The sequence below is a fragment of the Bombina bombina genome, chromosome 12, assembly GCF_027579735.1.
Source record: "Bombina bombina isolate aBomBom1 chromosome 12, aBomBom1.pri, whole genome shotgun sequence".
NCBI classification, from domain to species: Eukaryota; Metazoa; Chordata; class Amphibia; order Anura; family Bombinatoridae; genus Bombina; species Bombina bombina.
Window position 1 is genome coordinate 144,201,329 of NC_069510.1, and position 142,357 is coordinate 144,343,685.

A 142,357-nucleotide genomic window follows, 5' to 3' on the forward strand; every position below is an offset into this window, starting at 1 on the left:
AAATAAGGATCAGAATAACAAATGACCCGTAAGAGCAAACATAGCTCTAACTTGCCTACATACACCGTAGGTATTGTATACCACCACTATATCTGTTGCAGCTTAGTCTTTTAACTTAATGCTCTCAAATGTAGTTGATCTTGCTCTTCGAGTATTGGATCAAACTTAGACACATTTGAGAGTGGTACCTTATTCTTAGTTATTTGGGAGAAGAGAAAAGGCAGCTGGTAGTTGAGCGGTCCTTGCGGTCTCTATACAGTATTCGGTCTGTGTCCGATTGCCGCCTCTTCAAAAACACAAGCGCGGTGTATCCAGTAACCAGCTTAGTCTTTGCTGGTGTCTTCCTCAAGTCACGTGGCGCTGTCAGCTGTCAGGTCTTGAAAAAGCCCCAGGAAGGGGAGAAACGCGTTGAAGTTGTTCATCACCTTTGAGACATTTGCTATCACCCTCTATTTGATGTAATAAGAGGAGTGCTGCTACTTCCCATAAAGAAGAGTTCACTTTCAGTTGTAAGCCAGGAAGGAGGAACTTACACACACTGATTCTGAACATACCAACCCAGCTTTCACTGAAAGCAGAGAGTGCGCGGACACCGGCATAACAGCTGATACGGCTACACGCTACCTGACAGCGCCACGTGACTTGACGTGCGGAGACAGAAGACGCCAGCAAAGACTAAGCTGGTTACTGGATACACCGCGCTTGTGTTTTTGAAGAGGCGGCAATCGGACACAGACCGAATACTGAATAGAGACCGCAAGGACCGCTCAACTACCAGCTGCCTTTTCTCTTCTCCCAAATAACTAAGAATAAGGTACCACTCTCAAATGTGTCTAAGTTTGATCCAATACTCGAAGAGCAAGATCAACTACATTTGAGAGCATTAAGTTAAAAGACTAAGCTGCAACAGATATAGTGGGGGTATACAATACCTATGGTGTATGTAGGCAAGTTATATATGTTTGCTCTTACGGGTCATTTGTTATTCTGATCCTTATTTATAATTCTACTCATTTAGATTTTTTTGTAATAATTTTACTCTACTACTGGACGTCCAGATTTTATTTTTGAGTGTTATATTTATATGACCAAAGACATTTTCTTATCTTCTTGTGTATTTTTTGCTTATCATTAAGAAATAGGGAACCGTTCTGCATGATATTGTACCTCTCTATTGTAATCTGCTTGTTTGAGCTAGTCTTTAGAGTTAGGTTTTACTACCCTGCATACCCTTTCCCTTTTTAATACTATATTGTGATTGTGCTTGATATTTTAGACATTGTTTTTTTATTTATTGCGCTTGTTATTTTAACAGTATTAAATATTCTTGATGTTTACCAGAGTGATGTATCATTATATAGCAGCCTAAATAAGGTGCTTAGAGGATCCCATAATATACCTTCTACTATATTGCTCGTATATATATATATATATATATATATATTTTGCTCATATATAAATACCCTTTTAGAATTACTATTTATCTGAAATTTCATACTATTAAAGATCTATCCTAGCTGCAAGCGCCAATACTACTACAACGTTTAAGCTATGTTCTGAGACTTAGTAAAGAATTGAATGCTTACATAACAGGGCTAATTATGCTGGTTGACACTAACTGAGGGCAATTGATTATTTTATTTAAGAAATACTCGTTGGGAGACACTTTTAAAGCACCCACATGGCTAAAATTTATTCACTTAGAAGTGATATTTGTAGGCCTCACAGCTCTGGAGTGGAGTGGGAGGGGCCTAATTTTGCGCCTCAGATGCGCAGTTAGAATTGAAAGACAAGTTCATGCTGCTTCACATGGAGGGTCCTGCTGCTGTTTGAGGGCCTAAAAGAAGCTTTATTCCCCCAAAACTGATCCCTAAGGGCAGGTAGGGCCACAGCAGTAAGCTGTGGCAAGGTGCTGTAGTATTTTAACCGGTTGTTGGCTTTAGGCTGCTCCGGTTTGGGCATTAAGGGGTTAATCGTTTTGCAACTTGTGGTGCAATCTTATTAAGGCTTTAGGTAAATACTGTGAAATTTTCAAAAGGATTGCTGCATTTTTCACTGTTTTGTAAAATTGTGTGCTCTTTTTATCTCTTAAAGGCACAGTAACGTTTTTTCAAATTGTGTATTTTATTTGTTTATAGTGATTTCTAAGCCTGTTTGTACATATTACTAGTCTGTTAAACATGTCTGAGACCAAGGAAAATCCTTGTTCAATGTGTTTAGAAGCCATGGTGGAACCCCCTCTCAGAATTTGTCCCAATTGCACTAATGTGTCTATACACTTTAAAGATCATATTGTTGCACTTAAAAGTGTGGCCCTAGATGATTTTCAGACTGAAGGTAATGAGGATAGTCCGTCTACCTCTACCCATGTGTCACAACCAGTTACGCCCGCTCAAGCGATGCCTAGTACCTCTAGTGCGTCTGCCCCTATTACATTGCAACAACTAGCGGCAGTCATGGATAACTCCCTTGCGGCCTTCCTATCTAAACTGCCAGTTTTTCCTGCAAAGCGCGATAGCTCTGTTTTAAGGACAGATTATGAGCAATCTGAAGCTTTGGTAGCCTTATCTGATGTACCCTGTTCTCATCAGGCAGATTCAGATACATTAGCGTTTAAATTTAAACTAGAACACCTCCGTGTATTGCTCAGGGAGGTATTAGCTACTCTGGATGATTGTGACCCTATGGTGGTCCCAGAGAAATTGTGTAAAATGGACAAGTAACTAGAGGTTCCTGTATACACTGATGCGTTTCCGGTCCCTAAGAGGGTTGCGGATATTGTCACTAGGGAGTGGGATAGACCAGGTGTCCCCTTTGTTCCCCCCCCCCCTATTTTTAAGAAAATGTTCCCCATAACTGACCCCATGCGGGACTCGTGGCAGACGGTCCCTAAGGTAGAGGGGGCTGTTTCTTCGCTCGCTAAACGCGCAACCATACCAATTGAAGACAGTTGTGCTTTTAAAGACCCTATGGATAAAAAGTTAGAGGGTTTACTTAAGAAATTTTTTGTTCAACAAGGTTTTCTTCTCCAATTTATTGCCTGCATTTTCCTGTAACTACTGCAGCTGCTTTCTGGTTTGAGGCGCTGGAGGGCTTGCTCCAGACGGAGACCTCATACGACGAAATTATGGATAGAATTAAGGCTCTAAAGCTGGCTAATTCTTTTATCACAGATGCCGCTTTGCAATTAGCTAAGTTAGCGGCAAAAAAATCAGGTTTTGCCATTATGGCGCGCAGAGCACTTTGGCTCAAGTCCTGGTCGGCCGATGTGTCGTCAAAATCCAAATTATTAAATATCCCTTTCAAAGGAAAGACCCTCTTCGGGCCAGAGTTGAAAGAGATTATTTCAGAAATCACCGGGGGAAAGGGCCATGCTCTCCCTCAGGACAAGCCCTTTAAGGCAAAAAACAAAGCTAATTTTCGTTCCTTTCGTAATTTCAGGAGTGGTCCCGCTTCAGCCTCTACAGCTGCAAAGCAAGAGGGTAACGCCTCACAGCCCAAGGCAACCTGGAAGCCTTACCAGGGCTGGAACAAGGGTAAACAGGCCAAAAAGCCTGCAGCTGCTACTAAGACAGCATGAAGGGGTAGCCCCCGATCCGGGACCGGATCTAGTAGGGGGCAGACTTTTTCTCTTTGCTCAGGCCTGGGCAAGAGATGTTCACGATCCCTGGGCATTAGAGATTGTTTCCCAGGGATATCTTCTAGAATTCAAGGACTCCCCTCCAAGGGGAAGGTTCCACATTTCTCGTCTGTCTACAGACCAGACAAAGAAAGAGGCGTTCTTACACTGTGTAGAAGATCTACGTACGATGGGAGTGATATACCCAGTTCCAATTGCAGAACAAGGACTGGGTTTTTACTCAAACCTGTTTGTGGTTCCCAAAAAGGAAGGATCTTTCAGACCAATCCTGGATCTAAAAATTCGAAACAGATTCCTCAGAGTCCCATCATTCAAGATGGAGACCATTCGGACAATCTTACCTATGATCCAGGAAGGTCAATATATGACTACCGTGGATCTAAAGGATGCGTACCTGCATATTCCTATCCACAAGGATCATCATCAGTTTCTCAGGTTCGCTTTTCTAGACAAGCATTATCAGTTTGTGGCTCTTCCCTTCGGCTTAGCCACTGCTCCCAGAATTTTCACAAAGGTGCTAGGTTCCCTCCTGCCGGTGCTAAGACCGCGGGGCATAGCAGTGGCGCCTTACCTAGACGACATCTTAATTCAGGCTTCGTTTTTCTAAACAGCCAAATCTCACACGGAGATCGTTTTTGGCCTTTCTGAGGTCTCATGGGTGGAAGGTGAACATCAAAAAGAGTTCTCTTTCCCCTCTCACAAGGGTTCCCTTCCTAGGGACTCTAATAGACTCGGTAGAAATGAAAATATTTCTGACGGAGGTCAGAAAGTTAAAGCTCTTAACTACTTGCCGAGCCCTTCATTCCATTCCCCAGCCATCTGTAGCTCAGTGCATGGAGACAATCGGATTAATGGTAGCAGCAATGGACATAGTCCCTTTTGCTCGGATACACCTCAGACCACTGCAACTATGCATGCTCAAACAGTGGAATGGGGATTATGCAGATTTGTCTCCTCAAATTCAGTTGGACCAGGAGACCAGAGATTCTCTTCTCTGGTGGTTGTCTCTCAGGATCACCTGTCTCAGGGAATATGTTTCCGCAGACCAGAGTGGATCATTGTAACGACCGACGCCAGTCTGTTAGGCTGGGGTGCGGTCTGGGACTCCCTGAAAGCTCAGGGCTTATGGTCCCCGCTTCTCCCGATAAACATTCTGGAACTGAGGGCGATATTCAACGCTCTTCAGGCATGGCCACAACTAGCTGCGGCCAAATTCATCAGATTTCAGTCGGACAACATCACGACTGTAGCTTACGTCAATCATCAGGGGGAACAAAGAGTTCCCTAGCGATGACAGAAGTAACCAAAATAATCAGGTGGGCGGAGGATCACTCCTGCCATCTCTCAGCAATTCACATCCCAGGAGTAGACAACTGGGAGGCGGATTTTCTAAGTCGTCAGACTTTTCACCCGGGGGAGTGGGAACTCCACCCGGAGGTATTTGCCCAGCTGACTCAGCTATGGGGCACTCCAGAGTTGGATCTGATGGCGTCCCGTCAGAACACCAAACTTCCTCTCTACGGGTCCAGGTCCCGGGACCCCAAGGCGGTATTGATAGATGCTCTAGCAGCGCCTTGGTCCTTCAATCTGGCTTATGTTTTTCCACCGTTTCCCCTTCTCCCTCGTCTGGTCGCCAGAATCAAGCAGGAGAAGGCTTTGGTGATTCTGATAGCGCCTGCGTGGCCACGCAGGACTTGGTATGCAGACCTAGTGGACATGTCTTCTGTCCCACCATGGATACTGCCAATGAGGCAGGATCTTCTAATTCAGGGTCCATTCAAGCATCCAAATCTAATTTCTCTACGTCTGACTGCTTGGAGATTGAACGCTTAATTCTGTCAAAGCGTGGTTTCTCTGAGTCAGTTATAGATACCCTGATTCAGGCGAGAAAGCCTGTCACCAGGAAAATCTACCATAAGATATGGTGGAAATATCTTTGTTGGTGTGAATCCAAGGGTTACTCATGGAGTAAGATTAGGATTCCCAGGATATTGTCTTTTCTCCAAGAAGGGTTGGAGAAAGGATTGTCAGCTAGTTCCTTAAAAGGACAGATATCTGCTCTGTCTATCCTTTTACACAAGCGTCTGGCAGAGGTACCAGACGTTCAAGCGTTTGCACAGGCCTTAGTCAGAATCAAGCTTGTCTATAAACCTGTGGCTCCGCCATGGAGTCTAAATCTAGTTCTTTCAGTTCTTCAAGGGGTTCCGTTTGAACCTTTACATTCCATAGATATTAAGTTGTTATCTTGGAAAGTTTTGTTTTTGGTAGCTATCTCTTCTGCTCGAAGAGTCTCAGAATTATCTGCCTTACAGTGCAATTCACCTTACCTGGTGTTCCACGCAGATAAGGTAGTTTTGCGTACCAAACCTGGTTTCCTTCCTAAAGTGGTTTCTAACAAGAATATTAACCAGGAAATAGTTTTTCCTTCTCTGTGTCCTAATCCTTCTTCGAAGAAGGAACGTTTGTTGCACAATCTTGATGTAGTTCGTGCTCTAAAATTCTATTTGCAAGCAACTAAGGATTTCAGACAAACATCTTCCTTGTTTGTTATCTATTCTGGTAAGAGGAGAGGTCAGAAAGCGACTGCCACCTCTCTTTCCTTCTGGCTGAAAAGCATCATCTGTTTGGCCTATGAGACTGCTGGCCAGCAGCCTCCTGAAACTATTACTGCTCATTTTACCAGAGCAGTGGCTTCCACATGGGCTTTTAAAAATGAGGCTTCTGTTGAACAGATTTGTAAGGCAGCGACTTGGTCTTCACTGCATACTTTTGCCAAATTTTACAAATTCAATACTTTTGCTTCTTCTGAGGCTATTTTTGGGAGAAAGGTTTTGCAAGCAGTGGTGCCTTCCGTTTAAGGTACCTGCCTTGTTCCCTCCCTTCATCCGTGTCCTAAAGCTTTGGTATTGGTATCCCACAAGTAAAGGATGAATCCGTGGACTGGATACACCTTGCAAGAGAAAACAGAATTTATGCTTACCTGATAAATTACTTTCTCTTGCGGTGTATCCAGTCCACGGGCCGCCCTGGCATTTAAGTCAGGTATAAAATTTTTTGTTAAACTACAGTCACCACTGCACCCTATGGTTTCTCCTTTTTCTTCCTAACCTTTGGTCGAATGACTGGGGGGTGGAGCTAGAGGGTTAGCTATATGGACAGCTCTGCTGTGTGCTCTCTTTGCCACTTCCTGTAGGGAATGAGAATATCCCAAAAGTAAAGGATGAATCCGTGGACTGGATACACCGCAAGAGAAAGTAATTTATCAGGTAAGCATAAATTCTGTTTCTTTCATGTAATTAGCAAGAGTCCATGAGCTAGTGACGTATGGGATATACATTCCTACCAGGAGGGGCAAAGTTTCCCAAACCTTAAAATGCCTATAAATACACCCCTCACCACACCCACAATTCAGTTTTACAAACTTTGCCTCCGTGGAGGTGGTGAAGTAAGTTTGTGCTAGATTCTACGTTGATATGCGCTTCACAGCAGGCTGGAGCCCGGTTTTCCTCTCAGAGTGCAGTGAATGTCAGAGGGATGTGAAGAGAGTATTGGCTATTTGAATTCAATGGTCTCCTTCTACGGGATCTATTTCATAGGTTCTCTGTTATCGGTCGTAGAGATTCATCTCTTACCTCCCTTTTCAGATCGACGATATACTCTTATATACCATTACCTCTACTGATTACAGTTTCAGTACTGGTTTGGCTATCTGCTATATGTAGATGAGTGTCCTGGGGTAAGTCTTATTTTTTGTGGCACTCTAAGCTATGGTTGGGCACTTTATACGTAAAGTTCTAAATATATGTCTTTAAACTTATATTTGCCATGATTCAGGATAATCAGTATTCCATCTTTCAGACTGTCAGTTTCATTATTTGGGAAAATGCATATGAATAAAATATTTTTTCTTACCTTAAAGAAATTTTCTAATTGACTTTTTTCCTTGCGGGCTGTTAGGCTCGCGGGGGCAGACAATGCTTCAATTTATTGCGTCATTCTTGGCGCAAACTTTTTTGGCGCAAAATTGTCATTTCCGGCGCCATAGTTGACGCCGAAAGTTTACACGTGGTTGCGTCATTTTTTACGCATGTGTGTTACAGACGTTTTTTTGCGCCAAAAAGTGTGGGCGTCATACTTGGCGCCAAAAAATGTGGGCGCCATACTGTCTTGGTGCCACTTTTTTTCACATTATTTAAGTCTCACATTTTTGTTGCTTCTGGTTGCTAGAGGCTTGTTTCTTTTGCATTTTTCCCCATTCCTGAAACTGTCATTTAAGGAATTTGATAATTTTGCTTTATATGTTGTTTTTTTCTATTACATATTGCAAGATTTTCCATAAACTGTTCCTTGATCAGAACATACTGAGGGATTCCTGTTGACTGAGATAAGTCCTACCAAAGCTAAGTTAATTTATTTTAAATGTTATGAATCTTTATCTTTAGCTATGGTTTGTAATAAGTTATCATGATAAACTTTTACATGCAGAATCCATTAGTATTTATGCTTTATGTATTGCTTTTCTTTTTACATCTTATGTACAAGATATACTTAGAAAATTTATGAGAATATTTTTCTGATTCTAGGTTAAGGCTTTGTCTGACTTTGCGCCTATTAAAAAAATTTTAGGTCTTTTTCAAACTTCTTTTTAATGAAGTTTCAAATGACCAACAACATACTGAATTATCCTTCTCTGATGATATTTTTTCTTTTTCAGAACTTTTCTTCATCAGATATTGACACTAACAAATCTACTTTTTTATTTTTTATTAGAGTACATTTGTTTTTTGTTGAAAAGGTGTTGATTATTTTGGATATTGAGGTAACTAGTTCTTTTTCAAAACTAGCTAACATTTTATTTCTGCTTATTTTATCTTCTGTGTCTTCAGAGGTTTTTTTCTCCTGTTAAGTGTGATTAGTCCACGGGTCATCATTACTTCTGGGATATTGCTCCTCCCCAACAGGAAGTGCAAGAGGATTCACCCAGCAGAGCTGCCATATAGCTCCTCCCCCCTACGTCACCCCCAGTCATTCTCTTGCACCCAACGACTAGATAGGATGTGTGAGAGGACTATGGTGATTATACTTAGTTTTATACCTTCAATCAAAAGTTTGTTATTTTATAATAGCACCGGAGTGTGTTATTCCTTCTCTGGTAGAATTTGAAGAAGAATCTACCTGAGTTTTTACTATGATTTTAGCCGGCGTAGTTAAGATCATATTGCTGTTTCTCGGCCATCTGAGGAGAGGTAAACTTCAGATCAGGGGACAGCGGGCAGATTAATCTGCAAAGAGGTATGTAGCAGCTTATTATTTTCTGACAATGGAATTGATGAGAAAATTCTGCCATACCGATATAATATAAACTCAGCCTTAAATGCAGTAGCAGCAACTGGTATCAGGCTGTCATGTATGTATATTTTACACTTCAGTATTCTGGGGAATGGCACTTCACTGGAATTATACTGTGTGCATAAGACTTTAGCCTAATTTGCAGGGACTAGCAACAGGCTTTTTAATAACACTTAATTTATGTTAAACGTTTTTTGCTGGCATGTAAAATCGTTTCATTTTCTGAGGTACTGGGTGAATAAAATATTTTGGGCACTATTTGTTTCCACTTGGCAGTTGTTTTATTTAATTTATGACAGTTTACTGATCTCCCTCACTGTTGTGTATGAGGGGGAGGGGCCGTTTTTGGCGCTTTTGCTACGCATCAAAAATTCAGTCAGAAGCTCACTGTACTTCCTGCATGATCCGGTTCATCTCTACAGAACTCAGGGGTCTTCAAAACTTGTTTTGAGGGAGGTAATCACTCACAGCAGAGCTGTGAGATTGTAGTTGACTGTGATAAAAAACGTTTATTTCTGTAACTTTTTTTTTTTTTTCTGCTGTCAGGGTTAGTTATCCTTTGCTAATGGGAACAAGCCTTTGCTAAAATTGTGTTTTTTACAAAGATTTGATGCTATAACCTTTCAGTTTATTAACTTTCAACTGTCATAACTCTTTCTGTGCTTCTTATAGGCACAGTACGTTTTCTTATTATAGTAAATTACTTCAAAAGTATTTCCAAGTTGCTAGTTTATTTGCTAGTGTGTTAAACATGTCTGATTCAGAGGAAGACATCTGTGCTATATGTGCTAATGCCAAAGTGGAGCCCAATAGAAATTTATGTACTAACTGCATTGATGCTACTTTAAATAAGAGTCAATCTGTACAAATTGAACACATTTCACCAAACAACGAGGGGAGAGTTATGCCGACTAACTCGCTTCACGTGTCAGTACCTGCATCTCCCGCTCGGGAGGTGCGTGATATTGTGGCGCCGAGTACATCTGGGCGGCCATTACAAATCACATTACAGGATATGGCTACTGTTATGACTGAAGTTTTGGCTAAATTACCAGAACTAAGAGGTAAGCGTGATCACTCTGGGATGAGAACAGAGTGCGCTGATAATGTTAGGGCCATGTCAGATACTGCGTCACAACTTGCAGAACATGAGGACGGAGAGCTTCATTCTGCGGCTGACGGTTCTGATCCAAACAGATTGGATTCAGATATTTCAAATTTTAAATTTAAGCTGGAAAACCTCCGTGTATTACTAGGGGAGGTGTTAGCGGCTCTGAATGATTGTAACACAGTTGCAATACCAGAGAAAATGTGTAGGTTGGATAAATATTTTGCGGTACCGTCGAGTACTGACGTTTTTCCTATACCTAAGAGACTTACTGAAATTGTTACTAAGGAGTGGGATAGACCCGGTGTGCCGTTCTCACCCCCTCCGATATTTAGAAAGATGTTTCCAATAGACACCACCACACGGGACTTATGGCAAACGGTCCCTAAGGTGGAGGGAGCAGTTTCTACTTTAGCTAAGCGTACCACTATCCCGGTGGAGGATAGCTGTGCCTTTTCAGATCCAATGGATAAAAAGTTAGAGGGTTACCTTAAGAAAATGTTTGTTCAACAAGGTTTTATATTGCAACCCCTTGCATGCATTGCGCCTGTCACGGCTGCAGCAGCATTTTGGTTTGAATCTCTGGAAGAGACACTTGAATCAGCTCCATTAGATGAGATTACACACAAGCTTAAAGCTCTTAAGTTAGCTAACTCATTTATTTCAGATGCCGTAGTACATTTAACTAAGCTTACGGCTAAGAATTCCGGATTCGCCATTCAGGCGCGCAGAGCACTGTGGCTAAAATCCTGGTCAGCTGACGTTACTTCTAAGTCTAAATTACTTAATATACCTTTCAAAGGGCAGACCTTATTCGGGCCCGGATTGAAAGAAATTATCGCTGACATTACAGGAAGTAAAGGCCATGCCCTGCCTCAAGACAGAGCCAAACCTAAGGCTAGACAGTCTAATTTTCGTTCCTTTCGGAATTTCAAAGCAGGAGCAGCATCAACTTCCTCTGCTCCAAAACAAGAAGGATCTGTTGCTCGCTACAGACAAGGCTGGAGACCTAACCAGTCCTGGAACAAGGGCAAGCAGGCCAGGAAACCTGCTGCTGCCCCTAAAACAGCATGAATTGAGGGCCCCCGAACCGGGAACGGATCTAGTGGGGGCAGACTTTCTCTCTTCGCCCAGGCTTGGGCAAGAGATGTCCAGGATCCCTGGGCGCTAGAGATAATATCTCAGGGATACCTTCTGGACTTCAAATACTCTCCCCCAAGAGAGAGATTTCATCTGTCAAGGTTGTCAACAAACCAAATAAAGAAAGAGGCGTTTCTACGCTGCGTACAAGAGCTTTTATTAATGGGAGTAATCCATCCAGTTCCACGGTCGGAACAGGGACAAGGGTTTTACTCAAATCTGTTTGTGGTTCCCAAAAAAGAGGGAACTTTCAGGCCAATCCTGGATTTAAAGATCCTAAACAAATTCCTAAGAGTTCCATCGTTCAAAATGGAGACTATTCGGACAATTTTACCCATGATCCAAAAGGGTCAGTACATGACCACAGTGGATTTAAAAGATGCTTACCTTCACATACCGATCCACAAAGATCATTACCGGTATCTAAGGTTTGCCTTTCTAGACAGGCATTACCAGTTTGTAGCTCTTCCATTCGGATTGGCTACGGCTCCAAGAATCTTCACAAAGGTTCTGGGTGCTCTTCTGGCGGTACTAAGACCGCGAGGAATTTCGGTAGCTCCGTACCTAGACGACATTCTGATTCAAGCTTCAAGCTTTCAAACTGCCAAGTCTCATACAGAGTTAGTACTGACATTTCTAAGGTCGCATGGATGGAAGGTGAACGAAAAGAAGAGTTCTCTCTTTCCACTCACAAGAGTTCCCTTCCTGGGGACTCTTATAGATTCTGTAGAAATGAAAATTTACCTGACAGAAGACAGGTTAACAAAACTTCAAAGTGCATGCCGTGTCCTTCATTCCATTCAACACCCGTCAGTGGCTCAATGCATGGAGGTAATCGGCTTAATGGTAGCGGCAATGGACATAGTACCCTTTGCACGCCTACACCTCAGACCGCTGCAATTGTGCATGCTAAGTCAGTGGAATGGGGATTACTCAGACTTGTCCCCTTCTCTGAATCTGGATCAAGAGACCAGAAATTCTCTTCTATGGTGGCTTTCTCGGCCACATCTGTCCAGGGGGATGCCATTCAGCAGGCCAGACTGGACAATTGTAACAACAGACGCCAGCCTACTAGGTTGGGGCGCCGTCTGGAATTCTCTGAAGGCTCAGGGACAATGGAATCAGGAGGAGAGTCTCCTACCAATAAACATTCTGGAATTGAGAGCAGTTCTCAATGCCCTTCTGGCTTGGCCCCAGTTGACAACTCGGGGGTTCATCAGGTTTCAGTCGGACAACATCACGACTGTAGCCTACATCAACCATCAGGGAGGGACAAGAAGCTCCCTAGCAATGATGGAAGTATCAAAGATAATTCGCTGGGCAGAGTCTCACTCTTGCCACCTGTCAGCAATCCACATCCCGGGAGTGGAGAACTGGGAGGCGGATTTTTCAAGTCATCAGACTTTTCATCCGGGGGAGTGGGAACTTCATCCGGAGGTCTTTGCCCAAATACTTCGACTTTGGGGCAAACCAGAGATAGATCTCATGGCGTCTCGACAGAACGCCAAGCTTCCTCGTTACGGGTCCAGATCCAGGGATCCGGGAGCGGTCCTGATAGATGCCTTGACAGCACCTTGGACCTTCAGGATGGCTTATGTGTTTCCACCCTTCCCGATGCTTCCTCGATTGATTGCCAGAATCAAACAGGAGAGAGCATCAGTGATTCTAATAGCGCCTGCATGGCCACGCAGGACTTGGTATGCAGATCTGGTGGACATGTCATCCTGTCCACCTTGGTCTCTACCTCTGAAACAGGACCTTCTGATACAGGGTCCTTTCAAACATCAAAATCTAACTTCTCTGAAGCTGACTGCTTGGAAATTGAACGCTTGATTTTATCAAAACGTGGTTTTTCTGAGTCAGTTATTGATACCTTAATACAGGCTAGGAAGCCTGTTACCAGAAAGATTTACCATAAAATATGGCGTAAATACCTTTATTGGTGCGAATCCAAAGGTTACTCTTGGAGTAAGGTTAGGATTCCTAGGATATTGTCTTTTCTACAAGAAGGTTTAGAAAAGGGTTTATCCGCTAGTTCCTTAAAGGGACAGATCTCAGCTCTGTCCATTCTGTTGCACAAACGTCTGTCAGAAGTTCCAGACGTTCAGGCTTTTTGTAAGGCTTTGGCCAGGATTAAGCCTGTGTTTAAAACTGTTGCTCCGCCATGGAGTTTAAACCTTGTTCTTAACGTTTTACAGGGCGTTCCGTTTGAACCCCTTCATTCCATTGATATAAAGTTGTTGTTATCTTGGAAAGTTCTATTTTTAATGGCTATTTCCTCGGCTCGAAGAGTCTCTGAGTTATCAGCCTTACATTGTGATTCTCCTTATTTGATTTTTCACTCGGATAAGGTAGTTCTGCGTACTAAACCTGGGTTCTTACCTAAGGTAGTCACTAACAGGAATATCAATCAAGAGATTGTTGTTCCATCCTTGTGTCCAAATCCTTCTTCAAGGAAGGAACGACTTCTGCACAATCTGGACGTAGTTCGTGCCCTAAAATTTTATTTACAGGCAACTAAAGATTTTCGACAAACGTCTTCCCTGTTTGTCGTTTACTCTGGTCAGAGGAGAGGTCAAAAAGCTTCTGCTACCTCTCTCTCTTTTTGGCTTCGTAGCATAATACGTTTAGCTTATGAGACTGCTGGACAGCAGCCTCCTGAAAGAATTACAGCTCATTCCACTAGAGCTGTGGCTTCCACTTGGGCCTTTAAGAATGAGGCCTCTGTTGAACAGATTTGCAAGGCTGCAACTTGGTCTTCGCTTCATACTTTTTCCAAATTTTACAAATTTGACACTTTTGCTTCTTCGGAGGCTATTTTTGGGAGAAAGGTTCTTCAGGCAGTGGTTCCTTCTGTATAAAGAGCCTGCCTGTCCCTCCCGTCATCCGTGTACTTTTGCTTTGGTATTGGTATCCCAGAAGTAATGATGACCCGTGGACTGATCACACTTAACAGGAGAAAACATAATTTATGCTTACCTGATAAATTCCTTTCTCCTGTAGTGTGATCAGTCCACGGCCCGCCCTGTTTTTTTACGGCAGGTAAATATTTTTTAAATTATACTCCAGTCACCACTACACCCTTTGGCTTCTCCTTTCTCGTTGGTCCTTGGTCGAATGACTGGAGGTGACGTAGGGGGGAGGAGCTATATGGCAGCTATGCTGGGTGAATCCTCTTGCACTTCCTGTTGGGGAGGAGCAATATCCCAGAAGTAATGATGACCCGTGGACTGATCACACTACAGGAGAAAGGAATTTATCAGGTAAGCATAAATTATGTTTTTCCATTCCTTCTTACTAGGGAATGGAATAGGCTGACAATTTTCTTCAAAGGGTTTAAATTATATTCTTTGCCGGCAGTTAAATTCAATTTTGAGGGTTCTCCAATTTAATGGGGCTATCTCTACTCCTGCTAAATTATGCTATTGTTTCTATAGCAAAATAGTATTTATTTTCTTTTTAAATGGTTGTATCCTATTTAAGGAAAAAAAATTATTTTCAGGTACTTTTCTTGGACCTGTAATTTATTTGGATGATGTTGCTTTTGCTCCATTTTTTCTGTTTACTTTAAAGATCAAGTATCAGATTATGTATTATTTAGCATTGTTAAGGGACAAAGTCTACTGCTCATTTGAGGTTCAGACTGGGTGCTGTTACATTTGTCTTGTTGTCTTGCATTTTTGTTTATGCAAGTCCGGTGTGTTCTGGTCCCTTAACTGGATTAACATGCTAATAATTTTATTTGTTTCTTCATTTTTATTGAATATTTTCACAAATGAGGTTTAATCTATGTCTTTAGCTGTTTTTAGCTAGAAGAAATTTTGTGATTTCTAAAAAATCCTTATTTCTTTTTTTCCAAGATAATCAATTATTTGATTCATATTGGATTCAATTCTTAACTGTTACTCTGGGCTTCAAGATTAAGTTCTTAGACTAAAACTTTAAGCTTATTTTAGTTTGGTTGTTCTTACTAAAGAATAAAATTCTAAATTCTTACCCAAGTAACATGTTTTTATTTAGAAGTTTTTTTGGTTCTATTCGGTCCAAAATTCTTAGATTTTGGGTACAAAATAAAATTTGAAGTAAAACCGTCTGTGAGAAGTCTTTTTCTCTCTATTATATTCCAGCTATTCCAGTAAGGCTAACACTTTCCTTAATGTGTTTCAGTCCCATATATTTTGGGTAATGTTGAAGTGCGGTTGATCACCTGTTGAGGATCAAGCGCTGCTCAGATCTGGAATCTTCTGGGGTATTTATTCCAGTTCCATTTTTAGGATCTGGGTTTTGGGGTTTTATTCAAACTATTCATTGTTCCAAAGATAGAAAATCTTTTTATTATATAAATGTACCATCTTTTAGATTGGTATTTATATGGTCTATTCTGACTTTTTTTGGTCAGTGATAGCATTATTTGTTTTCATTAGATACAATAGATGCATATCTTCATTTCTGTTTTCATTCAGATTATTTTTATTTTCTGAGACTACGGAATCTCATATGATTCAATTTTGTTTTTTCAAGACATGGTTAGAGGATCTTTTTATCAAAAGCTCTTGATTCCTCACACAAGGGTCACCTTTTTTAGGTTTCCAGATAGATTGTGTCACTGTCTTTGTCTCTAACAGATAAGTGATTTTTTTCTTATTGGGTTCCGTCTGTCGGTACCTTCAGTCTCTATTATTTCCTTCAGTTGCTATATATGCATGGAAATTTAGGTCTTATGGCTGCAGCATTGGATTCATTTTCCTTTGCTTATTTTCATAGAAAACCTTTCCAGTTTTTTATGCTGCATAATGGTGCAGGGATTCTAGGATTTCACTTTTTAAATCTTCGAATTCTATGTTTATCTATCTTTGATTCGGTGGTTAAGATCACCATCATTTAGTTCTACAGGTCTCTTCGATTCTTTCAACCTGGACCATGATCTCTATAGATGCGAGTCTTTTAGGTTGGGAGGCTGTCTGAGGTTCTCTGTCAGCACAAGGGGTTTGGAAATCTCAGGAGGCGAGATTACCATTTGATATTTTGGAACTCCGTGCATTCCCAGAGTTCTTCAGTTGGTTTCTTTTGACGAAGAGACGTTTATTGTTTTTCAATTTTTCAGATGTGAGGGCTTCCAGAAATAGATCTGTTGGCCTCTCGTCTTAACAAGGAATTTCCCAGGGGCCTATTTCAGGTCCGGGGATCCTCAGGCGGAAGTAGCATATGCATTGACACTTCCTTGGAATTATCATTCTGTCTCTATCTTCCGCCTCTAGTTCTTCAAAAATTCTAATGGAGCGTTTGTTTGTTCTGCTGGTGGTTCCAGCATGGCCTCACAGGTTTTGGTATGCGGATCTCATTCGGATGGCCAGTTGCCAACCTTGGACATTTCCGTTAAGACCAGACCTTTTATCTCAAGGCCCATTTTTCCATCAGGATCTCAAATCCTTTAATGTGAAGATATGGAGATTGAACGTTTGATTCTTAGTCATAGAGGTTTCTCTGACTCAGTGATTAATACTATGTTGCAGGTTTGTAAATCTGTCTCTAGAAAGATTTATTATCGAGTTTGGAAGACTTTCATTTCTTGGTGTTCTCATAAATTCTTTTGGCATTCTTTTAGAATTCCTAGAATTTTACAATTTTTCAGGTTGGTTTTGTCTGCAAGTTATTTGAAAGGACAAATCTCTACTCTTTCTGTTCTTTTTCACAGAAAGATTGCTATTCATTAGATATTTGTACAGGCTTTGGTTTGTATCAAGCCTGTCATTAAGTCAATATCTCCTCCTTGGAGTCTCAATTTGGTACTGAGGGCTTTACAGGCTCCTCCGTTTGAACCTTTGCGTTCTCTGGACATTAAAATTACTTTCTTGGAAAGTATTGTTCCTTTTGGTTATCTCTTCTGCTAGAAGAGTTTCTGAGTTTTCTGCTCTTTCTTGTGGATCTCCTTTTCTGATTTTTCATCAGGGTAAGGCAGTGTTCCTTCCTGTTATTCATTATTTTGTTCAGGCTTTGGTTCTTATCAAACCTGTCATTAAGCCAATTTCTCCTCCTTGGAGTTTTAATTTGGTTCTAAAGGCTTTACAGGCTCTTCTATTTGAGCATATGTTTCCTCTAGACATTATTTACTTACATGGAAAGTATTGTTCTTTTTAGACATCTCTTCAGCTAGAACAATTTTTAATTATCTGTTCTTTCTTGTGAGTCTCCTTTTTCTGATTTTTTCATCAGGATAAGGTGGTTTTTGCTATCCTCATTTCAATTTTTACCTAAAGTTGTGATTTCTATCAACATTAGGGAGGAATTATTGTCTTTTACTAAGACTTCTTTGGTAAGATTCTTACATTCTTTGGATATGGTAAGAGTTTTGAAATCTTATGTTGAAGCTATTCAGATTTCAGATAGTCTTCTAGTCTATTTGTTATCTTTTCTGGTGTTAGGAAGGTCAAAAGGCTTCTGCCATTTATTTGGCATCTTGCTTAAACTTTTGATTCATCATGCTTATTTGGAGTCGGGTGGATTCCCGCCTCGGAGGATTATGGCTCTTATTATTAGGTAAGTTTCTACTTCCTGGGCTTTTTAAGAATGAAGCTTCTGTTGATCAGATTTGCAAAGCAATGCCTTGGTCTTCTTTGCATACTTTTACTATGTTCTACCATTTTGATGTTTTCTCTTCTTTAGAAGCAGTTTTGGTAGAATGGTACTTCAGGCACCTGTTTCAGTTTGATTCTTCTGCTTATATTTTCAGTTTTTTTTCATTATAAAAATTGAAACTTTTTTGATGTAAGAACTTACCTGATAAATTCATTTCTTTCATATTAGCAAGAGTCCATGAGGCCCACCTTTTTTTGTGGTGGTTATGATTTTTTTTGTATAAAGCACAATTATTCCAATTCCTTATTTTTTTTATGCTTTCGCTCCTTTTTTATCACCCCACTTCTTGGCTATTCGTTAAACTGAATTGTGGGTGTGGTGAGGGGTGTATTTATAGGCATTTTAAGGTTTGGGAAACTTTGCCCCTCCTGGTAGGAATGTATATCCCATACGTCACTAGCTCATGGACTCTTGCTAATATGAAAGAAATGAATTTATCAGGTAAGTTCTTACATAAATTATGTTTTTTTCGATTAATCGGTTGATAAAAATAAATAAATAGAGAAAACAACAAAAAACACAACAACACTATACATTCGTAAAAAATAAAATAATTTAATGAACAAACATACTCTGGTTTAACCGAGTATTACAAACATACTGCCTATTATCAAATGTTGCACAGTCTTTTTATTTTCACACTTTCTGGGAAACAAGATCCTACCGAGGATGTGCACAGGGTATACGTATACTAGTCTGTGATTGGCTGATGTCTGTCACATGATGATACAGGTGGCCAGCAAATAGGAGAAGAAAAAATAAATTTGTCAGAAAAAAACAATGCTTAGTTATTTGAAACTCAGAGTAGGTGTTAAATCATGACTGCAGGGTGGGAGGGATTTAATTTGTTCTGGGGGGACAGTATGACTGCAGGGTGGGAGGGATTTAATTTGTTCTGGGGGGACAGTATGACTGCAGGGTGGGAGGGATTTAATCTGAATCTGGGGGCACAGTATGACTGCAGGGTGGGAGGGATTTAATCTGATTCTGGGGGAACAGTATGACTGCAGGGTGGGAGGGATTTAATCTGTTCTGGGGGGACAGTATGACTGCAGGGTGGGAGGGATTTAATTTGTTCTGGGGGGACAGTATGACTGCAGGGTGGGAGGGATTTAATCTGATTATGGGGGCACAGTATGACTGCAGGGTGGGAGGGATTTAATCTGATTCTGGGGGCACAGCATGACTGCAGGGTGGGAGGGAGTTAGTCTGATTCCACAGTATGACTGCAGGGTGGGAGGGAGTTAGTCTGATTCTAGGGGCACAGTATGACTGCAGGGTGGGAGGGATTTAATCAGATTCTGGGGGCACAGTATGATTGCAGGGTGGGAGGGAGTTAATCTGATTCTGGGGGCACAGTATGACTGCAAAGTGGGAGGGATTTAATCTGATTCTGGGGGCACAGTATGACTGCAAGGTGGGAGGGATTTAATCTGATTCTGGGGGCTCAGTATGTCTGCAGGGTGGGAGGGAGTTGGTCTGATTCTAGGGGCACAGTATGACTGCAGGGTGGGAGGGATTTAATCAGATTCTGGGGGCACAGTATGATTGCAGGGTGGGAGGGATTTAATCTGAATCTGGGGGAACAGTATGACTGCAGGGTGGGAGGGATTTAATCTGATTCTGGGGGAACAATATGACTGCAGGGTGGGAGGGATTTAATCTGTTCTGGGGGGACAGTATGACTGCAGGGTGGGAGGGATTTAATTTGTTCTGGGGGGACAGTATGACTGCAGGGTGGGAGGGATTTAATCTGATTATGGGGACACAGTATGACTGCAGGGTGGGAGGGATTTAATCTGATTCTGGGGGCACAGCATGACTGCAGGGTGGGAGGGAGTTAGTCTGATTCCACAGTATGACTGCAGGGTGGGAGGGAGTTAGTCTGATTCTAGGGGCACAGTATGACTGCAGGGTGGGAGGGATTTAATCAGATTCTGGGGGCACAGTATGATTGAAGGGTGGGAGGGAGTTAATCTGATTCTGGGGGCACAGTATGACTGCAAGGTGGGAGGGATTTAATCTGATTCTGGGGGCACAGTATGACTGCAAGGTGGGAGGGATTTAATCTGATTCTGGGGGATCAGTATGTATGCAGGGTGGGAGGGAGTTGGTCTGATTCTAGGGGCACAGTATGACTGCAAGGTGGGAGGGATTTAATCTGATTCTGGGGGCTCAGTATGTCTGCAGGGTGGGAGGGAGTTGGTCTGATTCTAGGGGGCACAGTATGACTGCAGGGTGGGAGGGAGTTAATCTGATTCTGACTCACTCATGCTTTAAAGAATCTACCCAGTATTGTATACTAGTACACAAGCATAATAAGATTAGCAATAGCATATACAATTTGTATTTGTGCTCAGTTTGTTCTAAATATGTTTTATTATATTTCAGATGAGATATCCTCTAAAAATTGTGCATATTTTATTCACAAAATGGGAAAAATAACTCAATTACTTCAATATTTTTTTGTTCTCTGTTGGTTTCCTGTTTGCTGATTTCCCTTTGTGTGCCACTTTTCTCTTTGCTCTCAGAGCACTGTTCACCCCCATGTCTAATCCTTCCATGTATATGGTGGCTTATTCAACCACTAACTTGCAAGAGAAAGGTAATGCAATGTCTATGTGTTAATCCCCTCTGACAGCAAGGTATTTAAATTAACTGAGTCTTACCTTGAATCCAGTAAAGTTCTACAAAATCATTGCTTACTTTCCCTAAATTTATTGTCATTGTCCTTATAACTATTTGCTTGCATTTGGGTTCATTCTTGTCTGGGTGGAACTGGCACATTTGTTGTCATTAAAATAAAAGTGAAAAAATTCATGGGGAACTTCGAAAGAATATTTCTGGAAAGTACCCCATGGGGTGCGAATCTTGTGCTCTATAGACGTTACATAGATGATTTGTTTATCATCTGGAGGGGAAATAGTGAATTGTTACACATTTTTATGGAAGATCTTAATACCAATGATTTTGGGCTTATTTTTACTCATGAGTCAAGTAACAAAAAAATTAGTTTCTTAGATATTGAAGTGGAAATTGTTGAAGATAAAATAAAAACAAAAACCTACTTCAAAAAGGTCGACTCCAACAACTATATCGACTCGAAGAGCTGTCACCACAAAATGTGGAAGAGTAATATACAGAAAGGTCAACTACTCAGGGTAAAGAAAAACTGCACAGACCTTTTAGATTATGAACAACAATCAATGACACTTATTGAGAGGTTTAAACAAAAAGGCTACAATGGAGAAAGGATAGACGAATTGGCTAAAAATATTAAAGTAGATAGAAGCTCTTTATTAAAAAAAGATAAAAAAACGAAGAATAGGGAGAAGATTTAGAAGTACCAATAATTACAACTTACTCATCACAACATAAAATATTTTAAAGAGTAGTGAAAAAACACTGGCATCTCATTTATAAGGACCCAATAATTGGACATACACTTGGAAAAACCCCAAAATTTATATATAAAAGAGCAAAAAATGTTAATAACATACTAGCTCCTAGTGAGTATAAAAAGAAAAAAAATGGCACTCAATTGTAGTGTAAAAGATCTAAAAGGTGATCTAATAGAAGGGTTTTTTCCATGTCAACAATGCAAGTCATTTAAATATAGTACCAAATTAAAAAGTATTAAATCGGAAAAAACAGGAAAATTACTAAAAATTTATGGAATAATCAGATGTACGGATACAAACATAATATATCTCTTGCAATGTAATTGTAATCTTAGGTATTTCGGTCACACTAGTAGGAAACTACGAGACCGTGTAAGAGAACATTTATTAGGGATTGAACATGGTAGAATGAACACTACACTATACAAACATTTCTTACAGATACATCAAGGGAGAACTGAGGATTTGAGATTTTGGGGTATAAATAAGGTAACACAAGATGGAAGAAGGGGGAACATTGAAGAAAAATGATTAAGACAAGAAGCAGCGCTAATTTATAATTTTTGAACACTATCACCAACAGGTCTTAATAGTGAATTAGACTTGAACTTCATAGTAAAATAGATCATATGGAAAATGTTTAAACAATATCATACAGCTCCCAAAAAAACCTTTAAAATACTCAGTTAATAAATCTCTTTGAAGAATTATTTTAAAAGATTCAAGAACTCATCCAAATGTCCTAATATGCAAAATATTTTGATCCTATTTAATACACTCATTATTACTATGAGTATATAAATATTATGAAATATCTAACACAGCAGTGTATGTTGTATTTGTATATTTTAAAATGTTTACGCATATTTGGTAAAGAATCTGAATAGCGTTCAAAGGACACAACTGAATTCAATTTACAAAAAGATGTGCAAATAGATATGTGTAATATAGAATTCTGATTATTGGTTTGCAAAATAATTAATTAAACAAAAAGGAGCGGTTTTCTGACCATAATTACAAAGAGCGGTCACAAACTAAATTGGAAATGAATTTTATGCCACTACCCATGAGATAAAAATAGCCTTAATCCAAATACGGGGTGCACAGCTCGCGCCGGCCCTGTCATAGGACACACGGGTTAAAAGTTACTATATTTTGCAGGATTGGAGACACTGCAGTTTGAAACTGTAAACCTTTTGATTTTTGCTATAGGTAAAGAGAAGACTTTCAGTGTAACCCAGCTCGAAGAACTGACTCTTGTAAAGTTGTAAATTGATAAGTTTACATGTTGGTAATGTTGTTTCATGATTTAAAGCTGTATGTATACAGATAAAACTCAATAAAACCTTTTGAATAAAAAAAAATAGCCTTAATCATCCTTGAAGTGAATATAGCCATAATCCAATTGAACAAAGGGTTAACTTTTAGCTCTATATAGAGGAGGTGCATGAAAGAAGTATTATCTTGACAAAGGCTCTGAGCAGCTGAAACGTTCCATTTCACAGCTCCTGATTAACCGGACTGAGACCCTGGATGAACTCCCATAACTGCAGCTTTGAAAAATTGCCAAAGAACCTAGCAGTAGGAGTTTGAAGAAAAGAAGTATATTTGAAAAGAGTGCTCTTGAATATCACCCACGATTGGTAATCACAAACACGCATCATTCAAACACAGAAGCGTGTAGATTGGAGGAGAACGCCGAAGAAACAGTGAGTACACTATTATCACTGCAAACGTTATTGACCTAAAAGGTGCTGAAAGTTAGCAACATTTTTGACTTAACACATCAAATATCACGTATACTGACTTTGTAGCTACCAATGCTAAATTGCATCTTTCAAAATTGCTTCTTGCAAACTGCACAGCACAGGAATCATTTATATACTGAAAAACCTTTTATAAGGACTTCCTATATCACACAGGCTACGGATATCACACGAGAACGTGTTTTTTAAACAAATCAAGGAACTCTTTTTAAACACAAGCAACGATTGGGCACAATAAGCTTGAGAAGCCTAAAGTCTCTAGAGAAATTACAATTACCGCTCTGATTTGAGTTTAGATATGGCCATTTAGGGAAGACATCCCCTAATAGTGTATAATATCCAGTGAAATCAACACATATTTATTGTATCTATCGCTATTTTTATGTTATAGCATATGCTTATAAATGCCTTTCTCAAATTCGATATTGAAGTGAACTATACTTAAGTGTTAAATTTAGACACCGGTGTCAATACTATTGGTTTTTAAAGTTATATTTATGCACTGATTTGTGATAATACATTTTAATATATATTTTTTAACAAACTGGATGGTGTTCTATTTGTATATCAGATTGTATAGCTGGATTATGATGATAAATAGAGCTCTTAATGGTAACTGAATGTGTATATTTAGACCTGATCAGAAACGAATATTCCTATTAGTATTTGTTAGAGAAGTAATATGTGCTTACAATAGATGGCACAAAATAAATTATTTCCACTAATATGATTCAGACAACATCTCTGAAAGTTTAATGTTAACGTACAAATTACAATGATTCATTTTTAATTTAAACCGAACCGAGCTTTTCTTGGCTTTAGAGTTTGGATCATTAAAAAAAAAAACAGTCAGACCAGAGCTAATTACTTATCTCCCCTTGGGTCCCAGGAAGTTACTTTATCTGGGCCCTCACCTTGGCCCCTCCCCTTCCATGCGGTCCGGTGCCTGCGATCTCCCCACACCCCATGCGATCCTAACAGAAGCAGTGTTGTATGCAGTCAGCAGTTGATGCTTTTTAATATAAGAGCTGTCTGTTAGGATCGCATGGGGTGTGGGGAGATCGCGGGCACCGGACCGGATCGCATGGAAGGGGAGGGGCCAAGGTGAGGGTCCGGATCAAGGGGAGATAAGCCATTAGCTCTGGTCTGACTATGTTTTTTTAATGACCCAAACTCTAAAGCCAAGAGAAGTTCGGTTTCAAAGAAAAATTCATCATTGTAATTTGTAAGTTAACATTAAACTTTCAGAGATGTTGTCTGAATCATAATAGTGAAAATAATTAATTTTGTGCCATCTATTGTAAGTACATAAATAGGAAGAACCTTCGGACACATTTAATCCTTATCTATTCCTTCCATATACATGCCGATACCTGAAAATCCCTGCCTTAGGGTATCAGCATGTATATGGAAGGAAGGATTACTTTTTAAATTTGCCAGTGTGCAGAATTGCCGATGTCCAATAGATTGTTTGATACCCACCTTGCAGCAAAGAACTATCACACTTCTGACTTCTCTCTTTTTACACGTCTTCCCCGCTCAGTGATGGGCACGCCTTCTCTAGCGTGGCTGCGTGCTGCAAGCAGCCCAACTAATCGTCAGATCAACTAATCGATAATGAAAATTGTTGACAACTATTTTCATTATCGATTATTATTGACTTAGACGATTAGTTGTTTCAGCCCTATAGAAGTCTATGGGGACAGGGAGTTACCGCGGTCTTGATATCCAAAGTTCAGAAGTTTTTACTTTCAGCTTGTAATACCAGCACTAACCAAGGTGTGCTAATGTTTTACCTTGAGCACTCAAGAGTGATAAAAATGTATTGCTCCACTTGTAATCTAGGCCAATATATTTAATCAAGTCTTTATATTTGAGAGACAGATCAGTCACTTGCTCTTTATACTCCTGTCTTTTCCCGATTCCTCTCTGTCACTGTTTGTTCTCACTGTAATTAATGTGTCTACCAAAACTGAACCTAGGACTCTATTCTAGAGAAAATTGGTCCAAATGCCAGGTCCTTCAGTTACACAGTGACTCAGATAAGGACATAGTCACTTCAGGAGAAGGCTTTTCTGGGGCCCATGATGCACAAGAACATACTAGATTTTGACAAAAGGATCCAGAAGACCCATCACGTTTGCCCATATTCCTTGTTTACTTAATCCTCAGAATAACCTTATGCATTTCCAAGGCTTTTCACTACTTTATTGTGTCTGTCCTGACCCAAGTGTTCAGCTTCACCACAGTTTAGAGTGAATTATGGAGTCACTTTTGATTCAGGTCAGGTCTCTTCTAAAGAAGGCACTATCATAGGGCACCAGTTCCGCAAGACTGGACACCCAGCTCTGATTGAGAAGTAAAGTCACTTACATTTCAGACGAGGAGATGAAAAAAATGTACATGGTGTCCAGTAAATGTAATGACCAGGGTTGTCCAGTCTAATGCCCAGGGACCACAATGCATTTCTTCACTGTTTTTATGGTGCTTTACTTTGTCATTGCACAGCACTTCCAGATTTCAACTAATGGGATTTCTCCTCTTTGCAGCTGGCTCATCCGGCTTATAGATTTCTATGTTTTTAATGCTTATTGATAGATTGTAGTACGTATGGGTTGTTTTTTTTAAGGAAACTGGTTACTTAAACATTTTCTTATACTAATGTACATCATGTGTACTTTAAAACCCAGTAGAAAAGATTGGACTTGCCATGTGCCATATAATAGTGAAAGTTCACCAAAAAAAAAGAAAAAGACTCTGGTCTATCACATCCAACCGTGGACCAGAAATCAGCTGAGAATCACCTCCTCTCTGTGGTTCCCTTACTTTACTGTCTCTTCTGTCATATTGCTCAGGAGCAATGTGAAGACCAGAACATGCTGTGCTCAATGAATTGGCATGGGCAGGGCACATCAGGGACATTGGCATGACCTACATCTTTAGCACGAGGGAGTCTTCCCGAAATAAGGAGACGCACATAGCATGCACTTGACATAATAAGAAGCTGACGAGCCATCACCTGTGTTGAAAAAGAACAAGCATATAAATGGAAGAGACTTTGGACAAAATCAAATTTATTATAATTTTAATCATTTCAAATATGAATCGCTTTATAATACAATGCAATTTTAAATGTGAAGAGAGATTAAAGGTATCAAGAAACCTGAAAAAGAGTATATTTTATTAATGACATGAATTCATGCATAAAAATGAATAATTGTTCATGTCAGAACAAAATGTTTTATAGCTGAAGTCTAAAGCAATATAAAATACAAAGCACAAAGTCTAAATGCAACTTAACTCTCATGTCATACAGTGTTATTGCACTTGGCTTGTGTCTCCTTCAAATATAGAAATGCAGGGAACGCCATTTAGAGAAGAATAGCAAAATTCACCATTCTAGAATCTTGTGAAGGATCTCACAATGCTGGAGGATGATTTTAGATCATCTCAACTGAACGGAGAGCTTTAGATTATCTGGCCTTCTTAAAGCTGTTAAATTGGAAAACTCCTACAATCATGCGAAAACTTGTGTAATGAAAGTCACAAATATTTTGGGTTATAGTTATGATTAATTCAGTTTCCTTATGCATTGTTAGAAGGGTGTAGCCAACACCCTTAATTTTAAAAAAGCACATATCAATTATTTATAGGGATAGTAAACCCAAATATTTTCTTTAATAATTCAGATAGAGCAGCAACTTTCTAATTTACTCATATTATTAATTTTTCTTTGTTCCCTTGGTATCTGTATTTGAAAAAGCAGGAATGAAAGCTTTGGAACCGGCCTATTTTTGGTTCAGTACCTTGGATAGGGCTTGCTGATTGATGGCTACATTTAGCCATCCAATCGGCAAGCGCAATCCAGGTTCTAAACCTAAAATGGGCCGGCTCCAAAGCTTTTATTCCTGCTTTTTTACATAAAGATAGCAAGAGAACTAAGAAAATTTGATAATAGGAGTAAATTCGAAAGTTGCCTAAAATTGCATGCTCTATCCGAATCATGGGTTTAGTATCCCTTTAATGAGATCTTTAGAATACATAAATTGGGAAAAAGTATTCTTAAATAAAATCCCAGTGAATAAATTAAGAATATATATAGCCTTGTTGTATAATAAATATACATCTCAATACATACTATGTGGAGATAAAAATAAATAAATTCACACCAATGTGGCTAAATTAAAACATATTATAGGGCATTTAAATTGATGGAGTACAGTACTGATTCGTCATTTCATCAAATATATAAGAAATGTAATGAAACGTCCGAAATGACAATATGGTTAGCTAAAATAGAAAAATAAAAAAAACAATTGCAAAGGATTGCAAGACAAACTGTAAGAGATTCTTTATGTACATAAATATAAAAAAAAAAAAATCTACGTAGGAAACTATTGAAAACTATAATGTGAGAAGTTTAGGTTGATCAACAGTGGCCACGAGAAGATACTTAATAAATTATTTAATTTGCTAATGAAACATGGATATTCGTATTGTTTCCATGAAACGAATATTCAAACAAATACAGCATGAAAATGAAAGAAAACAGATAAATAATGAAGACTTTGTCAGTATTTATTTGTTTAATTTAATAGTTAAAATACTTATCTTTAGTGTGCTAGAGATCCGTGTTAATCCCGTCCTCTTCACAGAGCTGCACTAAAGGAAGGCTTAGGTGGCTCCCAGGGCCTGTATTAAAGGAGAAGTTCTCTAGTACGCTAAAGATAAGGGGGTTTTTTTATGCTACAGGTGAACTTTTTCACGTGTAGCAAAGGAACATTTCAATTTGTTATATGAATGTAAATGTTCCATGAATGGCTGTTATTTGTTTTGATTAAAATGAGACTATTACCGAATAGCACGGGCGGCAAATATTCGAAAAATTATGTTTTTTGAATATTTGTAACTAAAGATTAGTCTAAACCGAATGTTGCACCTGTGCACACCTCTAGCCCTTATTATTAGCTTTGTTGATTCTATATGATGCTAGTTCAAAACAGGATATATTAAATTTATGTAATACATCAAATGGTTCTAAAGGAACTTTATTACTACTATCTGTCTGCAATCTGGCTTCTGTCCCCAACACTCAACTGAGACTGCCCTCACTAAGGTTACTAACAATCTCCTTTCTGCCAAAAACAATGACCACTACTCTATACTCATCTTACTTGACCTCTCTACTGCCTTTGACACTGTTGACCATATCCTCCTCCTACTGACTCCTCCTACCCTCTCCTGGATTCACTCTTATCTCTCTAACAGATCCTTCTCTGTCTCTTTTGCCGATGACTCCTCTCTATTGCCTCTGTCGGAGTACCTCAAGGCTCTGTTCTGGGTCCTCCTACTTTTCTCTATTTACACTTCTTCACTGGGTAAACTTATCAACAGCTATGGCTTTAACTATCACCTCTATGCTGATGATACCCAGATCTACCTATCAAAAATAAACATGTCCAAGACTGAACTGCTTCTAATCCCCACCCTCTAATTCTACTCCGGTTTCTAATTTTTCTGTCACTATCTCTCCATGACCCCAAGTCCGTTACCTTGGAGTCACGCTTAACTCAAATCTGTCCTACATTCCCCACATCCAATTGCTCTTTTCATCCTTCCGCAACCACCTACACAATATATCCAAAATTCGTCCATTTCTAAACGCTGAAACTACTAAACAGCTAATCCACTCCCTGGTAATTTCCCGACTTGACTACTGTAATAACCTACTAACTGGCCTCCCTCTCTTACGCCTCTCCTCCCCTTCAATCCATCATTAAATGCTTCTGCCAGGCTAATCCACCTCTCCCGACGCTCTGTTTCTGCTGCACCTCTCTGCAAATCCCTTCACTGGCTCCCCATTCACAGCAGAGTTAAATTCAAAATTCTCACCCTGACCTATAAAGCCCTCACCAATGTTGCCCCACCCTACCTGTCCTCTCTCATCAACAAATATACTCCAGCCCGCCCCGTAAGATCCAACAATGACCTGCTTCCTTGCCTCCTCTACCATCACCTCCCATGCTAGACTACAGGACTTCTCTCATGCGGCACCAACCCTCTGGAACACACTTCCTCGAGTGGAACACACTTCCTTGAGCTCTCAGACTATCCCCTAACCTGTCCTTCAAACGCTCCCTAAAGACCTTTGTATTCAGGGAAGCCTATCACCCAACTCATTAACAAATTAATTTCACTTACCTAACAGTTGCCCTAATCTAACTCCTCACTAACATTCTCATTCTTGCAGTCCCCACCTCCTGTTTCTCACCCTCCTACCCATCTAGATTGTAAGTTCCCCTGGAAATAGGGCCCTCAATTCCCACTGTATTTGTCTGTAAAATGTTGTCTTATATTGTATTGTCTCACCATTGTACTTATATCTTTGTACCCATGGACAGTGGTGCAGAATCTGTTGGCGCTTTATAAATAAAGACTAAGAATAAAAATACTACAAATTTTTTTAGAGGAAAAACAGACAAATATATAATGAAATTATATTGAACTTTTTTTTTAATTATACATAATTAAACATGTTGGCCTAATGGAGTGGAATGTTATTGATTTAACTTGTGTGGTGTTAGCACTCAACACCACTAATATATTTGTCCTCTACTTGTTCCTTTCTATCTTAATTAAAATATAACAAATTTGTTCTAAAACATCTTTCAGTATAGTGAAGCTTTGCTCTAACTTTATTTATGTCAAAGGACCTGATTCCCTAAAGCTCTTTAGTTGACACGATTATCTAAGAAGGCTTGTCAGTAGTAGTCCCAGAGGTCTCAATTGATATGAATCAAATGAATTAAAAAAAAGCTTTAACCAAGAAGCCAAAAACACAGCTGTAGCTAACTTGTCCTTTTCTAGAACCAGAAAAATGAACAAAGAGACTACAGAATTATCTGAAATCCTATATAAATTGCAGAAAAAAACTACAAAGCACTGACAACATCTAAATTATGGAGAAGCCTGTCCATAGAAATCTTAGGACAAAAAGAAGGAACAACCATTTCCAACTTATATTGTCCAAAGACACCACTTTAGGCAAAAATAAAACCAAACTTAGTCCTCAAAACTGCCTTATCCTGATGAAAAAAACAAGATCAGAAGGGACACAAGAGAGAGTAGACAACTCAGAAACTCTCCTAGCAGAAAAAAAAATACCAAAACAAACAAAAATTAACAAAACAAAACCACACATATGCATAGGCTCAAAAAGAGGACCATGCAAAAACCCTTAAAACAAAATTAAGGCTCCAAGGAGGAAAAAAAATGGCTTAATGACAGGCTTAATTTTTACTAAAGCCAGAACTAAACACTGAATGTCAATAAGATTAGCAATCTTCCTGTGAAAAAAAAACAGGACAAAAACTGACCCTTCAAAGTACTGATGGATAAATACAAACCATCCTGAAGAAGAAAAAAACAGAATCCTAGGATTTCTAACAGAAAACTAGGAAAAAATCATAAGCTATACACCAGGAAATAAAGGGCATTCAAACCTTATGGAAAATCTTCCTAGTCACAGGTTACAAGCCTAAACCAAAGTCTCAACTACAGAAACAGAAGAAACCTCTCTATCTAAGAACTAACCATTCACTCTACAAACAATGGAGGACAACTAAACATCTGTACTTAAAGGGACATAATACTCATATGCTAAATCACTTGAAACTGATGCAGTATAACTGTAAAAAGCTGACAGGAAAATATCACCTGAGCATCTCTATGTAAATAAGGAAGATATTTTACCTCACAATTTCTTTAGCTCACCAGAGTAAGTTCTGTGTAAAAAGTTATACTCAGCTGCTCCCAGCTGCAGGTAAAAAAATAAAAAAAAATGAAGAAATGAACAGCAGCCAATCAGCATCAGCAGTGCTGAGATCATGAACTCTTACTGTGATCTCATGAGATTTGACTTAACTCTCATGAGATTTCATAGTAAGCTTCCTTTACCTGATTGGAGAAATAATATGAGAGTGCACGATGCTAGTCCCTTCAGATGTCCCAGGACAAACACACTAAAATGCTGCTTAGAAATCCTTTACAATGGGAGGTGGCTACTGAGGAACATTTGAGGTAAAATATCTTTCTTTTTTACATAGAGATGTTCAGGAGATATTTTCTAGTCAGCTTTTTACAGCTATGCTGCATCACTTTCAAGTGTTTAAACATTTGGGTATTATGGCCCTTTAAATCAGCAGATCAGATTCTGTGAGGCCAAGCTGAAGCAAATAGAATCACAGATGATCTATACTGCCTGATTCTAGCAATTACCTTTGAAAAAAAGGAGAAAGTAATCTAGGGGTAGATTTATCAATGTCTGGGCGGACATCGATAAATGCTGACAGCATACACTGTCGGCATTTATCATTGCACAAGCATTTCTCTTAAAAAGCTTGTGTAATGCCGCCCCCTGCAGATTCGCTGCCAATCGGCCGCTAGCAGGTGGTGTCAAATAACCCGATCAGGCTGATTGCTGTCCGCCGCCTCAATCCGGAAAGTACGGGGGTAGATAGCAGCATCTGCTGCTTGGTAATTCTACCCCATAGGCTAGAAGAAACAACAAAGGCGTTATAAGAGCATCCACAAATTCTTAGAATCCCAGGACCTCGCAAAGTACCTGGAAAATTTGTTGTTTAACTAAAAGGCCATCAGATTTATCTATGGGAGTCTTTGGGGTCTCCCAATCTGATAGAAAATATCCAGATAAAGAGACCATTCACCTGGATGCAGGGACTGACGACTAAGAAAACCTGCTTCCCAATTACTTACCCCTGTAATATGAACTGCAGAGCTTAGACAACAATTATCTTCTGCCCAGGAAAGTATTTTAGATACTTTCCTCATGACTAAGGAACTGCAGTCCCCCCCCCCCCCCCTGATATTGATATATGCTGCTGTAATATTGTCTGGCTGAAAACACAGATGAGACTCCCTTTCCAACAGGGGCCAACTCTGAAGAGCCTTGAAGATAACAAAGAGTTTCAAAACATTTATTGGTAACCTTGTCTCTTGAGGAAACCAAACTCCCTGTGTTCTCTGAGACCCCCAGACTGCACCCCAGCCTGAAAGACCTGCATCTGTCATAATATAACACAAATAGGATAAACAGAAGCCCCCTGAATAATGGACTGATGATCCAGCCACCAAGACAGGGACTGTCGTGTCTTGAAACAAACAAATCATATAAGAAAGCTGAGTATAATCCCTGCACCATTGCAGAAGCATACGAAGCTGAAAAGACCTCATGTGAAAACTAGCAAAGGAATAGCATCCAATGTGGCAAACGTTAGGCCTAGAACTACTACCATACACATATCTACTGAAGGACACTGAACAGATATGAACAGGCAGACAACTGTTTCATCCTTCTTTGTATGGTAAAAGAAAGTCTCATAGAGAGTGGGTCTATTTGAACACCCAGAAATCCTGGAGAGAAATCTGTAGAACTTCCCCTGTGTGAAACAAACAGTAGGAAGGTAGATACCTTTAGCAAAAACAGCATTAAAATACATAATCATATTTAGCAAGGATTGCTGAGCTGGAGGCAGTATGTTACTCTCATTTTCATTGCTCATGTTTCTAGCATTGAATATCCCTCTGGTGCTTTTGTAGTGTTAGACTCCCTATTAGTGAACCTTGGCTTGAACCTGAACGTATCTATTGCCTTGTCCTCCAGACCTAGGGTTCCAAGATGTCTTCCACATAAATACTGGTCAATCTGTCTGTGACTGCTAGGCACAATAGTAGATTGGGGTCACACATTGCCCTCTCATAAGCTCTACCACAGCCCCGACTCTTGAACCCATAATGTATATTTTTCTACTCCATATTTGTAATAAGTTTAGGCATAAGGGGCTCTTTTATATTTAGCTAATACCGAGGGACTTTAAAAAAAAAAAAAAAAAAAAGTAAACATTTAAGTGTCCAGTATTTTTGTGAACATTTTACTGTACAGCCTGCTAAAATACTGGCCTGTCCAGTTGAATACTGGACACCTGGCAACCCTGCCCAGACCATCAGATTTAAGAACTGATCTATTTATTGACCTTTGGCCTGTTACTGAATTTGCCTGAATACCTAAGTTTCATGAGTTTTGAGTTCCAGGCTGTAATGCTTACTCAAGCCTGCCTTCAGTATTTAAAGTTTATTTACTTATTATTTCATACTTTCCAAGATGCCTTCCAGAACTGGGAGCCCTAGGATGTGGGAGACAGACTTATGTGAGGTGCCATATGTGTTATGCGGGTAATGCCAGGGACAGGACAGTGGGGCAGAGCTCCCAAACCATGACAATCCCACAAGATGCAGGACAGATAGGAGCTCTGTTATTTTGCAGTTTATTAACAGCTAACTCCCAGACATTATCCAGAGTCCTAGGTTGGCCTCTACCAACATCTCACCACAGTCGCTGGCTCCTATCTGACATTGGACACTACCCCTGACTAGAAAACAAAAATGTGATAAAGAAATTGAACTTAGTAAATTAAAATACAGTTGTATTTCTTTAATAGATTATAACAACCCACCTAGGGTTTTTGTGTTGAATTGGAACAGCACTTCCTTACAATCACGACCTTCAGGATATCCTGGGTGTAGATACAGGATCCTGAAAGGTCAGTGGTGGCACGGAGGCCTTTAATATAAATGAAATGGCAAAGACAGAGACGAAGTCAAAACAATCCGAAGTGAGGGCAGGCAGCAGGCAAGCGAAGAAAAGGACAATCCATAGTCAGGAACCAGGAAATCTCTATAATGGAATCAGAGTTAACACAGACAAAATACAAGGTAAGAACCAGGAAGCAATGAAAATAACCAAGCACTGACTGGGGAATGTGCTGAGAATATATAGGGAAACTAAGTCACATGACCGGTTACCTGCCCCTAGTAGGTGGAGCAAGCAGGTTCAATAAGAGGAGGTCAGAGACTCGGCGCCTTCTTGGTTTTTCCCAGAGTCCCTGGCCTGCTCTCTTCCATCAGACCCCTCCTCCCTTCCTATGCTCAAACGCTGAGTCCGCTTTGCGGCCGCCATCCTACCGCAACAGCACCTTTTCACAACAAAACTCGGCGGCGAGAAGGAGAGGGGAAGACAGTCGCAGGCCGGCGATAGAAGGCTAGGGAGGCAGAGACCATTACGGCACCACCTCTAGGATGCCCCCGGAAACCAGGAGCTGGTAAGTGTCCGGCCTTGCTGTGACATAGATGTTCCCAGAAAGGTAAATGCTTAAAGTTCATAACAGCTCAATCAACAGTGGACTTCCTTAAAGAGAACAGACAACTTCTCTATAAGGTTACACTATAGTTCTTCTTAGCAGGTTTCTTGGCAATATGAAAATCTACGCTCTTTCTTCAGAGATACAAGAGATGTGAGTAAAGCACCTTATAAACGTCACTGAAAACACTTCTTAGTATTTTATACACAATATTAAAATAATAAAGATGATTAATATCACTCAAGGTGATAGAATTGGGCAAGTTGTACACGGACATAGTCTATGCAATCAGAAAAAGTGTCCAAAAAGATGTATTGCTGATGCCTCTAACTCTAACGGCTTTTTAAAGGAGACCTTCCAGACACTAACCAGAGCCCTGATTTAGTCTTTACTAACATATTACCTTTATGGATAGGTCAAATCTGCATTTGACACTGCTTCTGTGTAGCCTGTAACAGTCAGGAACTGAATTGATTCCAGGACAACTATAATGGAACAGACTTCATTTTGAAATGAGGAACCTCAAAAACATTTAATTTGTCTTAAGTCCAGAAATAGAAAAATATTATCTTCTCATTTTTGTAACAATGAAGAAGAAGGAATAAAACTTATAATCCTATTAAAGGGACGTTGTACACTAGATTTTTGTTTGCATAAATGTTTTGTAGATGATCCATTTATAGCCCATCTGAGAGTGTTTTTGTAACAATGTATAGTTTTAGTTATTTTTTCATAACAGCGTGCTGATTCTCAGACTCCTAACCAAGCTCTACAGTGTCAGATGTATACTGGTGTGTACAGACTCCTGCTGGCTCCTGTTTTGTAATCTGTCTTCTCATATGCAGGGGGGGTCTGCTCTTCTTGTTTTCCCAGCCCCTTTCACTGGGTGTCCCATCCTAACCTCACCAACAGTGCTAAACTGGGAGCTTCTAAATAAGTATTTAAAAGGTTTTATACTGGATTTTTAGATCAGTATTTGTGCATATTCTTCTTTACAGTAGTGTCTATTACATGCAGTTATATGAAAATTGGTGTTCACTGTCCCTTAAAAGAGTTCCTGTATAATAATCCAAAAAGTGTTTCCATTTACAAGATCCTGAGAAACTGAAAGGGATGCTGATCCCAATTATTTTCTTTCATGATTCATGTAGAACAGCAATTTTAAGCAACTTTCTAATTTACTACTATTAGCATTTTTTTCATTGAAAAGCAGGAATGTAAAGCTTAGGAGCTGGCCCATTTTGGTTCAGCACCTGGGTAGCGCTCGCTGATTGGTGACTCCTAAGCTTATATTCCTGCTTTTTCAAATAAAGATACCAAGAGCACGAAGAAAAAATGATTTCAGGAGTAAATTAGAATGTTGCTTAAAATTGCTGTTGTATCTGAATCATGAAAGTAAAAATGTGGGTTTAGTGTCCCTTAAAGAAAGGAAAACCTTGAAGTCTTAGCTTTAGAAAAATAAAATAATCAGGCAATGTCCAATCTATTTCATGGTCTAGTAGTAAACTGGGAGCGGAACGCTTGCTTACCTGTGGTTCATCTTTCACAATGAGTGGAATCTTCTTGCTGTACAAGATTGGTTTGTCATGAGGTTGGCTGGGCAGAAGTGTGGTCTCCTCTGATGCAAGATCTGCAGAGCAATCTTCATCCAGCATAGAGTCTGCAGGAATCTCAATCACAATAAGCAACTGATCAAGGCAGCGCTGGAGAGAGTCCTAAAAGACATGGAAAATCATCTTAAAACCAAACGAATAAAGAGTAGAACAGCACATGAATGCACAAAGTAATCCCATGGCCGGTACTTACTGGTCTCATGGCAGCCAGACACTGGGAAAGCCTCTGCTGACAGCCCCACAGATGGAAATAGATGAAGTAAAGCTGGTAATGTAGTGAAGGAACAAGTAATGCTAGATAATGGTAGCTAAAGTAGAGGTGTAAAACTCCAGTACTTAAAGGGACAATGTATTCATACAGCTGATCTGAGCTGGTTCATTGTATTTAAAACAGCCACAGGAACAGCCTTTCAAATGGACTGAACTCTTTCTTTAACCCACCCACAACTGAGAGGTTGATATCTACTGCTGCATTTTGTTTACATACATTTTCAATATAGGTGGCAGTTTCAACAACAAATCTACCTATTTCTTATGCCAAATAAAGGTAAAGGAGTTATTTGCAAACATTTTTATATAATCCAACTAGTAAAATGGATCACTGAGAACAGTTTAACAATTCTAATAACCTCCTACTGTTTCCAGTAATAAATCTCTTAACCGGTAGCATAAAGGATACTGAAGGGTTACTGTAGCAGTTGTGCATCTGATCGCTGATTCCCAGCAGGACGTTGTGTTCTATGAAGATCTCATTGGCTGCTGCCAACCTAATATCCATGTTAACATTTATCTGTTTACAAAATGGAACATGGAAATTACATGCAATGTGTCATCACATCCAGGAGACAAAAGCCTGACATGTAAATTGTTGTCACACATATATCTCAGGCCAGATGGTCTAACATCTGAGTAACAAATGTGCCACGCAAACTTCTAGTTGTGACTAGATGGATTGTTAACTAGCGCACTAGAGAGGTCATGTGACTATCTATGATCTGAGGTCATATTTATCTACTAGCGCATTAGAGAGGTCATGTGACTGCTATCTATGATCTGAGGTCATATTTATCTACTAGCGCACTAGAGAGGTCATGTGACTGCTAGCTATGATCTGAGGTCATATTGATCTACTAGCTCACTAGAGAGGTCATGTGACTGCTATCTATGATCTGAGGTCATATTTATCTACTACCTCACTAGAGAGGTCATGTGACTGCTAGCTATGATCTGAGGGCATATTTATCTACTAGCTCACTAGAGAGGTCATGTGACTGCTATCTATGATCTGAGGTCATATTTATCTACTACCTCACTAGAGAGGTCATGTGACTGCTAGCTATGATCTGAGGGCATATTTATCTACTAGCTCACTAGAGAGGTCATGTGACTGCTAGCTATGATCTGATGTCATATTGATCTACTAGCTCACTAGAGAAGTCATGTGACTGCTAGCTATGATCTGATGTCATATTGATCTACTAGCTCACTAGAGAAGTCATGTGACTGCTATCTATGATCTGAGGTCATATTTATCTACTAGCTCACTAGAGAGGTCATGTGACTGCTAGCTATGACCTGCGGTCATATTGATCTACTAGCTCACTAGAGAGGTCATGTGACTGCTAGCTATGATCTGAGGTCATATTTATCTACTAGCGCACTAGAGAGGTCATGTGACTGCTAGCTATGATCTGAGGGCATATTTATCTACTAGCTCACTAGAGAGGTCATGTGACTGCTATCTATGATCTGAGATCATATTTATCTACTAGCGCACTAGAGAGGTCATGTGACTGCTAGCTATGATCTGAGGTCATATTTATCTACTAGCGCACTAGAGAGGTCATGTGACTGCTAGCTATGATCTGAGGGCATATTTATCTACTAGCTCACTAGAGAGGTCATGTGACTGCTATCTATGATCTGAGGTCATATTTATCTACTAGCGCACTAGAGAGGTCATGTGATTGCTAGCTATGATCTGAGGTCATATTTATCTATTAGCGCACTAGAGAGGTCATGTGACTGCTATCTATGATCTGAGGGCATATTTATCTACTAGCTCACTAGAGAGGTCATGTGACTGCTAGCTATGATTTGAGGTCATATTGATCTACTAGCTCACTAGAGAGGTCATGTGACTGCTATCTATGATCTGAGGTCATATTTATCTACTAGCTCACTAGAGAGGTCATGTGACTGCTAGCTATGACCTGCGGTCATATTGATCTACTAGCTCAATAGAGAGGTCATGTGACTATCTATAATCTGAGGTCATATTTATCTACTAGCTCACTAGAGAGGTCATGTGACTACTATCTATAATCTGAGGTCATATTAATCTACTACCTCACTAGAGAGGTCATGTGACTGCTAGCTATGATCTGAGGTCATATTTAACTACTAGCTCACTCGAGAGGTCATGTGACTGCTAGCTATGACCTGCGGTCATATTGATCTACTAGCCTATTAGAGAGGTATTGTGACTGCTAGCCATGAGCTATATTTGCTACCTATGACCTATTATATTTATTTACTAACTCACTAGAAAAGTCATATAACTGCTAGTTGTGACCTGCGGTCATATTTATGTATTAGCTCACTAGAGGGGTCACGTGACTGCTAGCCTTTAGCTGAGGTCATATTTACTAGCTCACGAGACAGGTAATGTGACAGCTAACAATGACTTCAGGTCATATGTATCTACTAGCTCACTAGAGGGGTCATGTGACTGCTAGCCATGATCATATTTATCTACTAGATCTCTAGAGAGGTCATGTGACTACTCACTGAATCCTGTGCTCATATTCATCTGCTAGCTCACTGGAGAGGTCATGAGACTACTCACTGAATCCTGTGCTCATATTAACCTGCTAGCTCACTGGAGAGGTCATGTGACTACTCACTGAATCCTGTGCTCATATTAACCTGCTAGCTCACTGGAGAGGTCATGTGACTACTCACTGAATCCTGTGCTCATATTCACCTGCTAGCTCACTGGAGAGGTCACGTGACTACTCGCTGAATCCTGTGCTCATATTCACCTGCTAGCTCACTGGAGAGGTCACGTGACTACTCGCTGAATTCTGTGCTCATATTCATCTGCTAGCTCACTGGAGAGGTCATGAGACTACTCACTGAATCCTGTGCTCATATTTATCTGCTAGCTCACTGGAGAGGTCATGTGACTACTCCCTGAATCCTGTGCTCATATTAACCTGCTAGCTCACTGGAGAGGTCATGTGACTACTCCCTGAATCCTGTCCTCATATTCACCTGCTAGCTCACTGGAGAGGTCATGAGACTACTCACTGAATCCTGTGCTCATATTCATCTGCTAGCTCACTGGAGAGGTCATGTGACTACTCACTGAATCCTGTGCTCATATTCACCTGCTAGCTCACTGGAGAGGTCATGTGACTACTCACTGAATCCTGTGCTCATATTAACCTGCTAGCTCACTGGAGAGGTCATGTGACTACTCCCTGAATCCTGTCCTCATATTCACCTGCTAGCTCACTGGAGAGGTCATGAGACTACTCACTGAATCCTGTGCTCATATTCATCTGCTAGCTCACTGGAGAGGTCATGTGACTACTCCCTGAATCCTGTGCTCATATTCATCTGCTAGCTCACTGGAGAGGTCATGTGACTACTCACTGAATCCTGTGCTCATATTCACCTGCTAGCTCACTGGAGAGGTCATGAGACTACTCACTGAATCCTGTGCTCATATTCATCTGCTAGCTCACTGGAGAGGTCATGTGACTACTCACTGAATCCTGTGCTCATATTAACCTGCTAGCTCACTGGAGAGGTCATGTGACTACTCCCTGAATCCTGTCCTCATATTCACCTGCTAGCTCACTGGAGAGGTCATGAGACTACTCACTGAATCCTGTGCTCATATTCATCTGCTAGCTCACTGGAGAGGTCATGTGACTACTCACTGAATCCTGTGCTCATATTAACCTGCTAGCTCACTGGAGAGGTCATGTGACTTCTCGCAGAATCCTGTGCTCATATTCATCTGCTAGCTCACTGGAGAGGTCATGTGACTACTCCCTGAATCCTGTGCTCATATTCACCTGCTAGCTCACTGGAGAGGTCATGTGACTACTCCCTGAATCCTGTCCTCATATTCACCTGCTAGCTCACTGGAGAGGTCATGAGACTACTCACTGAATCCTGTGCTCATATTCATCTGCTAGCTCACTGGAGAGGTCATGTGACTACTTACTGAATCCTGTGCTCATATTAACCTGCTAGCTCACTGGAGAGGTCATGTGACTACTCCCTGAATCCTGTCCTCATATTCACCTGCTAGCTCACTGGAGAGGTCATGTGACTACTCCCTGAATCCTGTCCTCATATTCACCTGCTAGCTCACTGGAGAGGTCACGTGACTACTCGCTGAATTCTGTGCTCATATTCATCTGCTAGCTCACTGGAGAGGTCATGTGACTACTCGCAGAATCCGGTGCTCATATTCATCTGCTAGCTCACTGGAGAGGTCATGTGACTACTCACTGAATTCTGTGCTCATATTTATCTGCTTGCTCACTGGAGAGGTCATGTGACTACTCACTGAATCCTGTGCTCATATTCACCTGCTAGCTCACTGGAGAGGTCATGTGACTTCTCGCAGAATCCTGTGCTCATATTCACCTGCTAGCTCACTGGGGAAGTCATGTGACTACTCACTGAATCCTGTGCTCATATTCACCTGCTAGCTCACTGGAGAGGTCATGTGACCACTCGCAGAATCCTGTGCTCATATTCACCTGCTAGCTCACTTGGGAGGTCATGTGACTACTCACTGAATTCTGTGCTCATATTTATCTGCTTGCTCACTGGAGAGGTCATGTGACTACTCACTGAATTCTGTGCTCATATTTATCCGCTTGCTCACTGGAGAGGTCATGTGACTACTCGCGGAATCCTGTGCTCATATTCACCTGCTAGCTCACTGGAGAGGTCATGTGACAACTCGAAGAATCCTGTGCTCATATTCACCTGCTAGCTCACTGGAGAGGTCATGTGACTACTCGCAGAATCCTGTGCTCATATTCACCTGCTAGCTCACTGGGTAGGTCATGTGACTACTCACTGAATTCTGTGCTCATATTTATCCGCTTGCTCACTGGAGAGGTCATGTGACTACTCGCGGAATCCTGACAAGTCAACTACAGTATATGTTAATAACGCCTTGTTATGTCTCTGCTCACCTTTTTGTGGTGTCGATTGATGATGAGAATGACCACGGAGGTGAAAACAGCGGCAGCTAAAGTGACAGGGATGCTGGTCAACCAGCTGTGACTATCAGTGAACATCTGGACTGTGGAGTAAAGATTTACCCAGAGGGAAATGTACAGTATCTGTGGGACAAAGAATAAGGCTAGCAGATGTAAGACAGCAATGGTACATACTTAGGTCCAACACAATATCTAAACTCATGATACAGGGGACGGCAATAGAAGACATTTTAAATTTATCTAAAAAAAAATCTACATCTCATTTGAAATTCAGAGTAAGTGTTATTGCATTGTCTTTTTATTATGCATTTTGTTGATTATGCAATTCTACTGCGATATGGTCTTTAAATATGGCGGTAGGGTATGAGCATCTCATCACAGCTGGGGCTTGTGATGTCAGAGAGACAAACATATGTGCAAAAGTTGTCAAAATGCCTTGCTTCAATGTCATTGGGTAGTAGGGTGACAGATTACTGGGTTTATAGGACATAAATACCATGTAATTTCAACATTTTATAAATTAACATTCCCTCAGAGTGTGAAAACATTCTCAATACATTAACATCTTGTTTGTTGCAATTGTTTTTCCAGTAAACTATAACCTCAATTTGTCATATTTGGAAGATATCTTCACTTGTTACTGGAAGAGACACTGAATTTGTGAGCAAAACTTGCATTGTTTTGCTGTTTCTTATTACCTCCGCTAAGGCCAACTATAGACAAATATGTACCAGGGTTATGGTTGTGAAGTCTGCAGTACATTTTATAGTTGTTGTTTTTTTACTTCATATAATTAAATATGTTATATGCAATTCTAAATAGTTTCATGCCTCTACAAGTCCGCTTTCCATGGGGCTTTCAGCAAGGTTACAAATTTGGTTTCCTAGCTGTGTATTGCAGTGTCAGGTTGTTCTAAACCAATGCGCCTAAAATAAAGTCTGAGGGCCACATCCAGCCAGAGTGTGTGTGGTTTGTGTGTTATATGCAGGTGTGTGTCGTGTGTGTGTGGAGTAGGAGAGTGTGTGTGTGTTATATGCAAGTGTGCGTGGTGTAGGAGAGTGTGTGGTGTTTGTGTTATGTGCAAGTGTGTGTGTTGTTGGAGAGAGTGTGTGTGTGTGTGTTGTAAGAGAGTGTGGGGTGTGTGTGTTATATGCAAGTGTGTGTGTGTGTGTGTGTGTGGAGTAGGAGAGTGTGTGTGTGTTATATGCAAGTGTGCGTGGTGTTTGTGTTATGTGCAAGTGTGTGTGTTGTTGGAGAGAGTGTGTGTGTGTGTTGTAAGAGAGTGTGTGGTGTGTGTGTGTGTGTGTTGTTGGAGAGAGTGTGTGTGTGTGTGTATGTGGTGTGCAGTGTGTTGTAGGAGAGTGTGTGGTGTGTGTGTTATATGCAAGTGTGTGTGTTGTTGGAGAGAGTGTGTGGTGTTATATGCAAGTGTGTGTGTTGTTGGAGAGAGTGTGTGGTGTTATATGCAAGTGTGTGTGTTGTTGGAGAGAGTGTGTGGTGTTATATGCAAGTGTGTGTGTTGGAGAGAGTGTGGTGTGTGCGTGTTATATGCAAGTGTTTGTGTTGTTGGAGAGAGTAACTAACAAGTAATTGTAAATAGACTTACAAGTAAGAATAGGTAACTTAAATCTGTGAGGAAAATTCCACCAATGCCCTCGCAAATCAGAGCTAGATAGTTTTTAGTTAGAAAAAATATTTTTCTCCATTCATACACTAAAATTTATTAAAGTCAAAATTTTAACCACACATACATTTAGCAAGAGCTAAGAATTAAAAACACTACACCTAAGTTGAGCAGTGATTTTTAAATTAGTCTGAAATCAGTATCAAAGGTATCTGGCAGCAAAAATTATAGATATAGGCTAAGCCCTTACAATCCGAGGGCTAGATTAAGTTTAATTTTTTAACCAATTATTAAAGCTGCATTATACCAGACCAACAAAGGTGAGCAAGTTAAAAAAAGGGGAAAGACAGAGCTTATCCCAGAGGACCCCTGACGTACGTTTCACAAAAAACGCTTCCTCAGAGGGGTGTGGAGCCGCTGCAAAATGTTATATTTATGAGTCTGTAAGACTCTCCTCCAATGTTTGAGTGGGTATGCCTGATTGCCAAAGTTACATTTTAGTTGGCTCATGTGAGTGTCAATCACCAAAGTGACTGGTGATAGGGTACGGTAGGGGGTAGTGGTTCCAAACGTAACGCTACGTCTGAAGTGGGCGTATTTGTTTATATTAGCATTTGTCGTGCAGATCTCATTGGATGATTACATCGAACATATGTTACGCTATTGTGCTTAGCTTAATGTCTGACAGATCAATGGGAAGCATAAAGCAGTCACTTATCAAATTTGACCGTTTATCGTGGGCAGATAGATCATATTAATATGTCCCTTTCGCAAAAAAGTTGTACCGGGAGACTGATATTTTGCCGAGTTGCTGTCAGTCTTATTCATTCCCAGATATAAGGAGTGGTACATATAAGTACATAATAATATAAGTCGGCGTGCAGTCTCGCCCTTTTAGCATTAGTCAGCAGCTTGCTTTAGTCGGTAATATTAAAGAATATGATAGATCTGCTCGATTTCATTCATACAGTCTTTATGAGTGAACAGCTTATAAACTTACGTCAGTGTTACGTCTGAAATGGGCGTGTTTGTTTATATGTGCATTTGTGGTCAAAATCTCATTGGATGATTACATAGAACATATGTTACGCTATTAGACTTAGCTTAATGTCTGACACATCAATAAAAAGCATGGGGCAGTCACTGTCAAGTCTGACCGTATATTGTAGGCAGATAGATTTTATTAGATACGTCCCTTTCGCAAAAGCGTAGTACCTGGAAACTGCTATTTTGCCGAGTTACTGTCAGTCTTATTCTTTCCCAGATCTAAAGAATGATACATATAGTAACAAAGTAACTTGTGTCGAAGTACAGAATCGTCTTTTTTACATTAATCAGCAGCTTGCTTATGTCGATGATATGAAGGGATATGATTTATCTGCTTGATGACCATTCATTCAGTCTTTATGAGTAAACTGCTTATAAACTTGATTCATCCTATGTCCGATTCTACAAGGAAGAATTGCGTGAAAAGCGCCACTGTTTGTTGGAAAGTGCACAGATATCAGACATAGTTTTTGGAGATGTCAGTATTGTTTTATGCAAAAATATAATAGGGTACCTCTTATTGAAGCATATGTATGAAAGATAGCCTTTTGTCCATATTGCTGTCATTCTTAGGTATACTCTTAATGTGCTAGAAACGGATAATATACTGGATTATGTTCAAGCATGGCTGTTCTCAATACTACAGATGGTAACTTTGTTGAATGATTGCTATCTAGATCACTTTATCATTAATATGTGAATGGTGAATAGAGATATTATGATGAGAGTGAAGACATAGGTGTATGGGGTGTGCTCTTACGTGCTCAAAAATAATAATGCATATTGAGAGTGACCAGAAAAGAAAACAGATGTGAAACGTACATATCTAAGTGTATATAAATTACCTAAAATGGTTTTTATTATAAAAAATATATTGGTTGGCGTGTATATAGTATTGTGAGTTAAATAATCAAGTGAAAATATGATAACCTCAAAATTGGGTTAGTGAGATGAATTTTTAATCAATGAGGGTGAGTCGTGGAGTGAACCATGAATTATGATAAGTGATGGGGAAAGAAAATTATTGATATAAGTGATACAATATCTCACTTACAGATATACAAAATAATTATTAAAATCATTCATGCCATTTGGTTTTACAGAATTTAAACGGTAGATCCATTTGCACTCAAGTTTGAGTAATGTTTTCTCCAGATTGCCTCCTCGTATTCCTAATGAGGCTTTTTGAATGACCATATATTTCAGGTTGGTAGTGGAACACTTGTGATGTATTTGAAAGTGTTTTGCGACTGATGTTAACTTTTTGCCACGAGCTTCATCCTTATTGGCATTTTTTATATTGTTAGCGTGTTCAAGGATACGTACCCTGATCTCACGGGTTGTCATGCCAACATAGATCATTTTGCATTGGCAAAAGAGAGCATATACAACCGCAATAGTTCTGCAGGAAAAATGGGAGGCTAGATTATATGGATGGCCATCTTTGTCTTGGATGGTTTTAGACTTCATTACATATGGGCATGCGGAGCAAGTCCCACAGGGATACATACCTGGGTCAGAATCCTTTTTCTTAAATCCTCTCACATAATGACTGGAGACAAGTCTGTCCCTAAGATTTGTGGGTCTTTTGTACCCAATAGAGATTCTGTCACCAATACTTTCTTTCAGAGAGGGATCATTTTGCAAAATTTTCCAGTGTTGATTGATTATTTTAGTTACTTCTGGCATTTGTGGGTTGTATGTGGTGATTAGTCTTGGATTAGACTCACTTGTATTTTTGATCTTTGGAATGAGTAAATTTTCTCTGTAGATATTCAGGGCCTTATATTTGGCTCGTTTGACTGCTTTCTTGCTATAGCCTCGTGCCATAAGTCTGCCCATTAGGGCTTTACTTTCTGTGAGATATATATCAGTACTGGAACAATTACGTCTTAGGCGCAGAAATTCCCCAAAGGGGATAGCCTTAAGGGTGCATGGTGGATGAGCGCTAGATCTATGTAATAGAATGTTAGTCGCTGTTTCTTTTCGGTAAATAGTGGTGTTAATGTAACCATCTTCTTTCTTGAATATAGTTATATCCAGAAAGGAAATTTTGTGTTGATCGGCTGAGTATGTTAATTTGATGTTTTTGTTATTCATGTTTATTTTTGTCATAAACTGATCTAATTCCTGAGATGTTCCTTGCCATATGAATAAGACATCATCTATGTATCTTATCCATAGCGGGATATGATCAGTATGATGTTGTAATTCAGTCGAGAAAACATCAAAGAGCTCTCAATGCCCCAAGAACAGGTTGGCATACGTAGGTGCGCAGGCCGTACCCATTGCGGTACCCTGCGTCTGTAAGTAGTACCTATCGTTGAAGGTGAAAAAGTTGTGTGTTAGGACAAACTGCAGTAGTTGAATTACGAAATTATTATGATCTTCATTGTCATTTATATTAGATGACAGGAAATACTTGATGGCTGCTATTCCATCTGTATGTCTAATGTTCGTGTAGAGTGACTCCACGTCTGCAGTGACAAGCCACATATCATCAGATAGCTGTATGTTTTGTAATATCTGTAGTACCTCCATAGTATCACGGACATATGAAGGTAATGTAGTTAGGTACTCTCTTAACCTTTGATCGACATATCTGCTGGCATTTTCTGTTAGGTTTTCGTTCCCAGAGACGATAGGTCTGCCAGGGGGTATTTGGGAGTTCTTGTGCACCTTTGGTAAGAAATATAATGTAGCGACTTTAGGATGATCTATGGTTAAGTACTTTTTCTCAGTATTTGTAATGATGTTATTTGTCCAGGCTTGTTTGACTAAGTTATTATATTGTGTCAAATATGAGCTTTGAGGATTAAAGATCAATTGTTTATAGCAAGTAGAATTAGATAGCTGTCTAGAGGCTTCGTCTATATACATTTTAGATGGCCATAATACCACATTCCCACCCTTGTCGGACGGTTTTATAGTGATATCTTTCCAGGATTCAATCTCATTCAGAGCTTTAAATTCTGATGTTGTCAAATTATGATTCTTTCGAATAACAGGCAGTTGTTCGATTTGATGGCAGACCATTTTACAAAATACCTGAATTTCAGGCGAGTTTGACATAGAGGGAACATATTTGGATTTAGGTTTCAGTGTGGATTTCCATGTACTAGAATTAGGTAGGGTGACATCATTGGTGTTAGTCATATCCTCATCACTGAGTTGTTCTAATAATTCAACTGTACTTAGATCTGCAAGTTACTTTGTTCCTATATGTATCATTCTTTAGATCTGGGAATGAATAAGACTGACAGTAACTCGGCAAAATAGCAGTTTCCAGGTACTACGCTTTTGCGAAAGGGACGTATCTAATAAAATCTATCTGCCTACAAATATCTAATAAAATCTATCTGCCTACAATATATGGTCAGACTTGACAGTGACTGCCCCATGCTTTTTATTGATGTGTCAGACATTAAGCTAAGTCTAATAGCGTAACATATGTTCTATGTAATCATCCAATGAGATTTTGACCACAATATGCACATATAAACAAACACGCCCATTTCAGACGTAACACTGACGTAAGTTTATAAGCTGTTCACTCATAAAGACTGTATGAATGAAATCGAGCAGATCTATCATATTCTTTAATATTACCGACTAAAGCAAGCTGCTGACTAATGCTAAAAGGGCGAGACTGCACGCCGACTTATATTATTATGTACTTATATGTACCACTCCTTATATCTGGGAATGAATAAGACTGACAGCAACTCGGCAAAATATCAGTCTCCCGGTACAACTTTTTTGCGAAAGGGACATATTAATATGATCTATCTGCCCACGATAAACGGTCAAATTTGATAAGTGACTGCTTTATGCTTCCCATTGATCTGTCAGACATTAAGCTAAGCACAATAGCGTAACATATGTTCGATGTAATCATCCAATGAGATCTGCACGACAAATGCTAATATAAACAAATACGCCCACTTCAGACGTAGCGTTACGTTTGGAACCACTACCCCCTACCGTACCCTATCACCAGTCACTTTGGTGATTGACACTCACATGAGCCAACTAAAATGTAACTTTGGCAATCAGGCATACCCACTCAAACATTGGAGGAGAGTCTTACAGACTCATAAATATAACATTTTGCAGCGGCTCCACACCCCTCTGAGGAAGCGTTTTTTGTGAAACGTACGTCAGGGGTCCTCTGGGATAAGCTCTGTCTTTCCCCTTTTTTTAACTTGCTCACCTTTGTTGGTCTGGTATAATGCAGCTTTAATAATTGGTTAAAAAATTAAACTTAATCTAGCCCTCGGATTGTAAGGGCTTAGCCTATATCTATAATTTTTGCTGCCAGATACCTTTGATACTGATTTCAGACTAATTTAAAAATCACTGCTCAACTTAGGTGTAGTGTTTTTAATTCTTAGCTCTTGCTAAATGTATGTGTGGTTAAAATTTTGACTTTAATAAATTTTAGTGTATGAATGGAGAAAAATATTTTTTCTAACTAAAAACTATCTAGCTCTGATTTGCGAGGGCATTGGTGGAATTTTCCTCACAGATTTAAGTTACCTATTCTTACTTGTAAGTCTATTTACAATTACTTGTTAGTTGTATCTTGCCCTTAACTTTAAATCTGTGGCAGGAGGTATCAGTGGTTGGGAGATTATAAAACTCAAATCGGGCCATTTGCCCTTAACCACTGAATCTCTTGTGTACAATATACTCTGCCCCACCCCCACCTTCTCTCACTCTAAATTGTTGGAGAGAGTGTCTGGTGGGTGGGTGTTGTAGGAGAATGTGTGGTGTGTGTGTTATATGCAAGTGTGTGTTTTGTAGGATAGAGTGTGTGTGTGCGTGCGTGCGTGTGGTGTGTGTGTTATATGCAAGTGTGTGTGTTGTAGGAGAGTGTGTGTGTTATATGCAAGTGTGTGTGTTATATGCAAGTGTGTGTGTTGTAGGAGAGTGTGTGTGTTATATGCAAGTGTGTGTGTTGTTGGAGAGAGAGAGAGAGTGTGTGTGTGTGCGTTGTATAAGAGTATGTGTGTGTGTTATATGCAAGTGTGTGTGTTGTTGGAGAGAGAGAGTGTGTGTGTGTGTGCGTTGTATAAGAGTATGTGTGTGTGGTGTGTGTGCGCTGTATGAGAGTATGTGTGTGTGGTGTGTGTGTGCTGTATGAGAGTATGTGTGTGTGGTGTGTGTGTGCTGTATGAGAGTATGTGTGTGTGGTGTGTGTGTGCTGTATGAGAGTATGTGTGTGTGGTGTGTGTGTGCTGTATGAGAGTATGTGTGTGTGGTGTGTGTGTGCTGTATGAGAGTATGTGTGTGTGGTGTGTGTGTGCTGTATGAGAGTATGTGTGTGTGGTGTGTGTGTGCTGTATGAGAGTATGTGTGTGTGCTGTATGAGAGTATGTGTGTGTGGTGTGTGTGTGCTGTATGAGAGTATGTGTATGTGTGCTGTATGAGAGTATGTGTGTGTGGTGTGTGTGTGCTGTATGAGAGTATGTGTGTGTGGTGTGTGTGTGCTGTATAAGAGTATGTGTGTGTGGTGTGTGTGTGTGCTGTATAAGAGTATGTGTGTGTGGTGTGTGTGTGCTGTATGAGAGTATGTGTGTGTGGTGTGTGTGTGCTGTATAAGAGTATGTGTGTGTGGTGTGTGTGTGCCGTATGAGAGTATGTGTGTATGGTGTGTGTGTGCTGTATAAGAGTATGTGTGTGTGGTGTGTGTGTGCTGTATAAGAGTATGTGTGTGTGGTGTGTATGTGCCGTATGAGAGTATGTGTGTATGGTGTGTGTGTGCTGTATAAGAGTATGTGTGTGTGGTGTGTGTGTGCTGTATGAGAGTATGTGTGTGTGGTGTGTGTGTGCTGTATGAGAGTATGTGTGTGTGCTGTATGAGAGTATGTGTGTGTGGTGTGTGTGTGCTGTATGAGAGTATGTGTGTGTGCTGTATGAGAGTATGTGTGTGTGGTGTGTGTGTGCTGTATGAGAGTATGTGTGTGTGGTGTGTGTGTGCTGTATGAGAGTATGTGTGTGTGGTGTGTGTGTGGTGTGTGTGTGTGCTGTATGAGAGTGTGTGTGTGTGGTGTATGTGTGCTGTATGAGAGTGTGATCTCAAGGTAGAGGGGAGTAGGTTCAGGAGTCATTTGCAGAACCTTCTTCACAAAAAGGGTGGTTCATTTATGGAATAATTTTTTTTTAGAGGTGATAATGACAAACTGTAGGGGACATCAAGAATGCAATGGATAAGCATAAGGCTATCCTACAAACTATTTAATGCCTGGGATAAGCATAAGGTTATCTTATGTACTAATTAATGCCTGGGATAAGCATAAGGTTATCTTATGTACTAATTAATGCCTGGGATAAGCATAAGGCTATCTTATGTACTAAGTAATGCCTGTGATAAGAATAAGGTTATCCTACATACTAATTAGTACCTGGGATAAGCATAAGGCTATCCTACATACTAATTAGTACCTGGGATAAGCATAAGGTTATCCTACATACTAATTAATACCTGGGATAAGCATAAGGCTATCCTACATACTAATTAATGCCTGGGATAAGCATAAGGCTATCTTATGTACTAAGTAATGCCTGGGATAAGCATAAGGCTATCTTATGTGCTAATTAATGCCTGTGATAAGAATAAGGTTATCCTACATACTAATTAATGCCTGGGGTAAGCATAAGGTTATCCTACATATTAATGTCTGGAATAAGCATAAGGTTATCCTACATACTAATTAATACCTGGGATAAGCATAAGGCTATCCTATGTGCTAATTAACCCCTTAAGGACCAGCGACGTACCCTGTATGTCGCTGGCCTTTTTTTGGGACTTGATTGTTTTATAGCGTGGTCTTGCCACCAGCGTTGAGACTGCTCTATTCCACAAAGCCTGCTGGAGGGAGGGCATTAATAGCGTGTTCTTGCTAGACTTGTGCTATTATGTCCTGAAAAAACCCTTAACGACCAGTGACATACAGGGTACATTGTGGTCATTAAGGGGTTAATGCCTGGGATAAGCATAAGGTTATCCTACACACCAATGCCTGGGTTAAGCATAAGGCTATCTTACATCATAATTAATGCCTGGGATAAGCATAAGGCTATCCTATGTACTAATTAATGGCTAGGATAAGCATAAGGCTATCCTACACACTAATTAATGCATGGGATAAGCATAAGGCTATCCTACATACTAATTAATGCATGGGATAAGCATAAGGCTATCCTACACACTAATTAATGCATGGGATAAGCATAAGGCTATCCTACACACTAATTAATGCATGGGATAAGCATAAGGCTATCCTACACACTAATTAATGCATGGGATAAGCATAAGCTATCCTACACAATAACTAATGACTGGGATAAGCATAAGGCTATCCTACACACTAATTAATGACTGGGATAAGCATAAGGGATAAACATAAGGCTATCCTACACACTAATTAATGCCTGGGATAAGCAAAAGCTATCCTACACACTAATTAATGCCTGGGATAAGCATAAGGCTATCCTACACAATAATTAATGACTGGGATAAGCATAAGGCTATCCTACACACTAATTAATGACTGGGATAAGCATAAGGCTATCCTACACAATAATTAATGATTGGGATAAGCATAAGGCTATCCTGCACACTAATTAATGTCTGGTATAAGCATACGGCTATCCTACACACAAATTAATGTCTGGGATAAGCATAAGGCTATCTTACACAATAATTAATGCCTAGAATAAGCATAAGGCTAACATATGTACTAATTAATGACTGGGATAACATCATTAAGATTACATGTTTAGGAAATTTTTGTCAGACTTGTTGGTCCTTTTTTAAAAAAAAAAAAAAAAAAAAAATCAAAATTGTGTCACCCTTAAGTATGAGAGTATTATTGCATAGGTCAATTTCCCTGTAAATATTAAAATGAAATATCAAACAGATTAAGATCTAAACAGGACTAGCTATGAAATTAAGTTGACACTCAATACCCAACCTATGCACTTATATCAAGTGACCCTTACCAAGCTTAGAACCATTCCAAAGCCTCTGGAACTGAAGATAATGTATCTGTGAAGCTCTGGCACGAGTGGTGACATCTGCAGAGAGTTTTGACATTGCTCCAAAGGTACCTGTATAGCAACAAAGGATCCGAGTTATGACCGTCTGTTACTCTGTTGTACTATTTCCCACATCACAAGATATGCCTCTAAGCACAGACATGCAGTCATAATTTATTGTCTGTAAACTGATGTCAAACATGCATGTCTACATAAACATATGTAGAAAATACTTTCAAAGTACATTAAAAAATTTATTTTGATTACAAATAATATGCTCTAAAATTAAATATATAGTAAACACCTTGATATTTTTATATAAAATGTTAAAGAAAAATTGTGACTCCCAACACTTAAAACTAATAAGTAAAATCGATACTTAGTCCAGATTAATAATCTCTTGAAACAAAAGTATTTTAAATCTACCTCTCTGCACCAGACCTATCCCCTCCCTTACTAACTAAATTTCATACTGGATGTCCTCTCACTACCTTAAGCTAAATATCTCCAAAACTGAGCTCCATATTTCCCCCCTCACCCAAAATCACTACCCCCTAACTTTCTCTAACTGTTGATAATAACATCATTATCCCAACCCCACATACCCAATGTCTTGGGGTCATACTTGACTCAGATCTCTCTTTCACTCACCATATCCAATCGTTGGCCAATTCCTGCAGCCTCCACCTTAAAAACATCTCCAAAATTTGCCACTTCCTCACACAAGACACAACTAAAACGTTTATCCACTCTCACATCATTTCCCGCCTTGACTATTGCAACTCCATCCTCTCTGGTCTCCCTAGCTGCCGTCTATCTGTCTTACAATCCATAATAAATGCCTCTGCCATGCTGATTTACCATACATGTTGCACCACATCTGCTGCACCTCTCTGCCAATCTCTTCACTGGCTTCCTCTAACCTCCAGAATAAAACACAAAATCCTGATTCTAACTTTTAAAGCTCTCAATAACACTGCTTCCCCTATATCTCAGAACTTGTCTCCAGATACTCTCCCTTCCGTCCCCTTCGCTCTGCTCTTGACCTCCTCCTCTCTTGTTACCTCCTCACATTCCCGTCTACAAGACTTCTTCAGACTGGCCCCTATTTCGTGGAACTCTCTGCCTCGATCCACAAGACTCTCCCCTAGTCATCAAACTTTCAAGCGCTCCTTAAAGACTCTGCTGTTCAGGATGCATATAATATACACTAGTATTTTCCTATCTTAGTGCCTCTCCTCATTTAGCTATCCCCTTGAAACCCCTTAGCATGTTAGCCTGTGAGCCCAGCTGCTTTGTAGATCACCTTCATGAGAGATGATTTACAGCAGTGCGACTCTTCTTTGTCACCTTGCATATTAGACCCATGTTTATAGCGCTGCAGAATCTGTTGGCGCTCTACAAATAACTGATAATAATAATACATTTAAAAAACGTGAATACTACACACCATTTCTAGATGTTGCAATCACGATTTACGTTTTCTCGCTTTTTTATGCAAATCCTATTAGCTGTATGGGATATCACATATAAAATATATATAGTATACATACGTAAATATGTGTCATGCCCAATGCAGACAGACAATACAATAGGGAAGAATAGAACTTTAATGACTCTAGACCATGTACATAAAATAGGTCTGGGACCATTTCAGAGTAACTTGCTCATGTGCATCATAATAGAATTATTCCAAATTGTCTTGAAATACTTGCAAATATGTAAAAAATGTAATTTGAGGGCAGCATATTTGTTTGCCATTACCTGCAATACCGGGCAGACAGGTTTGGGGTTGTCCGCCCGACATTTCTTAAATTAATTGCTGGGATAAGAGTAAGGCTATCCTATGTACTAATTAATTCCATGTTAACCTATATACTAATTAATATAGAAATACAGACAAATTTAGGTCAAAGGAAACTCTAGACCTTAAAAGCTTACACAATAATGTCTATGATCCCCCAAAGACACAGACTAGATATTGCACATAGAAACAAAAATTTAATATGGGAAGCGCTAATAAGATAGGGTGTTAAATGACAAGGACAGAGTGGTACAGATATATATTTCTTTCATGTAATTAGCAAGAGTCCATGAGCTAGTGACGTATGGGATATACATTCCTACCAGGAGGGGCAAAGTTTCCCAAACCTTAAAATGCCTATAAATACACCCCTCACCACACCCACAATTCAGTTTTACAAACTTTGCCTCCGATGGAAGTGGTGAAGTAAGTTTGTGCTAGATTCTACGTTGATATGCGCTCCGCAGCAAGTTGGAGCCCGGTTTTCCTCTCAGCGTGCAGTGAATGTCAGAGGGATGTGAGGAGAGTATTGCCTATTTGAATGCAGTGATCTCCTTCTACGGGGTCTATTTCATAGGTTCTCTGTTATCGGTCGTAGAGATTCATCTCTTACCTCCCTTTTCAGATCGACGATATACTCTTATATATACCATTACCTCTGCTGATTCTCGTTTCAGTACTGGTTTGGCTTTCTACAAACATGTAGATGAGTGTCCTGGGGTAAGTAAATCTTATTTTTCTGTGACACTCTAAGCTATGGTTGGGCACTTTGTTTATAAAGTTCTAAATATATGTATTCAAACATTTATTTGCCTTGACTCAGAATGTTCAACTTTCCTTATTTTTCAGACAGTCAGTTTCATATTTGGGATAATGCATTTGAATTAATCATTTTTTCTTACCTTCAAAAATTTGACTCTTTTTTTCCTGTGGGCTGTTAGGCTCGCGGGGGCTGAAAATGCTTCATTTTATTGCGTCATTCTTGGCGCTGACTTTTTTGGCGCAAAAATTCTTTTCCGTTTCCGGCGTCATACGTGTCGCCGGAAGTTGCGTCATTTTTTGACGTTATTTTGCGCCAAAAATGTCGGCGTTCCGGATGTGGCGTAATTTTTGGCGCCAAAAGCATTTAGGCGCCAAATAATGTGGGCGTCTTATTTGGCGCTAAAAAATAAGGGCGTCGCTTTTGTCTCCACATTATTTAAGTCTTTTTTTTTTTTTTTTCAGTGCTTCTGGTTGCTAGAAGCTTGTTCTTTGGCATTTTTTCCCATTCCTGAAACTGTCATTTAAGGAATTTGATCAATTTTGCTTTATATGTTGTTTTTTCTCTTACATATTGCAAGATGTCTCACGTTGCATCAGAAGATACTACAGGAAAATCGCTGTCTACTGCTGGAGTTACCAAGCTAAGTGTATCTGCTATAATTTTTGGTATCTGTTTCTCCAGCTGTTGTTTGTATTGCATGTCATGACAAACTTATTAATGCAGATAAAATTTCCTTTAGTACTGTTACATTACCTGTTGCTGTTCCGTCAACATCTAATTTTCAGAGTGTTCCTGATAAACATAAGAGATTTTATTTTTTAAATCCATTAAGAAGGCTATGTCTGTTATTTCTCCTTCTAGTTTACATAAAAGTCTTTTAAAACTTCTCTTTTTTCAGATGAATTTTTAAATGAACATCATCATTCTGATACTGATAATGGTTCTTCTGGTTCAGAGGTTTCTGTCTCAGAGGTTGATGCTGATAAATCTTTGTATTTGTTCAAGATGGAATTTATTCGTTCTTTATTTAAAGAAGTATTAATTGCATTAGAAATAGAGGATTCTGGTCCTCTTGATTCTAAATCTAAACGTTTAAATAAGGTTTTTAAATCTCCTGTAGTTATTCCAGAAGTGTTTAATCTCCCTGATGCTATTTCTGAAGTAATTTCCAGGGAATGGAATAATTTGGGTAATTCTTTTACTCCTTCTAAACGTTTAAGCAATTATATCCTGTGCCATCTAACAGATTAGAGTTTTTTTGGGACAAAATCCCTAAGGTTATGGGGCTGTCTCTACTTCTGCTAAATGTGCTACTATTCCTACGGCAGATAGTAATTCATTTAAGGATCCTTTAGATAGGAAAATTGAATCCTTTCTAAGAAAAGCTTACTTATGTTCAGGTAATCTTCTTAGACTTGCTATATTTTTAGCGGATGTTGCTGCAGCTTCAACTTTTTGGTTAGAAGCTTTAAAGCAACAAGTAACAGATCATAATTTTATAGCATTATTATTATTCTATAACATGCTAATAATTTTATTGGTGATACCATCTTTTGATATCATTAGAGTTGATGTCAGGTATATGTCTCTAGCTATTTTAGCTAGAAAAGCTTTATGGATTAAACTTGGAATACTGATATGTCTTCTAAGTCAACTTTGCTTTCCCTTTCTTTCCAGGGTAATACATTATTATTTCAACTGTTTCTGGAAGGAAGGGAACTTTTTTTCCAAAGGATAAAAAATCTAAGGTAAATTTAGGTCTAATAATCATTTCGTTCCTTTCCTCACAATAAGGAACAAAAGCCTGATCCTTCATTCTCAGGAGCGGTATCAGTTTGGAAACTATTTCCAGTTTGGAATATATCCAAGCCTTTTAGAAAACCTATAGCCAGCTCCTAAGTACCCATGAAGGTGCGGACCTTATTCCAGCTCAGCTGGTATGGGGCAGATTACGTTTTCTTCAAAGAAATTTTGATCAATTCCGTTCTCAATTTCTGGTTTCAGAACATTGTTTCAGAAAGGTACAGAATTGGCTTCAGTTAAGGCCTCCTGCTAAGAGATTTTTTTCTTTCCCGTGTCCCAGTTAACACAGCAAAGGCTCAGCATTTCTGAAATGTGTTTCAGATCTAGAGTTGGCTGGAGTAATTATGCCAGTTCCAGTTCTGGAACAGGGGCTGGGGTTTTATTTTATCTCTTCATTGTACCAAAGAAGGTCAATTCCTTCAGACCAGTTCCGGATCTATCAATATTGAATCGTTATGTAAGGATACCAACATTCAAGATGGTTACTGTAGGACTGTCCTGCCTTTTGTTTAGCAAGGGCATTATATGTCTACAATAGATTTACAGGATGTGTATCTACATATTCCGATTCATCCAGATCACTTTTAGTGTCTGAGATTCTCTTTTTAGACAAGCATTACCAGTTTTGTGGCTCTACCGTTTGGCCTAGCCTCAGTTCCAAGAATTTTTTTCAAAGGTTCTCGGTGCCCTTCTTTCTGTAATCAGAGAACAGGGTTTTTTGGTATTTCCTTATTGGACAATATCTGGGTACTTGCTCAGTCTTCTCATTTTCGAAGAATCTCATACGAATCGACTTGTGTTGTTTCTTCAAGTTCATGGTTGGAGGATCAATTTACCAATCAGTTCATTGATTCCTCAGACAAGTGTAACCTTTTTAGGTTTCTAGAATAGATTCAGTGTCTATGACTCTGTCCTTGTCAGACAAGAGAAGTTTAACATTGATATCAGCTTGTCAAAACCTTCAGTCACAATCATTCCCTTTGGTAGCCTTATGCATGGAAATTTTAGGTCTTAGGACTGCCGCATCAGATGCGATCTCCTTTGCTCGTTTTCACATGCGACCTCTTCAGCTCTGTATGCTGAACCAATGGTGCAGGGATTACTCAAAGATATCTCAATTAATATCTTTAAACCGATTATACGACTCTCTCTGACATGGTGGGCAGATCACCATCGTTTAGTTCAGGGGGCTTCTTTGTTCTTCCGACCTGGACTATAATCTCAACAGATGCAAGTCTTACAGGTTGGGGAGCTGTGTGGGGGTATCTGACGGCACAAGGGGTTTTGGGAATCTCAGGAGGTGAGATTTCCGATCAATATTTTGGAACTCCGTGCAATTTCAGAGCTCTTCAGTCTTGGCCTCTTCTGAAGAGAGAGTTGTTCATTTGTTTTCAGATAGACAATGTCACAACTGTGGCATACATCAATTATCAAGGAGGGACTCACAGTCCTCTGGCTATGAAAGAAGTATCTCGAATTTTGGTTTGGGCGGAATCCAGCTCCTGTCTAATCTCTGCGGTTCATATCCCAGGTATGGACAATTGGAAAGCGGATTATCTCAGTCGCCAAACGTTGCACCTGGGCGAATGGTCTTCACCCAGAGGTATTTCCTCAGATTGTTCAAATGTGGGAACTCTCAGAAATAGATCTGATGGCTTCTCATCTAAACAAGAAACTTCCCTGGTATCTGTCCGGATCCAGGGATCCTCGGGCGGAGGCAGTGGATGCATTATCTCTTCCTTACAAGTGTCATCCTGCCTATATCTTTCCGCCTCTAGTTCTTCTTCCAAGGGTATTCTCTAATATTCTAAAGGAATGCTCGTTTGTCCTGCTGGTAGCTCCAGCATGGCCTCACAGGTTTTGGTATGCGGCGGATCTTGTCCGGATGGCCTCTTGCCAGCTGTGGACTCTTCCGTTAAGACCAGTCTTTCTGTCTCAAGGTTCTTTTTTCCATCAGGATCTCAAAACCTTAATTTTAAGGTGTGGAGTTTGAACGCTTGATTCTTGGTCAAAGAGGTTTCTCTGACTCTGTGATTGATACTATGTGACAGGCTCGTAAATCTGTATCTAGAGAGATATATTATAGAGTCTGGAAGACTTATATTTCTTCAGGATGGTTTAGATAAAGGTTTGTCCGCAAGTTTCTTGAAAGACAAATCTCTGCTCTTTCTGTTCTTTTTCACAGAAGGATTGCTAATCTTCCTGATATTCATTGTTTTGTACAAGCTTTGGTTCGTATAAAACCTGTCATTAAGTCAATTTCTCCTCTTTGGAGTTTGAATTTGGTTCTGGGGGCTCTTCAAGCTTCTCCTTTTGAACCCTTGCATTCTTTGGTCGTTATATTACTTTCTTGGAAAGTTTTGTTTCTTTTGGCCATCTCTTCTGCCAGAAGAGTCTCTGAATTATCTACTCTTTTTTGTGAGTCTCCTTTTCTGATTTTGCATCAGGATAAGGCGGTGCTGCGAACTTCTTTTGAATTTTTTACCTAAGGTTGTGAATTCTAACAACATTAGTAGAGAAATTGTGGTTCCTTCATTATGTCCTAATCCTATGAATTCTAAGGAGAAATCATTGCATTCTTTGGATGCTGTTAGAGCTTTGTAATATTATGTTGAAGCTACTAAGTCTTTCCGAAAGACTTCTAGTCTATTTGTCATCTTTTCCGGTTCTAGAAAGACCAGAAAGCTTCTGCCATTTCTTTGGCATCTTGGTTGAAATCTTTATTTCATCATGCCTATGTTGAGTCGGGTAACACTCCGCCTCAAAGGATTACAGCTCATTCTACTAGGTCAGTTTCTACTTCCTGGGCGTTTAAGAATGAAGCTTCGGTTGATCAGATTTGCAAAACAGCAACTTGGTCCTCTTTGCATACTTTTACTAAATTCTACCATTTTGATGTGTTTTCTTCTTCTGAAGCAGTTTTTGGTAGAAACGTACTTCAGGCAGTGGTTTCAGTTTGAATCTCCTGCTTATGTTTTTTCATTAAAATTTTATTCTGGGTGTGGATTGTTTTCAGCAGGAATTGGCTGTCTTTATTTTATCCCTCCCTCTCTAGTGACTCTTGTGTGGAAAGATCCACATCTTGGGTAATCATTATCCCATACGTCACTAGCTCATGGACTCTTGCTAATTACATGAAAGAAAACATAATTTATGTAAGAACTTACCTGATAAATTCATTTCTTTCATATTAGCAAGAGTCCATGAGGCCCGCCCTTTTTTGTGGTGGTTTTGATTTTTTTGTATAAAGCACAATTATTCCAATTCCTTATTTTATATGCTTTCGCACTTTTTTCTTATCACCCCACTTCTTGGCTATTCGTTAAACTGAATTGTGGGTGTGGTGAGGGGTGTATTTATAGGCATTTTAAGGTTTGGGAAACTTTGCCCCTCCTGGTAGGAATGTATATCCCATACGTCACTAGCTCATGGACTCTTGCTAATATGAAAGAAATGAATTTATCAGGTAAGTTCTTACATAAATTATGTTTTTAACTATACTTAATTTTATGCAAAATATTCCCTATACAGGGAGTGCAGAATTATTAGGCAAGTTGTATTTTTGAGGATTAATTTTATTATTGAACAATAACCATGTTCTCAATGAACCCAAGAAACTCATTAATATCAAAGCTGGATAGTTTTGGAAGTAGTTTTTAGTTTGTTTTTAGTTATAGCTATTTTAGGGGTATATCTGTGTGTGCAGGTGACTATTACTGTGCATAATTATTAGGCAACTTAACAAAAAACAAATATATACCCATTTCAATTATTTATTTTTACCAGTGAAACCAATATAACATCTCAACATTCACAAATATACATTTCTGACATTCAAAAACAAAACAAAAACAAATCAGTGACCAATATAGCCACCTTTCTTTGCAAGGACACTCAAAAGCCTGCCATCCATGGATTCTGTCAGTGTTTTGATCTGTTCATCATCAACATTGCGTGCAGCAGCAACCACAGCCTCCCAGACACTGTTCAGAGAGGTGTACTGTTTTCCCTCCTTGTAAATCTCACATTTGATGATGGACCACAGGTTCTCAATGGGGTTCAGATCAGGTGAACAAGGAGGCCATGTCATTAGATTTTCTTCTTTTATACCCTTTCTTGCCAGCCACGCTGTGGAGTACTTGGACGCGTGTGATGGAGCATTGTCCTGCATGAAAATCATGTTTTTCTTGAAGGATGCAGACTTCTTCCTGTACCACTGCTTGAAGAAGGTGTCTTCCAGAAACTGGCAGTAGGACTGGGAGTTGAGCTTGACTCCATCCTCAACCCGAAAAGGCCCCACAAGCTCATCTTTGATGATACCAGCCCAAACCAGTACTCCACCTCCACCTTGCTGGCGTCTGAGTCGGACTGGAGCTCTCTGCCCTTTACCAATCCAGCCACGGGCCCATCCATCTGGCCCATCAAGACTCACTCTCATTTCATCAGTCCATAAAACCTTAGAAAAATCAGTCTTGAGATATTTCTTGGCCCAGTCTTGACGTTTCAGCTTGTGTGTCTTGTTCAGTGGTGGTCGTCTTTCAGCCTTTCTTACCTTGGCCATGTCTCTGAGTATTGCACACCTTGTGCTTTTGGGCACTCCAGTGATGTTGCAACTCTGAAATATGGCCAAACTGGTGGCAAGTGGCATCTTGGCAGCTGCACGCTTGACTTTTCTCAGTTCATGGGCAGTTATTTTGTGCCTTGGTTTTTCCACACGCTTCTTGCGACCCTGTTGACTATTTTGAATGAAACGCTTGATTGTTCGATGATCACGCTTCAGAAGCTTTGCAATTTTAAGAGTGCTGCATCCCTCTGCAAGATATCTCACTATTTTTTACTTTTCTGAGCCTGTCAAGTCCTTCTTTTGACCCATTTTGCCAAAGGAAAGGAAGTTGCCTAATAATTATGCACACATGATATAGGGTGTTGATGTCATTAGACCACACCCCTTCTCATTACAGAGATGCACATCACCTAATATGCTTAATTGGTAGTAGGCTTTCGATCCTATACAGCTTGGAGTAAGACAACATGCATAAAGAGGATGATGTGGTCAAAATACTCATTTGCCTAATAATTCTGCACTCCCTGTATGCAATAGATACAATAAAAAGATACAATAAAATAAGTTACTGAGCTCAATACGTAAATAAATGCTGTGGCCACAGCTGGAATCAATGGCAGCAAACATATTCTTATAACATATGCATGAAATCCTATACTGGTGTTATGTAACGTTCATCCACTTGCTAAATGAAACGTTCAAACGGAGTTGTACCCATCCATAAAAAATGTACAGTAACGAACTTGAGATATTACAGTGTGTAGTGATTGACTCCTACCAGACCTCCGTTTTTTTGCACAGCTTCAGCTTTCACTAATACATTCTATGAACTTCAGACTGCTTTTCACGGATTTGCAGTACATTTTCAAAACCACTTCTGTTTTTTTTTTTTTATTTAAATTTTTATTGAAAAACCATATAAAATATACAGCAGAGTAGAAAAATAAGCTGAAAATATCATATGTGACATTATTACAACCAATAATTATTTAACTATCATAGACTCATAATATCCACGTCCCCCCCTTCTTTCCACTTCACTCTCCTTTCCTCTGAACAGACCACTAAATGGCCTCACATTATTAATTTATTATTCTAGATGGATACAAATTCCATATAAACAACTTGTCCACTCCCGACCCCTCTCCATCTCCCCCAACCTCAAGAAGAAAAAAAAAAACTACCCCACCCCTGTCAGATAATGGAATTATCTGTGATATGTTTAACAAAACATCTTCCCCCATATACTTAATAAATTCCAACCATATGTTCTTCTAGGTCAAAATATTTCCTTTACTGTAAAATTTGGTATCATAAGCCTCTAGGAACGCTTGTCTGACTAATATTTTTTAAACTGCTCCCATAGAAGGAATCTTGTTATTGATCCAGTTTGTATAGATTAAAGATCTCGTTAAAATTATAACCCATTGAATAAATCTAGTGTTTACCCCCCAATTTGCCTCCTTATTTAGGAAGATAGAGTTTTCTCCCGATAATTGAATCTTCTTCCTTATTACCTTAGATAGAAAATACTCAATTTTACCCCACAGCTGTCTAATCTTAGGACATGCAAACACCATATGAATTATAGATGGATCAGCCTCCCCACATTTTACGCACTTATTATCTATTAAATTATTCAATTTTTGTGCCCTCCTTGGGGTAATGTAATCAAAATGTATAAACCTAAAATGAGATTCTCTGAATTTAGATGACTTTGTGATATTCTTAATTACTCCAAATCTCTTAGAAATAATCACACTTGTACTAAGGTTATATTTACCCCACCTACTAGTGTACTCTCCAATGACTCTCTTCATCTCTGGAGCTTGCAATATGCCATATAGGAGGGACAGTAGACCCTTTTTAATTCTTGGACAATCTAAGATCATATGCCTATAAGCAATTCTTGGTTCCTTACCTAACATTTGCAGCAAGTAATGTTTTGCCTGGAAGAAGTAGAACTTATCTGATGTTAACACTTCATATTTGAGCTGAAACTCCCTAAAGTTATATGGGCGTAGTGATAGGGGGTTAATTAGTTGGTTTATATATACAATATTCTTAAGCCTCCACCGATGGAATACCTCATAACTTAAACCTGGAATGAATATGGGATTCCCCAAAAGTGGCAATTGTTTAGTAACCATATAGCCATGACCCACCAATTTTATTGCCCCCCTCCACGCCCTTATAATGTCTTTATACAATGGATGTGTGCGAATTCTGGTGCCAAGTTCTCTATCTGGAGCATGCAGAATGAATGGCAGGGATAGAGGCGCACCAACTGCTTCCTTTTGCAGTTCGAGAAATTATCCGTATGTGTTAACCAATCTAGTGGGTATCTTACTAAAGCTGCGTAGTTATAACTTTTTAAATTTGGGAGGGCCAACCCCCCTTTAGAAGTTGGGAGGTATAGTTTTTCTAGTCTAATCCTCGGCTTCTTCCCTTTCCACAGAAAATGCCGAAGTTCTTTCAAAAAATTACAGATATCTACATCTTTAATCAACATAGGTAGCATTCTAATAGGGTAGAGGATTCTGGGTAAAATAAACATTTTAAATATGGCCACCCTGCCCGTTAATGAAAGCGGCATATTGATCCATTGTTTTAATATTTCTATATTTTGTTGAAGAGCCGTAATGATGTTTAATTCATACCATTTGGCTGGGTTTGATGATAAAAAAATTCCCAGATAACTCAATTTCTGTGTTTCTATAAATTGATATATTTGATTTCTTTAACCACAGGATTTTAGATTTAGAATAATTGATTTTGTAGCCTGATACCTCTCCATACATATCTAATATTTCTATTATTTCCTTAACATGTTTTCCTGGTGATGAAACAAACATAAGTAAATCATCTGCAAAGAGCGAATCAAAACCACTTCTACTCATTTCCAGTTGCCCGGATAGGCCGGCGATCACGTAATTCTACCACTAGTCACATGATCGGAGTCCGTTAATCCAGGAGAGACGCTGATATGCCGAATAATTGTGATGTGTGTTCAGCGGTAACCAGGCAAAGGAAGAACTGAGGTTTCACAAAAAAGCTGAAACTGTGCAAAAAAACGGAGGTCTGGTAGGAGTAAATCACTACACACTGTAATATCTCAAGTTCGTTACTGTACATTTTTTATGGATGGATACAACTCCGTTTGAACGTTTCATTTAGCAAGTGGATGAACTTTACATAACACCATTATAGGATTTCATGCATATGCTATAAGAATATGTTTGCTGCCATTGATTCCAGCTGTGGCCACAGCATTTGTTTACGTATTGAGCTCAGTAACTTATTTTATTGTATCTTTTTATTGTATCTATTGCATATAGGGAATATTTTGCATAAAATTAAATATAGTTAAAATATATATCTGTACCACTCTAACCTTGTCATTTAACACCCTAGCTTATTAGCTCTTCCCATATTCTATTATTTTTTCTATATACTAATTAATGCCTGGGATAAGCATAAGGCTAACCTACGTACTAACTAATGCCTGGGATAAGCATAAGGCTATCCTACATACTAATTAATGCCTGGGATAAGCATAAGACTATCCTATGTACTAACTAATGCCTGGGATAAGCATAAGGCTATCCTACATACTAATTAATGCCTGGGATAAGCATAAGACTATCCTATGTACTAACTAATGCCTGGAATAAGCATAAGGCTATCCTACATACTAATTAATGCCTGGGATAAGCATAAGACTATCCTATGTACTAACTAATGCCTGGGATAAGCATAAGACTATCCTACATACTAACTAATGCCTGGGATAAGCATAAGACTATCCTACATACTAACTAATGCCTGGGATAAGCATAAGACTATCCTATGTACTAACTAATGCCTGGGGTAAGCATAAGACTATCCTATGTACTAACTAATGCCTGGGGTAAGCATAAGACTATCCTATGTACTAACTAATGCCTGGGATAAGCATAAGACTATCCTACATACTAACTAATGCCTGGGATAAGCATAAGACTATCCTACATACTAACTAATGCCTGGGGTAAGCATAAGACTATCCTATGTACTAACTAATGCCTGGGATAAGCATAAGACTATCCTACATACTAACTAATGCCTGGGATAAGCATAAGACTATCCTATGTACTAACTAATGCCTGGGGTAAGCATAAGGCTATCCTACACAATAATTAATGTCTGGGATAAGCATAAGCCTATCCTACGCACTAATTAATGTCTGGGATAAACATAAGGCTATCCTACATACTAATTAATGCCTGGGGTAAGCATAAGGCTATCCTACACAATAATTAATGTCTGGGATAAGCATAAGCCTATCCTACGTACTAATAAATGGCTGGGATAAGAATAAGGCTATCCTACGCACTAATTAATGACTGGGATAAGGCTAACCTATGTACTAACTAATGCCTGGGGTAAGCATAAGGCTATCCTACGCACTAATTAATGTCTGGGATAAGCATAAGGCTATCTTACATACTAATAAATACCTGAGATAAGCATAAAGCTATCCTACATACAAAGTTTTTATTTGCTGTCAAATTCTGTTTTTAGCTGAAGTTACTCTCTTGTTTCATTATCCCCCTAATCCCTTGTCATTCAGCTCACATTTTTTTACTAGAGATCAAAACAAAGAAAATGTCACATGGCACATATCATACAACAACATGGAACAAGGTAGCTGAGTGACAAATGAAACTCACAGAGGTTACAGCAATCCACTCCAATGTGCTGAATGGAGCAGACTGAGCGATCACAGTGTCTCAGCTCACAAAACTCTCGATATTCAGTTCAACAAAAACAAGGGATCCCACTCAAAGAGCTAAAACACTCCACATAAAGTTAAAGCGTTTATTAAAAACAGTTCTTGTTAAACTAAAAGTTGGGAGTTTAGTGAGCTGAGATACTGTGATTACGGTATCCTAGCCGGAACGCGTAAGACTGGAGCTTTGCACACGGTTATGTATTCGGTACAGTATCCTAGCCGAAACGCATAAGACTGGAGCTTTGCACACGGTTATGTAATGGGTACAGTATCCTAGCTGAAACACGTAAGACTGGAGCTTTGCACACAGTTATGTATTCGGTACGGTATCCTAGCTGAAACGCATAAGACTGGAGCTTTGCACATGGTTATGTATTCGGTACGGTATCCTAGCTGAAACACGTAAGACTGGAGCTTTGCACACGGTTATGTATTCGGTACGGTATCCTAGCTGAAACGCGTAAGACTGGAGCTTTGCACACGGTTATGTATTCGGTACGGTATCCTAGCCGGAATGCATAAGACTGGAGCTTTGCACACAGTTTTGTATTCGTTTTTAAGATGACTGAATAAACGGAGCTTTTATTGAGCACTGGCTACTTTTTCCACTGTGATTGCTTAGTCTACTCCGTTCATTGGAGTGAAGTTCTACAGTCTCTGTTTATCACTCCTCTACCTGGTTCCATGGTGTTGTGCGATCTGGGCCATGTGACGGCTTCTTTGTTTTGGACTCTTGTAGTTTTACTGCGCTACATATTGGTGTCTAAAGAAGAAGTGCGGCCTCTGGAAAACATCTGGATCATCTAACTCAATTGAGAGGATTTGGACTTTTGTTGTTATTTTTTGTTATCCCTTTGAATTTTTATGGTGGGTTATATTGCTTGTTCCCATTTTTACTTTGCATCTGTTTTCTGTCTCTTTTTTCATAGAAACATATTTTGACAGCCCTTGTTGGGTAGGTCTAGTATGTTAAATTGGAATGTTTAGAAGTATGTAATCTTTCTAAGATTTTGATTGGTCAAAAACTACAGTAGGGGTATCTTCTGGTGATTGATTTTATTAGTGGCCTATCGTGAGGCATTATTACTAAAGCGCGTATAAGAGATGTGTATCTTTGGCTTTGAGTAATGCGTGCGTGTTAAAAACCGAAAGGGTACTGCGTTGCTTGTAGGGGGTTGTTATAATATACGTTTGACATTTTTACTTGTGTTGTTTAAAAAAAAGGAATTCTAGTTCTCAATCAAAGAATAAGTTTATCAAGAAATAACTTTTTTTATGTAGGTGTTTGAGCTGGTTACGCTGCTTGAACTGGTTGTAGAAGATAGGCAAGCCCTGGCTTTCTACATTTTTAGCCTTTTTTTTGTTTTGTTTTTATTGTTTGAGGGGAACAAAGCAGGGATTAAACACATAAGCGGTATTTGACCTGGCCTGTTTGTTTTGCAATTGATGATTGTAGGGGCAAAATATAATTTTATTGTGTCATTTAAAATACATTTAGCGCTTCAGCACAACAGTCAGGTGCTCATCTAAAATGTTTCATGCCCACACAGCACTTCATCAGAAATAGCTCTGTCCCCTCTGGTCATTAAATACTATTAACCATTTCAGTACCTACTTTTACACATTCTTAAAAGTCACACTACCATCTAAAATAAATTTAACATTTTTCATACAAAATTGTTTAAAAGCAAAAAAATGTGTATTTATATAATATGAACAAATTGTTACACTTCTTAAAGGGACATAAAACCCATATTTTTTCTTTCATGATTTAGAAAGAGAATGCAATTTTAAACATCTTTTTAATTTACTTCTGTTATCTAATTTGTTTTATTCTCTTGATATTCATTGCTGAAAAGCATATCTAGATATGCTCAGTAGCTGCTGATTAGTTGCTGCACATAGAAGCCTCATGTGATTGGCTCACCCATGTGCATTGCTTTTTCTTCAATTAAGGATATCTAAAAAATGAAGCAAAATAAATAATAGAAGTAAATTGTAATGTTGTTTAAATTTGTATGTTCTATCTTAATCATGAAAGAAAGATTTTGGGTTTAGTGGCCCTTTAAGCACAAAAAGAAACATACAAAGGATACATTACTATAGTTGTGTTCCCTTTTCCCCTATAATATTTATATTATAGGGAACCCTTAGCGAGACCTTCTGTTTTCAGGCTTTATTAAATTCCATCAGGGAAATAGAAGGGCTGGCAAGCATTTTTATAGAATCTCACCAGCCCAGAGACCAGTAGAGAATTAACCCATTAGTGTCTAGTCAGGTAACGTGACCAGATTTTAAAAATAAAATCTGGGGACATGTTTTTTTAACCCCTTACAGTAAACAATATTTTTTTAACTTGTATCTTGTACAAGGACGGTTACTGTTGCCAGTTTATATTTGGTGAGCAGTATTTTCTTTCTCATAAAGCTCCTCCCAGTTTTTCCCAACGCTTTCTCGCTTTCTTGTATTCGCTCTGTTGTAGTGACAATAGCTCTGCATTATTAATACATCACATACAGACATTACATGCACTGACACCTCTGTCCTTGTACTCACATTGATCCCACACTCCTGGAGAGTCCTCAAACATTGCTCAGTGTCTTCTGTTTGAGATGTGTAGGGAAGAACGCTCAATAAACGCCCATTGTACAGACCTGCGGAGGGAATGATGGGAGTTACATTTTCTGATATTTGCGCACTGTGTAGTTTAATCTCGGTTTCCCTTCAGATTTTGTACCCAGTTTTAACCTGGTTCAATGATTTGTTAGCAATTCTAAGGGGCATATTGATCGGGGATCACTGATAAGAATGTGAGAATGATTTGATACAATTCTACGGGGCATATTGATCGGGATCACTGATAAGAATGTGAGAATAATTTGTTAGCAATTCTATGGGGCATATTGATCGGGGATCACTGATAAGAATGTGAGAATGATTTGTTAGCAATTCTACGGGGCATATTGATCGGGGATCACTGATAAGAATGTGAGAATGATTTGTTAGCAATTCTACGGGGCATATTGATCGGGGATCACTGATAAGAATGTGAGAATGATTTGATACAATTCTACGGGGTATATTGATTGGGGATCACTGATAAGAATGTGAGAAAGATTTGTTAGCAATTCTACGGGGCATATTGATCGGGGATCACTGATAAGAATGTGAGAATGATTTGATACAATTCTAAGGGGCATATTGATCGGGGATCACTGATAAGAATGTGAGAATGATTTGTTAGCAATTCTACGGGGCATATTGATCGGGGATCACTGATAAGAATGTGAGAATGATTTGTTAGCAATTCTACGGGGCATATTGATCGGGGATCACTGATAAGAATGTGAGAATGATTTGATACAATTCTACGGGGCATATTGATCGGGGATCACTGATAAGAATGTGAGAATGATTTGTTAGCAATTCTACGGGGCATATTGATCGGGGATCACTGATAAGAATGTGAGAATGATTTGTTAGCAATTCTACGGGGCATATTGATCGGGGATCACTGATAAGAATGTGAGAATGATTTGATACAATTCTACGGGGCATATTGATCGGGGATCACTGATAAGAATGTGAGAATGATTTGTTAGCAATTCTACGGGGCATATTGATCGGGGATCACTGATAAGAATGTGAGAATGATTTGATACAATTCTACGGGGCATATTGATCGGGGATCACTGATAAGAATGTGAGAATGATTTGATACAATTCTACAGGGCATATTGATCGGGGATCACTGATAAGAATGTGAAAATGATTTGATACAATTCTATGGGGCATATTGATCGGGGATCACTGATAAGAATGTGAGAATGATTTGTTAGCAATTCTACGGGGCATATTGATCGGGGATCACTGATAAGAATGTGAGAATGATTTGTTAGCAATTCTAAGGGGCATATTAATCGAGGATCACTAATAAGAATGTGAGAATGATTTGTTAGCAATTCTACGGGGCATATTGATCGGGGATCACTGATAAGAATGTGAGAATGATTTGTTAGCAATTCTACAGGGCATATTAATCGGGGATCACTGATAAGAATGTGAGAATGGTTTGTTAGCAATTCTACGGGGCATATTGATCGGGGATCACTGATAAGAATGTGAGAATGATTTGTTAGCAATTCTAAGGGGCATATTAATCGGGGATCACTGATAAGAATGTGAGAATGATTTGTTAGCAATTCTACGGGGCATATTGATTGGGGATCACTGATACGAATGTGAGAATGATTTGTTAGCAATTCTACGGGGCATATTGATCGGGGATCACTGATAAGAATGTGAGAATGATTTGTTAGCAATTCTACGGGGCATATTGATTGGGGATCACTGATAAGAATGTGAGAATGATTTGTTAGCAATTCTAAGGGGCATATTGATCGGGGATCACTGATAAGAATGTGAGAATGATTTGTTAGCAATTCTACGGGGCATATTGATCGGGGATCACTGATAAGAATGTGAGAATGATTTGTTAGCAATTCTACGGGGCATATTGATCGGGGATCACTGATAAGAATGTGAGAATGATTTGATACAATTCTACGGGGCATATTGATCTGGGATCACTGATAAGAATGTGAGAATGATTTGTTAGCAATTCTACGGGGCATATTGATTGGGGATCACTGATAAGAATGTGAGAATGATTTGATACAATTCTACGTGGCATATTGATCGGGGATCACTGATAAGAATGTGAGAATGATTTGTTAGCAATTCTACGGGGCATATTGATCGGGGATCACTGATAAAAATTTGTGAGAATGATTTGTTAGCAATTCTACGGGGCATATTGATCGGGGATCACTGATAAGAATGTGAGAATGATTTGTTAGCAATTCTACAGGGCATATTGATCGGGGATCACTGATAAGAATGTGAGAATGATTTGTTAGCAATTCTACGGGGCATATTGATCGGGGATCACTGATAAGAATGTGAGAATGATTTGTTAGCAATTCTACGGGGCATATTGATCGGGGATCACTGATAAGAATGTGAGAATGATTTGATACAATTCTACGGGGCATATTGATCGGGGATCACTGATAAGAATGTGAGAATGATTTGATACAATTCTACAGGGCATATTGATCTGGGATCACTGATAAGAATGTGAGAATGATTTGTTAGCAATTCTACGGGGCATATTGATTGGGGATCACTGATAAGAATGTGAGAATGATTTGATACAATTCTACGTGGCATATTGATCGGGGATCACTGATAAGAATGTGAGAATGATTTGATACAATTCTACGGGGCATATTGATCGGGGATCACTGATAAGAATGTGAGAATGATTTGTTAGCAATTCTACGGGGCATATTGATCGGGGATCACTGATAAGAATGTGAGAATGATTTGTTAGCAATTCTACGGGGCATATTGATCGGGATCACTGATAAGAATGTGAGAATGATTTGTTAGCAATTCTACGGGGCATATTGATCAGGGATCACTGATAAGAATGTGAGAATGATTTGTTAGCAATTCTACGGGGCATATTGATCGGGGATCACTGATAAGAATGTGAGAATGATTTGTTAGCAATTCTACGGGGCATATTGATCGGGGATCACTGATAAGAATGTGAGAATGATTTGATACAATTTTACAGGGCATATTGATCGGGGATCACTGATAAGAATGTGAGAATGATTTGATACAATTCTACAGGGCATATTGATCAGGGATCACTGATACGAATGTGAGAATGATTTGCTAGCAATTCTACGGGGCATATTGATCAGGGATCACTGATAAGAATGTGAGAATGATTTGTTAGCAATTCTACAGGGCATATTGATCGGGGATCACTGATAAGAATGTGAGAATGATTTGTTAGCAATTCTACGGGGCATATTGATCGGGATCACTGATAAGAATGTGAGAATGATTTGATACAATTCTACGGGGCATATTGATCGGGGATCACTGATAAGAATGTGAGAATGATTTGTTAGCAATTCTAAGGGGCATATTGATCGGGGATCACTGATAGGAATGTGAGAATGATTTGTTAGCAATTCTACGGGGCATATTGATCGGGATCACTGATAAGAATGTGAGAATGATTTGTTAGCAATTCTACGGGGCATATTGATCAGTGATCACTGATACGAATGTGAAAATGATTTGATACAATGCTACGGGGCATATTGATTGGGGATCACTGATAAGAATGTGACAATGGTTTGTTAGCAATTCTACGGGGCATATTGATCGGGATCACTGATAAGAATGTGAGAATGATTTGATACAATTCTACGGGGCATATTGATCGGGATCACTGATAAGAATGTGAGAATTATTTGATACAATTCTAAGGGGCATATTGATCGGGGATCACTGATAAGAATGTGAGAATGATTTGATACAATTTTACAGGGCATATTGATCGGGGATCACTGATAAGAATGTGAGAATGATTTGATACAATTTTACAGGGCATATTGATCGGGGATCACTGATAAGAATGTGAGAATGATTTGATACAATTCTACAGGGCATATTGATCAGGGATCACTGATACGAATGTGAGAATGATTTGCTAGCAATTCTACGGGGCATATTGATCAGGGATCACTGATAAGAATGTGAGAATGATTTGTTAGCAATTCTACAGGGCATATTGATCGGGGATCACTGATAAGAATGTGAGAATGATTTGTTAGCAATTCTACGGGGCATATTGATCGGGATCACTGATAAGAATGTGAGAATGATTTGATACAATTCTACGGGGCATATTGATCGGGGATCACTGATAAGAATGTGAGAATGATTTGTTAGCAATTCTAAGGGGCATATTGATCGGGGATCACTGATAGGAATGTGAGAATGATTTGTTAGCAATTCTACGGGGCATATTGATCAGTGATCACTGATACGAATGTGAAAATGATTTGATACAATGCTACGGGGCATATTGATCGGGATCACTGATAAGAATGTGAGAATGATTTGTTAGCAATTCTACGGGGCATATTGATCAGTGATCACTGATACGAATGTGAAAATGATTTGATACAATGCTACGGGGCATATTGATTGGGGATCACTGATAAGAATGTGACAATGGTTTGTTAGCAATTCTACGGGGCATATTGATCGGGATCACTGATAAGAATGTGAGAATGATTTGATACAATTCTACGGGGCATATTGATCGGGATCACTGATAAGAATGTGAGAATTATTTGATACAATTCTAAGGGGCATATTGATCGGGGATCACTGATAAGAATGTGAGAATGATTTGTTAGCAATTCTACAGGGCATATTGATCGGGGATCACTGATAAGAATGTGAGAATGATTTGATACAATTCTACGGGGCATATTGATCGGGGATCGCTGATAAGAATGTGAGAATGATTTGTTAGCAATTCTACGGGGCATATTGATTGGGGATCACTGATAAGAATGTGAGAATGATTTGATACAATTCTACGTGGCATATTGATCGGGGATCACTGATAAGAATGTGAGAATGATTTGTTAGCAATTCTACGGGGCATATTGATCTGGGATCACTGATAAGAATGTGAGAATGATTTGATACAATTCTACGGGGCATATTGATCGGGGATCACTGATAAGAATGTGAGAATGATTTGATACAATGCTACGGGGCATATTGATCGGGGATCACTGATAAGAATGTGAGAATGATTTGATACAATTCTACGGGGCATATTGATCGGGGATCACTGATAAGAATGTGAGAATGATTTGATACAATTCTACAGGGCATATTGATCGGGGATCACTGATAAGAATGTGAGAATGATTTGTTAGCAATTCTACAGGGCATATTGATCGGGATCACTGATAAGAATGTGAGAATGATTTGTTAGAAATTCTACGGGGCATATTGATCGGGGATTACTGATAAGAATGTGAGAATGATTTGATACAATTCTACGGGGCATATTGATCGGGGATCACTGATAAGAATGTGAGAATGATTTGATACAATTCTACAGGGCATATTGATCGGGGATCACTGATAAGAATGTGAGAATGATTTGTTAGCAATTCTACGGGGCATATTGATCGGGGATCACTGATAAGAATGTGAAAATGATTTGATACAATTCTACGGGGCATATTGATCGGGGATCACTGATAAGAATGTGCGTATGGTTTGTTAGCAATTCTACGGGGCATATTGATTGGGGATCACTGATAAGAATGTGAGAATGATTTGATACAATTCTACGGGGCATATTGATCGAGGATCACTGATAAGAATGTGAGAATGGTTTGTTAGCAATTCTATGGGGCATATTGATCGGGGATCACTGATAAGAATGTGAGAATGATTTGTTAGCAATTCTACGGGGCATATTGATCGGGGATCACTGATAAGAATGTGAGAATGATTTGATACAATGATACGGGGCATATTGATCGGGGATCACTGATAAGAATGTGAGAATGATTTGATACAATTCTACAGGGCATATTGATCGGGGATCACTGATAAGAATGTGAGAATGATTTGTTAGCAATTCTACGGGGCATATTGATCGAGGATCACTGATAAGAATGTGAGAATGATTTGATACAATTCTACGGGGCATATTGATTGGGGATCACTGATAAGAATGTGAGAATGATTTGATACAATTCTATGGGGCATATTGATCGGGGATCACTGATAAGAATGTGAGAATGATTTGATACAATTCTATGGGGCATATTGATCGGGGATCACTGATAAGAATGTGAGAATGATTTGATACAATTCTAAGGGGCATATTGATCGGGGATCACTGATAAGAATGTGAGAATGATTTGATACAATTCTATGGGGCATATTGATCGGGGATCACTGATAAGAATGTGAGAATGATTTGATACAATTCTAAGGGGCATATTGATCGGGGATCACTGATAAGAATGTGAGAATGATTTGATACAATTCTAAGGGGCATATTGATCGGGGATCACTGATAAGAATGTGAGAATGATTTGATACAATTCTAAGGGGCATATTGATCGGGGATCACTGATAAGAATGTGAGAATGATTTGATACAATGCTACGGGGCATATTGATCGGGGATCACTGATAAGAATGTGAGAATGATTTGTTAGCAATTCTACGGGGCATATTGATCGGGGATCACTGATAAGAATGTGAGAATGATTTGTTAGCAATTCTACGGGGCATATTGATCGGGGATCACTGATAAGAATGTGAGAATGATTTGTTAGCAATTCTACGGGGCATATTGATCAGGGATCACTGATAAGAATGTGAGAATGATTTGTTAGCAATTCTACGGGGCATATTGATCGGGGATCACTGATAAGAATGTGAGAATGATTTGTTAGCAATTCTACGGGGCATATTGATCGGGGATCACTGATAAGAATGTGAGAATGATTTGATACAATTTTACAGGGCATATTGATCGGGGATCACTGATAAGAATGTGAGAATGATTTGATACAATTCTACAGGGCATATTGATCAGGGATCACTGATACGAATGTGAGAATGATTTGTTAGCAATTCTACGGGGCATATTGATCAGGGATCACTGATAAGAATGTGAGAATGATTTGTTAGCAATTCTACAGGGCATATTGATCGGGGATCACTGATAAGAATGTGAGAATGATTTGTTAGCAATTCTACGGGGCATATTGATCGGGATCACTGATAAGAATGTGAGAATGATTTGATACAATTCTACGGGGCATATTGATCGGGGATCACTGATAAGAATGTGAGAATGATTTGTTAGCAATTCTAAGGGGCATATTGATCGGGGATCACTGATAGGAATGTGAGAATGATTTGTTAGCAATTCTACGGGGCATATTGATCAGTGATCACTGATACGAATGTGAAAATGATTTGATACAATGATACGGGGCATATTGATCGGGATCACTGATAAGAATGTGAGAATGATTTGTTAGCAATTCTACGGGGCATATTGATCAGTGATCACTGATACGAATGTGAAAATGATTTGATACAATGCTACGGGGCATATTGATTGGGGATCACTGATAAGAATGTGACAATGGTTTGTTAGCAATTCTACGGGGCATATTGATCGGGATCACTGATAAGAATGTGAGAATGATTTGATACAATTCTATGGGGCATATTGATCGGGATCACTGATAAGAATGTGAGAATTATTTGATACAATTCTAAGGGGCATATTGATCGGGGATCACTGATAAGAATGTGAGAATGATTTGATACAATTCTATGGGGCATATTGATCGGGGATCACTGATAAGAATGTGAGAATGATTTGATACAATTCTACGGGGCATATTGATTGGGGATCACTGATAAGAATGTGAGAATGATTTGATACAATTCTATGGGGCATATTGATCGGGGATCACTGATAAGAATGTGAGAATGATTTGATACAATTCTATGGGGCATATTGATCGGGGATCACTGATAAGAATGTGAGAATGATTTGATACAATTCTAAGGGGCATATTGATCGGGGATCACTGATAAGAATGTGAGAATGATTTGATACAATTCTATGGGGCATATTGATCGGGGATCACTGATAAGAATGTGAGAATGATTTGATACAATTCTAAGGGGCATATTGATCGGGGATCACTGATAAGAATGTGAGAATGATTTGATACAATTCTAAGGGGCATATTGATCGGGGATCACTGATAAGAATGTGAGAATGATTTGATACAATTCTAAGGGGCATATTGATCGGGGATCACTGATAAGAATGTGAGAATGATTTGATACAATGCTACGGGGCATATTGATCGGGGATCACTGATAAGAATGTGAGAATGATTTGTTAGCAATTCTACGGGGCATATTGATCGGGGATCACTGATAAGAATGTGAGAATGATTTGTTAGCAATTCTACGGGGCATATTGATCGGGGATCACTGATAAGAATGTGAGAATGATTTGTTAGCAATTCTACGGGGCATATTGATCGGGGATCACTGATAAGAATGTGAGAATGATTTGTTAGCAATTCTACGGGGCATATTGATCGGGGATCACTGATAAGAATGTGAGAATGATTTGTTAGCAATTCTACGGGGCATATTGATCGGGGATCACTGATAAGAATGTGAGAATGATTTGATACAATTTTACAGGGCATATTGATCGGGGATCACTGATAAGAATGTGAGAATGATTTGATACAATTCTACAGGGCATATTGATCAGGGATCACTGATACGAATGTGAGAATGATTTGTTAGCAATTCTACGGGGCATATTGATCAGGGATCACTGATAAGAATGTGAGAATGATTTGTTAGCAATTCTACAGGGCATATTGATCGGGGATCACTGATAAGAATGTGAGAATGATTTGTTAGCAATTCTACGGGGCATATTGATCGGGATCACTGATAAGAATGTGAGAATGATTTGATACAATTCTACGGGGCATATTGATCGGGGATCACTGATAAGAATGTGAGAATGATTTGTTAGCAATTCTAAGGGGCATATTGATCGGGGATCACTGATAGGAATGTGAGAATGATTTGTTAGCAATTCTACGGGGCATATTGATCAGTGATCACTGATACGAATGTGAAAATGATTTGATACAATGATACGGGGCATATTGATCGGGATCACTGATAAGAATGTGAGAATGATTTGTTAGCAATTCTACGGGGCATATTGATCAGTGATCACTGATACGAATGTGAAAATGATTTGATACAATGCTACGGGGCATATTGATTGGGGATCACTGATAAGAATGTGACAATGGTTTGTTAGCAATTCTACGGGGCATATTGATCGGGATCACTGATAAGAATGTGAGAATGATTTGATACAATTCTATGGGGCATATTGATCGGGATCACTGATAAGAATGTGAGAATTATTTGATACAATTCTAAGGGGCATATTGATCGGGGATCACTGATAAGAATGTGAGAATGATTTGTTAGCAATTCTACAGGGCATATTGATCGGGGATCACTGATAAGAATGTGAGAATGATTTGATACAATTCTACTGGGCATATTGATCGGGGATCGCTGATAAGAATGTGAGAATGATTTGTTAGCAATTCTACGGGGCATATTGATTGGGGATCACTGATAAGAATGTGAGAATGATTTGATACAATTCTACGTGGCATATTGATCGGGGATCACTGATAAGAATGTGAGAATGATTTGTTAGCAATTCTACGGGGCATATTGATCTGGGATCACTGATAAGAATGTGAGAATGATTTGATACAATTCTACAGGGCATATTGATCGGGGATTACTGATAAGAATGTGAGAATGATTTGATACAATTCTACGGGGCATATTGATCGGGGATCACTGATAAGAATGTGAGAATGATTTGTTAGCAATTCTACAGGGCATATTGATCGGGATCACTGATAAGAATGTGAGAATGATTTGTTAGAAATTCTACGGGGCATATTGATCGGGGATTACTGATAAGAATGTGAGAATGATTTGATACAATTCTACGGGGCATATTGATCGGGGATCACTGATAAGAATGTGAGAATGATTTGATACAATTCTACAGGGCATATTGATCGGGGATCACTGATAAGAATGTGAGAATGATTTGTTAGCAATTCTACGGGGCATATTGATCGGGGATCACTGATAAGAATGTGAAAATGATTTGATACAATTCTACGGGGCATATTGATCGGGGATCACTGATAAGAATGTGCGTATGGTTTGTTAGCAATTCTACGGGGCATATTGATTGGGGATCACTGATAAGAATGTGAGAATGATTTGATACAATTCTACGGGGCATATTGATCGAGGATCACTGATAAGAATGTGAGAATGGTTTGTTAGCAATTCTACGGGGCATATTGATCGGGGATCACTGATAAGAATGTGAGAATGATTTGTTAGCAATTCTACGGGGCATATTGATCGGGGATCACTGATAAGAATGTGAGAATGATTTGATACAATTCTACGGGGCATATTGATCGGGGATCACTGATAAGAATGTGAGAATGATTTGATACAATTCTACAGGGCATATTGATCGGGGATCACTGATAAGAATGTGAGAATGATTTGTTAGCAATTCTACGGGGCATATTGATCGAGGATCACTGATAAGAATGTGAGAATGATTTGATACAATTCTACGGGGCATATTGATTGGGGATCACTGATAAGAATGTGAGAATGATTTGATACAATTCTATGGGGCATATTGATCGGGGATCACTGATAAGAATGTGAGAATGATTTGATACAATTCTAAGGGGCATATTGATCGGGGATCACTGATAAGAATGTGAGAATGATTTGATACAATTCTATGGGGCATATTGATCGGGGATCACTGATAAGAATGTGAGAATGATTTGATACAATTCTAAGGGGCATATTGATCGGGGATCACTGATAAGAATGTGAGAATGATTTGATACAATTCTAAGGGGCATATTGATCGGGGATCACTGATAAGAATGTGAGAATGATTTGATACAATTCTAAGGGGCATATTGATCGGGGATCACTGATAAGAATGTGAGAATGATTTGATACAATGCTACGGGGCATATTGATCGGGGATCACTGATAAGAATGTGAGAATGATTTGTTAGCAATTCTACGGGGCATATTGATCGGGGATCACTGATAAGAATGTGAGAATGATTTGTTAGCAATTCTACGGGGCATATTGATCGGGGATCACTGATAAGAATGTGAGAATGATTTGTTAGCAATTCTACGGGGCATATTGATCGGGGATCACTGATAAGAATGTGAGAATGATTTGTTAGCAATTCTACGGGGCATATTGATCGGGGATCACTGATAAGAATGTGAGAATGATTTGTTAGCAATTCTACGGGGCATATTGATCGGGGATCACTGATAAGAATGTGAGAATGATTTGTTAGCAATTCTACGGGGCATATTGATCGGGGATCACTGATAAGAATGTGAGAATGATTTGATACAATTCTACGGGGCATATTGATCGGGGATCACTGATAAGAATGTGAGAATGATTTGTTAGCAATTCTACGGGGCATATTGATCGGGGATCACTGATAAGAATGTGAGAATGATTTGTTAGCAATTCTACGGGGCATATTGATCGGGGATTACTGATAAGAATGTGAGAATGATTTGTTAGCAATTCTACGGGGCATATTGATCGGGATCACTGATAAGAATGTGAGAATGGTTTGTTAGCAATTCTACGGGGCATATTGATCGGGGATCACTGATAAGAATGTGAGAATGATTTGATACAATTCTACGTGGCATATTGATCGGGGATCACTGATAAGAATGTGAGAATGATTTGATACAATTCTACGTGGCATATTGATCGGGGATCACTGATAAGAATGTGAGAATGATTTGATACAATTCTACGGGGCATATTGATCAGGATCACTGATAAGAATGTGAGAATGATTTGATACAATTCTACGGGGCATATTGATCGGGGATCACTGATAAGAATGTGAGAATGATTTGTTAGCAATTCTACGGGGCATATTGATCGGGGATCACTGATAAGAATGTGAGAACGATTTGATTTTACAAAACCTTGGCTTTTGTAATCTTCCTACTATCACAGATTACTACCTGAATCACACACAGGTCTAGTCAGTAGATAAGAACCAGAAAGACCATCTGCTCTGCAAATACTCTTCAACAGATATAAAATCACAGTTTTCTGTTTATTGATTCATATTGAGAGTAACTTTCCAACTTAATTTTGTTGTTTTCCTTTGTTGAAGAGCATACACATGCACGTGTATGGATCACTATATGGCAGTCATTTTGCATCAGTGCTTTTAACAGTGTTATACATTGTGCTTGCATTATTAAAAGCATTGAGTCAAGTCATCTGCTATATAGTGCTCCAGACATGTCTGAACCATACAATAAACATTTTAGGTTTAAATGTCAACAATATAACAGAAGAATCATATTTATTTATTTTTTTCATATTCAGATTAGGTAAACAACAATCTAAACTATAAGAGACCATAACAATGGCTTATCCTGACCCCTCCCCTTTCCTCCCTGTGAACGCATACGGGAAAAAAGTGTTACATTTATATATATACATACAGGTATACCTGACTTTACAGCGCTTCACTTTTACAGCGCTTCGCTAATACAGCACTTTGTGGAGTTTAAGTTTAACCTCCATGGACTTTGAAACAGTGCTGTAATCATCGTGAGATCTCGAGAAAAGTGACTGACACCATTTTGTTATGTGCAGTTCACTCTGTTTTCAGCATTACAGTGCAATCTGTGGGGCATATTTATCAAGCCAGAAACACAAGTTATTTATATATATATAACTATAATTTACTAATCTGCATGTTATGGTGACTTTATTTTGGTTCCTTTGTTTTTGACTATGTGATGTTGCCTGAATATCATAATTTTTATTATGCTAAACATCAATGAAAAAATTATATTTAAGATTTTTTTTATTTTCCTTTAATAAAGTTATTGTTTTTTATCATTTTATTTTAATAAAGCTTTTTTGGTGTTAGAATTTTTTATCCATAAATGTTATTTTCTGTTCTTGGAGATATAAGGGACAAAAATAAAGGGCCAGATTACAAGTGGAGCGCTAGCAGTTGCGAGCAAGCGAAAATGGGTTTATCGCGTTTGTTTGCGCGCATCGGGTGTAGCGCTAGTATTACAAGTTGAAAGTAAATGTGATTGATTGCGCGCAATTGAAGGTAGTGCTCATTGGTTTAACGCATCCTCAGAACTCTGGTTAACTGTTTCACGAAACAAAAAAGTGTCACATAAAAAATACATTACAAAGTTACACTCATATTAAAGGGAAACAACCCAATTTTTTTCTTTCGTGATTCAGATAGAGCATGCAATTTTAAGCAACTTTCTAATTTACTCCTATTATCAATTTTTCTTTGTTCTTTTGCTATCTTTATTTGAAAAAGAAGGCATTTAAGCTTTTTTTGGTTCAGAACTCTGGACAGCATTTTTTTATTGGTAGATGAATTTATCCACCAATCAACAAGAACATCCCAGGTTGTTCACCAAAAATGGGCCGGCATCTAAACTTACATTCTTGCATTTCAAATAAAGATACCAAGAGAATGAAGAAAATTTGATAATAGGGGTAAATTAGAAAGTCGCTCATGAAAGAAAAAATTTGGGTTCAGTGACCCTTTAACCAAGTCTAATAAAAATTATTTTAAAAAAAATATGGCACAAAAAAGTTATAAAGGCTCAAAGAAATGAGGTCTCAGGTGTTAGAGAAAAAAAGCAGGCAAAATACTTTAAAATAAACACATACATACATAGGTATACATATATAGAAATATACAGCAATTTGTGGTACTCTTCAGGGTAATATTAACAATTTTTAAATATTCAATGCGATTCCACTTATTTTCTTATTACACGTAAACCGCTAGCTTCTCCATGCACTATTAGATAAAGCTAGTATACACATTAATATAAGGAGCGTGTGTATAGGAATCGCATAGGGATTATTAATAGTCACACATCAGAGGTTAACCAGCTATATATCACGGGCGCAATCCGATATAGATCGTAGTTTGCGGCGCAAGCGAGGGAACCCCCGCCGCCCGTAGTTTCAGCTCGCAACTCAAGCTATCCCATATACGGCACCGTCAGAGGCTAAAGTGCCGTAAGTCGGATAAACCAGCGATGTCCAGAAATCTGCGTAAGTACAAATTTCTGGAGTCGCCAGTGACTTACGGCACTTTAGAAACTGCCGGCGCCTACAAAACCTGATTAAGTTATACAATCACCCATACTGTCTAACACGCCTCCCAAACATAGCCCGACACGTCTAACCCTCTATCCGCTATCCCCCCTCACTATCCTAACAATAAAAAATGTATTAACCCCTAAACCGCCGCTCCCGGACCCCGCCGCCACCTAATAAAGTTATTAACCCCTAAACCCCCGCTCCCGGACCCCGCCGCCACCTACATTATCTATATTACGCCATAATGTGAGCTCCTACCCCGCCGCCACCTACATTAACTACCCCCTAATGTGAGCTCCTACCCCGCCGCCACCTACATTACCTACCCCCTAATGTGAGCCCCTTACACCGCCGCCAGCTATGTTAAAATTATTAACCCCTAATCTAATCCCCCTACCCCGCCGCCAGCTATATTAAAATTATTAACCCCTAATCTAATCCCCCTACCCCGCCGCCAGCTATATTAAAATTATTAACCCCTAATCTAATCCCCCTACACCGCCGCCAGCTATATTAAAATTATTAACCCCTTATCTAATCTCCCTACCCCGCCGCCAGCTATATTAAATTAATTAACCCCTAATCTAATCCCCCTATACCGCCGCCAGCTATATTAAAGTCAACACAGTAGATTTGCATAATCAACAAATGCAAGATAACAAAACAATGCAATAGCACTTAGTCTGAACTTCAAATGAGTAGTAGATTTTTTTTCTGACAATTTTAAAAGTTATGTCTTTTTCCACTCCCCCTGTACCATGTGACAGCCATCAGCCAATACCAAATGCATACACGTACCATGTGACAGCCATCAGCCATTCACAAATGCATACACACTTATTCTTGCACATGCTCAGTAGGAGCTGGTGACTCAAAAAGTTTAAATATAAAAAGACTTTGCACATTTAGTTAATGGAAGCAAATTGGAAAGTTGTTTAAAATGGCATGCTCTATCTGAATAATGAAAGTTTAATTTTGATTGAGTGTCCCTTTAACCCCTAATCTAATCCCCCTACACCGCCGCCAGCTATATTAACTATATTAACACTAATTATATTAGGGTTAATATAGTTAATATAGTTATTATATTATATATATTAACCCTAATTATATTAGGGTTAATATAGTTAATATCGTTATTATATTATATATATATATATTAAGAATAATAACCCTATCTAACTCTAACATCCCTAACTAAATTCTTATTAAAATAAATCTAATTAATATTAATATTATTAATTAAAATATTCCTATTTAAATCTAAATACTTACCTATAAAATAAACCCTAAGATAGCTACAATGTAATTAATAATTACATTGTAGCTATTTTAGGGTTTATATTTATTTTACAGGCAACTTGGTATTTATTTTAACTAGGTACAATAGCTATTAAATAGTTAATAACTATTTAATAGCTACCTAGTTAAAATAATTACCAATTTACCTGTAAAATAAATCCTAACCTAAGTTACAAATACACCTACACTAGCAATAAATGAAATAAACTACAAATATCTAAACTAAAATACAATAAAATAAACTAAACTAAATTACAAAAAAAAAAAAAAAAACACTAAATTACAAAAAATAAAAAAAGATTACAAGATTTTTAAGCTAATTACACCTATTCTAAGCACCCTAATAAAATAATAAAGCCCCCCAAAATAAAAAGATTTCCCTGCCCTATTCTAAATTAAAAAATTTAACAACTCTATTATCTTACCAGCCCTTAAAAGGGCTTATTGCGGGGCATGCCCCAAAGAAATCAGCTCTTTTGCCTGTAAAAAAACACACAATACCACCCCCCAACATTACAACCCACCACCCACATACCCCTATTCTAAACCCACCCAAACCCCCCTTAAAAAAACCTAACACTACCCCCCTGAAGATCTCCCTACCTTGTCTTCACTCAGCCGGGCAGAACTCTTCATCCGATCCGGGCGATGTCTTCAATCAAGCGGCAGAGAAGAAGTCTTCCATCTGGCGATGTCTTTATCCAAGCGGCAAAGAAGAAGTCTTCCATCCGGCGATGTCTTCAATCAAGCGGCAGAGAAGAGGTCCTCCATCGGGGCGAAGTTTTCTTCCAAGCGGCATCTTCAATCTTCTTTCTTCGCTCCTCCAACGCGGAACATCCATCCGGCACGACGACTTCCCGACGAATGAGGTTCCTTTAAATGACGTCATCCAAGATGGCGTCCGTCGAATTCCGATTGGCTGATAGGATTCTATCAGCCAATCGGAATTAAGGTAGAAAAATCTGATTGGCTGATTGAATCAGCCAATCAGATTCAAGTTCAATCCGATTGGCTGAACCAATCAGCCAATCGGATTGAACTTGAATCTGAGGGGGTAGGTAATGTAGATGGCGGCGGTGTAAGGGGCTCACATTACGGGGTAGGTAATGTAGATGGCGGCAGTGTAAGGGGCTCACATTAGGGGGTATGTAATGTAGCTGGCGACAGTGTAGGGGGATCACATTAGGGGGTTATACTTTTAATGTAGGTGGTGGCAGGGTTAAATACTTTATTAGGGATTGCGGCGGGGGATCGCGGTTGACAGGTAGATAGACATTGCGCATGCGTTAGATGTTAGATTTTATTTGGCAGGTAGTTTAGGGAGTTACGGGGCTCCAATAGACAGCGTAAGGCTTACTACGGCTGCATTTTGTGGCGAGGTGAAAATTAAGTAAGATTTCTCCATTTTCGCCACGTAAGTCCTTACGCTGTATATTGGATAACAAACTGCGCGGGTTTGGTATACCTGCCTATGGCCCAAAAAATTACGGCCGAAGGCAGAAATATACGAGCGTAACTTCTAGGTTACGCCGTATATAGGATACCAAACCCGCGCAAAATTTGGCGCATATCGGATCGAGGCCCACGTGTGCTGGATCCTGCCGAGCAAACTCTAAGCACTTTATGCAAATAACCATTGGTAACTCACTCCATCAACTAATACACATTACACTACTCAAGGTACCTAAGTGTGTTTTTAATGTACACTATCTAGGGCTGCAACTAACGATTATTTTCATAATCGATTATTCGGCCGATTATTTTTTTGATTAATCAACTAATCGGATAAAAAAAGAATCAATAATTGTTTCCTATTTTTTAAATAAAATCCACATACTGAGTGTTACAAATATAAACTTCAGACTAAAACTTTACATTAACACAACTGTTTGTCCAATTTTTAAGCAGTAGAGCACAGTTTTATAATTAAACAAAACAAAACCACAAACTGTTTGAGAAGAGGTAGAACTAGAAAGAGTTAGACTATCACTGTTAATAACATTCTGTTATTCACTCTTTCAGAAACTTTGCATTAAAATTAAAAAATCTCAACATGTCCACATGCTTCTGGCTAAGGCTGGTTCTCTGTTTGCAGCATATTTCCTGCAGCAGAGAAGAGGCACTCAGATGGTGTTGAGGTGCTTGAGATGCATAAGTAGGGTTTTGCCAATTTCACCAAAGTGGGATATTCACCAATGCAAAGTGTTTTTCACCTTGGCAAAGGGCCTCTCAAAGTAAACCTTGACTTCATTCTAACATATAAAATATCTTGAATATCTATATGCAATGGTAAATAACCAGCTATAAGGTTAGAGGAAAATATCTAGTCCGCTCTAAAAATAACAGATATATATTTATAAAGGTTGAATCTGATACATATTATAACAATAAAAAAACAAATCAATAGCGCTAAGGACTGTATATCAATAACAGGACAAAGCCTTACACATTTATTTATACAGTACATATAATCAGCCATAGCAAGCAATACGCTAATAATTGTGCAAACAGATAATAGTGCACATCAATTTAAATAACTCCCATCAATCTAGGGGCTAGATGAAAAGCATAGTTCCAAATCACCTGATTTAATATAAAAAAATCCTAATGATGACTATTATATCTGGGTTGCACATGAGCCAGGGGTAGTTGTAAACTTATATTGTCCTGAAAAAGTGAAAAGTAAACGTCTGTAGACGTCCTTTAGGCTAAGGAAATAACGATAAAACACAATATGATGTGCAGGAGCTCATTAGAGTGAAGCAGCTGGTGTTGTGCACAGACCAACTAATTGCAAACCAACTAATCGATTATGAGATTCATTGACGACTATTTTCATTATCGATTATTATCCATTATGACGATTAGTTTTTGCAGCTCTAACACTATCTCATTTTATTTATGACTTAATAAAAGTTACATTTTAGTTAGATTGGCTCAGTATTGATTACACATGTGCATTTATTTTTGAGCTAATGCTAAAACCAATTTGACCAGCCTTTTGCATTTGTCAGAAAGAAGATAAATAAGTGGTCCCTTTAATGAATCAACAAATGATTGTGGCACAAATATGTTGTTGATTTGTTCATGTAGTTAAAATCATTAGTCTAGAAAATGTATGTAACAGTATATCCCCAACACAATGATTATTATCAATTAGCAACACATTATTATAAGCTTGGTGTCCTAATAGCCTCTCTTACCTGAACACATGGGTGGCATATTTGAATGTTATGGAGGAAAATATTCCTGTCTCTCATAAATCCTCACTTTCTATGACAGTAATAGAAACTAATATTAAATTTATCAAGAGGTGGTAACTTAGCCGGAGAATCTCCATCGTATGTACCCGTCGTATATGGATTGATTCTGGAAGGGATGTGGTGTGGAGGACTCTCTATTACACATCTGGAGGCCTGTACCATGATTCAACCTTTTTGGTCCTCGGTCATGGACGCTATCCAGGAGATAATCACTTGCCTAAAACAATGTGATGTGTTCAAAATCCTTATGAATGAAAATTTTCATATTCCATGTATATTGAAGCTAACACTTTTCAAGTGGCTAATTCCTATGTACTGGCAAAAGTTGTCTTTTCCTAATTTCACAAAGTGGGTCAATATGGTTTCTTATACCCTCTCCTTGAAAAAAAAAACATTACAACTTGGAAGGTAGGTGTGGCTTTTTCCTTGATATTGAGTTTTACTGGACCCAGTGGTTAATCTCTAAATCATAGATACATTTCGGGCCGGCCTGGTGAGACCTGAGCCCAGATGTTCCCATTGCCTGCTAACACTTCAGTTCAAAGGTCCCATGATCCCTAATATCATTTCCTTATTTCTTCTTATATACAGTATTTTAATGATACCTAATTAGTTGACATTGCCATGGTGTGTTTCCTACTCACTACAGTGTTTTTTGTTGTCCTATCAAGCTTGAAATATTAGTTTCTCTGCAATAGCTTCTTTCCCTTTATCAGTAACCTGGTTCTTTTTTTAAGTCTGGTCAGAGCTTTTACCGGATTTTGTTCATCCAGAACTTCATTATGCCTCAATTTCCTCCCTTTGTAGCCTAATTTTCTCATCTATAGGCCCATATTTATCAAGCTCCGTACAGAGCTTGAAGGGCCGTGTTTCTGGCGAGTCTTCAGACTCGCCAGAAACTCAAGTTATGAAGCAGCGGTCACAAAGACTCTGAGCAGGCGGACAGACATCGCCGGAAATCAACCCGATCAAGTACAATCGGGTTGATTGACACCTCACTGCTGGCGGCCCATTGGCTGCGAGTCTGCAGGGGGCGGCGTTGCACCAGCAACTCTTGTGAGCTGCTGGTGCAATGCTGAATATGGCGAGCGTATTACTCACCGTATTCAGCGAGGTCTGGCGGACCTGATCCGCACTGTCGGATCAGGTCCGCCAGACCTTGATAAATAGAGGCCATCGTCTTCTTTCTTTCCATTCCCTTCTCATCCCAATTCTACCTTTTATAGTTCTTTACCCTATATAAGCACATGTCAGTGCTGTCGCTTTACCTTGCTTCATAATTTAGTCTAATTAAAAGGGCTATTGACTATGGTTTGCTGCTATTCATTACTACATTTGTATTTGTAATGTCTCTCTAGTAAATAAAAAAGCAAATAAAAATAATAAACTTGAAAAAAAAGTAGTCTAAAGGTGGGGAAAGCTTCACATATACACTCTCCAATAACAATCTAACAATGCCCTTGTCTGCTGATTCCAGTCTCAGTAAATAGGTACGTTAGTTTTCTTTCACTTAAAGGGACTTAAAACCCATTTTTTTTTCTTTCATGATTCAGATAGAGCACACAATTTTAAACAACTTTCCAATTTACTTCTGTTATCAAATTTTCTTAGTTTTTTTGTTATCCTTTGTTGAAAAGCAAGGACATAAGCTCAGAAGTGTGCATGAGTCTACATCACTATATGGCAGCAGTTTTGCAACAATGTTATACATGAGCACTAGATGGTAGCACTATTTCCTGTTATGTAGTGTTTCAGGTATGTGCATGCTACCTACTCTTCAACAATGAATACCAAGAGAAGGAAGCAAATATGATCATCTGAAAAATTAAATAAATATTTTGGGTTTAATGTCCCTTTAATGTTTGGTCAGCTTGCTCCAAGCCTTGCCAGAGCCATTACATACAGAGTGAGACATTATTTATAAAATAAAAATAAAACTTCTTTTTGTGCGCTGGTGCTGACTTTTCAAGAAAACCAGAAACCTAAACTTTCAGAGAATTTCTGGGAATACAAAACAGATGAACAATACAAACGTCAAATCTCTCACCTGAGTGTAATGAAATTCTCTCATCATCACCCCCAGCTTCCTCGTTGTCGCTGACCATTTTTTCACACAAATATCTCCATAATATGACAGTAATGCTTATTGGGGGATCGTGTTTAAGGAGACATATTCCTGTTGTAATTAAACATAGCAAGAAATATAAAACATTATATGAAGGGTTGCAAGGGCTTATAGGGGGGGGGGGTTATGGAGCAAGGGGAGGAGTTATAGGGAGGGGTTTTATGGAGCAAGAGGAGGAGTTATAGGGAGGGTTATATGGTGCAATAGGAGTTATAAGGAGGGTTATATGGTGCAATAGAAGGAGTTATATGGAGGGTTATATGGTGCAATAGGAGGAGATATAGTGAGGGTTATATGGTGCAATAGGAGGAGTTATAGTGAGGGTTATATGGTGCAATAGGAGGAGTTATAGGGAGGGTTATATGGTGCAATAGGAGGAGTTATAGGGAGAGTTATATGGTGCAATAGGAGGAGTTATAGTGAGGGTTATATGGTGAAATAGGAGGAATTATAGGGAGGGTTATATGGTACAATAGGAGGTGTTATAGGGAGGGTTATATGGTGTAATAGGGGGAGTTATAGGGAGGGTTATATGGTGCAATAGGAGGAGTTATAGGGAGGGTTATATGGTGCAATAGGAGGAGTTATAGTGAGGGTTATATGCTGCAATAGGAGGAGTTATAGGGAGGGTTATATGGTACAATAGGAGGTGTTATAGGGAGGGTTATATGGTGTAATAGGGGGAGTTATAGGGAGGGTTATATGGTGCAATAGGAGGAGTTATAGTGAGGGTTATATGGTACAATAGGAGCAGTTATAGGGAGGGTTATATGGTACAATAGGAGCAGTTATAGGGAGGGTTATATGGTGCAATAGGAGGAGTTATAGGGAGGGTTATATGGTGCAATAGGAGGGTTATAGGGAGGGTTATATGGTGCAATAGGAGGAGTTATAGGGAGGGTTATATGGTGCAATAGGAGGAGTTATAGGGAGGGTTATATGGTGCAATAGGAGGAGTTATAGGAAGGGTTATATGGTGCAATAGGAGGAGTTATAAGGAGGGTTATATGGTGCAATAGGAGGAGTTATAGGGAGGGTTATATGGTGCAATAGGAAGAGTTATAGGGAGGAGTTATATGGTGCAATAGGAGGAGTTATAGGAAGGGTTATATGGTACAATAGGAGGAGTTATAGGGAGGGTTATATGGTACAATAGGAGGAGTTATAGGGAGGGTTATATGGTACAATAGGAGGAGTTATAGGGAGGGTTATATGGTGCAATAGGAGGAGTTATAGGGAGGGTTATATGGTGCAATAGGGGGAGTTATAGTGAGGGTTATATGGTGCAATAGGAGGAGTTATAGGGAGGGTTATATGGTGCAATAGGAGGAGTTATAGTGAGGGTTATATGGTGCAATAGGAGGAGTTATAGGGAGGGTTATATGGTGCAATAGGAGGAGTTATAGGGAGGGTTATATGGTGCAATAGGAGGAGTTATAGTGAGGGTTATATGGTGCAATAGGAGGAGTTATAGGGAGGGTTATATGGTGCAATAGAAGGAGTTATAGGGAGGGTTATATGGTACAATAGGAGGAGTTATAGGGAGGGTTATATGGTGCAATAGGAGGAGTTATAGAGAAGGTTATATTGTGCAATAGGAGGAGTTATAGGGAGGGTTATATGGTGCAATAGGATGAGTTATAGGGAGGGTTATATGGTGCAATAGGAGGAGTTATAGGGAGGGTTATATGGTGCAATAGGAGGAGTTATAGTGAGGGTTATATGGTGCAATATGAGGAGTTATAGGGAGGGTTATATGGTGCAATAGGAGGAGTTATAGGGAGGGTTATATGGTACAATAGGAGGAGTTATAGGGAGGGTTATATGGTGCAATAGGAGGAGTTATAGAGAAGGTTATATGGTGCAATAGGAGGAGTTATAGGGAGGGTTATATGGTGCAATATGAGGAGTTATAGGGAGGGTTATATGGTGTAATAGGAGGAGTTATAGGGAGGGTTATATGGTGCAGTAGTAGAAGTTATAGGGAGGGTTATATGGTGCAATAGGAGGAGTTATAGGGAGGGTTATATGGTGCAATAGGAGGAATTATAGGGAGGGTTATATGGTGCAATAGGAGCAGTTATATGGAGGGTTATATGGTACAATAGGAGGACTTATAGGGAGGGTTATATGGTACAATAGGAGGACTTATAGGGAGGGTTATATGGTACAATAGGAGGAGTTATAGGGAGGGTTATATGGTGCAATAGGAGTTATAGGGAGGGTTATATGGTGCAATAGGAGGAGTTATAGGGAGGATTATATGGTGCAATAGGAGGAGTTATAGGGAGGGTTATATGGTACAATAGGAGGAGTTATAGGGAGGGTTATATGGTGCAATAGGAGTTATAGGGAGGGTTATATGGTGCAATAGGAGGAGTTATAGGGAGGATTATATGGTGCAATAGGAGGAGTTATAGGGAGGGTTATATGGTGCAATAGGAGGAGTTATAGGGAGGGTTATATGGTACAATAGGAGGAGTTATAGGGAGAGTTATATGGTGCAATAGGAGTTATAGGGAGGGTTATATGGTGCAATAGGAGGAGTTATAGGGAGGATTATATGGTGCAATAGGAGGGGTTATAGGGAGGGTTATATGGTGCAATAGGAGTTATAGGAAGGGTTATATGGTGCAATAGGAGGAGTTATAGGGAGGGTTATATGGTGCAATAGGAGTTATAGGGAGGGTTATATGGTGCAATAGGAGGAGTTATAGGGAGGATTATATGGTGCAATAGGAGGGGTTATAGGGAGGGTTATATGGTGCACTAGGAGGAGTTATAGTGAGGGTTATATGCAGCAATAGGAGGGGTTATAGGGAGGATTATATGGTACAATAGGAGGAGTTATAGGGAGGGTTATATGGTGCAATAGGAGGAGTTATAGGGAGGGTTATATGGTGCAATAGGAGGAGTTATAGTGAGGGTTATATGCAGCAATAGGAGGGGTTATAGGGAGGATTATATGGTACAATAGGAGGAGTTATAGGGAGGGTTATATGGTGCAATAGGAGGAGTTATAGGAAGGGTTATATGGTGCAATAGGAGGAGTTATCTGGAGGGTTATATGGTGCAATAGGAGTTATAGTGAGGGTTATATGGTACAATAGGAGGAGTTATAGGGAGGGTTATATGGTACAATAGGAGGAGTTATAGGGAGGGTTATATGTTGCAATAGGAGGAGGTATATGGAGGGTTATATGGTGCAATAGGAGGAGTTATATGGAGGGTTATATGGTGCAATAGGAGGAGTTATAGAGAGGGTTATATGGTGCAATAGGAGTAATAGTGAGGGTTATATGGTACAATAGGAGGAGTTATAGGGAGGGTTATATGGTACAATAGGAGGAGTTATAGGGAGGGTTATATGGTACAATAGGAGGAGTTATAGGGAGGGTTATATGGTGCAATAGGAGGAGTTATAGGGAGGGTTATATGGTACAATAGGAGTTATAGGGAGGGTTATATGGTGCAATAGGAGGAGTTATAAGGATGGTTATATCGAGCAGTAGGAGGATATATAGGGAGGGGTTTTATGGAGCAAGAGGAGGAGTTATAGGGAGTGTTAAATGGTGCAAAAGGAGGAGTTATAGTGAAGGGTTTTATGGTGCAATAGGAGGAATTATAGGGAGGGTTATATGGTGCAATAGGAGCAGTTATATGGAGGGTTATATGGTACAATAGGAGGACTTATAGGGAGGGTTATATGGTACAATAGGAGGAGTTATAGGGAGGGTTATATGGTGCAATAGGAGTTATAGGGAGGGTTATATGGTGCAATAGGAGGAGTTTTAGGGAGGATTATATGGTGCAATAGGAGGAGTTATAGGGAGGGTTATATGGTGCAATAGGAGTTATAGGGAGGGTTATATGGTGCAATAGGAGGAGTTATAGGGAGGATTATATGGTGCAATAGGAGGAGTTATAGGGAGGGTTATATGGTGCAATAGGAGGAGTTATAGGGAGGGTTATATGGTACAATAGGAGGAGTTATAGGGAGAGTTATATGGTGCAATAGGAGTTATAGGGAGGGTTATATGGTGCAATAGGAGGAGTTATAGGGAGGATTATATGGTGCAATAGGAGGGGTTATAGGGAGGGTTATATGGTGCAATAGGAGTTATAGGAAGGGTTATATGGTGCAATAGGAGGAGTTATAGGGAGGGTTATATGGTGCAATAGGAGTTATAGGGAGGGTTATATGGTGCAATAGGAGGAGTTATAGGGAGGATTATATGGTGCAATAGGAGGGGTTATAGGGAGGGTTATATGGTGCACTAGGAGGAGTTATAGTGAGGGTTATATGCAGCAATAGGAGGGGTTATAGGGAGGATTATATGGTACAATAGGAGGAGTTATAGGGAGGGTTATATGGTGCAATAGGAGGAGTTATAGGGAGGGTTATATGGTGCAATAGGAGGAGTTATAGTGAGGGTTATATGCAGCAATAGGAGGGGTTATAGGGAGGATTATATGGTACAATAGGAGGAGTTATAGGGAGGGTTATATGGTGCAATAGGAGGAGTTATAGGAAGGGTTATATAGTGCAATAGGAGGAGTTATAGGGAGGGTTATATGGTGCAATAGGAGTTATAGTGAGGGTTATATGGTACAATAGGAGGAGTTATAGGGAGGGTTATATGGTACAATAGGAGGAGTTATAGGGAGGGTTATATGGTGCAATAGGAGGAGGTATATGGAGGGTTATATGGTGCAATAGGAGGAGTTATATGGAGGGTTATATGGTGCAATAGGAGGAGTTATAGAGAGGGTTATATGGTGCAATAGGAGTAATAGTGAGGGTTATATGGTACAATAGGAGGAGTTATAGGGAGGGTTATATGGTACAATAGGAGGAGTTATAGGGAGGGTTATATGGTACAATAGGAGGAGTTATAGGGAGGGTTATATGGTGCAATAGGAGGAGTTATAGGGAGGGTTATATGGTACAATAGGAGTTATAGGGGGGGTTATATGGTGCAATAGGAGGAGTTATAAGGATGGTTATATCGAGCAGTAGGAGGATATATAGGGAGGGGTTTTATGGAGCAAGAGGAGGAGTTATAGGGAGTGTTAAATGGTGCAAAAGGAGGAGTTATAAGGAGGGTTATATGGTGCAATAGGAGGAGTTATAGGGAGAGTTATATGGTACAATAAGATGAGTTATAGGGAGGGTTATATGGTGCGAAAGGAGTTATAGGGAGATTTATATGGTGCAATAGGAGGAGTTATAGGGAGAGTTATATGGTGCAATAGGAGGATTTATAGGGAGGGTTATATGGTGCAATAGGAGGATTTATAGGGAGGGTTATATGGTGCAATAGGAGGAGTTATAGGGAGGGTTATATGGTGCAATAGGAGGAGTTATAGGGAGGGTTATATGGTGCAATAGGAGGAGTTATAGGGAGAGTTATATGGTGCAATAGGAGGAGTTATAGGGAGTGTTAAATGGTGCAAAAGGAGGAGTTATAGTGAAGGGTTTTATGGTGCAATAGGAGGAGTTATAAGGAGGGTTATATGGTGCAATAGGAGGAGTTATAGGGAGAGTTATATGGTACAATAAGAGGAGTTATAGGGAGGGTTATATGGTGCAAAAGGAGTTATAGGGAGATTTATATGGTGCAATAGGAGAAGTTATAGGGAGAGTTATATGGTGCAATAGGAGGATTTATAGGGAGGGTTATATGGTGCAATAGGAGGATTTATAGGGAGGGTTATATGGTGCAATAGGAGGAGTTATAGGGAGGGTTATATGGTGCAATAGGAGGAGTTATAGGGAGAGTTATATGGTGCAATAGGAGGATTTATAGGGAGGGTTATATGGTGCAATAGGAGGGTTATATGGTGCAATAGGAGGTGTTATAGGGAGGGTTATATGGTGCAATAGGAGGAGTTATAGGGAGGGTTATACGGTGCAATAGGAGGAGTTATAGGGAGGATTATATGGTACAATAGGAGGAGTTATAGGGAGGGTTATATGGTGCAATAGGAGGAGTTATAGGGAGGGTGATATGGTGCAATAGGAGGAGTTATAGGGAGGGTGATATGGTGCAATAGGAGGAATTATAGGGAGGGTTATATGGTGCAATAGGAGTTATAGGGAGGGTTATATGGTGCAATAGGAGGAGTTATAGGGAGGGTGATATGGATCAATAGGAGGAATTATAGGGAGGGTTATATGGTGCAATAGGAGTTATAGGGAGGGTTATATGGTGCAATAGGAGTTATAGGGAGGGTTATATGGTGCAATAGGAGGAGTTATATGATGGGTTATATGGTGCAATAGGAGTTATAGGGAGGGTTATATGGTGCAATAGGAGGAGTTATAGGGAGGGTTATATGGTGCAATAGGAGTTATAGAGAGGGTATATGCAGCAATAGGAGTTATAGGGAGGGTTATATGGTGCAATAGGAGGAATTATAGGGAGGGTTATATGGTGCAATAGGAGGAGTTATAGGGAGGGTTATATGGTGCAATAGGAGGAGTTATAGGGAGGGTTATATGGTGCAATAAGAGGAGTTATAGGGAGGGTTATATGGTGCAATAGGAGGAGTTATAGGGAGGGTTATATGGTGCTAGAGGAGGAGATATAGGGAGGGTTATATGGTGCAATAGGAGGAGTTATATGGAGGGTTATATGGTACAATAGGATGAGTTATATGGAGGGTTATATGGTGCAATAGGAGGAGTTATATGGAGGGTTATACAGGGAGTGCAGAATTATTAGGCAAGTTGTATTTTTGAGGATTAATTTTATTATTGAACAACAACCATGTTCTCAATGAACCCAAAAAACTCATTAATATCAAAGCTGAATAGTTTTGTAAGTAGTTTTTAGTTTGTTTTTAGTTATAGCTATTTTAGGGGGATATATGTGTGTGCAGGTGACTATTACTGTGCATAATTATTAGGCAACATAACAAAAAACAAATATATACCCATTTCAATTATTTATTTTTACCAGTGAAACCAATATAACATCTCAACATTCACAAATATACATTTCTGACATTCAAAAACAAAACAAAAACAAATCAGTGACCAATATAGCCACCTTTCTTTGCAAGGACACTCAAAAGCCTGCCATCCATGGATTCTGTCAGTGTTTTGATCTGTTCACCATCAACATTGCGTGCAGCAGCAACCACAGCCTCCCAGACACTGTTCAGAGAGGTGTACTGTTTTCCCTCCTTGTAAATCTCACATTTGATGATGGATCACAGGTTCTCAATGGGGTTCAGATCATGTGAACAAGGAGGCCATGTCATTAGATTTTCTTCTTTTATACCCTTTCTTGCCAGCCACGCTGTGGAGTACTTGGACGCGTGTGATGGAGCATTGTCCTGCATGAAAATCATGTTTTTCTTGAAGGATGCAGACTTCTTCCTGTACTACTGCTTGTAGAAGGTGTCTTCCAGAAACTGGCAGTAGGACTGGGAGTTGAGCTTGACTCCATCCTCAACCCCAAAAGGCCCCACAAGCTCATCTTTGATGATACCAGCCCAAACCAGTACTCCACCTCCACCTTGCTGGCGTGTGAGTCGGACTGGAGCTCTCTGCCCTTTACCAATCCAGCCACGGGCCCATCCATCTGGCCCATCAAGACTCACTCTCATTTCATCAGTCCATAAAACCTTAGAAAAATCAGTCTTGAGATATTTCTTGGCCCAGTCTTGATGTTTCAGCTTGTGTGTCTTGTTCAGTGGTGGTCGTCTTTCAGCCTTTCTTACCTTGGCCATGTCTCTGAGTATTGCACACCTTGTGCTTTTGGGCACTCCTGTGATGTTGCAGCTCTGAAATATGGCCAAACTGGTGGCAAGTGGCATCTTGGCAGCTGCACGCTTGACTTTTCTTAGTTCATGGGCAGTTATTTTGCGCCTTGGTTTTTCCACACGCTTCTTGCGACCCTGTTGACTATTTTGAATGAAACGCTTGATTGTTCGATGATCACGCTTCAGAAGCTTTGCAATTTTAAGAGTGCTGCATCCCTCTGCAAGATATCTCACTATTTTTGACTTTTCTGAGCCTGTCAAGTCCTTCTTTTGACCCATTTTGCCAAAGGAAAGGAAGTTGCCTAATAATTATGCACACCTGATATAGGGTGTTGATGTCATTAGACCACACCCCTTCTCATTACAGAGATGCACATCACCTAATATGCTTAATTGGTAGTAGGCTTTAGAGCCTATACAGCTTGGAGTAAGACAACATGCATAAAGAAGATGATGTGGTCAAAATACTCATTTGCCTAATAATTCTGCACTCCCTGTATGGTACAATAGGATGAGTTATATGGAGGGTTATATGGTACAATAGGAGGAGTTATAAGGAGGGTTATATGGTGCAATAGGAGGAGTTATATAAAGGGTTATATGGTACAATAGGAGGAGTTATAGGGAGAGTTATATGGTGCAATAGGAGGAGTTATAGGGAGGGTTATATGGTACAGTAGGAGGAGTTATAGGGAGGGTTATATGGTGCAATAGGAGTTATAGGGAGGGTTATATGGTGCAATAGGAGGAGTTATAGGGAGGGTTATATGGTACAATAGGATGAGTTATATGGAAGGTTATATGGTGCAATAGGAGGAGTTATAGGGAGGGTTTTATTTGGTGCAATAGGAGGAGTTATAGGGAGGGTTATATGGAGCAATACGAGTTATAGGGAGGGTTATATGGTGCAATAGGAGGAGTTATAGGGAGGGTTATATGGTGCAATAGGAGGAGTTATAGGGAGGGTTATATGATGCAATAGGAGGAGTTATAGGGAGGGCTATATGGAGCAGTAGAAGGAGTTATAGGGAGGGTTATATGGTGCAATAGGAGGAGTTATAAGTAGGGTTATATGGTGCAGTAGGAGGAGTTATAGGGAGGGTTATATGGTACAATAGGAGGAGTTATAGGGAGGGTTATATGGGGCAATAGGATGAGTTAAAGGGAGGGTTATATGGTGCAATAGGAGGAGTTATATGGAGGGTTATATAGTGCAATAGGAGTTATAGGGAGGGTTATATGGAGCAATAGGAGTTATATGGAGGTTTATATGGAGCAGTAGCAGGAGTTATAGGGAGGGTTATATGGAGCAATAGGAGGAGATATAAGGAGGGTTATATGGAGCAGTAGGTTGAGTTATAGGGAGGGTTATATGGAACAGTAGGAGGAGATATAGGGAGGGTTATATGGGGCAATAGGAGGAGTTATAGGGAGGGTTATATGGGGCAATAGGAGGAGTTATAGGGAGGGTTATATGGTACAATAGGAGGAGTTATAGGGAGGGTTATATGGTGCAATAGGAGGAGATATAAGTAGGGTTATATGGAGCAGTAGGTGGAGTTATAGGAAGGGTTATATGGAACAGTAGGAGGAGATATAGGGAGGGTTATATGGTGCAATAGGAGGAGTTATAGGGAGGGTTATATGGTGCAATAGGAGGAGTTGTATGGTGCAATAGGAGTTATATGGAGGGTTATATGGTGCAATAGGAGGAGTTATATGGTGCAATAGGAGGAGTTATAGGGAGGGTTATATGGTGCAATAGGAGGAGTTATAGGGAGGGTGATATGGTGCAATAGGAGGAGTTATAGGGAGGGTGATATGGTACAATAGGAGGAGTTATAGGGAGGGTTATATGGGGCAATAGGATGAGTTAAAGGGAGGGTTATATGGTGCAATAGGAGGAGTTATATGGAGGGTTATATAGTGCAATAGGAGTTATAGGGAGGGTTATATGGAGCAATAGGAGGAGTTATATGGAGGTTTATATGGAGCAGTAGCAGGAGTTATAGGGAGGGTTATATGGAGCAATAGGAGGAGATATAAGGAGGGTTATATGGAGCAGTAGGTGGAGTTATAGGGAGGGTTATATGGAACAGTAGGAGGAGATATAGGGAGGGTTATATGGGGCAATAGGAGGAGTTATAGGGAGGGTTATATGGTGCAATAGGAGGAGTTATAGGGAGGGTTATATGGTACAATAGGAGGAGTTATAGGGAGGGTTATATGGAGCAGTAGGAGTTATAAGGATGGTTATATCGAGCAGTAGGAGGATATATAGGGAGGGTTATATGGTACAATAGGAGGAGTTATAGGGAGGGTTATATGGTGCAATAGGAGGAGTTATAGGGAGGGTTATATGGTGCAATAGGAGGAGTTGTATGGTGCAATAGGAGTTATATGGAGGGTTATATGGTGCAATAGGAGGAGTTATATGGTGCAATAGGAGGAGTTATAGGGAGGGTTATATGGTGCAATAGGAGGAGTTATAGGGAGGGTTATATGGTGCAATAGGAGGAGTTATATGGTGCAATAGGAGGAGTTATAGGGAGGTTATATGTGCAATAGGAGGAGTTATATGGTGCAATAGGAGGAGTTATAGGGAGGGTTATATGGTGCAATAGGAGGAGTTATAGGGAGGGTTATATGGGGCAAAAGGAGGAGTTATAGGGAAGGTTATATGGTGCAATAGGAGGTGTTATAGGGAGGGTTATATGGGGCAATAGGAGGAGTTATAGGGAGGGTTATATGGAGCAGTAGGAGGAGTTATAGGGAGGGTTATATGGTGCAATAGGATAAGTTATAGGGAGGGTTATATGGAGCAATAGGAGGAGTTATAGGGAGGGTTATATGGAGCAATAGGAGGAGTTATAGGGAGGGTTATATAGTGCAATAGGAGTAGTTATAGGGAGGGTTATATGGTGCAATAGGAGTAGTTATAGGGAGGGTTATATGGTGTAATAGGAGAAGTTATAGGGAGGGTTATATGGTGCAATAGGAGTAGTTATAGGGAGGGTTATATGGTGCAATAGGAGGAATTATAGGGAGGGTTATATGGTGCAATAGGAGTTATAGGGAGGGTTATATGGTGCAATAGGAGGAGTTATAGGGAGGGTTATATGGTGCAATAGGAGGAGTTATAGGGAGGGTTATATGGAGCAATAGGAGGAGTTATAGGGAGGGTTATATTGAGCAATAGGAGGAGTTATAGAGAGAGTTATATGGTGCAATAGGAGGTGTTATAGGGAGGGTTATATGGGGCAATAGGAGGAGTTATAGGGAGGGTAATATGGGGCAATAGGAGGAGTTATAAGGAGGGTTATATGGGGCAGTAAGAGGAGTTATAGGTAGGGTTATATGGGGCAATATGAGGAGTTATAGGGAGGGTTATATGGGGCAATAGGAGGAGTTATAAGGGGGGTTATAGGGTACAATAGGAGGAGTTATAGGGAGGGTTATATGGGGCAATAGGAGGAGTTATAGGGAGGGTTATATGATGCAATAGGAGGAGTTATAGGGAGGGTTATATGGAGCAATTGGAGGAGTTATAAGGGGGTTATATGGGGCAATAGGAGGAGTTATAGGGAGGGTTATATTGGGCAATAGGATGAGTTATAAGTGGGGTTATATGGGGCAATAGGAGGAGTTATAGGGAGGGTTATATGGGGTAATAGGAGGAGTTATAAGGGGGGTATATAGAACAGTAGGAGGAGTTATAGGGAGGGTTATATGAAGCAATAGGGATATAGTGCAATAGGAGTAGTTATAGGGAGGGTTATATGGTGCAATAGGAGTAGTTATAGGGAGGGTTATATGGTGCAATAGGATAAGTTATAGGGAGGGTTATATGGTGCAATAGGAGGAGTTATAGGGAGGGTTATACGGTGCAATAGGAGGAGTTATAGGGAGGGTTATATGGTGCAATAGGAGGAGTTATAGGGAGAGTTATATGGTGCAATAGGAGGATTTATAGGGAGGGTTATATGGTGCAATAGGAGGAGTTATAGGGAGGGTTAAATGGTGCAATAGGAGGAGTTATAGGGAGGATTATATGGTACAATAGGAGGAGTTATAGGGAGGGTTATATGGTGCAATAGGAGGAATTATAGGGAGGGTTATATGGTGCAATAGGAGTTATAGGGAGGGTTATATGGTGCAATAGGAGGAGTTATAGGGAGGGTTATATGGTGCAATAGGAGTTATAGGGAGGGTTATATGGTGCAATAGGAGGAGTTATAGGGAGGGTTATATGGTGCAATAGGAGTTATAGAGAGGGTATATGCAGCAATAGGAGAAGTTATAGGAAGGGTTATATGGTGCAATTGAAGGAGTTATAGGGAGGGTTATATGGTGCAGTTGGAGGAGTTATAGGAAGGGTTATATGGTGCAAAAGGAGGAGTTATAGGGAGGGTTATATGGTACAATAGGAGGAGTTATAGGGAGGGTTATATGGTGCAATAGGAGTTATAGGAGGAGTTATATGGTGCAATAGGAGGAGTTATAGGGAGGGTTATATGGTGCTATATGAGGAGATATAGGGAGGGTTATATGGTGCTATATGAGGAGATATAGGGAGGGTTATATGGTGCAATAGGAGGAGTTATATGGAGGGTTATATGGTACAATAGGATGAGTTATATGGAGGGTTATATGGAACAATAGGAGGAGTTATAAGGAGGGTTATATGGTGCAATAGGAGGAGTTATATAAAGGGTTATATGGTACAATAGGAGGAGTTATAGGGAGAGTTATATGGTGCAATAGGAGGAGTTATAGGGAGGGTTATATGGTACAGTAGGAGGAGTTATAGGGAGGGTTATATGGTGCAATAGGAGTTATAGGGAGGGTTATATGGTGCAATAGGAGGAGTTATAGGGAGGGTTATATGGTACAATAGGATGAGTTATATGGAAGGTTATATGGTGCAATAGGAGGAGTTATAGGGAGGGTTTTATTTGGTGCAATAGGAGGAGTTATAGGGAGGGTTATATGGAGCAATACGAGTTATAGGGAGGGTTATATGGTGCAATAGGAGGAGTTATAGGGATAGTTATATGGTGCAATAGGAGGAGTTATAGTGAGGGTTATATGGTGCAATAGGAGGAGTTATAGGGAGGGTTATATGATGCAATAGGAGGAGTTATAGGGAGGGCTATATGGAGCAGTAGAAGGAGTTATAGGGAGGGTTATATGGTGCAATAGGAGGAGTTATAAGGAGGGTTATATGGTGCAGTAGGAGGAGTTATAGGGAGGGTTATATGGTACAATAGGAGGAGTTATAGGGAGGGTTATATGGGGCAATAGGATGAGTTAAAGGGAGGGTTATATGGTGCAATAGGAGGAGTTATATGGAGGGTTATATAGTGCAATAGGAGTTATAGGGAGGGTTATATGGAGCAATAGGAGGAGTTATATGGAGGTTTATATGGAGCAGTAGCAGGAGTTATAGGGAGGGTTATATGGAGCAATAGGAGGAGATAAAAGGAGGGTTATATGGAGCAGTAGGTGGAGTTATAGGGAGGGTTATATGGAACAGTAGGAGGAGATATAGGGAGGGTTATATGGGGCAATAGGAGGAGTTATAGGGAGGGTTATATGGTGCAATAGGGGGAGTTATAGGGAGGGTTATATGGTGAAATAGGAGGAGTTATAGGGAGGGTTATATGGTGAAATAGGAGGAGTTATAGGGAGGGTTATATGGTACAATAGGAGGAGTTATAGGGAGGGTTATATGGTGCAATAGGAGAAGTTATAGGGAGGGTTATATGGTGCAATAGGAGGAGTTATAGGGAGGGTTATATGGAGCAATAGGAGGAGTTATAGGGAGGGTTATATGGAGCAATAGGAGGAGTTATAGAGAGAGTTATATGGTGCAATAGGAGGTGTTATAGGGAGGGTTATATGGGGCAATATGACGAGTTATAGGGAGGGTTATATGGGGCAATAGGAGGAGTTATAAGGGGGGTTATAGGGTACAATAGGAGGAGTTATAGGGAGGGTTATATGGGGCAATAGGAGGAGTTATAGGGAGGGTTATATGATGCAATAGGAGGAGTTATAGGGAGGGTTATATGGGGCAATTGGAGGAGTTATAAGGGGGTTATATGGGGCAATAGGAGTTATAAGGAGGGTTATATGGGGCAATAGGAGGAGTTATAGGGAGGGTTATATTGGGCAATAGGAGGAGTTATAAGTGGGGTTATATGGGGCAATAGGAGGAGTTATAGGGAGGGTTATATGGGGCAATAGGAGGAGTTATAGGGAGGGTTATATGGGGTAATAGGAGGAGTTATAAGGGGGGTATATAGAACAGTAGGAGGAGTTATAGGGAGGGTTATATGAAGCAATAGGTATATAGTGCAATATGAGTAGTTATAGGGAGGGTTATATGGTGCAATAGGAGTAGTTATAGGGAGGGTTATATGGTGCAATAGGAGTAGTTATAGGGAGGGTTATATGGTGCAATAGGATAAGTTATAGGGAGGGTTTTATGGTGCAATAGGAGGAGTTATAGGGAGGGTTATATGGTGCAATAGGAGGAGTTATAGGGAGGGTTATATGGTGCAATAGGAGGAGTTATAGGGAGGGTTATATGGTGCAATAGGAGGAGTTATAGGGAGGGTTATATGGAGCAATAGGAGGATTTATAGGGAGGGTTATATGGAGCAATAGGAGGAGTTATAGAGAGAGTTATATGGTGCAATAGGAGGTGTTATAGGGAGGGTTATATGGGGCAATAGGAGGAGTTATAGGGATGGTAATATGGGGCAATAGGAGGAGTTATAGGGAGGGTTATATGGGGCAGTAGGAGGAGTTATAGGTAGGTTTATATGGGGCAATAGGAGGAGTTATAGGGAGGGTTATATGGGGCTATAGGAGGAGTTATAAGGGGGGTTATAGGGTGGAATAGAAGGCGTTATAGGGAGGGTTATATGGGGCAATAGGAGGAGTTATAGGGAGGGTTATATGATGCAATAGAAGAAGTTATAGGGAGGGTTATATGGGGCAATAGGAGGAGTTATAAGGGGGGTTATATGGGGCAATAGGAGTTATAGGGAGGGTTATATGGGGCAATAGGAGGAGTTATAGGGAGGGTAATATTGGGCAATAGGAGGAGTTATAAGTGGGGTTATATGGGGCAATAGGAGGAGATATAGGTAGGGTTATATGGGGTAATAGGAGCAGTTATAAGAGGGGTTATATGGTGCAATATGAGGAGTTATAAGGGGGGTATATAGAACAGTAGGAGGAGTTATAGGGAGGGTTATATGAAGCAATAGGGATGAGTTATAGGGAGCAGTAGGAGGATATATAGTTAGGGTTATATGGAGCAATAGGAGTTATAGGGAGGGTTATAGGGTGCAATATGAGGAGTTATAAGGAGGGGTAATACAAAGTAATAGAGAGAAGTTAGATGAAGTGGAAGACAGGGGACCTGGGAAGTTATAGAAATAATTATAAGAACAGGTGATATGGAGGAATAATTGAATGTATAAGTAGAAATAAATGGAGTTGTACAGTAATAGGACTTATAGAGAGAGACTATAAAGTGCATTAGAAGTTACAATAAGAGGCTGAATGGGTAAATACAAGTACATTTAATATAAACAATATTTACCTTGCTGTATAATGTCAGTGTACCCAGTAAATAAGCCTGTCAGTGTACAGAGCAGGTTTGTTTCCCTGTGTAACTGCCTGTGTCTGTACCTGATGATCTCTCCCTGCCGCTCTGCCAGTATCTCTCTCACAGCCAGCTTGTCAGATCTACCATTCCTCCAGTCCCCTCCTCTTTTAACCCCTTGTATGTCCTGCTTGTGAGTGCAGCTCTGGTCTCTTCCTTGTTTAATGCCAGCTCCTCCTCACCTTATACAACCATGTGTAATGCCCCCTGGCACTGGCGGAGGAACTGCACACAGATAAACAAGTGAATAGAGGCAGCAGCAGATTAGCTGCAAGCATTAAATGACTTTAGCTGCTGCTGATGGGGGCTGACAACCAGTGTGTGACAAAGCAGAGGTGTGTCACAAGGAATTATAGACTAGCATTTGCATTTTAGAACCCCCAAAAAGCAAGGATTCAGACAGAGAAATGTTTTACTTATTTGGGGGGGGGTATTATTTTTGTATATATGTGAATTTAAAAGTTTGTATTTCTGAATTCCGTAATTAGGGATTTGTATATATATAATAATTATTAATTTAAAAAAAAAAATTTAAACTTCCAGACCAACAATGAGTTTTTTTTTGCTATTTGTTTATATATTTACATAGGTACAATATTTCCAAGATTATTGCCTCTTTTTCAGATTTTAATTCTCAGGAATAGAATAAGCCACACTTAATGGTATATTAAAGCCATTTGTTTTTCTTTTTCATTTTTTGCTGCATCTAAGAGAAGAAATGTTAATAAGTATCACAGTTTATTGATGATCTGTAATTACTTGTTTTGTTTTAATGTTTGCAATACATATCCTTGCTCATCAATAAAGCAGAGGGATATCTTTTAATAAGCCAATAAGCAATCAGTCGTTAAAGTGAAGGTAAACTTTGATGAATCAGTGGCCTGTTTTAAAAATACTATTAAAACCAGGAGCACTTTCATTCATCAAAGTTTACATTTCCTGTTTTTGTACAAATACCTTTAATTCTGGAAAGCAATGTTTGCTCTGGGGGGGGGAGCTGTGATTGGAGGAAGCCAGATTCTTCATTGGTGACGTATGAAGAGACTTGCGACGGGCGGGGGAAGCGCTGGAGCGGCTTCCAGAATAAAAGGTATTTGTACAAAAACGGGGAAATGTAAACTTTGATGAATGAAAGTGCCCCTGTTTTTAATCGTATTTTTAAAAACAGGGCACTGATTCATCAAAGTTTACCCTTCACTTTAAAGGGACATTTTGGTCAAAATTTAAATGCACATAGATGAATTACATGTTTAAGTAGAAACATATTTGCAATATACATGTATTATTATTATTAAAGTTATCACTGTTTTAGTGTTAACATTTTTCTCTGCACGTGAAGCATACCTAGATATTCTCAGTGCACCAGCATTTTACATACTGCAGCTGCTCAAAGCACCAGTGGGACCTGTTTCATGTCAGCAATTAACAAATTGAGTCATTACCAGCTGGCAAGGGTTTAAAATGCTGGTGCATGGTGCATAATTAAATACACTTGTGAAACAGCTATAGCGTTTATTAGAAGCATTTTTGCCAATGCATGTTTATTACAAAATGCTTCTGTTCATAGCTAAAATGCATCCATGTGGATTCCAATTTTGTGTGGAATATCTCTTTAAGGTACCTGTAGCTGCACACATACGTGCACTTTCACAGGTTGAAAGTAAACGTGTTTGCTTGAGCGCAATTTAATTTAATGGCCGATGGGATAGCGCGACTTCAGAACTGTGGTTAACTGTTACGCGAGACAGAAAAGGGGCACAAATCAAAATTATATTTAAAATTACAGTTGCACTCATAATAGCACAGTCTAACAAAAAGTATTGTAAAATAATTGCATAAAAACATTATAAGGACTCAGGTCTCAGGTGTTATAAAAAAAGGCTGCAAAGGGCTTTCACATATTTGTATATATATATATATATATATATATATATATATATATATATATATATGAATCCAAAGGGAAAAGACAAATGGCGCCAGCACTGTTTCTTAAAGGGACAGTCTAGTATAAATTAAACTTGCATTATTCAGATAGGACTTTTAATTTTAATCAACTTTCCAATTTACTTTTATCATCAAATTTGCTTTTTTCTGTTGGTATTCTTAGTTTAAACTAAACATAGGTAGGCTCATATGCTAATTTCTAAGCCTTTGAGGGCTGCCTCTTATCACTTGCTTTTTAAATCTCTTTTCAACACAAAGAGACTGAAAGTACACATGGGCCATATAGATAACACTGTGTTCAGGCACAGGGGGATATTTAATATCTAGCACAATACAATGCTAAATTTAAGACAATAGATAATAATCAGTCACAGTCATGTGATCAGGGGGCTGGAAGAAGGTTCCTAGATACAAGAAAATCACAGAGGTAAAAAGGATATTACTATAACTGAGATAAGGAGCAGTCTGCAGAAGCTTAGATACAAGGTAATCACAGAGGTAAAAGTATATTAATATAGCTGAGATAAGGAACAGTCTGCAGAGGCTTAGATACAAGGTAATCACAGAGGTAAAAAGTATATTAATATAACTGAGATAAGGAGCAGTCTGCAGAGGCTTAGATACAAGTTAATCACAGAGGTAAAAAGTATATTACTATAACTGAGATAAGGAGCAGTCTGCAGAAGCTTAGATACAAGGTAATCACAGAGGTAAAAGTATATTAATATAACTGAGATAAGGAGCAGTCTGCAGAGGCTTAGATACAAGGTAATCACAGAGGTAAAAAGTATATTAATATAACTGTGTTGGTTGTGCAAAACTGGGGAATGGGTAATAAAGGGATTATCTATATTTTAAAACAATAACAATTCTATGGTAGACTGTCCCTTTAAAAGTTGAAAACCTTTATTGAGGTGTCATCATAGAAGGACAGCAACGTTTCGGGTAACACAAACCCTTAATCGTGCTATGGACTGCTATGCAACACAGCTTTAAATAAGCTAAGTACCTTAATTACAAACATATTAACTCCATAAGTGCTGAACATTATTACCAAAATACAAATGTTTCTACTGACATCTACAGGACAAGTTTATATATTGCTCATAGTAAAAGTTTTTGCAGTGTTTAATATCCATAATAAAATGTTAAGCACATAAGTAAAGTTAAGCACATAAGCAGTGATGCATACTTAGATCATGAGATCCAAAATTTAAAAATAGTTACATATATATATATATATATATATATATATATATATATACACAATTAGTGTGAAAAAATACTATTTATAAAAACAAATGGAGATCATAATCCCTATTGAGACCTATAGGATGCAGAGTTTTAAGATGTTGGATCCACCATACCTCTCTCTTTTTTAATTCCAATTCCCTATTACCTCCTATCCTAAGTTTTGGGATATGGTCAATTATTTGGAACCTAAGTTGGCTGACAGTATGTCCCATTTCTACAAAATGGGAAGAAACCGGAAGTGTTCTATTTTTACATCTAATTGAAGATTTATGACCACTAATCCTATCCCTAATGGGGCGTGTCGTCTCCCCTACTTAGCCCCTCTCACAAGGACATTTTAATAAATATATTACAAAATCTGTGTCACAGGTGTAATAACCATTAAAGGGTCAGTCAAGTATAAATTAAACTTTCATTATTCAGATAGGACTTTTAATTTTAATTGACTTTCAAATTTACTTTTATCATCAAATTAGCTTTTTTCTCTTGCTATTCTTAGTTTAAACTAAACATAGGCAGACTCATATGCTAATTTATAAGCCTTATCACATGCTTTTTAACTCTCCTTTCAACACAAAGAGACAGAAAGTACACGTGGGCTATATAGATAACACTGTGTTCAGGCACAGAAAGCTATTTAAGATCTAGCACAATACAATGCTAAATTTAAGACAATAGATAATAAACAGTCACAGTCATGTGATCAGGGGGCTGGAAGAAGGTTCCTAGATACAAGGTAATCACAGAGGTAAAAAGTATATTAATATAACTGTGTTGGTTATGCAAAACTGGGGAATGGGTAATAAAGGGATTATCTATCTTTTAAAACAATATCAATTCTATGGTTGACTGTCCCTTTAATTTCTCAAATTTTTCTATCATTCATTTGTGCTATGTGTTTTCCTTTTATCATGGCATTACATTGTGCACAGTGAAGGCAGGGGTATGAACCTTTCATAGGGGTTGTTAGATAGGTAATTCTATTAGTGTTTGTTCCCCCTATGTTAGCCTTAACTAAAGTGTCCCTAATATTTTTAACCCTTCTGTAGGAATGTACCTCTCTCTTTTGTAATTCCAATTCCCTATTACCTCCTCTCCTAAGTTTGGGATATGGTCAATTATTTGGAACCTAAGTTGGCTGACAGTATGTCCCATTTCTACAAAATGGGAAGAAACCGGAAGTGTTCTATCTTTACATCTAATTGAAGATTTATGACCACTAATCCTATATAGGGCCCTATAACATCTTTAATAGATTTTGTAGAGGAACTTAATACATGTGCTGATAGTCTGAGATTCACATTAAATTTTTCATACACTTCAGTGAATTACCTTGATACTGTCATATATAAAAAAGATTCAGTTCTTATAACGGATCTGTATGTCAAGCCCACTGACCGCAATACGTTACTTCAGTATAACAGTTATCATCCTAAAAAAGTTTTTTCTTCTATTCCAAAAAGCCAATTTATTAGAACTATCAGAAATGTACAGGATAAGGATATACAAGATGTTAGACTTGAGGAAATGGCTGACAAGTTTAGGGAAAGAGGATATCCCCCCTCTATGATAACTATGTGTAAAAATGAAGCTTTGTATGACACAAAGGTAAAACAAAGAAAGACACTAAGCGTGTCATTTTTACCTCTGAGTTCAATACACATAGTGATCATATTGCTAACATTATAAAAAAAACACTGTTACCTTTTAAGTAAGTTTAATCCTCACATACCAGAATTTAAAATTCCCCCTATGCATTCCTATAGAAGGGTTAAAAATATTAGGGACACTTTAGTTAAGGCTGACATAGGGGGAACAAACACTAATATAATTACCTATCTAACAACCCCTAAGAAAGGTTCATACCCCTGCCTTCACTGTGCACAATGTAATGCCATGATAAAAGGAAAACACATAGCACAAATGAATGATAGAAAAATTCGAGAAATTAATGGTTATTACACCTGTGACACAGATTTTGTAATCTATTTATTAAAATGTCCTTGTGGGAGGGGCTATGTAGGGGAGACAACACTTCCGGTTTCTTCCCATTTTGTAGAAATGGGACATACTGTCAGCCAACTTAGGTTCCAAATAATTGACCATATCCCAAAATTTAGGATAGGAGGTAATAGGGAATTGGAATTAAAAAAGAGGTATGGTGGATCCAACATCTTAAAACTCTGCATCCTATAGGTCTCAATAGGGATTATGATCTCCATTTGTTTTTATAAATAGTATTTTTTCACACTAAATCTATATATATATATATATATATGTAACTATTTTTAAATTTTGGATCTCATGATCTAAGTATGCATCACTGCTTACGTGCTTAACTTTACTTATGTGCTTAACATTTTCTTATTATGGATATTAAACACTGCAAAAACTTTTACTATGAGCAATATATAAATTTGTCCTGTAGATGGCAGTAGAAACATTTGTATTTTGGTAATAATGTTCAGCACTTAGGGAGTTAATATGTTTGTAATTAAGGTACTTAGCCTATTTAAAGCTGTGTTGCATAGCAGTCCATAGCACGATTAAGGGTTTGTGTTACCCGAAACGTTGCTGTCCTTCTATGATGACACCTCAATAAAGGTTTTCAACTTTTAAGAAACAGTGCTGGCGCCATTTGTCTTTTTCCCTTTGGATTCATATGTAAGAGGTGATACAGGACCCTCTGGCGGATGTGCACTTTGTTATCTACTATTAACTTTTGACTAGTGCTGGACCTACTGCCCTTCTTATGTATATATACATATCTATGTGTGTGTGTGTGCGTATGTGTACATCTGTATTTAAATTTGTATATATGGTATTTACCAACATATATACAAATATAAATACATATGTACACATATATACACATATAAATACATATGTACACATATATACACATATAAATACATATGTACACATATATACACATATAAATACATATGTACACATATATAGACATATAAATACATATGTACACATATATACACATATAAATACATATGTACACATATATAGACATATAAATACATATGTACACATATATACACATATAAATACATATGTACACATATATACACATATAAATACATATGTACACATATATACACATATAAATACATATGTACACATATATAGACATATAAATACATATGTACACATATATACACATATAAATACATATGTACACATATATAGACATATAAATACATATGTACACATATATACACATATAAATACATATGTACACATATATAGACATATAAATACATATGTACACATATATACACATATAAATACATATGTACACATATATACACATATAAATACATATGTACACATATATACACATATAAATACATATGTACACATATATAGACATATAAATACATATGTACACATATATACACATATAAATACATATGTACACATATATAGACATATAAATACATATGTACACATATATACACATATAAATACATATGTACACATATATACACATATAAATACATATATACACATATATACACATATAAATACATATGTACACATATATAGACATATAAATACATATGTACACATATATACACATATAAATACATATGTACACATATATAGACATATAAATACATATGTACACATATATAGACATAAGTGCATTGGAGCCCTTTGCAGTCCAGCATCTGAAAACATGTAAAATTATATTTATGCAATGTTCAAACTTAATAAAGTGTTTAACTGTGATTGTACTGTAAATATTTCACATTCCAATGTTCTTCACATAGAGGAATGTGTTCTAAGTATTTATAAATAGGTATTCCTATATATATTTGTATATATATATATATATATATATATATATATAATTATATATAAATATATAATCACCTATACATGTAAATATATATATATATAGAGAGAGAGATTTTACAAAAAAAATCAAATATAAATAGTATTTATGAATAAATAGAACATATTCTTCTATGTGAAGAACATTGGAATGTGAAATATTAATTGAAAAAATAAAAGAGGAACAGCCACACAACAAGAGGCACCAGCAAAAAAAAAGGGCTGAGTAAAAATCAAGATAACTTTATTGGTTCGTCATTAAAACAAAGGTAAACATCCTGACTAGTTTCTTGCACTCCTATGATTAAGGGGTCGATTTATCAAAGGCTAGGCGAACTCCGTATGTGCTTCGCCTGTAACTGCGCCCCAGCTCGCCTCCGAGAAGCGCACATGTGTGCCTGAATTTATAAAAAAATAGACGTAACTTTGTGCAGGTGAGCTGGGGCGTAATAATGATAAATTTTGCCTGTTGGAAAAAGCATTTACTCCCTATTTATCACAGTGCATCCCTATAAATATTTACGCCACCATGTCTTGATTATTAAAAAATTTGCGCATATTTATATTATATAATGGTTCTGTGCTGTTTTTGCCATATGTTGGTAATTTAAGATTGCAAAAATCAATATATCAATATATATATATATATATATATATATATATACAGGGAGTGCAGAATTATTAGGCAAATTAGTATTTTGACCACATCATCCTCTTTATGCATGTTGTCTTACTCCAAGCTGTATAGGCTCGAAAGCCTACTACCAATTAAGCATATTAGGTGATGTGCATCTCTGTAATGAGAAGGGGTGTGGTCTAATGACATCAACACCCTATATCAGGTGTGCATAATTATTAGGCAACTTCCTTTCCTTTGGCAAAATGGGTCAAAAGAAGGACTTGACAGGCTCAGAAAAGTCAAAAATAGTGAGATATCTTGCAGAGGGATGCAGCACTCTTAAAATTGCAAAGCTTCTGAAGTGTGATCATCGAACAATCAAGCGTTTCATTCAAAATAGTCAACAGGGTCGCAAGAAGCGTGTGGAAAAACCAAGGCGCAAAATAACTGCCCATGAACTGAGAAAAGTCAAGCGTGCAGCTGCCAAGATGCCACTTGCCACCAGTTTGGCCATATTTCAGAGCTGCAACATCACTGGAGTGCCCAAAAGCACAAGGTGTGCAATACTCAGAGACATGGCCAAGGTAAGAAAGGCTGAAAGACGACCACCACTGAACAAGACACACAAGCTGAAACGTCAAGACTGGGCCAAGAAATATCTAAAGACTGATTTTTCTAAGGTTTTATGGACTGATGAAATGAGAGTGAGTCTTGATGGGCCAGATGGATGGGCCCGTGGCTGGATTGGTAAAGGGCAGAGAGCTCCAGTCCGACTCAGACGCCAGCAAGGTGGAGGTGGAGTACTGGTTTGGGCTGGTATCATCAAAGATGAGCTTGTGGGGCCTTTTCGGGTTGAGGATGGAGTCAAGCTCAACTCCCAGTCCTACTGCCAGTTTCTGGAAGACACCTTCTTCAAGCAGTGGTACAGGAAGAAGTCTGCATCCTTCAAGAAAAACATGATTTTCATGCAGGACAATGCTCCATCACACGCGTCCAAGTACTCCACAGCGTGGCTGGCAAGAAAGGGTATAAAAGAAGAAAATCTAATGACATGGCCTCCTTGTTCACCTGATCTGAACCCCATTGAGAACCTGTGGTCCAACATCAAATGTGAGATTTACAAGGAGGGAAAACAGTACACCTCTCTGAACAGTGTCTGGGAGGCTGTGGTTGCTGCTGCACGCAATGTTGATGGTGAACAGATCAAAACACTGACAGAATCCATGGATGGCAGGCTTTTGAGTGTCCTTGCAAAGAAAGGTGGCTATATTGGTCACGGATTTGTTTTTGTTTTGTTTTTGAATGTCAGAAATGTATATTTGTGAATGTTGAGATGTTATATTGGTTTCACTGGTAAAAATAAATAATTGAAATGGGTATATATTTGTTTTTTGTTAAGTTGCCTAATAATTATGCACAGTAATAGTCACCTGCACACACAGATATCCCCCTAAAATAGCTATAACTAAAAACAAACTAAAAACTACTTCCAAAACTATTCAGCTTTGATATTAATGAGTTTTTTGGGTTCATTGAGAACATGGTTGTTGTTCAATAATAAAATTAACCCTCAAAAATACAACTTGCCTAATAATTCTGCACTCCCTGTATATATATATATATATATATATATATATATATAATATATATATATATATATATATATATATAAAACTCTTGGTACCCGTATGCACCTGTGGAAGGGCACATTTCTGGCAATAACAGCCTCTTCTTGGCGCAGAGCTTTTGAACAATGAGTTAAAAGGAGAAAGTACTGCATCACAAGATGTAAAATCATATATGATAATGGCGTTCGCCTCAGTCTGTATGGCGAAATATAGAACACGCAATTTAAGGATATATTTCAGTTCCCTATCAGCGCAAAGCAATGATAGATAAGAAACTGTGTATTTGTAGGTCGGGCTGTGAAATTACGCCTATTACTAATGTATATTGGTGCACTCTGGAGCGCGCACGTGCGCCTAGGCAAATGCAAGCGGAGTGCGAGAAAAAGTTTCTTTCAGATTTGCGCAATTATAGGCGCAGATTGCTTTCATAAATATGTGTATGCGTTATTTTGCCCGCAGTTACAGGCAAATTGCTTTGATAAATCTACCCCTAAGTGCTCAGGAAAGCACAAAACTAGTCAGGATGTTTGCCTGCCACCCACCTTTGTTTTAATGACGAACCAATAAAGTTTTATTGATTATTACTCAGCCCTTTTTTTGCTGGTGCCTCTTGTTGTGCGGCTGTTCCTCTTTTGTTTTTGTAATTTTTGTTAGGCTTCTCTGGCCGTATTCAGCCTGCACCCCCCCCCCTCTCCAGCTGAGTGACTGTGGTTTAGTCCTAAGAGTGTGTTTGCTGTGAAATATTAATATTTCATGTCAGGTTAGCACACTAGATAAAATGCAATCGGGTTTGCACGCAAGTAAGGGTGTGGTTTTTTCACTTTTCACACTCCATTGTAATCTATGGGGAAATACGTTAACACTGTCACAATATTCAAACTTCGGCTTTTTGGTGCACGTCAAGTTAGATTGCAAGCAAAAACTTGTAATACGGGAGCAATAAAAAGTGCTACACTTGTAATCTAGCTCTTAATAGGTCCTGGGAAGAACACTGAAATAATCAGTAACCAAGTGGTACATATATCAATGCTGAAATATAAAAATGTGTTACAGAATACCAAGAGGAACCAAAAAAATACAGGAAAAAAACAGAAGTTAGTGAGAACTAATCTTGTGTAAAAAAAGAAAATAAACAAAACCTTCTGCTTCTCTAACACATAAATTCCACATTCCTCATGTCTGTGGCATGTTCATACCCCGTGCTCGTGTAATTACCATGCCCTTGTTAAGTGCATAATTAAACTAGGAGAGGAATTGATTATTATTTTTTTAGATGCCAGATGAGAAAATGACAGTCAATAAAGAGTTCCTGACATTCATAGCCACGACCTCTGCTGATTCTCTGCAATTAAAATAAACTATTTTAAACTATTAATTAACGTACCTTAACTATTATACTACAATTAAATTAAAATACCAATTAAATAAACTAAATTACATATTAAAGAAACCTAACCCTACTCAAATTATTTAAATACACAATTATTTAAATTACAGAATAAAACAAACACTAAGTTACAAAAAAACAAACACTAAATTACGACAGAGAAAAAACAACCAAATTATCAAAAATAAAAAAGAATTACACCTAATCTAATAGCCCTATCAAAATAAAAAAGCCCCCCAAAATAAAAAACCCTAGCCTACAATAAACTACCTTAAAAGGGCCTTTTGTGGGGCATTGTCCCAAAGATAACAGCTCTTTTACATTGCAAACCCCCCCCCCAACAGTTAAACCCACCACCCAACTAACCAACCCCCCCAAATAAAAAAACCTATCTAAAATAACCTAAGTTCCCCATTGCCCTGAAAAGGGCATTTGTATGGGCATTGTTCTTAAAAGGGCATTTAGCTCTTTTACATGCCCAGACCCTAATCTAAAAATAAAACCCGCCCAAAAAAACCTTAAGAAAACCTAACACTAACCCCTGACGATCCACTTACAGTTCTTGAAGCCCCGCTTGAAGGATCCATCCAGCTGGAGAAGTCCTCATGCAGGAGGCAAGAAGTCTTCATCCAGACGGCATCTTCTGTCTTCATCCATCCGGCGCGGAGCGGGTCCATCCTGAAGACATCTGGCACGGAGCATGCTCTTTATACGGTCGCAGACGTAAACTGGAACTTCAATGCAAGTGACGCCATCCAAGATGGTGTCCCTTGCATTCCTATTGGCTGAAAGATTTCATTAGATTAGGTAACTTTTAATTTATATTAAGATAGCGATGTTGTAATTTTAATTTAAAATTAGGGGGTTGTTAGGTTTAGGGGTTAATAGCTTAATTTAGTTTTTGACGATGTGGGGGGCTGACGGTTTAGGGGCTAATAGGTTTATTTAGTGGTGGTGATGTGGTAGGCCAGATGTTTAGGGGTTAACACGTTTAGTGGCGGCAGTGGCGGAGAGCGGCGGAATAGGGGTTAATACATTTTATTTAGGTTGCAGCGATGTCGGGGCAGCAGATTAGGGGTGTTTAGACTCGGGGTTTATGTTAGGGTGTTAGGTGTAAACATTACTTGTTTTCTAGCATAGAAATCAATGGGTTATATTTCTTTATTTTGCAGGATCGAACATAAGCTTTCACTGCTTTCAGACTCCCATTGATTTCTTTGGCATCCACGGCTTTCAGGGTGGTGGATTGAAAACCAGGTACGCTGGGTCTGAAAAGACGCGAGCGTACCTTTGATAACTGGGAAAAAGTGTCAGATAGAGCCGATTGTGTATTCAGAACATCTGTAATGACGGAAGCATCGATCTGCGTCTGATTGAGATCGCCGGTTCGTTTGTTACGTCACAAATTTCAACATTTTCCTGTCTGTAGGCTTTGATAACTAGGTCGGATCAAGCTCGCAACAATTACGATGTGGAATTCCGGCGTATTTGCGGTTGACACTTTGATAGATAGGCCTCTTTGTGCTATTGCATTGTCTTTTTATTATGTATTTGTTGATTATACAGGTCATCTGTAGTTAATAGTCCTTGGATGGTTTTTGGAATTTATCATTTCTGTGATATTACAGACTATGTGTTAGGCCCTAAGCTGCTCTTCTGCTCGTGTCAAGCAAGGTGTGGGTAATTGCACTACTAATACCCTGAGGTGCGCTAAGGTCAGTGTTGAGGCAGTGAAGCTGTTGGACATAACGCAAGGTGTAGCACTATACAGCACTCAGGGTGCACTACGTTTTGTATGGGGCTCAGCCACAGTAGTGCTAAACTTTGTGCAGGCAGTGAAGTTTATACTGAAGATAGCGCTATTACTGTTGAGTTGACCTTATAGCAAAAAATGCACCAAAGTGGTGCAGGACGTTTTATTTTAGAAGACCCTTGAGAACACTGTTTGAGGCTTGATTATTCCTTAGTGATGTTCCTTGGGTTCTTGTTTATGTTTCCATATTTCGGTGTGACCCTGGCTTGTTCCCTGTACATGGCTTCTTGCCTGCTTCTTTGCTTTGTCACCTGATCTTGATAGACTTCCTGGTTGCTGACTCTCAGACATGTACTTTAGATTACTTTTCTGGTTTTCCCTTGAGCCCAGGGGTGTATTATCACCTAGGCAAACAAGGCATGTGCCCATGGCGGCAGATTGAGAGGGGCAGCACTTTTTGCAGCCTCTGAAGTAGCAGTAGCTGAAATAACTTTCTAGTAGCTGTTATATGACTGCACTCCTATCTGCTCTTCTAGCTACTGTGGTTGCTATTTGATTCTTTACCCTGGCTTTCTATTGACGGCAGTCTTTTCTGTGGTTGCTATTTGGTTCTTTACCCTGGCTTGCTATTTATTGGCTGCACTTCTATCTGCTCCTATGGCTACTGTGGTTTTCCTTGTTCAATGGAGAATTGCCTGGTATTTCGGGGCTGGACTGACCATGTTGGCGGGATCAGACTGATATACTACGGGAAAGTTATCCTCTGTGAAAAGCACAATTGGGCAGAAAGAAGCTACACCCAGGTGACAACCGGGCCATAGAACAAGCTATTGAGCTGCTGTTCATTCCTGGTAGACTGCTTCTCTTTCTGTTTTGCATACTGTGGTTGCTGTTTGGTTCCTCACCCTGGCCTTCTATTGATCACTCCTGTCTGCTCCTCTGCCTACTGTGGTTGCTGGAGCCTGGTTCTTTTCTTTGAATTTGACTACACCACTGTTCCTGTGCTTATATGCACTTAAAGGAAGTGTGTGGTCATGATGACTCTCCTCAAGAATGATCTAAGTAATAATGAGTTCTACCTTGTATTCTGGGTTCCATTCCACCCAAGAATGCTTAACACTCATAAATTACCAGCTCCACCCCTGAACCATCCACCCACTCCCTTGATCTGCACCATTTCTTCATTGGGGCACCCAGACACACCACACACCATCTTGACTCCACCCAAAATTGCCTAGAGGTCTAGCCAACCTTACCCTTTTCTGCACCTGCTGCATACAACACAGCTTAGCTGTCAGTGTTTCTGGATATACGCTGCACATGACATTGACAGACCAGTGTGTGTATGTCTATGAAAGGACCGAAATCCAGGAATAAAGTGAATTAACAAACAGAAAGGTGATGCATTCTAAACCTTATTTGCATGTTCCTAACCAGAATCCCAAGCTACAGAGAAAACTCTGCATGTTCTACAACCTTCAATCAATCTGTCATATTCAGTTTCTACTTATGGCCTGAAACCTACCTTAAATATGCTCAACCCCTAGATTTTTTGCATCTCATGTGATGCTTTCAAAATGTTCTTTAAATCTTTCAGTTAATGTATTATTCTACAAACATATTGCCAAGATCAAAGCTTGGGATCACAGCTTACCTTCAGGGCATAATAAATTGTCACCTAAGGCAAATATCTATGGTAGCATGAATCTGCTCTTTTAATTGTATTTCCCTACACAAGCTTTTGCAAAGACTCTAAGGGCAGCAACTGTAACTGAAATACCTATGAGTTACAGCAGAGGTGTAACACATGGGGGCCGCAGATCTATGGTTTAGAAGTCTTAAAGTGATAGTAAATCCTAGCGTTTGTGAAACTCTAGGATTCACCAGTGGAACAAATAAAGGAGACTTCCAGTCATGAAGTATAAAATACCTAATGCTAAAAGTTCCTTTATTCGCCTGAAGTATTCGGGGCGCTGATCACCTCAGGCAGCCCACGGCAGAACACTATTTTATCACTGAGGTGATTTTAGCCAATAGCGTGCTAGCTATCCAGCATGGTGCCAGCTGGCCCACATGGCTATTGGCTAAGAAGTGGAAACGTCCCCTCACAGCATAATAGTGTTCTGCCGTGGGCTGCCTGAGGTGCTCAGTGCGGCAAATGCTTCAGACGAATAAAGGAGCTTTCAGCATTAGGTATTTTATACTTTATGACTGAAAGTCCCCTTATATGTTCCAAAGGCCAATCCTAGCGTTTCACAAACGCTAGGATTTATCATCACTTAAAGCACAGCATATAAATTCATGACCATTATACATGCAGATATATATCCTAAAATGACCAGTGATAGGGCGCTCTTTTGAGTCGTGATTGCCTTGTTTGCCCACACACGAAAAGTCCCCAAAGTACACAAAGGAAATGCTTTAATGTGTTACACTATTTTATACAGAACTATTGTTTGCCTATAGCTATGTGTTTAAAGGGGCAGTCTATTTGAAAATGTTTATTTGATTACCTTGTATCTAAGCCTCTGCAGACTGCTCCTTATCTCAGTTATATTAATAAACTTTTTACCTCTGTGATTACTTTGTATCTAAGCCTCTGCAGACTGCTCCTTATCTCAGTTATATCAATACACTTTTTAACTCTGTGATTACCTTGTATCTAAGCCTCTGCAGACTGCCCCTTATCTCAGTTATATTAATACACTTTTTACCTCTGTGATTTCCTTGTATCTAACCCTCTACAGACTGCTCCTTATCTCAGTTATATTAATATACCTTTTACCTCTGTGATTACCCTGTATCTATGCCTCTGCAGACTGCTCCCTTATCCCAGTTATATTAATATACTTTTTACCTCTGTGATTACCTTGTATCTAAGCCTCTGCAGACTGCCCCTTATCTCAGTTATATTAATATACTTTTTACCTCTGTGATTACCTTGTATCTAAACCTCTGCAGACTGCTCCTTATCTCAGTTATATTAATATACTTTTTACCTCTGTGATTACCCTGTATCTAAGCCTCTGCAGACTGACCCCTTATCTCAGTTATATTAATGCACTTTTTACCTCTGTGATTACTTTGTATCTAAGCCTCTGCAGACTGCTCCTTATCTCAGTTATATCAATACACTTTTTAACTCTGTGATTACCTTGTATCTAAGCCTCTGCAGACTGCCCCTTATCTCAGTTATATTAATATACTTTTTACCTCTGTGATTACCTTGTATCTAAACCTCTGCAGACTGCTCCTTATCTCAGTTATATTAATATACTTTTTACCTCTGTGATTACCCTGTATCTAAGCCTCTGCAGACTGACCCCTTATCTCAGTTATATTAATGCACTTTTTACCTCTGTGATTACTTTGTATCTAAGCCTCTGCAGACTGCTCCTTATCTCAGTTATATCAATACACTTTTTAACTCTGTGATTACCTTGTATCTAAGCCTCTGCAGACTGCTCCTTATCTCAGTTATATCAATACACTTTTTAACTCTGTGATTACCTTGTATCTAAGCCTCTGCAGACTGCCCCTTATCTCAGTTATATTAATACACTTTTTACCTCTGTGATTTCCTTGTATCTAACCCTCTACAGACTGCTCCTTATCTCAGTTATATTAATATACCTTTTACCTCTGTGATTACCCTGTATCTATGCCTCTGCAGACTGCTCCCTTATCCCAGTTCTATTAATATACTTTTTACCTCTGTGATTACCTTGTATCTAAGCCTCTGCAGACTGCCCCTTATCTCAGTTATATTAATATACTTTTTACCTCTGTGATTACCTTGTATCTAAACCTCTGCAGACTGCTCCTTATCTCAGTTATATTAATATACTTTTTACCTCTGTGATTACCCTGTATCTAAGCCTCTGCAGACTGACCCCTTATCTCAGTTATATTAATGCACTTTTTACCTCTGTGATTACTTTGTATCTAAGCCTCTGCAGACTGCTCCTTATCTCAGTTATATCAATACACTTTTTAACTCTGTGATTACCTTGTATCTAAGCCTCTGCAGACTGCCCCTTATCTCAGTTATATTAATACACTTTTTACCTCTGTGATTTCCTTGTATCTAACCCTCTACAGACTGCTCCTTATCTCAGTTATATTAATATACCTTTTACTTCTGTGATTACCCTGTATCTATGCCTCTGCAGACTGCTCCCTTATCCCAGTTCTATTAATATACTTTTTACCTCTGTGATTACCTTGTATCTAAGCCTCTGCAGACTGCCCCTTATCTCAGTTATATTAATATACTTTTTACCTCTGTGATTACCTTGTATCTAAACCTCTGCAGACTGCTCCTTATCTCAGTTATATTAATATACTTTTTACCTCTGTGATTACCCTGTATCTAAGCCTCTGCAGACTGACCCCTTATCTCAGTTATATTAATACACTTTTTACCTCTGTAATTAGCCTGTATCTAAGCCTCTGCGAACTGCTCCTTATCTCAGTTATATTAATATACTTTTTACCTCTGTGATTACCTTGTATATAAGCCTCTGCAGACTGCTCCTTATCTCAGTTATATTAATATACTTTTTACCTCAGTGATTACCTTGTATCTAAGCCTCTGTAGACTGCTCCTTATCTCAGTTATATTAATATAGTTTTTACCTCTGTGATTACCTTGTATCTAAGCCTCTGCAGACTGCCCCCTTAGCTCAGTTATATTAATATACTTTTTACCTCTGTGATTACCTTGTTTATAAGCCTCTGCAGACTGCTCAATATCTCAGTTATATTAAATACTTTTTACCTCTGTGATTACCTTGTATATAAGCCTCTGTAGACTGCTCCTTATCTCAGTTATATTAATATAGTTTTTACCTCTGTGATTACCTTGTATCTAAGCCTCTGCAGGCTGCTCCTTACCTCAGTGATATTAATATACCTTTTCCCTCTGTGATTACCTTGTATCTAAGCCTCTGCAGACTACCCCCTTATCTCAGTTATATTAATATACTTCACATACTTCACTTCATTTATATCACAGAGGTAAAAAGTATATTAATATAGCTGAGGTAAGGGGCAGTCTGCAGAGGCTTAGATACAAGGTAATCACAGAGGTAAAAAGTACATTAATATAACTGAGATAAGGAGCAGTCTGCAGAGGCTTACAGGGTAATCATAGCGGTAAAAAGTATATTAATATAACTGAGATAAGGAGCAGTCAGCAGAGGCTTAGATACAAGGTAATCACAGAGGTAAAACAGTGTATTAATATAACTGAGATAAGGAGTAGTCTGCAGAGGCTTAGATACAAGGTAATCACAGAGGTAAAAAGTATATTAATATAACTCAGATAAGGAGCAGTCAGCAGAGGCTCAGATACAAGGTAATCACAGAGGTAAAAAGTATATTAATATAACTGAGATAAGGGGCAGTCTGCAGAGGCTTAGATACAAGGTAATCACAGAGGTAAAAAAATATATTAATATAACTGAGATAAGGAGCAGTCAGCAGAGGCTTAGATACAGGGTAATCACAGAGGAAAAAAAAGTGTATTAATATAACTGAGATAAGGAGCCATCTGCAGAGGCTTAGATACAGGGTAATCACAGAGGTAAAAAGTATATTAATATAACTGAGATAAGGGGCAGTCTGCAGAGATTGTTAGATGCAAGGTAATCACAGAGGTAAAAAGTGTATTAATATAACTGAGATAAGGGGCAGTCTGCAGAGGCTTAGATACAGGGTAATCACAGAGGTAAAAAGTATATTAATATAACTGAGATAAGGAGCAGTCTGCGGAGGCTTAGATACAAGGTAATCCGAGAGGTAAAAAGTATATAAATATAACTGAGATAAGGATCGGTCTGCAGAGGCTTACAGGGTAATCATAGAGGTAAAAAGTATATTAATATAACTGAGATAAGGAGCAGACTGCAGAGGTTTAGATACAAGGTAATCACAGAGGTAAAAAATATATTAATATAACTGAGATAAGGGGCAGTCTGCAGAGGCTTAGATACAGGGTAATCACAAAGGTAAAAAGTATATTAATATAACTGAGATAAGGAGCAGTCTGCAGAGGCTTATATACAGGGTAATCAGAGAGGTAAAAGTATATTAATATAACTGAGATAAGGAGCAGTCTGCGGAGGCTTAGATACAAGGTAATCAGAGAGGTAAAAAGTATATAAATATAACTGAGATAAGGAGCGGTCTGCAGAGGCTTACAGGGTAATCATAGAGGTAAAAAGTATATTAATATAACTGAGATAAGGAGCAGACTGCAGAGGTTTAGATACAAGGTAATCACAGAGGTAAAAAATATATTAATATAACTGAGATAAGGAGCAGTCAGCAGAGGCTTAGATACAAGGTAATCACAGAGGTAAAAAAAAGTGTATTAATATAACTGAGATAAGGAGTAGTCTGTAGAGGCTTAGATACAAGGTAATCACAGAGGTAAAATGTATATTAATATAATTGAGATAAGGAGCAGTCAGCAGAGGCTTAGATACAAGGTAATCACAGAGGTAAAAAAAAGTGTATTAATATAACTGAGATAAGGAGCAGACTGCAGAGGCTTAGATACAAGGTAATCACAGGGGTAAAAAGTATATTAATATAACTGAGATAAGTAGCAGTCTGCAGAGGCTTAGATACAGGGTAATCACAGAGGTAAAACGTATATTAATATAACTGAGATAAGGAGCAGTCAGCAGAGGCTTAGATACAAGGTAATCACAGAGGTAAAAAAAGTGTATTAATATAACTGAGATAAGGAGCAGTTTGCAGAGGCTTAGATACAAGGTAATCACAGAGGTAAAAAGTATATTAATATAACTGAGATAAGGGGCAGTCTGCAGAGGCTTAGATACAGGGTAATCACAGAGGTAAAACGTATATTAATATAACTGAGATAAGGAGCAGTCAGCAGAGGTTTAGATACAAGGTAATCACAGAAGTAAAAAAAGTGTATTAATATAACTGAGATAAGGAGCAGTTTGCAGAGGCTTAGATACAAGGTAATCACAGAGGTAAAAAAAAGTGTATTAATATAAATGAGATAAGGAGCAGTCTATAGAGGCTTAGATTCAAGGTAATCACAGAGGTAAAAATATATTAATATAACTGAGATAAGGAGCAGTCAGCAAAGGCTTAGATACAAGGTAATCACAGAGGTAAAAAGTATATTAATGTAACTGAGATAAGGAGCAGTCAGCAAAGGCTTAGATACAAGGTAATCACAGAGGTAAAAAAACAGAATTTATGCTTACCTGATAAATTACTTTCTCTTACGGTGTATCCAGTCCACGGATTCATCCTTACTTGTGGGATATTCTCATTCCCTATAGGAAGTGGCAAAGAGAGCACACAGCAGAGCTGTCCATATAGCTCCCCCCAGGCTCCGCCCCCCAGTCATTCGACCGACGGTTAGGAGAAAAAGGAGAAACCATAGGGTGCAGTGGTGACTGTAGTTTTACAAAAATAAATTTGAACCTGACCTAATTGCCAGGGCGGGCCGTGGACTGGATACACCGTAAGAGAAAGTAATTTATCAGGTAAGCATACATTCTGTTTTCTCTTACATGGTGTATCCAGTCCACGGCTTCATCCTTACTTGTGGGATTCCAATATCAAAGCTTTAGGACACGGATGAAGGGAGGGAACAAGTCAGGTAACCTAAACGGAAGGCACCACTGCTTGCAAAACCTTTCTCCCAAAAATAGCCTCCGAAGAAGCAAAAGTATCGAATATGTAAAATTTGGCAAAAGTATGCAGTGAAGACCAAATCGCTGCCTTACAAATCTGTTCAACAGAAGCCTCATTCTTGAAAGCCCATGTGGAAGCCACAGCTCTGGTGGAATGAGCGGTAATTCGTTCAGGAGGCTGCTGTCCAGCAGTCTCATATGCCAATCGGATGATGCTTTTCAGCCAGAAGGAAAGAGAGGTAGCAGTCGCTTTCTGACCTCTCCTCTTACCAGAATAGACAACCAACAAGGATGATGTTTGTCTGAAATCTTTAGTTGCTTTTAAATAGAATTTTAAAGCACGAACCACATCAAGATTGTGTAACAGTCGTTCCTTCTTAGAAACTGGATTAGGGCACAGAGAAGGAACAATGATTTCCTGGTTAATATTCTTATTAGAATATATGTCATATTGTCGTCATATGTCCTTGAAGAGTATATGGTTTCTCCCTGGTCATTGAGTGCTCTCCTGCATTGTTCATCTTCAAACCTACCGATACAAATTAAGAAATTGTGTTCATTTAAGAACATAATATCTGCTTGGCAGAAAGCCGGTCAGGTTCTTAAAATTGATCCAGCATTTTCTGAATTCTTACCGATTATAGGAAACCCACTTTTTGCTCCGGGTATAGATCAAAAGGTGTTTTTTTCCTTCCTTTCTTGCGTGTCTTGTCTTGTAGTAAAAAAATTGTATAAAATACCTCCATTGAATGCAGGTTGGATTTGTATATCAACAAAGGATATGTTTCACGTATCACTGTATTGTTTATTATAGGTAGAGATTTGTTTTTTATCTTTTGATATCAAGCCCTGCGTGGCGTATCATGCTGTTTTTTCTGCACTCAATGTTGGATAATAAAAACAAATAAAAAAAAAAAAAAAAGGAACTGGCGAGATAAGGGGCTTAAAGATATACATCAACTATTGACTGCTGATCTTCAAATCTATCCCTGGGCTACCCTATGTCAAAAGTACGTTCTTCCATGTAGAAATCAATATGCATACTTTCAGATACGACATTATATTTCATCTCAGAAATGGTATGCGTCTGTCATGTCTGACTGGTCAGACATGAAGATGTGTATTCAGAAATTTAGAGCAGGAGAGGCATCTATATCTCTTATCTACGATGTAATGCTTTCCAAACAAGGTATCCTAGCTCTGGAGAAATTATGTGTTTTATGGCGGTCAACTATTGAAATGATTAATACAGATATGCTTGCAGTCAGTTTGTCTCAGGTTTCTAGTTATCCTGTATCAGTTGGCTGGAAAGAATCTCATTTGAAATTAACCCCTTAATGACCGCAGCACTTTTCCATTTTCTGTCCGTTTGGGACCAAGGCTATTTTTACATTTTTGCGGTGTTTGTGTTTAGCTGTAATTCTCCTCTTACTCATTTACTGTGCCCACACATATTATATACCGTTTTTCTCGCCATTAAATGGACTTTCTAAAGATACCATTATTTTCATCATATCTTATAATTTACTATAAAAAAAATTATAAAATATGAGGAAAAATTGAAAAAAAATACACTTTTTCTAACTTTGACCCCCAAAATCTGTTACACATCTACAACCACCAAAAAACACCCATGCTAAATAGTTTCTAAATTTTGTCCTGAGTTTAGAAATACCCAATGTTTACATGTTGTTTGCTTTTTTGCAAGTTATAGGGCCATAAATACAAATAGCACTTTGCTATTTCCAAACCATTTTTTTTTTTTCAAAATTAGCGCTAGTTACATTAGAACACTAATATCTTTCAGGAATCCCTGAATATCTATTGACATGTATATATTTTTTTTTAGTAGACATCCCAAAGTATTGATCTAGGCCAATTTTGGTATATTTCATGCCACCATTTCACCGCCAAATGCGATCAAATAAAAAAAATTGTTCACTTTTTCACAAATTTTTTCACAAACTTTAGGATTCTCACTGAAATTATTTACAAACAGCTTATGCAATTATGGCACAAATGGTTGTAAATTCTTCTCTGGGATCCCCTTTGTTCAGAAATAGCAGACATATATGGCTTTGGCTTTGCTTTTTGGTAATTAGAATGCCACTAAATGCCACTGCGCACCACACGTGTATTATGCCCAGCAGTGAAGGGGTTAATTAGGGAGCATGTAGGGAGCTTTTTGGGGTAATTTTAGCTTTAGTGTAGTGTAGAAAACAACCCCAAGTATTGATCTAGGCCCATTTTGGTATATTTCATGCCACCATTTCACCGCCAAATGCGATCAAATTAAAAAAAACGTTAAATTTTTCACAATTTTAGGTTTCTCACTGAAATCATTTACAAACAGCTTGTGCAATTATGGCACAAATGGTTGTAAATGCTTCTCTGGGATCCCCTTTGTTCAGAAATAGCAGACATATATGGCTTTGGCGTTGCTTTTTGGTATTTAGAAGGCCGCTAAATGCCGCTGCGCATCACACGTGTATTATGGCGAGCAGTGAAGGGGTTAATTAGGTAGCTTGTAGGGAGCTTGCAGGGTTAATATCACATTTAGTGTAGAGCTCAGCTTCCCACCTGAAACATCAGACCCCCTGATCCCTCCCAAACAGCTCTCTTCCCTCCCCCACCCCACAATTGTCCCCGCCATCTTAAGTACTGGCAGAAAGTCTGCCAGTACTAAAATAAAAGCTATATTTGTTTTTTTTGTGTGTTTTTAAAAAGCATATTTACATATGCTGCTGTGTACTATCCCCCCCTTAGCCCCCAACCTCACTGATCCCCCCCAAACAGCTCTATAACCCTCCCAATCTAACTTAATATGCGCCATCTTGGGTACTGGCAGCTGTCTGCCAGTACCCAGTTTAGAAGAAAATATGGGTTTTTTTTATTTTTATTAAAATTTTCTGTAGTGTAGCTTCCCCCCACACAAAACCAACCCCCCACCCCTCCACGATCTATTTTTGTGCTTTTGCACAAACAAGATTTGGCCCTTTTTCATAGCAATATTTTCCGTAGTGTAGCGGTTCCCACCCGCTCCCGCCCCGTGCACGCGCCCACCCGCCAACCTCCGTGCACGTGCGCGCTCCCGCGCGCCCCCTAACGGCCCCGCCTCCGATCCCGCCCCCCTTGATGGCAGAAGATACACCGATGGCCGCCCACCCGCCTCCCAAGTCGGCTCCCACCCACCAACGATACCGGCCATCGATGTCCGGTGCAGGGAGGGCCACAGAGTGGCTCTCTCTGCATCGGATGGCCATGTAAAGTTATTGCAGGATGCCTCCATATCGAGGCATCACTGCAATAACCGGAAAGCAGCTGGAAGCGAGCAGGATCGCTTCCAGCTGCTTTCCACACCGAGGACGTGCAGGGTACGTCCTCAGGCATTAACTGCCTTTTTTTTGAGGACGTACCCTGCACGTCCTCGGTCATTAAGGGGTTAATCAACAATTTCTATCTAACTCCGGCTAAATTATCCAGATTCTATCCAGAACAAGTTGCAGCCTGCCATAGATGCTCTTGTCCTTCTGCGGATTTGTTTCATATGCTATGGTTTTGCCCAAAGATTCGACAGTTGTGGTATAAAATCCAATTTTGGATAAATAAGGTTTTGAATGTATCTCACTCCTTTTCTCTGGAAGACATTTTCCTTTTGGTTACTCATGTCAGACTGAATATAGATAGACGTGTAGTTAATACAATTATACTTACAACTAGACACATTATTTTTAAGAATTGGACGGCTTAAAGCTCCTAGTTTGGCCTCTATATTGAAAGGTATTAGAGAACAAATCATTTATGAATCCTTTCATTTACAGCATGTAAAGGAGACTAGAATCAAAAAATTTCTGATCGGGTGGGCCTCTGTGATTACAACATACCCAATTCCAGTTCAGAAGCAAATTTTGTCCCCCTTCCTCTCCTCTATTAGCTTTGCAGAACTGGTTATATTGGGAATATTCCCTCATATGTGGATTAGGAGTTATAGAGATGGTTAAAAAGTCTAGTGGACTCGGCTCTGGTGGTGTTGGAGCAAGGATGATTAATCGGAGTGAGGGGGGTGGGGGTTCATTTCCCCCTTTTTTTTTTTTTTTCTTTCTCTCTCTGTCTTTCTTTTCTCTTTCTCTTTTTCTTCCTTTAGGGCCTATTTTCTGTTTTATCCTTGAAATAATAAGGAAATATATAATATATATATTGCTATACTAAAATTGATCAGGGATCATTATAAAAAGCAGTTTCATGGTAATACTATAAATGATATTAATTGTTGTCATATGGGCGTATATACGTCTGTGATTAATTCATGTGTTACTCATTTATGTATGATGTTGGAATACATATATATGAAAATTATTTTTTTTTACGTTACAATGTGTCCTGTGTGACACAAGACAGTATGACGCTGATGATGATCTGTTTTTGATTTTCTTTAATAAAAATAATAATTAAAAAAAAAAATATTCTTATTAGAAACCACTTTTGGAAGGAAACCAGGTCTGGTACGCAAAACAACCTTATCTGCATGGAACACCAGATAGGGTGAATTACACTGCAAAGCAGACAATTCTGAAACTCTTCGAGCAGAAGAAATAGCTACCAAAAACAAAACTTTCCAAGATAATAACTTAATATCTATGGAATGTAAAGGTTCAAACGGAACCCCTTGAAGAACTGAAAGAACTAAATTTAGACTCCATGGAGGAGCCACAGGTTTATAGACAGGCTTGATTCTAACTAGAGCCTGTGCAAACGTCTGAACGTCTGGTACTGCTGCCAGACGCTTGTGTAACAGGATAGACAGAGCAGATATCTGTCCCTTTAAGGAACTAGCTGACAATCCCTTCTCCAATCCTTCTTGGAGAAAAGACAATATCCTTGGAATCCTAATCTTACTCCACGAGTAACTCTTGGATTCACACCAACAAAGATATTTCCTCCATATCTTATGGTAAATTTTCCTGGTGACAGGCTTTCTGGCCTGGATCAGAGTATCTATAACTGATTCAGAGAACCCACGCTTAGCTAGAATTAAGCGTTCAATCTCCAAGCAGTCAGTTGCAGAGAAACTAGATTTGGATGCTTGAATGGACCCTGTATTAGAAGATCCTGCCTCGATGGCAGCTTCCATGGTGGAACCGATGACATATCCACTAGGTCTGCATACCAAGTCCTGCGTGGCCACTCATGCGCTATCAGAATTACTGAAGCCTTCTCCTGTTTGATTCTGGCTACTAGCCGAGGGAGAAGAGGAAACGGTGGAAAGACATAAGCTAGACTGAAGGATCAAGGCGCTACTAGAGCATCTATCAATGCCGCCTTGGGTCTATCAATGCCGCCTTGGGGTCCCTGGACCTGGATCCGTAAAGGGGAAGATTGGTGTTCTGACGGGACGCCATCAGATCCAATTCTGGAATGCCCCATAGCTGGGTCAGCTGAGCAAAAACCTCCGGGTGGAGTTCCCACTCCCCTAGGTGAAAAGTCTGACGACTCAGAAAATCCGCCTCCCAGTTGTCTACTCCTGGGATGTGAATTGCAGATAGGTGGCAGGAGTGATCCTCCGCCCATTTGATGATCTTGGTTACTTCCTTCATCGCTAGGGAACTCTTTGTTCCTCCCTGATGATTGATGTACGCTACAGTCGTGATGTTGTCCGACTGAAATCTAATGAATTTGGCCTCCGCTAGTTGAGGCCATGCCTGGAGCATGTTGAATATCGCTCTCAGTTCCAAAATGTTTATCGGGAGAAGAGATTCTTCCAGAGACCATAGGCCCTGAGCTTTCAGGGAGTCCCAGACCGCACCCCAGCCTAACAGACTGGCATAGGTCGTGACAATGATCCACTCCGGTCTGCGGAAGCACATTCCCTGAGACAGGTGATCCTGAGACAACCACCAGAGAAGAGAATCTCTGGTTTTCTGTTCCATTTGTATCTGAGGAGACAAATCTGCATAATCCCCATTCCACTGTTTGAGCATGCACAGTTGCAGTGGTCTGAGATGAATTCGGGCAAAAGGGACAACGTCCATTGCTGCAACCATTAATCCGATTACCTTCATGCACTGAGCTACAGAAGGCCGAGGAATGGAATGAAGAACTCAGCAAGTAGTTAAAAGCTTTGACTTCCTGACCTCTGTCAGAAATATTTTCATTTCTACCGAGTCTATTAGTGTTCCCAGGAAGGGAACCCTTGTGAGCGGGGACAGAGAACTTTTTTCTACGTTCACCTTCCACCCGTGAGACCTTAGAAAGGCCAGAACAATGTCCGTATGAGCCTTGGCTCTGTGAAAAGATGATGCCTGTATTAAGATGTCGTCCAGATAAGGTGCTACTGCAATGCCCCGCGGTCTTAGTACCGCTAGAAGGGACCCTAGCACCTTTGTGAAAATTCTGGGAGTGGTGGCCAACCCTAAAGGAAGGGCCACAAACTGGTAATGCGTGCCCAGAAAGGCGAACCTTAGGAACTGATGATGATCTTTGTGGATAGGAATATGTAGGTACGCATCCTTTAGATCCACGGTAGTCATATATTGACCTTCCTGGATCATCGGTAAGATTGTCCGAATGGTTTCCATTTTGAATGATGGAACTCTGAGGAATTTGTTTAGAATTTTTAGATCCAGGATTGGCCTGAAAGTTCCTTCCTTTTTGGGAACTACAAACAGGTTTGAGTAAAAGCCCGTCCTTGTTCTGCAATTGGAACTGGGTGTATCACTCCCATCTTTAGAAGATCTTCTACACAGCGTAAGAACGCCTGTTTCTTTGTCTGGTCTGAAGACAAACGAGAAATGTGGAACCTTCCCCTTGGAGGAGAGTCCTTGAATTCTAGAAGATACCCCTGAGCAACAATTTCTAATGCCCAGGGATCTGGAACATCTCTTGCCCAAGCCTGAGCAAAGAGAGAAAGTCTGCACCCTACTAGATCCGGTCCCGGATCGGGGGCTACCCCTTCATGCTGTCTTGGTAGCAGCCGCAAGCTTCTTGGCCTGTTTACCCTTGTTCCAGCCCTGCAAAGGCTTCCAGGTTGCTTTGGGCTGGGAAGTGTTACCCTCTTGCTTTGCGGTTGCAGAGGTTGAAGCAGGTCCGCTCCTGAAGTTGCAAAAGGCATGGCCCTTTCCCCCAGTGATATCCGAAATAATTTATTTCAACTCGGGGCCGAATAGGGTCTTTCCCTTGAAAGGAATATTTAGTAATTTTGTTTTGGACGACACGTCAGCCGACCACGATTTGAGCCAAAGCGATCTACGCGCCATAATGGCAAAACCAGAATTTTTCGCCGCTAACTTAGCTAATTGTAAAGCGGCATCTGTGATTAAAGAATCAGCCAGCTTTAGAGCATGAATTCTATCCATGACTTCGTCATATGAAGTCTCCCTCTGGAGCGACTCCTCCAGCGCCTCAAACCAAAAATCCGCTGCAGTAGTTACAGGAATAATGCAGGCAATTGGTTGAAGAAGGAAACCTTGTTGAACAAATATTTTCTTTAGTAAACCTTCTAATTTTTTATCCATAGGATCTTTGAAAGCACAACTGTCTTCTATTGGTATGGTTGTGCGCTTGGCTAGTGTTGAAACTGCTCCCTCTACCTTAGGGACCGTCTGCCACGCGTCCCGCCTGGGGTCAGTTATGGGGAACATTTTCTTAAAGATAGGGGGGGGAACAAAAGGCACACCTGGTCTCTTCCACTCCCTAGTCACAATATCCGCCACCCTCTTCGGATCGGAAACGCATCAGTGTATACAGGGACTTCTAGAAACTTGTCCATTTTACACAATTTTTCTGGGACCACCATGGGGTCACAATCATCCAGCGTAGCTAAAACCTCCTTAAGCAGTACGTGGAGGTGTTCCAGCTTAAATTTAAACGCTAAGGAATCTGATTCTGCCCGCTAAGAAACCTTTCCTGTGTCAGAAATTTCTCCCTCGGACAGTACATCCCTCACTGCCACTTCAGAGTGTTGTGAGGGTACAACAGATAAATCATCCAAAACTTCTGATGGCTCATCCTCTGTTCTTAAAACTGAGCTATCACGCTTTTTAGGAAAAACTGGCAGTTTGGATAGAAATGCCGCAAGGGAATTATCCATGACTGCTGCTAATTGTTGTAATGTAATAGGGGCCAATGCGCTAGAGGTACTAGGCATCGCTTGAGCGGGCGTAACTAGTGTCAACACATGGGGAGAGGAAGGAGGACTATCCTCGTTACATTCCGTTAAAGAATCATCTTGGGCTACATTTTTAAGTGTCACTGCATGGTCTTTAAAATGTTTAGATACCTTAGCACACTTTAAACACAAATGTAAAGGGGGTACTGCCATGGCTATTAAACACATAGAACAAGGTCTATCTGTAGGCTCAGACATGTTAAACAGACTTAGACAGCACTCAAATACAGTAAAATATAATTTTTGAAAAAAACGGTACTGTGCCTTTAAATAATAAGAAGCGCACACTTTTTTACTAAATCTCCAAAAATCATCCAATCTTTATGAAATTTTCACCATATGATCCTAATGCTTTGAAATGATTGCACAGTAAATTTCAAGTCAATTAACCCCTTACTGCCCAAACCGGAGCAAATTAAAGCTGGCAACCAGTTAGCAAACTACAGCACCATGCCACAGCCTCTGCTGTGGCCCTACCTTCCTTGGGGATTAGTTTTGATCGAAAATAAGCCTCTCTGAAGTCCTCAAGTAATCTCTGGACTCTTCACATGGAGCTGCATGAAGCTGTCTGTAAAATCAACTGCGCAACTGAGGCGCGAATTTCAGGCCCCCTCCCTCTTCACTCTGGAGTTGTGGGGCCTTCCCAAGCCAAAATAGGTGTCTAAATATATGCCATGCGGAATAAACCCCAAAAAAGTGTTCCAAATGTAATAAACTTGTATAAATATCACATTTTTGTAAAAAAATAATCGATTGCCCCTTAACAGTGTCCACCAGTGTTTTGAGCCCTTTCAAATAAGCCTTCCTTCTATACTAAGTCTCAGAATATGGCTTACCTTTCCCACATGGGGATTCTTGTCAGTCTTCTAGCATTACTAATTCTTGACTAGAAAAAATGACTGAAACATACCTTAAAGCAGCCTGCAAACTGTTCCCCCCAACTGAAGTTTTCTGGTACTCAACAGTCCTGTGTGGGAACAGCAATGGATTTTAGTTACAACATGCTAAAATCGTTTTCCTCTCAGCAGAAATCTTCATCACTTTCTGCCACAGAGTAAATAGTACAAACCGGCACTATTTTAAAATAACAAACTTTTGATTGAAGAAATAAAAACTACAAATCTAACACCACATTCACTTTACCCTCCCGTGGAGATGCTACTTGTTAGAGCGGCAAAGAGAATGACTGGAGGGCGGAGCCTGAGGGGGAGCTATATGGACAGCTCTGCTGTGTGCTCTCTTTGCCACTTCCTGTAGGGAATGAGAATATCCCACAAGTAAGGATGAATCCGTGGACTGGATACACCATGTAAGAGACAAAAATGTGTATTAATATAACTGAGATAAGGAGCAGTCTGCAGAGGCTTAGATACAGGGTAATCACAGAGGTAAAAAGTATATTAATGTAACTGAGATAAGGAGCAGTCTGCAGAGGCTTAGATACAAGGTAATCACAGAGGTAAAAAGTATATTAATATAACTGAGATAAGGAGCAGTCAGCAGAGGCTTAGATACAAGGTGATCACAGAGGTAAAAAAAGTGTATTAATATAACTGAGATAAGGAGCAGTCTGCAGAGGCTTAGATACAAGGTAATCACAGAGGTAAAAAGTATATTAATATAACTGAGATAAGGGGCAGTCTGCAGAGGCTTAGAAACAGGGTAATCACAGAGGTAAAAAGTATATTAATATAACTGAGATAAGTAGCAGTCTGTAGAGGCTTAGATACAAGGTAATCACAGAGGTAAAAAGTATATTAATATAACTGAGATAAGGAGCAGTCTGCAGAGGCTTAGATACAAGGTAATCACAGAGGTAAATAGTATATTAATATAACTGAGATAAGGAGCAGTCTGCAGAGGCTTAGATACAGGGTAATCACAGAGGTAAAAAGTATATTAATATAACTGAGATAAGTAGCAGTCTGCAGAGGCTTAGATACAGGGTAATCACAGAGGTAAAAAGTATGTTAATATAACTGAGATAAGGAGCAGTCTGCAGAGGCTTAGATACAGGGTAATCACAGAGGTAAAAAGTATATTAATATAACTGAGATAAGTAGCAGTCTGCAGAGGCTTATATACAGGGTAATCACAGAGGTAAAAAGTGTATTAATATAACTGAGATAAGGGGGCAGTCTGCAGAGGCTTAGATACAAGGTAATCACAGAGGTAAAAAGTATATTAATATAACTGAGATAAGTAGCAGTCTGCAGAGGCTTAGATACAGGGTAATCACAGAGGTAAAAAGTGTATTAATATAACTGAGATAAGGGGGCAGTCTGCAGAGGCTTAGATACAAGGTAATCACAGAGGTAAAAAGTATATTAATATAACTGAGATAAGTAGCAGTCTGCAGAGGCTTAGATACAGGGTAATCACAGAGGTAAAAAGTATATTAATATAACTGAGATAAGGAGCAGTCAGCAGAGGCTTAGATACAAGGTAATCACAGAGGTAAAAAAAAGTGTATTAATATAACTGAGATAAGGAGCAGTCTGCAGAGGCTTAGATACAAGGTAATCACAGAGGTAAAAAGTATATTAATATAACTGAGATAAGGGGCAGTCTGCAGAGGCTTAGATACAGGGTAATCACAGAGGTAAAAAGTATATTAATATAACTGAGATAAGTAGCAGTCTGTAGAGGCTTAGATACAAGGTAATCACAGAGGTAAAAAGTATATTAATATAACTGAGATAAGGAGCAGTCTGCAGAGGCTTAGATACAAGGTAATCACAGAGGTAAAAAGTATATTAATATAACTAAGATAAGGAGCAGTCTGCAGAGGCTTAGATACAAGGTAATCACAGAGGTAAAAAGTATATTAATATAACTGAGATAAGGGGGCAGTCTGCAGAGGCTTAGATACAGGGTAATCACAGAGGTAAAAAGTGAATTAATATAACTGAGATAAGGGGCAGTCTGCAGAGGCTTAGATACAAGGTAATCACAGAGGTAAAAAGTATATTAATATAACTGAGATAAGGAGCAGTCTGCAGAGGGTTAGATACAAGGTAATCACAGAGGTAAAAAGTATATTATTATAACAGTGTTAGTTATGCAAAATTGGGGAATGGGTAATAAAGGGATTATCTACCTTTTTAAACAACAACAATTTTGGTGTTTACTGTCCCTTTAAGCAACATTAGGTATTAAAGGGATATAAAACCCCAAAAAATGTTTTGTTATTAAGACAGAACATACAATTTAAAAAAGCTTTCAATTTATTTATTTGATCAAATTTGCTTTGTTCCCATGATATTCTGTGTTGAAGATACCTAGGTAGCATCTGGAGCACTACAGGAAATAGTGCTGCCATCTAGTGGTCATGCAAATAGATAACATTCTTGCAAAACTGCTGCCATATATTGCTCCTAAGCAATAACAAATGATACCAAGAGAACAAAGAAAAAAATGATAGAAGGTTGTTTAAAATCTCATGCTCTATCTGATTCATAAAAGAAACATTTTAGGTTTCATATCCCTTTAAGGATGCTCAGTGTGCAGATAAACCAAAACTAAAAATAGTGTAGCAGTATACTAAGACGTGGACTTCCCCTGAAACTAAGTTTAAGCCTTTTACAAACAGGCCTGATAGCGTTTGTTTGCTTATTGCAAAACATTAAAAATCTACCCAGGTACCAACTCTGAAAGCGTAGTTAACATAACTAATCTATAAAGAAAAATTGGGACTAACTACAAAGGGCACTTGGGGGAGATTCAGAACCTTGTCCTACACCTTTAAAATCTAATACAGGATATCCCAAGAGCGTCTTTAGAGACAGAGTAATTACAGAGCAGAAGGATTTCCCTCAATTTACCACCTTCTTTTCCTTTCTTTATCTTTCCTATTTTTTCTCAGACTTGTCTCCTTCCTTAGCTTTTCTCTCTGTTTCAGTACACCTGCTCTTCTTCCCGTGTATCTCACCCACTAGGGCACATTGACACGTTCAATGTTATAGATGGTGATCTAAATCATGATATTAGATAAGATTTCACCATAGCAAAAGCGATTACTGACAAGATTGTGTCATCTTTATTGCTCTGTAGTTGTATACAAACGTCTTTATGTACACAGAATTATCATTTTCCTACTGTACCAACATATACTAGTTTCCATTGCTGTTGTAATCTGCGGAAACTGATGGTAACAAGTATCTCCATTAAAGTCTATAGAGATGTTTTATGTTACCAACAATGTACACAGTTTACAACAACGTTGGGAACTAGGTCATGGTTGTCAGGTCAGGAAAATCTGATGCCCACAACGGATCTCTCTATATTATGAATGAATAAAAATGTATTTTATAACCTGATCATGTGATCGAAATAAACTATTTTTAAAAAAGGACAAATAATAAATTACAAGAATTTACAGACATTAGATAGTGATCCAAATACAGCACAGGAAATTACTCTACTACCAGTCTCACAGTATGCGTTTGGTCTTTCCTGGGTAAATGATTGGTGCATTGTACGGTAAAGCTGCTCTAGATCTGTGCACTTGCTGAATAAGATTATAACAAAATAATCAAATAGGGGCGCACCACCACCAATAAAATGAATTACACAGCACTGATATATGTGAACTATGAAGAGTGTAGTATTGATATGTATAAGTCTATGTCTCTTTAAAGGGATATGAAACCCAAAAGAATGAATCTTGTGATTTAAACAGAGCAAAGCCATGGCTGTGAACTGTGCTACACAAACTGATTTTAGACAACCATGTTTTTTTGCCACGTCCAGTTGACTACATTTCAAGCCCAGGTAAAATGTGCTTACAAATGGTATCTGTATGCAAATAATCTATCCTGGACATTTCTCTAATTCTTAACTAAGTGGGAAGGACAAAGGTTTTTGTTCTCCTCTTCACCTTTGCTATGTAGAAGAAAACCTGCCTGTATCCTCCACATGTATTTGCTCCTCATTACCTTATAATAAGGACTATTATATCCTCATTATATGCGTCTCAAAAGATAAGCTACATACAGTCATTTATTACACATGGGCAATTCCTCATTGCATGTGATGTCATCAAGCACAACAACAACAGAGGCCGTGGAAGAGAGGAGCTTTCATGAAGTCCCTCTCTCTCTGACGCCATCTAGAGGGGCATTTCCTTATTTAACAGAGGAAAATAGGCTATTTCAAATAGGGCTCACATGTCCCTTGAAGATGATATGGATCACCATAAAAGTGCACCAGGTAGATGTTGATGAAGGGGAGAAAATAGGATCCCTGCACAACACATCCACAAACCATTTTAGTCCAATGATTAGAATCATAAATAGGAATCCCCAAAAATATAAAAGCACAAGAAGTATCATGCGCATTTCATGGCGGTATGGCATTTGTTTGCTGGTAATCCTATCCTCTATTTGAGCCATAAAAGAAGAGTAGTGACATTTCAACTGGTGGGATAATTTTTTCAATGCAGGCTATCACCATTGAAAATGGCAATAGGCATTAAGCAGAGCCCCACTCACCCTATAAACCGAGGGGCATAAGACCCCAGGGTGGAAAGATGGCATAAAATCATAATAATATACCTAATGTATTTATTATGTGGGGGAGGGGCTCCAGATGAGTCTGATTAAAAAAAGCAGCACCCTCCCCTATAAAAAACACCCCTGAAATGTTAGAGAAGATTCCATCTCTAAGTTACAGGTGATTACTATAGAAATGGAAATCATTTATCATCTTTATTTGTAATGTACCAACAGATTTGGGAGAACTATACAGGTGGTACGATAAATAAAGACAAGAATAGGACAGAAGGACCCTGCTCCCTTGAAAAATGGTGACAGAAGGTAGGGGAGCAGGTTACGATGAGTGCTAATTGTAGACTGTGGTCAAATGAATATAAGTTTCCAGTTTTGAGAGTTGGCCTTTGATATGTGATCAACTTTATGAGGTTAGGAATTCTTTAAGGATAGGTGTGGCCTGAGAGACATCCTTAAGACAGAAATGGAAGGTGGTGATAAGAGGGACTGAGAGGTGTAGGTCAGAGGTCGAGTGATGGAAGCAGCTAGGGGTGTATATAGATATGAGGTTGACCTATAATGGAATGCATTGCTGTGAGGGCTTTGCAGGTTGGGGAATTTTCAATTTGATACTGGAGGATAGTAGAAGTCAGTGTAGGTGTGTAAGCTAAGAACTTGTTTATTAGGTGACTCTTAAGATGTTCGGGTCCCTAAACAGACCCCCAGTGCTTCCATCTTTGCACCACAAATTTTGCTTTCTCACTTGTGGTGTCTCATGCCCCGCTACCTATCATGTGTCACCATGGTAACATTGACCATCTGATACAACTAACACAAATGGTGGCTAGACAGCCATCTCTCCAAAAGTAATTTTCTTTCAAGTTTTTCTGCGCCTGTCAACTGCCAATGGAAACACCTCAAAGCACTGACCCTAGTTAGGGAGGGGTGGTTTAGTGACTGTATAGAAGTTCTTATCACACGCTAACCATAGAAATAAGACCCCTCCTTTGAATGATAGAAGTCCCACAATTATATTAGGGAATTTATGTCCCTATAGCTGTAGTGATCTTTTCAGAGAAACTTCTAGCCACATTTTATATAGTTGTTGGTGTCATAGAAAAATTTGTGAGTATCCAAGTAAACGAGAGCAGTATGTTAGTTTAAAAACAGGTGATATTTTATTGAAGAGTTATAGGAGATTGCTAATTCGTGCAAGTATTTTACGTTTGAAGCCTTATTTTGCTACATTACGCAGGTAACTATTTGAATTATACTTATTTTCCACAAAATTAAAGATGGCAGCACAAATGCAATCTTGTAAATTTTAAATTACTTAAAAAAACAAAACGCTTAAATGCTTCCATCAGTTAGAAGATGGGGCAGAAAAAGCACTGATATTTAAATATAACTGATTTAAGGGGGACTTCCGGTGAGGGCCATCTTAAAGGACAGCTTCTGTGCGGGTTTGTAAAGTAAGTGCATGAAATCTATAAATATCTATTGTCTCCAGGCACATTTGAGCTGTTTAATGTTCAGGAATAGTATGCTAAACAACTTCTGCAGATGAGAAAATATGTTTGGTGCGACAAGATACTGCGCCTTCTCAGACTTAGTATAGTCACATACGAGACTCTGTCTACAAAGGTTTATATAAACAGGCAACCTACGATCCTACCCCCATCTCGATGAGAGGCTTTGTAGTTCGAGAGTAACTACTAAGAAGATACCGCAGGATGCAGAAATTAGACATTCTTTCAAATATATAGATAAATGTGGCAAACCTAGCCACTTCTGGACTATAATGTAAGAAAGATTGTCTATAGGCTGTATTGTGTGCTATGTATATGTGACAGACCCTTCGGTCAAAACTAAAGAGTTAACCCTGTTCAGCTTTAGGAAGCTATTCTCTAATGACAAGGTTACTAGTCTCAGCTATTGTGTACTGTCATTAAAGTTAGTGATAAACATTCCATTGTTTAATCACCTCCAGAGAGCAGACGCCTAGGTGATAAGAAAAGCAAAGTGTGTCTTGTGTTTAAGTTGTTATCTGTTAAGTAAGGTAATTCTGTTTTAAACCTGAAAACTGGCTGGGTTGTGAGTTGCTGATCCCATATTCAGGACTTTGTTCCCTGGTGTTAACCCTTGGTATCCTGTTGGTACCGTTACAATTGGTGGCAAGCGGCGGAATGAACCTTATCGCCCAGAAGAGCAACTACACAAGCCAGTAACCTCAGGAAGAGGGGGATTATTACAATACTGACTAAGATGGAAGGAGTACCAGCCCGAGTCACAGCAACCCCAGTGGAAAAGGGAATTGCAAGCAGAATACAGCGAAAGAACCGACTACCGAAGTGAATGGAGACGGATTATTCTAAGCTAAAGAGACAAACGTTAAAGGAACTGCTAGAAGCCAGGGGAAAGATAGCCAGCAGCAAACCCAAGGCTATATTAATTGCCGAGCTGATGGAGGGAGACAGAGCTCTCAGCGCTACGCCTCCAGCAGCCATGGAGGAGACCCTATACCAGAGGGAAATGAGGACCAGGCTGGAATTTTTACCCCAACCTGTACCACGGGACATGCTATCCGTGGTAATGGCAGATGTGCAGGAGTACGTGATGGCACACAGTCCGCGGAATGCATCCTCCCGAGCAGAGTCCATTTCGGAAGCACTCAGCAACACAGTAAGACCCAAAATCCCATACCATGCCTTTAAAATGTTTTGTGAGGAGAAGGATGAGATCGATGGATATTTACAGGATTTTGAGAGACTGTGCGAGTTACATGATTTGGAGCAGTCTGTATGGGTGCCGGTGCTAGCAGGCAAGCTAGCTGGTAGGGCAGCGGAAGCGTATCGCGCTGTACCCAGGGAGGACAGCAAGGATTACGCTAAAGTGAAGAGAGCGATCTTGGAAAGATATGCCATTACCCCAGAGGCATACCGGTGCAAGTTTAGAGGCCTGCGCAAGCAAGAAAGAGATTCACATGCAGAGTGGGCCCACAAGCTGGAACAAGCATCTCAAGGGTGGATACAGGCCAGCCAAGCTACCACCATGGAAGAATTGCGACAACTGATGCTGTTGGAGCAATTCTTTAACGGCTTGTCCCCAGAAGCCCAAGTGAGAGATCGAAAACCCCTCACCTTAACCGAAGCAGCCAGATTAGCAGACCAGCATTTTGATGCCAGGAGGCACCATGGACTACAGCCTAACAAGCCCACAGCGGCACCTTTTCGCCCAGCCCCAGGGAATCCACCACCCCCCTCACGATACAACGGACGGGCGAATATACAATGCCACACCTGCAAGCAGTGGGGACATATGGCACGTGAGTGCACCCAAAATCGGAGCAGACAAGCTTGGAACCAGGTCAGACAGAACCTGGCCCCAAGGGCGGCTGCTCACCATTACCAAACGGAGCCAGCTGCTCATGAGGTGTTGAGCACCCAAGCCGAGGAACCCCTGGGAATTCTGCATGAGGTGATGTCGGTCCGGGCCACCGATAACCGGCAACATCACCACCAGCTGGTGACCGTAGAGGGGCAGGAGGTCCAGGGACTTCGGGATTCGGGAGCTACTGTAACCCTGATAGCTCCCCATTTGGTGCCGGATACAGCACACACTGGCGGATCCGTGGCAGTACGAGTGGCAGGGGGAGCAGTATACCGATTGCCCACTGCTAGAGTGGAGTACCGACCCCCAGTCACCCCAGCAGCTGTCAGTTACCAACCCCCGGCGCACCGCTATACCACACGGCCTCCGGCCACAAACTACCCTCAGAGAGCCCGGTTCAATTCGCGGGGCTACTCACAACCTATTCGGTGCTTTGGATGTAAGCAACTAGGGCACAAAAGACCAGAGTGTCCCCTAAACGCAGCGAACCAAGCACAGTCCTGGAGAAGACCCGCCGGCAGAATCCCACATAATCCTCAGCCTGCGGCCCGCTACGTAGAGGCGCCAGAATGCTGGGGCAGCCTACATGAAGCAGACCCCGTGCAAGCTGCCCACCGGAATAACCGGCAACTGGTTAAAGTGAATGGGAAGGAGGTCAGTGGTCTACGGGATACTGGTGCTACCATGACCTTGCTTCAAAAGAACTTGGTGTCTGAG

At 39.3% G+C, this 142,357-nt stretch overlaps 1 protein-coding gene across 2 annotated transcripts; it reads right to left on the minus strand.

Annotated features, from left to right (window-relative positions):
* Positions 1-25,174: 25,174 nt before the first annotated feature.
* TMEM268 (transmembrane protein 268) lies at positions 25,175-104,701 on the minus strand. 2 transcript variants are annotated; one of them, XM_053696025.1, is made up of 9 exons: positions 104,499-104,701; positions 88,941-89,069; positions 68,103-68,200; positions 51,803-51,910; positions 41,098-41,247; positions 36,549-36,659; positions 36,063-36,134; positions 35,786-35,971; positions 25,175-26,059 (listed from the first exon to the last, which is right to left on the minus strand). In XM_053696025.1, the coding sequence occupies exons 2-9, from the start codon at positions 88,996-88,998 to the stop codon at positions 25,892-25,894; spliced, it is 951 nt and encodes a 316-aa protein (XP_053552000.1). In that variant the 5' UTR covers positions 88,999-89,069; positions 104,499-104,701; the 3' UTR covers positions 25,175-25,891. The 2 variants fall into 2 exon arrangements, with proteins under 2 accessions (XP_053552000.1, XP_053551999.1); XM_053696024.1 differs by having other exon boundaries at positions 104,410-104,699.
* Positions 104,702-142,357: the final 37,656 nt, after the last annotated feature.

Coding starts and splice junctions, on each gene's coding strand:
- TMEM268 (XM_053696025.1), bottom strand. CDS start 88,998: ATGGTCAGCGACAACGAGGAAGCTGGGGGTGATGATGAGAGAATTTCA. Junction 36,135..36,548: donor ACTGCTACAGTAACCCTTCA/GTATCCTTTATG, acceptor CTACATTACCAG/CTTTACTTCATCTATTTCCA. Junction 26,060..35,785: donor TTGTGAAAGATGAACCACAG/GTAAGCAAGCGT, acceptor TTTTCAACACAG/GTGATGGCTCGTCAGCTTCT.